This window comes from Saimiri boliviensis, chromosome 2 (genome assembly GCF_048565385.1).
Source record: "Saimiri boliviensis isolate mSaiBol1 chromosome 2, mSaiBol1.pri, whole genome shotgun sequence".
Classification (NCBI taxonomy): Eukaryota; Metazoa; Chordata; class Mammalia; order Primates; family Cebidae; genus Saimiri; species Saimiri boliviensis.
Window position 1 is genome coordinate 139,739,760 of NC_133450.1, and position 140,832 is coordinate 139,880,591.

Genomic DNA, 140,832 nt, shown 5'->3' on the forward strand with positions numbered 1-140,832 from the left:
CATTCCCCAGAGGCTGTTGGGCAGTGGCACAGCTGGGCAACATCTTTCCCCGACGCTGGACGGCGCTCCCTCCACATCTTGCTATTCCCCAAAACGACCCCTGTACCCCAACTTGAGAGGGGGTGCACATGTGAATTTAAGTGGGGGATGCTGATTTCTCTTTGTTGTCAGGGGGTGGCCAGGGAGAGCAGAAGGATGTGCCATATGTTAGTGACAAAGCTGTCCCATGGCTGTTGGGGACTGGCGCCCTCCTCCCTTCTGCTCACACCCCCTCTGTCCTGGGCTCCTCCTGGCTCTCACCCCCTCTCTCCTGGGCCCCTCCTCCAGGGGTCCCTCCGGTCCCTGCCCTTGGTAAGGGGTTGACGAGCCTCAGTCCCTTGGCCTTCCCAGTCCATTTGAGTCCCAAGCGCCACTCTGCTGAATTTCGTGGTCCCCGATGATTCATCTGCAGCCGGCTGTGGCCAGACATGTCCCCCTCTCTGAGGGATACACTGCCAGCCTTTAAAAATTGCTGCATTATTCTCCCCTGATGATAAAACTAATATGTAGTTATTGTACACAAACTGATCAGAAAATGCAGAGACTATGAAGGAGGACACGGTGAGCCCCGCCTGGCCTGCCGCTGAGAGTCGGAGTGGGAAGATGTGCTCATCAGCCACTGGCGTGGACAGCCCTATGGGTGCGCTCTGCTGACCAGCCGCTTTCCTCCCACGCTTCTGCGGACGTCATCCACGGCCATCGATGTAGGGCCTTGTGGTCACTTTGTTGGCCACACTGAGTCTCCGTGAAGAACCTGGTTTTCAAATGAGGCCAGGCATGACCCAGGGTGGGGCAGGGCACCCTCCGAGCTTTAGTTTGCTTTGGGGAACAGGGGCTGTCAACACGTCCTCTGTCAGGGTGTTGCTCCCGGCCTTCGGCAAGACACAGCTCTGTCTTGCAAGGGCGCTGGCCCAGACCTTGCACCAAATAGTATCCTCTATGGCCTCCACTTCTGTGGGCCCTGTCACGGACTCCTGACACAGACGTGCGACCAGAGCAATGCATTCCGTGCTGAAGGGTTTGTGAGTTTTCAGTTTTCCTCTGCTACACAACACAGCATTAAACATCCTGGCTGCTCAGTCTTTGCTCACTTGGCTGTGAGAGGGGAGAACCCCTCGCCTCCTTCAATTTCACCTTCTCCCTTCCTCCTTCCAACTGGGCAGGAGGGTGAAGAAGGAGGTGAAATTGTGCAGCTCCTGGCCAAACAAAAAGCCACTTTCTCCCTCAGTTCAGTGTTCTAGAGGTTTGGTCCCTGCCGCTCCTACTACAGCTGGTTTAGCTCCAAGATAATTTATCAAAGAAAGAAAGAAAGAAAGAAAGAAAAAAAAAGGAACTGCTGGGCCACAGGGTCCCTTTTTGAATGATTGTGAATGTTTAAGAATCAGACCTGAGAACGTCTACGTGGCTCTTAGAAAGAATAACGCAATGCCTGTAGTTTGCAAACAGGCCACGCAGCCTGGGGTGAGAGGGGCTGCGGAAGGTGCCAGGCGATCGGAAGCCCACACCGTCTGCTGGACCCACGGCCCTTTGCAAGCTGCAGGGGTACTCCACCATCTCCAATTCTGAAAACTGGAGAACGCATTTACCTGCGCTCTAGGTGCCGAGTTCAGGCCCAGGGAGAGAGAGCGCTCGGACGAGCAGGGCTGCCACCAGCTGTGCCCCAGGTGGGGGTCAAATTTCTGAAGGCCAGGGCCTTCCCCACTCCGCTGGCCCTTGGCCCACCTGTCCGTCCGCTCTCTAGGACGGGAGCGTGGCTAACTCCAGGCTGAGCGTGAAGAGGGAGTGGCCTGGTTCTGAAAACACAGGGGCTACCAAAAGGTGCTCGCTGCCCGAGAGGTTCTGCTGCTGCCTTTCCGGACCAGCTAACGGACTGAGATGAAAGGAAAACTTGGGACTGCAGCCTTGAGAAAGAGCATCCACTTCGGATTTGCAGGGGTTTCCTGCTCCCTCAAGCTCTTGCTGGTAATAGATCCATTAACCTGCTGGGGCCTGGCGCTCACACCTCCGGCATGGTGGGGGTGCCAACAGGCCCCGTCACTTCCCATCCTGAGCTGAGCCCTGAAGCCCGTCAGCGCCGGGGCCTGGGCCACTCACCTGTCTCTGCCTCGACTTTCCGCATGAGCTCTCTGGGCGCAGGTCCCGCCAGTTCAGCGTGACGGTGATGTCGCAGGTACGAGGACGTGGCCTTGCTCATCTCTGTCCCTTGCAGGCCTGGTATGGGGTCTAATGGAATTAAGCGGTGAGAAACTGTATTAGTCAGGGCTCTTTAGAGGGACAGAACTGATAGGATAATGTATATAGGAAAGGGAGTTTATTCAGGACAGTTGGCTGACACGGTCACAAGGGGAGGTCCCCCGATAGGCTGCCGCCTGCAGGTTGAGAAGCCAAGAAGCCAGTGGTAGCTCAGCCCAAGTCCCAAAACCTCAAAAGCAGGGACACCAACAGTGCAGCCTTGTCTGTGGCCAGAGGCCCCAGAGCCCCTGGCAGACCACTGGTATAAGTGCAAGAGTCCAAAAGCTGAAGAACTCGGAGTCTGATGTTCCAGGGCCGGACGCATCCAGTATGGAAGAGAGACGAAGACTGGGACACTCAGCCAGTCCGGTCCTTCCACGTACCTCTGCCAGCTTTATTCTGGCCGCGCTGGCAGCAGATGAGATGGTGCCCGCCCAGACTGAGGGTGGGTCTGCCTCTCCTCGTCCACCGGCTCAGATGGGAATCTCGTTTGGTGACCCCCCCCAACGGACACACGCAGGAAAGTATTTTGCATCCTTCAATTCGGTCAGGTTGACACTCAGTATTCACCATCACAGCAACTGCTGGCCAGCTGCGTTCGGCCTCCACTCACCCCTGCGGCAACCGCGCCAGTGTTCGGAGAGCACTCACAGTGTAGGAGCTGCACACGTGTGCACGTGTGGAAGGGGTTAGTGGGCCAGGGGAGTCTGGGGTGCAGCCAGGAACTATGAGCGTGACTCCTGCGTGCCTTCTTCGCAGCCCCTGGAACCCGCGCAGACCTGAGTTTGGTCAGGCTGTGGGACGACGGGCAGGGCTGGGCTGCTGAGTGGCCATGCACAGCACCCTCGGACACCAGGCAGGGTGGGCATGGCAGGGTTAACCCAACACGGGGCATGCAGCCTGCAGCAGGATGAAAGCAGCCAGCCCTTGGCTGCCCATACGGTTGGGGCACCATCTGCCCTCTGTGTACCCCACCATCTGCTGCACCAGGACCCTCACCATGTTCAAAGTGGGGGTGTCATGCAGCAGATGGTGGGGTACACGCCAGTCTCCAGGCCTCTCCATTCCCTTGGCCCTTAAACCCTCATCTGTCACTCTGTGGCTTCCCTGAGGACTTCATCAAGCCCCACTGAGACCCACCCTGGCCCTCCGGCCCACAAGGACCCTTCCTGTCCAGTGTCTCGGCCTTTGGGTCAACTGCACTCTGGTGATTCGTCTGCATCCTGGAATGGCCTCCATGTCACCGGCATCATGGCACCAGGTGCCTGCTAATTTTCTTGGCATTTGCTTTTATAACTAGATAATAGTGATAGCTGTTAGTTATCATGCACTTATGGGCCAAGCACTCTCTGAGTCCCATTCTTTATTCTGGAGAAGAAGCTGCAGGTGGCTGTCATTAGCCCTGCTCCAGGGATGACATTCACAGAGGCTTCCAGCCCCACAGCAGGAAGGGCAGAGCCAGGTATGCCGGGCTGGGGGGCAGCTCTCTGTTCCCTACGGGAGGGGCTGGGACAGCTGACCTTGACCACGGTCCATACCCTTCTCAGCCTGTGCGCTACTGACTGGGGGTGCCGAGGTGTGGAAGGCTATGGGGATCCTGGGGGTGGGGTTAGCACAGGGTGTGTGGGGTCACAGAGTGGGCACTCTCAGACCTTGGAGACACAGGAGTGGGAGCTGACCACCCTCCCCTCTGCCTGTCCCGTGGCTCTGCTCGCTGCCGTTGGGCTGGGACAGGCTCAGCCCTAAGCAGGGGTCTTGGAGCCAGCTGCTTCCTCAGAAGCAGGAGGGCTTCTCTTTGAAGAGACCTCCCTTCTGAGGGGCTTTCAAATGGCCCCGACCCAGGCAACACACAGCCTCATCCTGGACTCTTCCCTCCCAGCGGAATGTGGGGAGAGCCCAGCCCTCCACCCACGCATGAGACTCAGGGTCCCACCTGCCACTTCCTGGGCTCCCGCCAGTTCCAAAATAATTAGCACCTTGTAATCCCAGGGACATCAGCCTCCAGAGGCCTCAGGCCATGACGGAGGCCAGAATGTGGTTCCGTGTGTCCAGTGGCGGCTCTCACCTCACTCCTCCCGCTGTCACTGGCAGCCAGATGGCCCGAGGCCGGGCTTTCCAAGGACACAGCCACTTCCCTCTGAGGAATAGGAACATGGGTAGGAAGGACAGGTGAGAACGTTTTACTAAGGCCCCGAGATCTCTAGCTTCAGCACTGCCTGCAGCATCCTTGGCTGTAGCTGCCTGAGAGCCGAGGCCCAGTGCTGGGATGGGCAGGTGGCTGGACATCCGGAGGGCCTCTCCGCCTGGGGAAAGCTGTCCTTGTCTTCTGAGAAAACTATGACCGTATGAGCCCCCCCACCTCAGGCCATGCCACCAATGAGGGACCTGCCTAGCGCTGGGCGTCACCTTCTCCTTTAAGTCCACAGCCACATGTGATGTGTCCTTTTTGTAGATGAGGAAACAGAGGCTTGGAGGAGTGAGAACTTGTTCAGAGATACAGTGCAGGGGCCAGGACCCATGTGGAGAAGCCGGGTCTCAACGCCCAAGGCTGAGACAGCTGTGCCTGGCTGGTTTGCAGGTTGGGATTGCAGAGGGTCCCAGAGGGCTAGACAGAACCGTCCCCCAACCCAGCCTGCTGCGTGATCCTCCATGGGATGCTCCCAGCTGTCCACAGGGCGGTGATGAGAGACGGCATCCAAGCCTTGCACACTGGACACCGAGCCTGGCCCGCAGAGAGGTATCCGGTACGGACACGCTGGGGCCTCCAGGAGAGACTGCCAAGTGCTGAGGCCCCTGCTCCTTCCGTCAGGTACAAGCCAAGGGTGGGACTGTGAGTGCCCTCCAGCCGAGGGCCTACTGAGAGCGCCAGGTGTGTGACTCCTCTGAGGCCGGGCACAGGTGTGCTTTGGCAGGGGCCACCACTCTGGCTCCCTTTTCTCTGCTCATCCAATGCAGCAGCCTGGAGTATTCCCCAAGCCAACTCTGTCCCCAGGATGCAGGAGGGAGGGGTGTGAGGTGCAGGGGTGGCAGAGTCTCTGCCCCCGAAGGGCTTCTGGCCCACCTGGAGACTCCAGGAACACAGGTGAGTCAGCAGCACATGGTGATTTAGAAACCAGAGCCTGGCAGGGGGGACGGCTGGGGATGGCTTCTCAAGACCCAGGAGTAGTGATGGCCAGCTCAGCCTTGTGGACCACGTGGCATCCAGGTTCAAGAGCTGCTTCCAGTCAGAGCTTCAGGGGACAGACACCTTTGATGGCTCACTCCAGCTCTGATAATCCTCCAGAGGCACGGGGATTATTGAGTGTTCTGGTCACCAAAAAGAGCAGCCTGTGTTCCAGGGAACGAGGGCACATTCATCTCACTGGCTAAGGTACAACGGAGAGACTGAGGTCTCTTGGGCTGAACTGGGACCCAGCCTCCAGGCTCCATCCGGAATCTCAGGCAAATTCCTCCCACAAATACACGCCCTGCAACAAACCAGACAGGGTGGGCCCGGGTTTGCTGACGCTTCCTCTCCAGTAAGAAACCGATACGAAACAAACCATTTCTCCACGTGTCGCTTATTGAAATTATCGTCTTAAAAATTTGTGTATTTTGTAGTTAACAGACGAATTTCGAGAATAGTGGAAGGCACTTTCTCTCTCCCCCACACACATGTGCATACGCCTAGGTCCCTTATCTTTCTGCACCGAGTGTAAGTTGAGCCCTGTGGCTGGCGCTTTGCCCGTGAGTGCGTCCATGTGGATTTCCTGAGCGCGAGGGCGGCCTCTCGCAGAAGCTCCGTGCAATCGTCAGAACCAGGAGCGAGCCGTTTTTCACCGAGCTGCGGTCTGTCTGGGTCTTGTGTGTTCAGGTGAGCCCATGGCTCCTGCAGAGCCAGGAAGCAGCCCGGTGTCGCCCGTTGCACCAAATCCTCCCATCTCTTTCGCCTCTTTTATTCTGGAGCATTCCTCAGCTGGCCCCCGTGTGGCCTGGCCGTGGCCTTCATTGGAGACACGGGTTCGCTGTTTTGCGGGCTGTTTCCAGTTTACCTCGTCTTGCGTTTCCTGGCGGTGAAGGTGTGGGCCGCGCCGTTTTGGCAGGTGCGCCCTGGAAGTGAGCTTGTCTCTGTCCCAGTGCGTCATCTCAGGAGGCGGATGTGGTCTCTTCAAGAAACTGAGAGCAGAGAAAACACCCCTTTTACGGTGTTCTATACATTTTTCCCATCCGGGGCTCCTCACTCCTTCCTGCAGATAAGAACTGCCACCTGGCATCCATTCCTTCATCCTGAAGAGCTTCCTGGAGTATTTCTTACAGTGCAGACTGTGTGTCCTTTCAATGTGCCTGAGTAGGCGGCGCTTACCCCAGGTGGTCCAGCCCTGCCCCTCCGGTGTCACCCACTGGCGTGTCCGCTCCATTCTTGCTGGGGAGCATTCGGTTCCCAGCATTTGGGATCTCCCCGGCAGCTGTTCCTGCAGGAGGCATGGAGCAGCTTCTCATGCGCAGCCACACACCTGGGGCCCCTGTGCAGATTTCCAGGGCTCCTCTGCGCAGCCCGTCATTCCCAGGCTCTGCCCTCAAACTCCAGCTACCTCATCAGCCTGAGCTCCAGTCTTGCCTCCCAAGCTCAGCAAAGCCACTCTCCTCTGCTTGAGCTGGGACATAGCTAAGAGGAGAGAGCCTTAGGAGCTAGTGGCAGGCAGGTCCAGCAGGTGCCCCAGTCGATAGCCAGTGGCCACAGGACTCACAGTCTACATCTCATCTCCCAGAGCTCACAGTCCTGCGTGTTGTTTAGTCTGAAACCCATTGCATGGAGCATTTCATCCGGTCTTAACAGACGCTTGCAGCAGGAGAGCCGGTGTGGCACCGGCTCCTTCCCTAGGGCTGGAGTGGAAGTCCTCTCCTGCATCCCTTGTTAAGCAGCTGCTTTGAGAGTGTCCAAAGGCTTAGCGGAATCAGCTTCAGAGAGCAGTGTTTGGGCTAAAATCTTTGCACTGAAATCTGAAGCACTATCTGGCCAAAGGGATGTGTGTATGTGTGTGGCTGTGTATGTGTTGCACACATGTGTCCATGTGTACACGTATGCATGTGAGATGAACACACACGTGTCTACCTGTACGGGTATGCATGTGAGGTGAACATACATGTATCCATGTGTACAGGTACGCATGTGAGATCAACAGATGTGTCCATATGTACACATACGTATGTGAGATGAACACACGTGTCCACCTGTACAGGTATGCATGTGAGGTGAACACATGAGATCAACAGATGTGTCCACCTGTACAGGTATGCATGTGAGATGAACAGATGTCCACGTGTACAGGTATGTATGTGAGATGAACACACATGTCCACACATGTACAGGTATGCATATGAGATGAACATACATGTGTCCATGTATACTGGTATGCATGTGAGATGAACACATGTGTCCACGTGTACCGGTATGCATGTAAGAATAACACATGTCCACATGTACAGGCATGAACACATGTCCATATGTACAGGTATGCATGTGAGACAAATATACATGTGTCCACATGTACTGGTATGTGTGTGAGATGAACACACATGTGTCCATGTGTACAGGTACGTGTGTGAGATGAACACGTGTCCTCATGTATAGGTATGTGTGTGAGACGAACACACATGTGTCCATGTGTACAGGTACGTGTGTGAGTTGAACACGTGTCCTCATGTATAGGTATGCATGTGAGATGAACAGAACCATAGTCTCAGTAGAGGGTACAGAATCTACAAGATATTTGAGTGGGTCAGGAAAGTGCTTACTGTTTTCCAAGAGCTGAAAGGCCAGTTTAAGTGGCCTCCAGCTTTCCCCCAAGGCCACGCTCAGTGGAGAAAATAAACCAGGATTTCGATGGCAGAGCCCACACCTCTGCCATCTCATAGCCTCGGCTATTCACTCCAGTGTGCCAGGCACCTCTTATCATGTCCTGCATGTGTGTGGCATGAGAAGAGTTGGAGAGCCTGGACAAACACATACACGGGAAGAGGAGCCAGGTGGTGGTGTTGGTTCTAGGCCATAGAAAATTGGGGACTGTGTTTAAGAGCAGCTGGGAGTCACTGCGGGCTGTGGAGCAAGGGAGGAGCACAGGGACACGTGTGCTGGAGACACGGAACTGTGGTGAGGCTCTTTGTGGTCCATTTGGACGAGGAAGGTGGGCCTGCCTCATGCCCTTCCCCAGGGAGCTCTTGACAGCTGATTTGAGGCACACCTGAATTCAACGCCGCAGGGTGGACTGGTAGGTGGATGGGATTTCTTTCCTTTTTGTGGACTAAAGAAATCCAAGGTCCTTGGATGTGAAAGACATCAGGGTACTATCTCCAGGCCTCACAGGCACTTCACCACCTGTGACCACGATGCCCCATCTCCACCTGTGCCTCCCAGAGTGAGCCCTGATGCTGCAGAGCCTGGTATGTGGGAAGGAGCAATGGATTACTGCACACCAGTGCTGTGGTGCCTCAGATGCTGGGGTTGGGGCAGGAGGGGCTGGGCCGTGTGGCCCCCACAGCCTTGCAGACATCTGTGGGCCTGTGCAGACCGGGGGCTCTGCCCCAGCCAGCTGTCCATGAGACCCCCTCCCCCTCCCAGATGGATTTCTGTTATGCTGAGCCAGTCAGTCGTGCTACTTTGTTTTGGACATCCTGGGACACTGCCCTCGTGGGCCCCCTGAGACTTGGTTACATGTCCTTGAAGAGAGTGCATTAGGGGACAGAGACAGCACTCCCAATGTTCTATGTAAATTTTCAGTGCCACAAAGAAAAGTCCGCACTGGGACAATGGATGTCTCAGCAAGGTCGTCTTTACTTCTTGCAAAAAGGGTACCCTTGTCAGCAAACCTTGCCACAGGAGTACAATGAACAAAGGAAAGGCAGGCGTATTTATCCCTTACGCATGTGGGGTCGTCCTCACTGCTGTGTCTGATCTCCATTGGCTGGAGCCAGACTTCACAATCTAAACTAAAACCTGATTGGCTAACAACTTAAAACTTTTCTAAACAGGTAAAAACAATGGAGAGCTGGGACATGCCTGTGAGCACGTCCAGCACAGATATCCTGGTTAAAGCACAAGCACATATAATGTACTATGTGCCTGTAAGCATGGCGTGTTTCACAGCTACAGGATAGGGCTTAACAGAGCTGCTAGCAAAACGCAAGAAGGCTTTCAAGAAAGTGTTTAAAACAAACTATTAGCTGGGCGCGGTGGCTCATGCCTCTAATCCCAGCACTTTGGGAGGCTGAGGCAGGTGTCATGGATTCAAGACCAGCCTGACCAATATGGTGACACTCTGTCTCTACTTAAAAATACAAAAATTAGCCAGGCGTGGTGGCGCGCACCTGTAATCCCAGCTACTCAGGAGGCTGAGGGAGGAGAATCGCTTGAACCTGGGAGGCAGAGGTTGTGGTGAGCAGAGAGCACAACATTGCACTCCAGCCTGGGTGACAGAGAGAGACTCCATCTCAAAACAAGTAAATTAAAAACTTGTTATTTCTAACACTTACGATTATTCTTTACGAGAAAGGAAACTTTGAAGGGAACTTTTCTGCTTCCCACACCGAACATGCTTCCTCTTCACATGCTTGCTAGCCCAGGCCAAGTCTGCTCCCCTTGGCTCTCCTCACAGCTGGCTGGGCCCCCCTCTCCCCACTGCCTCTTTAGGGCCAGCCATGGAGCTGGGTGCCAGTGGGGGCTGAGAAGCAGCATGTGTAGTTTTAAGAGCATGAGCTCACATGATGAGAGGAGAAGAGAGAATGCCACATCTCCAGCCCGAACTAGAAAAGAAGAGAGGAAAAGCAAGGCCCGCTCCGAAGGCAGGAGATTCTGCCTGGCCTGGCATGTGCCTGGGAGCCCCGTGGCTCCTCCCTGACATGCAGGTAGCCTGTGCTCACTCCCTGACCTCTTGGAGCTCCTACCACGGGGCCATTGAACATGTCATGGCATCGGTGGCAGGTACAGTCCGGGCATAGAAGCTGTTACAGAGGCACCCAATCAGCACATCCACCCTGTCCCAGAAAGGGTGCTACCAGAGAAGCCTTGGGAGAGCAGACAGCATCAGAACTGGGCTTTGAAGGTAGGAAGAGGGTCGTCTCATCAGGGAGGGACACGTTAGGCAGAGCTGTGTGAGAAGCCACTGGCATCAGACAGGGACAGGCTCTGCAGGGTCCTCACAGAACTGCTCCAATGGAAAAGCAAAGTGTGGACGCTGCAGGGGCCTCCCTGCCACCTCCCAAGTCACACCTCCACCCCCAGGTTTCTGAGGCTGACTGGTGCAGGTTGAGGAGGCAGTGGGGGAGGGGAGACACTGAGCCTGCTGCAGCTCGCAGGCTGGTGGCCCTGGGGCCTTGAGAGAGCCGCCAAACCCTCGAAGAGTCATTCCCTCACCTGCAGAATGGAATCTTGAATAATGATGGCAACAATGATAGCAACACCTCCTGCAGGAGTGTCATAGTTAATGTCATGTGGCAGCCTGATGGGGCCACAAGGTGCCCAGATATTTCACCATCATCGTTCTGGGTGTGTCCCGGATGATGTTCGGGTTCACCTAGGAACCTGTAGCAGTTTTTCCCTTCCCATTGTGGGCTGGCCCCTCTGATTTGTTGAGGGCCTGAGTAGAACAAAGAGGCTGGGTAGGAGGGAGTGGACTCTCTGCCTGCCTTTGAGTGGGGTCATTGATCTTCATGATGCAGGGAAGGTCAACCCCAAGATTGGGGCTTAGCCTGGGAGGGTTCTTGGCTTTGTCCAGGAAAGAATCCAAGGTTGAGCTGGTGGTGTTAGCAGCTTCCATCAAAGCGGCCGTGCACAGCAGCAGCTGAGGGGGCGCTCCTTGCTCAGCAGGGCTCCCCGTGGGCAGTGTGTCCAGGGCAGCAGCTCAGAGGCCATTCCGCAGTCATATTTACACCAATGTTAACTATGCACAAGTTACAAATGTCTAGAACTAGGCCATAACTTCTGGGTATTGCCATGCCCATGGTAAGCTGACATGGCACGCGCGTGGGCGGGTCTGATGGAGAGGCGCTTTGGCTCCATCCCCGTTTTAGCCAGTCCTCAGTTAGGTCTGATGTCCCAGCCCCACCTCCTGAGTCAAGTCCCACTCCCTGCCTCACGCTGCCCTTGGACGTGGGTCAGACTGGAACTGCACCACTGCCTTCCTGGACCTCCAGGTTGCCGACTCCAGATCTCCACTTCTTCCTGAACTCCAAAACCAGGAGAGCCGATTCCTTATGATAGGTTTCTCTCTCAATATACGCTGTTGCCGCCATTTCTCTGGAGAACGCTGAGGAATCCAAGGTTGATCCTGAAAGGAGATGGTATGGGGCCAGCCTCAGCAGCGGGTGGAGCAGGGAGCTGGCTGGCAGGACCAGTGACTGCCGAAACGCCTGGCTGCCCTAACGGTGGCCAGTATGGAATCTGCCTGAGTCTCAGGCAGCTTAGCAGCAAGGCAGGCATCATAGACGCTTCCAGGGACGTGCTGGAGGTTAAATGCCACAGTGCAGGGGTCAGCAAACCATGGCCCATGGGCCACACCAGTCTGGTTTTATAAAGTTTTATTGGCACACAGCCATATCCATTCATTCACTTAGTGCCTATGGATGCTTTCATGCTACCGGGAAAGTTGAGTAACTATGACGGAACTCTATGTCCTGCAAAGCCTAAAATATTTACCATGTGGCATTTATTTATGTATTTGTTGAGATGGAGTCTCACTCGGTTATCCAGGCTGGGGTGCAGCGTCTCGTTCTCGGCTCACTGCAACTTCCACCTCCTGGGTTCAAGCGATTCTCCCACCTCAGCTTCCTGAGTAGCTGGGATTACAGGTACTTGCCCTCATTTTTATATTTTTGTGGAGATGGGGTTTCACCATGTTGCCCAGGCTGGTCTTGAACTCCTGACCTCAGGTGATCCGCTCACCTCGGTTTCCCAAAGCGCTGGGATTACAGGCGTGAACCACCATGCCAGCCCCACGTGGTCTTTTATGAGCAAGGTTGCCAGCCCCTCCCAGACGTCCTGGGCTGTGTGGGGGCCCCATCTGAAGTGTCCCATGAGCAGAAGCTGGCTTGGCTACGGTTGCGGTTACTGGCTCTGGCCTCCCAGCAGTGCCAGGCTCCCCACTCCTCAGAAGGTCTCCCTTAGGCTCTGCACACGGGGACTTCCGTGGCCACCAGGGCAGAGGCCCTGGCTCCTTCCTGTCCTACTGGCCCTGGTCCTTTCAATGGTGGCCACGCCACCTTGTCCTGATTTCTGCTCCCAGCGAGCTGCCCGCCTGCCTGGCAGAGGTGTTACCTGTTAATGAAGGTGTTACCTGTTAATGAAAGTGGCTGCTGGTAATGAAAGGGCCAGTGGGTAAGAAGGAGCCAGCTAACGAGAGCTAATGGAATGAGCCGTCTCAAAGAATTAACCTTTCAAAGGGAGTTTGAGAGTCAGAAAAACCCTCAGAACCCAGAAAGCAGGAGTGCAGCTGCCAAAATGACAGGCTCGGCAGGAGCTGGAGGCGTGAGGACAGCCGCTGAAACGGCCTCACGCGTGGGTGGCTCTGCGTGCGCTGCGTGGGCCTGCTCTGGGCCACGGCTGCTCTCAGAAGCAGCACTTCTTGTGGAGAACTCTCTGCCGGGGACCGTCTGATTTATTTCCCCAATTCCAGTTCTGTCCCCGTGCAGAAAGCTATGGAATCCCATTACACAGGTGGTGAAATTAGAACACACATCAGTTAGACCCCTGAACTCACGTTCTCCCCAGTGCCACTCCCCTTTCCCTTCTCAGGACACACCCAAGACAGGCAGCGAGGCTGCGACTGCCCTGGGACTCTCAGCTGGGACCACCACATGGGCCCTGCTCTAGCAGCCCTGCTCAGCCCTCCTGCCCACCCCAGCCGTCCTCCAGGGCCTGTCTCTCCTGCTGCCTGTCTCCCAGGCGTCAGGGCTGAGCACATTTCCACAGCATTGACTGCAGCAAGAGCTAACTGCAGGAGCTGGACAGTCTCTGTAAGGAAGGGGAAACACTTCCTATACCTATAGAGAAGAAACTTCTCCTTCTGTCTCTCTCATGATTACACACACATACACACATGCATATACTTGCACGCACATCTTTGCATACACACAAACACACATGCACGCACATATGCATCCACACAGGCACATGCACACAGACACAACTACACACATGCACAATACACATGCACTCACACAGACACATGCACACACATCCACAGGCACATGCACACATGCACACATATACACAAGCACACATGCACACTTGTGCACTCAGACACACATGCACATATCCACACACATGCACACCCATGCACTCACACAGACACATATGCACACACACACATCCACAAGCACACTGACACACATGCATCTGCAAGCACACACACACTTGTGCATACATGTGCACTGAAACATGAACACACATGCATACACACTTCCACAAAGCACATGGACACACGCACCCATGTGCACTCACACAGACATGCACAAACACATCCACAAGCACATGCACACACATGCACACACATGCACTCACACACATGCACACACACTTCCGTGAGGACATGGACACATGCACACACATACACATGTGCACTCACACAGACACATGCACAAACACAGCCACAAAGACATGAACACACATGCACATACATCCACACACATGCATAGGCACACATGCACACACGTGCCCTCACACAGACACACGTGCACACACACACACACAGATGCAGAGCCTGTCAGTTCCTCATTGCCTTGGACCTCTGTGCTTTGGGTTTGGGTCGGTACTGTGTCTCTGCTAACTGGAAGTACGGAGCAGTGATCGTTTTCCTGACTGAACAGGCTTCCTGTGGAGATCACCCACCCCAGCACTTTCTGGCCACCGAACGCTGACACATCCCAGGCCACTGTGCAAAGGATCCAGGAGTCGCCCTGGTTCTCAAAGCTGGGTCTGAGCAGAGTCTGCCCCTCTGCCTCATCCAGAAGTATCCTTTCTTCCTTCTGTACTCAGCTCAGATGTTACCCCCGACCCTCCTGCCCCTGTGGCTGGGGTCGGGCTTGCTGTCCCCTGCTGTCCCCATGGTGCTCCGGTCCAGGTTCTGATCTTCAATTACAACCCCCCCACCCCAACTCAGGGCACTTTCCTTCCCTGCCCTTGCATGCAGCACACTGGTTCCCAGGCCAGCCTTTGCACCTGCCATTTCCTTGTGGGGAACGCCCTGCCCAGATCTGGGGACACCTGGCTGTTCCCTTTCTTTGATTCAACTGTAGCGGCTGAAATCAATCCCTAAGAGTATCTGGGTTTATGTTTCTTGTCTGTGCCCGTGCCTGAGTCTGTGGGGCAGCTATTGCCACACACGCAGCTGGGGTGGGTCAGAAACAGAACCTTTCCCACTGCCCTGGAGACCGGGTGTCCAGGGCCAACCTCCGACAGATGGTGTCTGGTGAGGATCCATTCCTGGTGCAGAGACGGCTTCTTTTCTCATGCCCTGCCCTGGCGGAAGGGGCATGGCAAGTCCCTGGGGCATCTTTGCTGAGGGCACAGATACCCTCCGGGGAGCTCACCCTCAGACTGGGTCACCTCCCAAAGGCCTCGCCTCCCCATTCCGTCACACTGGGGCTTAGGTCTCAATGTATGGGTTTCAGGGGGCACAGACACCCGTCCATGGCTGCCCTGCTGGCCATGAGCTCCAGTGCAACAGGGACTCTGTCTTGCTCTGCCCAGAGCCTGGCACCAGTGGACGCTCATGAAACAGTCCTGACCAAGTGGTAGGGAGCACTGGAAGTCCCGATCACCGAGGGGAGGGCTTCCTGGTGCACAAGCCCGGCCCTCCCTGTGAGAAGAGGGGCTTTGGACAAGGGTATTCTTCCTGTGCAGTGAGAGTCGAGGGAGAGGCGGGCACCAGCTGACACGGCAGGCTGCTCCCACTGTGGGAAAGTGGCACTTCCCTTGGGAATTGGCCCGGCACCCTCTACAGGAAGCACATTCGGGACTCCTGGAATTTTGATAAAAATAAACCCCCCTCTGGTATGTCATTCTCTGATGGAGGCTCTGCAGGTGCTTCCGAAGCTCCTCGGACGTGGGGTGTCAGGGCCCTTTCCTGGGCTGAGCGTGTCAGGAGCTGATTGATTGGAACGAAAACTGGCACAAGGGGAGGCTGCTGACGGAGAAATCCCCCTGAGAAGCATTCCAAGGCCTCCGCAAATTGATTCTAGATACCAAGATCCTTGATCAAGTGGAAATTTACAGTCTTGCTGCTGAAATTCCTTCTCTTGTCTGTCATCCACTCAACAGATGGCACTTCTTCAGGCTACCTTCAATAGCCCCAGAAATTAAATTAGTAAAAAACAGAGAACTCCCAACATATTAAAAGCCATTCGTGGCTTCAGGACTCTGGTAAATCTCCGTCCACAGAGGCAATCTTACATAAAAAGAAGAAAGCTGGAAATGAGGTTTTTGCTGTAAAATGTAAATGTGGACCTGTCCCCACCCTTGGGGCCAAGCCCAGGCGGCAGGGGCTGCTGTGGTGGCAGCTGGGAGAGCGAGGGGTGGGGGAGTGGGGTCCCCACCTCCCATGATCGATCCTGATGGGGCTGGCTGGCTTGCTTCCCTGGCCATGAGGACGGAATGCTGAGTAGGCAAAGGTGGTCCAGTCACCCGTCCTGTGCGGGTCGCACCAGTTACACCGTCCTGGAGGAGAAGCACAGGGCGTGACCACCTTCCTGCAGCCACACCGTGGCAGACACACAAAATGAGGGCGCATGGGTATTCCCTGATGAGGGACAAGGAAGTGGGGCTCTAGCTCTGTCCTCGGTGTGCTCGCCCAACTGTACAAGCTGGGGGTACACTGTGCCTGAGTGTCCTGGACCCTGGACCCCCACCTCTTTCCCTGCCCAGGGAGTCCACCTACCTGGGGACCAGTGGGCAGGGCTCATGACAAGCTGGGACCACATGGGCCGGAATCACTCAATACCAGGGCCTCTTCCCTGGCCTTCTTCCTGCTTCCTGTCATCACACTGGACACAGTGACCTCAGAGGGCTCCAACTGATGGTGACGCCAGCACCGATTGACGTCTGGTTACAGATTCACGTCAAGCCATCTGCTGGGCCGAAAACTCTTTCTGTGAAATACGTCCTCACTGACATTTGCAGCAAGATGGTTTGGACTAAGGCAGGTGTTACGATGACAAACCTCAGACCCCAAACATCCCTCCAGCCAGCCACCTCGGAAGTATTTCAAGCTGTGTGGGATGTAAAAGCCAGATTCTGGCACTCAGAAACTTCGTGCACGCCCTTGGGGTGGTTCGGGGAAGGGTCCAGCCCCCGTATTTCCACTGTGATTATGTCATGCCTTCGGTTTGAAATTCCTAAGAATGAAACATGTGTTGCATGCGTAATGGGTTTCATGAGATGGTATTTTTCCTATACAGATGGATTTTATTTATCACAGATTCCCTTCTATTTTATGTACCTAGCTAGTGTGGGATTTCCTAATGACTCATGCTTAAGATCTTTGAAACTGGACCAAGAGACCCTCCCTCAAGAATGCCTCCAGGGGTTCCCTTTCTCCCAATGAGCTCAAGTCCTCAGGCACACACAACCAAGAGACACGACAGGTCAGTTCCTGTAAGTAAAAATTCACCAGACGCAAGAGGTCTCCACTGACGCCGTCCTTGGGAAGATGAGCCCCTCTCACGCCTTCCTCTGATAAGAGAGGAACACTCCCAGGCCTCATTCCAACCAGACATGACTCACACTCCGGGCACCCTCGAGGCCCAGACATCCACCCTTTAATCTCAGCTCACAGCCTCTCCTTAGAGCTGTGGGTCTGGGGACAGCTCAATTTCACTTGGACCTTCTTGGCGCTGGAGTGGACTGCAAAGCATTCCCATGGTTTCTGCATGGAGCTGCCTCCCCGCCTGCGTGGTCATGAGTAGTCTTCCTGTTCCTGAATCCATGGAAGCCCCTTTGACTGGCCAAGGGCAGCCAAGCCAGCCTACTGGGGGCAAAAGAGGCGGGCTGGCCACTGACCTCCCCTGATGCTTCCCTATTGGCAGCTGGGCTCTGTTCCTGGGGCTACAGTCATCGCATGGCAGTCGTGCTTTGTTTGAGACTTAAGGACAGGTTAGGAGAAGGCTGAGCTCAGAATGGCACATGTCCCCGGATTTCTCCCACATCCCTTCTGAACACTGCCTGTTTCTTCCACAGATGCCGCCCGTGAAGCCACGCTGAGAAGACACACACTTGCAAACCACGCTCTCCCTTCGCCCACGTCCCCCAGCACGCCATGCTGGAAACTGGCTCCATTCCCCAAATGGAAAGTTTTTATTCATTTCTGCCGGAATAATGAAGACAGGTACATTTTTCAGCCGGGCGATGTGGCCTCATTATTTTCCCATCAGTGGAAGCTGCCGACGTGTCTGGTTCCCCGGCGCACACACACACCTCACACCGATGTTCCCTGGCAGCCGCCGTCCACTTGGCTGTCAGGGGGACCAGGTAATTCGGGCCTCGCTGGGGGCCGGTAGCTCCTCTTCTCCACCTTCTCTCCCCAGCCGCGGCCACTCTGGCTCCTCAGCACCAGGCGGAAGGGAGCATGAATCACATCAGGACTCTGGTGCACCCCGACCCGCATCCCACGCTGGCTCCCCAGGGCCCAGGCTGGGGCTGTGCCACGCTCTGTGGCTTCTCCAAGACCGTCTCCTCACTGGCAAAGTAGAAGAGGAATTGTTCCCAGGGCATGGGGCCCGGCCCGCGTGCACATGAGTAGAACCCTATGTTAGGGCATTTCCAGAGCCTGGGGTGCAAGTTGGACTCAGTAGCGAGGATCTGGCTCCGTGAGAAGGCTTTGGCTGCGCAGAACGTGAAATCCAGCTGTAACCGGCTCAAACAACTTAGGAGCTCACTTCCTCTTCTAACGGAGGCACCGGAGGCCACGGGGTTCCGGGCACAGCACGGTCTGACCGCCGGCCCTGCCTCCCTGCGGTTCTCTCTGCTCTGTCTTCTCAGTATCGTCTTTGTTTCGGGGCTGGCTGTTCTTATGGCCACAGCACGGTTGCTGGGAGCCAGCCCCTGGCTCAGACCCCTTTCTCAATTGAGGAAGAGCAAGCCCATCACTTCCTACCATCATCAGTCATGACCCTGAGGTTTGCTTTGAGGGACCAGCTCTGTGCGAGGAGGGGGCGATCCTGGCTCACGCCTCTGTCCCTGCTGTCTGGTGGGAAGGGGAGGGACCAGACACTGCCCCCCACCCGGAGTAATGAAGCACCGAGCTCAGCTCTCCACACCATTCCTGCCGTAATGCTTCATGTCTCAACCTGGATGCCTGAGCTGTCATTACAAACCCTCCCTCAGCAAATTCCCAGCCAGGCTGTCCTCACTCCCGACCTCTCTCCTGCCTGCACCTGCAGAGGTGATCGGTGACCTCTACCTGAGTGGGGAATCAGGAGCCTCGGCTCTTACCACGGCCCGCAGACTTCTTAGGATAACAGGCTCAGACGATTTTCCTACTTCTTCACAAACAGAACCATTGATTTTGAAACCCACGGAACCATTCTCACTCCCGTCGCCCTGGTTGTTCAAGAGAAGCAGAGAACCTCGCGTCCACGTGCGGCCTTTTCCGTCATCCCAGACTTGCCTTTTCTGAGGAATGCTGTGCTGGGAAAAGAATTTTGCTGATCATGAACCTGCACTTCCGGTTTTCCGATCGGCTCCGAGAAGTAAAGTTAATAACGGTTACGGCACGGCAAGACCCGGATCCAGCAGGCTCCTGGATCTCCCGCAGCTCCTGCTCTGCTCTGACCCTGCAGGAGTGACCCTGGAAACTCCAGTTCCTCAAGGCCTTCACTTACTAAGAAGTCTCTCTCCCGCATGCCACTGCCCTGGGCTGACATGGGACAGGCACTTCTGTCCAGCAGGCAAACATCGGCTTGGGGTGGGGTCAGCCAAAGATCCATCTGGATTCAGTGGAACTGACAGCTGCCCTCTGCAGAGTGACTTAGCACAAAACATGTCACCCCCATCCCCGGCATCAGCCCAGGCAGCCCTTGTTCCTCTGCTCGCAGAGAGAGGGAGGTCAGCCTGCTCTGGGACACTGAGTCAACCCGGCATCACCCCCGGCCCGAGGGGGTGACCTCCAGTTTTGTCTGGTGGTGGCTGGGAAGGATGGAGGTCACTGCCCGACCCACGGATCACACAGCAACAGGCTCCTTGCTGGCGCCGTCACCGGCAGAGCTGTAGTCACGTGTGTCTGTGAGAACCTCCCAGGGCCCCCATCAGAAATGACCCCACCCATCACACCCATCAAGTTCCCCATTCTGTCCCTTTTGGAGCATCTACAGGGGCTGAAGTTGCCCAGTTTTTGCTTCCATATTTCTTGAGGTTGACCCCTCCCTGCTGACAGTGCCTCTCCCGAGTGAGCCCCCAGCAGGCAGGCTGCTCACCCACAAGGTCCTGGCGGGAGGAAGATGAAGGCCTGTGAGAGCCGAATCCTGATTATCTCTGCTCCACGAGGAGCCTGGCAGTCACTCACCCTCAAGCAGAGGTGACACCTGGCAGAAAGCCTCAGAAACTCCAAGCATGTGGCGTTTGCTAAAGCTCTCCCCTCCCTTCCGCAGGCACTGGCCACCTGAGTTCCCCTGTGCCCCTCTCTCTGGCATCTGGCTCTTGAACCTGTCTTTGGATGCTGCTATTTCTGGGGTCTCCGAAGGACCCTGGGCCTGGGCTGCAGGGTGCCCTCCTGCTGGACGGCACTGCGTGGATGCTTTGCCTTCCGTTGAGAAAAGGGAAAGCCTGCTCCACTGTCCTGTCCGCCACGAGTCCTGAAGCTCTCAGGTGCCCTGTGGCAAAGGCAGCTGCCGCCCCTGCACGAGTGTTCTGGGGAAGTGCTGAGCCCCCTTCTGTCACTGTCACCATCTCCAGGAAGGATGTATTGTGACACCCCTAACGGCCCCACCAGCAGCCTCATGAAAACACTAATTACCATGTCAGAGAGGTTTCAGCTGTCAAAGCTGTTAATCCTCTCATTACAACGCCTACCCAGGCAGGCAGGCAGGCAGAAATCAGCACTGAGGCTCCAGTATCCCTGAGGTGGGCGTGGCCTCAGGGGGGTAATGCTCTGTGGATAAAGGCCCTGTTCTCAGTTAAGTTTGGGAAGAATTCCCCTGGGCGCCAAAGCCCCCAGCCAGGGCACGGGCGTGGCAAGAGGACCCGTGGCTCAAGGGCACACACTCTCCTACCACGAAGGGCCAGATTCCACCAGGCTGCCTGCAATCTCAGACAGTGGCACCTCTCGCTTTGTGCCAGGGGTTGGCTCCATGGTCCTACTGGTCCAGGTGGGAATGGCAGCCGCTGGCTGGGGCATGAGGTAGGTCCCTCCTGTGGATGATGGACATGGGGGAGGACTCTTAAGAACCACACCTGGTCCACCGGACGTCACATCCTCATTGGCCAAGCTCGCCATAACAGGAGAAGAAAGGGCTCCTCCCCTCGAGGGAGGGAGGATTTGCTGAATAATGATCAGCCACAGCCTCTCTCTGGCACCCCCTGGTTTTCTGATTCTTTAACTCCAGGGTCGTGCAGCGGGGCAGCTGCTGAGCACCAGGAACCAGAAACCAGCACTGGTACCCTGAGTGCCAAGCCTCTGGGCTGCCACCTTCCTCGAGCTCCTCATGGGCCATCCACCTGTGTCCATTCCTTTCCCAGAAGGTTGTGGAGCCCCAGAGAAAGGGCAGCCCAGCCCCAGGTACTTGGAAGGCGAGGAAGCGTGTGATGCATCCTCAGATAAATGGGAAGCTCAGTTCCCTACGCCTCCCTCCTTAGCCCCCAAATAAATGAGCTGCCTCTCAGCAGTGAGCTGGAGATCCGTCTCCCTCCGAGCCTTGCCGACTGCCGCCTCTTGACACGCGGATCCGTCTCCATACCTCCTAAATTTATAGATAGCTGCAGCACATCCCCTCCCGAGAAAATACATTAGCAATGATGAATACGGGCTCTGGCCTCCAAAACAAATGCCCTGGGCGTGTGATTCAGAGCCAGGGTGGCGGAGTCGCAGGCAGCAGCCAGGCCCTCGGAGCTAAGGCCGCACACCCGGGGGCCTGCTGGAACTCTGCGACCCGCCTGTCTAAAGCCGCGGGCTTTAGCCTCTCTGGCCAGGTGCTCGTGGTTGAGAAAGGAAAATGACCCACCTGGGCTGCCCAGGGCTGTCGGATAAGCTGCTCCAGGGCTGGCATTCAAACGCAACCAAAGCATCTCCTGAAATACGCTTCAGGAGTGCCTGTCCCCTGGGAAGCTCTGTGGCTAAAGGCCCTATTCTCAGTGAAGTTTGGGAAGCACTCCCCTGGGTCACTCACAGGCCCCTGCGGCCCTGGCCTGCTTATCCTCGGCCATCCCTGACTGCTCGCCACGGCTTGGCGTCGCCCTGTGCGTGGTGTGGATGTGTGCACTGTATGGTGGAGACGTGTGCACGGTGGGGACGTGAGCACGGCGTGGATGTGTGCGTGATGTGGACATGCGCCTCTCTCCCGGCGCCTCCCCTCGGTGGTCCAGCTGGGAAGGAGGTACTGGAGCGTCAGAAGGCTCTGGTTGACTGAGGATGGGCCAGTCCGTCATGCTAGCCACAGGGTGACAGCGTTTGGAGGCCCTCCCTTCTCCTACTGCCCAGGCCTGAGGAATTTGGGGCTGATGCCTGGTGGCAGGAAAACAGCCCACCCTCCAGCCTGGGAGGAAGGCAGTTACTCCCCTGTTGAGAGCCCTGGAGGCTCCCACTCAGCTACACATGCAGCTCTGACTCTCCCTCCCCACCCAGGTTCCAGGCACACAAGGCCCCTGGCTGCCAAGCAGAGGTGTCTGCAAGGTGGCTTCTGCCCGTCATCTCTCCTTGCACCTGAGGTGATGCCGTGGCATGAGCTGGCAGGGGAGCTCCACACAGTCTGCTGGTGTGAACTCACTGGCTGGTGAGCTTGCCCAGGTGCAGGAGGCTCAGCTGGAATTACCCCCTTGCCAAGCCTTTCCTTCCACCACGTAGGACCCGGGGCCCCCAGGCTTCTCCTCACAGGTCGGGAACTCCGTGGCTGGAATGAGATGTTGTGTAGATAGAATATTCTACAATTCGTAACTCACTGCATTAGATGAGAGATTCAGGAGGGTGGGGAGATCCTAGTATGGAAAGTCTCCTGGGGTGGGTCAGGAAGTAAGGGGAGATGATGGCTCCATCGTGCACCTAGGCAAACAGGAAGGGTCAAGAAACGCCAGCCCGGAAACGGTGGTGCCAGGTTCTGAGCTGGTGGAGGAAGCGTGCTGTGCCCAGAGAGGGGCCGCTGCCCAGAGCATACCTACGAATGACCCTGTGGGAACAACATTGTTTGGGGTGTCAACAGACATGAATTCCACTGCCAGACGTCCCATGGGTAAGGCAACCCTGCCTCCATGTCCCTGTCTGTAAAGCAGAGGGTCTCTGGCCTGCCTCTCAGAGATGCCATGTTAACTAAAATCATGTCTGCAGTGTGAGAAAGAAAAGTTCAGGAGGCGTTTAGGCTCCTCCGATGGCAACCTTTGACCTGACCTCTGACTCCAGCTGCGTGTCCAGACCGTGGCCGTTTCCCAAGGCCTGCCATACAGGAGCAGGCTGTCTTTTTCCACGCCTTTCTCACCTCCACATCCTCCACCAGCCGTCCGCTCAAATGAGAATGCGTGGCACCCTCTCCATTGCTCAAAAGCAGGAAAACCACTCACTTTTTTGACACTGTCCAAACATCTCCTTTAAACACCCTTTCCTGGCCTGGTGTGGTGGTTCATGCCTGTAATCCCAGCACTTGAAGAGACCAAGGTGAGAGGATCTCTTGAGCTCCAGGAATTTGAGAACAGCAAGCAAGACCCAGTCTCTACAAAAAAATACAAAAATTAGCCAGGCGTGGTGTTGTGCACCTGTGGTCCCAGCTACACAGGAGGCCGAGGCAGGAGGATCGCTTGAGCCCAAGAGGTGGAGGCTGCAGTGAGCCCTGATTGTACCACTGCACTCCAGCCTGCGTGACAGACTGAGACCCTGCCTCAAATAAATAAATTAATTAATTAAGTAAAAACTAAGATAAAAAGCCTTTCTGGATTGTTCCCACCCCCAAGAAAAATTCAGAGCTAACAGCTCTGTTTGACAGGGTCCCACGTCCCCTGGCATGAAGCCTCAACAGGAAGCAAGCCAGCCCCAGGGTTCACGGCAGGGGCTCTAAAGTCAGAACATGCCCCTCATTTCCTTTTCACATTTCTAGTGGCTGTCACAGAGTCCATCGCTTACATTGAACTCATCACACACAGTCATCCTTCACGTAACACCGTGCTGCTTCTCACAAGGGTCAGGCCACAGCACCTGTGTCCCTTTCCCCACCCCTGTCTGTGGTGTTACCACTGCGATTTCACGAGGGTCAGGCTGTGGCACCTGTGTCCACTTCTCCTCCTGTCCTCAGTGTTACCGCTGTGATCATTTCACTTCCCCGTGCTGTAAACCTCGCCCTATGCTATTACTAAGTTTGTGATATGCAGACAATTGTATTTCAGAGAGAGCAAAGCAATGAGAAAAACATAATTTTCCACATAGGGGTCCCATCTGACTCTCCTCAATCCTTAATGCAGATTCAAATTTCCATTTAGCACCATTTTTTTTTTCTGCCTAAATAATTTTCTTTCACGTTTGGCAATAATTTTCCACATTCTGTATGTCTAAGAAACGTTTCCTGAACCTTCTTTATTGAAAAATATTTCCTCCAGTAAAGAATCTTACACTGGCTGCTTCCCCCTACTTCTGTGTCTGAAAGATGCCATTCCGCACTCTCCTGGCCTGCATGAGTTTTGGTGAGAAGTCTGATGTCTTTCCTATTTGTGTTCCTTTGTTTATCTCTGGCTGCTTTTAGCCTTTTTAAAGTCCCCGGCTGTCAGCAATTTGATTACAACATGCTTTTTTATTTTGAGGTGGAGTCTTGCTCTGTGGCCCAGGCTACAATGCAGTGGTGCGATCTCGGCTCACACCACCTCCCAGGTTCAAACAGTTCTCCAGCCTCAGCTTCGCAGGTAGCTGGAATTACAGGTGTGTGCCACCCCACCTGGCTAATGTGTGTGTGTGTGTGTGTGTGTGTGTGTGTGTGTGTGTGTGTGTGTGTATTTTTAGTAGAGATGAGGGTTTCACCATGTTGGCCAGGCTGGTCTTGAACTCCTGACCTCAAGTGATTTACCTGACTCGGCCTCCCAAAGTGCTGGGATTACAGGCATAAGCTGCCATGCCCGGCCTGATTATGACATGCTTGGTTTGATTTTCTTTGTGCATATACCTCTAAAGCTTCACTGAGATCTTTAGATCTTTGGGTTTTATCATTTTCTTTAGCTATAGAGAATTTTCAGTCATTATTTCTTCAAATATTTTTCCCCTACTTTCCTTCTTTCAAGACCCTGGATCCAGGTGTGTTCCATCACTGTGTGGGGTCTCACAGATCACACACGTGTGCTTTTTTAACTTCACACTTTTTCCTCGATGTGCTTCAGCCGGATGGCATCTTCAGGTGACACCTTTCAGTTCACCGACCTTCTCTTTTCTGCACCATCTAATTGGCTGATAATCTCTATTGTGTCTTATGGCAGCTATTGTATCTTTCGTCTCCACTGGTCCTTACCTCCCATTCCTCTCATTATCTCTGCATTCTCCTCTACATTCTTGGACATACAAAGCTATTTATAGTAGCTATTTTTATCTTTCTCCGCTGATTGGATCATCTGTGTTATTTTGGGGTCTGCTTCTGTTGGCTGGTTTTTCTCCTGGTGTTGGGTTATATTTTCTTGCTCCTTTGTTGCCAAGTAATTTTTGACTGGATGTTGACAATTATGAATTTCGTTTTCATCCTTTAAAGAACACGGGCCTTTCTGTTGATTCGCAGTGAAGTTACTCAACATCATTTGCCCCTTTCAAGTCTTTCTTTATATGTTTCTAGGGCAGGTAGGGAGCAGCCTTTAGTCTGGGACTGGGGTGCTACCTTCCTAAGGCTGCGCCTGCTGCCCACTTGGCTGGGAGAACCCGAGCTATTCCAGGACCACGTGAGTTCCAGGAGTTTCTGGTTCCTGCTTTCCAGTGGTTCTGCCCACATCCGCGTGCAGTTTCATACTAGGCATGTGCAGATAGGAACACTGGCAGCTGCTCGAGGCCCTGCTGCAAACCCTGGGACCCACTGTCTGTGCATCACCTGGTCCCCTAGTGCCATGCTGTGCAGACGCCAGCCACCTTGGTCTCTCAGAACCCTGGTCTCTGATTCTTCAAGGCAGTGAGGCCACTGGGCTCTGCCTCCAAGCCATGGGGGTGGCAATCTCTCAGAGGGTGAGCCCAGCTGCTGGCATCCCTCCTCTCCACCCTGGCAGCTCTGTCCTCCTGCTACAGTATCTGAAGACCGTAGCCCCGCCTGCTTGAAGAGAGAGGCCTGGATCACCACCTCTGAAGCTCAGCTTTGCCATCTACTAACTGCAGGACTTTGGGCTGGTTACTTAATCTCCAAGCCTCCTTTCCCTCATCAGTAAAATCAGAACACAGACAGCACCTTCCTAAAGTGGAGCCAGTGCTTTGCACAGTGCCTGGCATGTGGGGTCACTCGTGGGTGAGTATCTGGGTACAGACCTGTCTTCCACATCAGGTTGTGACATCCTTGAGAGCCGGGAAGTGCCTGCTTCAGCTCCATATTCCTTGATTGCAGCAAAGGGACCTGGAAGGAAAGTGTGGGAGACAGGGAAGCCAGGGGGCATTTTCCATGAGTGATTTGACACCCTGTCCTCCCACCATGCACACACACTTTACACACATGCCTTCCTTCCTTGCCAGCATCGGCCCTGCCAACAGGCACCATGGGCTCCAGGTCCCAGTGACCATCAGACAGCAGATCGCTTGGAGACCAGCTGGGCTTTAAAGTCCCACAGGTCTTTGGTGACTTGTCAAGTCTTATCCTGTGTCCCTGTACAATCTAGCCGAATCCCCTGTCTTTCTGTGCCTCAATTTACCTGCCTTTAAAATGGAGGCATTTGGAGCTCAGTGGCCCTCCAGTTTTGTTAGTGGCAGAAATTCCTTTTTCTTCAGACTGGTCTGAAGCAGAGGAGAGCAGAGCTGCTATGGAAGAAGCAGGGTGGGGTCCTGAGGGCGTGGAAATGACCAAAAAGGATGTCCTCTTAGTCCCCTGGAGCTTCAGTTTCCCCATCTATAAAATGGGGCTAACAAGAGCACCTCCCTCATTGAGTGGGTAAGAGGACAGGGCGAGGCCATCCAGGTGAAGGGGCTGGGGCTTGCATCTGTGCTGAGTAACTGTCAGCCATCACTACCATAACCAGCTTCCCTCCTACCCACGGAGAGGCCCCAGGAGGGAACGGGGCATTTCATACGGATCAGCTGCTGTGCAAACTCACTGAACCCCAACTGCCCCTCCAAGTGAGCACTCGGTATTTACAGGCAAAATTCAGAGACAGCTAATACAAGGGACTTGTCCAAGGTCACTCCAACAGCCAGCAGCAGTGACAAGGTTCACAGCACAGCTGGCTCACTCCAGACAGCCCCTCCTTTCCCTCTCCCCTCTCCACTTGGCTCCGGCCTTTTAGAATACCTCCCTGCAGCTGGGATGGCTACACTGACCTGTCAGCCTGCTCTCCGTGATAAGCACAAAAATGATTGCCCTGGGCAACCTCTGTTGGTTGGGATGAGTGTGCAGAGCCTGTGTCTGCGTCTGGCTTAGTCTGGCCAAGGGATGCAGCCCTGTCACACGGCCGCTCATACCATGGGACTCAGTGGCACCAGCGGTGGGCAGAGCCCGTCCTTCCTTTGGAATCAGCATTAGCAGAGTTTCTTGGTGTCTAGTGGGATCCTGTGAATCATGGTGAAGAATGTGTGTCTTGACTGGAGACAGACCAGGTCTTCATCCTCGGGAATTAGAACAAGCTCCTTGCAGAAGTCTGGATGCCTGAGGACATTTTGGAGCAAATTTAACAAACTTTCACCACCACCCCACTCCCAACAAGGAGCACATACATGAAGACGCAAGTCTCAGAGCTCCTGGAGGACCCGTGTCTCGGGGCTCTGGCTATGGGCAGGAGAGGTCAGCCTTGGGGACAGAGCCCTTTCATCCTCAGGCTCCTGCGTCCTAAGCAGAATGGACAGGGGAAGTGGGTGTTTCCAGAGCTGGGAGGCGCCACCTCCTCTCAGCTGCATACAAATCTGCCTGCGGTTCCCCAGCCTGCCAACCCCACGTGCCTTCCTATGTAACTCCGGACCTGCAGCCCGAGGCTGGGAAGAGTTAATTAGCTTCAGATTCTCCCAAATGTCCCTGCTTTTCACAAAGACCCACCTCAGATTTTCTCCATCATATCACCCTATTCTGGCTCATCCTCCACTTGACATGGGATATGCTTCCCCAGAGGACCAGTGACCCTGCACGAATCAGTCTTGATTCCAGGACCAGTAAATAACTCCACTTCCACTCCCAGATGATAGCGGCTCCGCACGCAGGTCTGGCATGAACCTCGAGAACAGCAAACAAAGCTGCCTGGGGCTCCAGCTCCAGGTAATCTCTTCTGCCCCATCTCACCACCCCACCCTGACCTTCAAGCAATATTCCAGACACACCAGAACACTCTTTGACAGATCACATTTCTAATTAAGTTTCTCTTTCCATGGAAGAACATAGCTGATTTATTTTCCTCTTCTTTCTTCTTTTCTTTCTTTTTCTTTCTTTTTTTTTTTTTTTTGCATTTTCCAATTATCATTTTGGAACTTAAAAAAATGTCAAATGACAATTATAACAAGATGGATAAAAGCTCAGACTTTGCTGTCAGAGAGTTTTAGGTTTGAATCCTGGCTCTGCTACCCATCAGCTCCACAGCCTTGAGCTGGGACGTATAGTCCCTGATCCATGAAAGGGGAAGTTACGGATAGTGGCTTGCAGGTTTGCTGCAGATTGCATGGATAATGTGTGGGGAGGATTCAGCAAGACCCTAGCACAGATTCACGCTGGAGAAGCAGTGGGTACTCATGCGATTTTCATGAAGCATCCTATTACAGAGATATAGAAAGACAAAAAGAAAGAAAAGGAAGGAAGAAGGGAGAGAGTGAGGAAGGGAGGGAGGGAGGGATGGAGGGAGGAAGGAAGGAAGGAAAGGCGGGAGGGAGGGAGGGAGGGAAGGAGGGAGGAAAGAAGGAAGGAAGGAAAGGAGAAAGGAAGGAAGGAAAGGAGGGAGGGAAGGAGGGAGGGAGGGAAGGAGGGAGGGAGGGAGGAAAGAGGGAGAGAGGGAGGGAGTAAAATATCTCTAATGGGGCCATTTGGGAGGAAGGACCAACATAACTCTCTCTGGTCTCAAATCCTAAAATGAGCTTTAAATAGGACTTGAGCTCTGACCCTTTAAAGGGGCTATGTCTAGAGTATCCCTCTTTGAAAATGGAAGGAAGCACAGAACCACAGCTCTTCTACCTGGAAGCCTTGGAAGAGGAGGGGTGGACTTGGAGCCACGAGGGAGGCTGTTCTCGTGTCCTCCCGACCTTCACAGACGTTCCTAATTGATTAGTTCATTCCCTTCCACCCAGCTTGGGCTCTGCCCTACAGGCCTTATCAGCTCAGAGAGTGGGGTCACGCTGCCACGGTGACAGAGCTGGAGAAGATGGGAAATTCTTGGCCTCTTGGAGCTAAGACCTTGAGGCAGTGGGGTGGTCAGCACCACGGACAGTTGCCAGTGCTGCAGGCTCTGACTTCCGGCCGGCCACCAGGCTTATCGGCTGCTTTTGCCTTTGCCAGGGTCCTGCCAGCAGCTAAGGAAGACTGGTTGGAGCTCTGCATAGGCCGGAGAAGCATCCCATGCTCACACCTTCGTGACTGCCAGGCTGCAAGCCGGAGGCCCTAGCTGCAGGCAGCGGAAGAGAAAATGCTGAGCTTTCCAGGCAGTGCTAATGAAACCCGAGACCTTCCCTGAGTTTACGGAGACCTCTGTCCTTACTCCTTTTAATCCAGTTCTCACTTCTCCGTCCAGCTTGTGGAAGTCCAAAATCTGGTTATTTCCGAGGAATGAAAAGAGCATATTTGTCCAAGGTAGGTAAGTCCCATCTGAAGCTGGGGAGCAGAGGCATTGTCTCTCGGGGGGGCCTGGTGGCCCTGGGAGCTTCTGCAGCAGTGGATTTATCCGACACAGAAGTAAATGCAGCCCTCTGACGTGAGTGACAGAATGCCGGCTACGGTCGTCGGATGCCCCGCGCCAGGCCTGTGCCAAGTGTTCCCTGAGCATGACCTGCTCCCTTCCACGCTGTTGATAAAGCGATTTCGGGAGGACGAGGGGCTTTCTTGTGGCTGTGCAACTAGGGGGAGGAGGGGCTTCGAGGAACTCAGAATTTCTTTTCTTTTACTCTTTTGAGACAGAGTCTCACTCTGTTGCCCAGGCTGGAGTGCAATGGTGTGATCTCGGCTCACTGCAATTTCTGCCTCCAGGTTCAAGTGATCCCTCCAGCCTCAGCCTCCCAAAGCAGCTGGAACTACAGGCATGTGCCACCACACCTGGCTAAGTTTTGTATTCTTAATAGAGATGGGGTTTTGTCATGTTGGCCAGGCTGGTCTTGAACTCCCGATCTCAGGTGATCCTCCCGCCTCAGCCTCCCAAAGTGTTGAGATTACAGGCATGAGCCACTGTGCCCAGCTGGAAGTCAGATTTTCTTAACAGTGTGGGGTTGGAACTTCTTCTCCAGAAGAAAACGCCTGCAGGTCAGCCACGTGCAAGCCCTAATTGTCTGTTCCATCCTGTTACGTGAGGAGGAGGCTGTCCTCCAGGAGCTGCGCGGCCGGCCTGCACCCAGCAGCTCCCCTCTCATTTCTCCCTGGCAGCAGCAGTTTGTAGGGCACAGCAGGCCTGGCGATCGGTGTTCAGATCTGCACGGCGCTGACGTGGGGACTGCCCATGGAACCCGGTTCCAGTGACGAGATGTAAGCAAACGTGCCCTGTGTGGGTCTCCTGGAAGCTACTGGCGTCTTGATTAAAGGAAGCAGACACAGATGCTCACATCTTTTGTCTTTTACCCTTTCCTCTTCCACCAGCCTGGGATGTGAATGATGTCTGGGGTGATGTCCTGGGCACTGCAGCTGTTCTGTGGCCATGAGGCTGAGGGTGGGGTGAGGAAGGAGCCTGTGTCCACGCTGATGCTGTGGAGCCACCACTGCAGGCCCCTGGACTTACTGCTCTGTGAAAAAATAAATCTGAATCTGGGCGCAATGGTCAGGCTTCCCTGCCACACAGCTGAATTCCATCCCGAACTGGTCCCCATCTCACCGGAGCCTCTAATGAAGAGGTCTACATTTAGACTACCCTCTTGGTCCTGTGCAGGATGAGGCCTTGGGAAACACATGTTGAAACTGAACTGCTCCTCCTGACAATTGCCCTGACCAGTTCTTTTCATAGACAGAAGGATATGAGACAGCAGTGCTTAGCTCTGAGTGGCAGAATTCACTGCGGGGTTTCAAGGAAGCCTAATCTCCTTTGCAGAAAAAAAAAAAAAAAAAGAAAGAAAAAAGCAGACTTGATTTTGACCTTGAGGTTCATGAAAAATAGCCTATCAGTCTGTTGGGCTTGGAGCTCCCTGCCTCAGGATCACGTGGGGAGGCTGTTGAAACACAGATTGCTGGGTCCTGCCCAGGTTCCCTTAACCACAATCCCTGGAGGAAGGAGGCAGGAATCTGCAACGTAAGCTCCAGCCCTGCCCCCTCTGAGTCCTGCACCCTCTCCAGTGGAGCTCCTGGCCTGGTCCAGTTTCTGTTTCCATGTGGGATATCCCCTAAGCCTTGCAAAGCATGCACTGCCCAGGCCCCTCATTCAGTCCAGGGCTGCTCTCAGTCTCGTGACCTTTCCAGGGAAGAGGCTCCTCGGCTGCTACTCTTCTCCATTGAGAACACTTAGCTCAGCCCTGAAAGAAACTGATGTTAAACTGGCTGGAAAGGAAAGTGCTTCCCCCGCAGTTTCAGGGAATGTGCAGCTGGGGACAGAGGTCTCAGTGTGACCCATCCGTCTTCCCTCCTTAGCCAGCAACCACGGCCGGCATTTGACCTCTCTCAAAGCACCTCCTCCCTGCACGCCACGTGTGCGTGCATGTTCACATGCATGTGTGCACATGACTGTTCCTGTGTGCACGTATACAGGTGTGTACGTGTGATCCCGTGTGTGCACGTGTGTGTGTGTGTGTGTGTGTGTGTGACTGGCCATGTCTGTTCACGTGTGCATGTGCGTTTGTGAGACAGGGCACTAATTTGTCTCCAGGCCTTCAGCACAGCCGTGTGTGTGTGTGTGTGTGTGCACATGCATGTATGTATAAGACATATGTTGGCCCCTTTCCAGGCCCTCTGCACAGAAGCAGGTTGCTGAAGAGAAAATCCACTCAGGTCATATTCCTTCTGAGCAGTTAGCAATGCCATCTCCACAGGCAGTAACTGTGTCTCTTTTAGGTGTTCAGCCCTGAGCTAGAAATTTTACAGCCCCTGTCTGCTGGAAGCTGCACCAGAGCCCCGAGTGGCTGTACTGCTGCCCTGCTGTCTCAGGGGAGACACAGGCTCAGCCAACGGTGCCCTGCCTGCACCTCCACTGCAGTGCAGAGGGGTGGGGATTGAGCCCGAGATGCCGTCGCTTCCGTGCGGTGGGGCGGTGTGGTCATGAGCACCAACACTGGTACGCCCCAGGCTCCGGCTCCCCACAGTCCCTGAGAGACCCCCCAGTCATCACAGTAACCTCACAAGGTCCCTTACTAGCCGCTTTGATGGATGAGGAAACCAAGGCTCCATGGGTTGAAGTGACTTGTCCCAGGCCACCCAGCTGGAGGCTGCAGAGCCACAGTGTCAAGGACTCAGTGTCTCTAGGTCTGATTCTTCCCATCTTCCAGCCCTGCCCCACCCCATGGAGTTAAGGGCCCCACCTTGCTGGGAACACGGCGGTGACGGGATGTGTTCACCACGGAGTCATTGCGGCAAATGGTGCAGAGGGCAGGGAAGAGGGGTGGTCAGAGGAAGGAGGCTCTAATTCCAGTAATTCCAGACACAGGAGCCACGGAGGAGGCTCCAAGGGAGGGAGGAGGGAAGTTCATGGGGGCAAGGACAGCAGGAAAACATGGGGAGGTTGGAGGCTGGGCAGGAGTTGGGGGGTGCGCCGGGGCACTGAGTTCAAGAGCTCGGGATTGTAGCCGTGACTCAGTGGCCTCTGTGACGCTTCATCGTCACTTGTGCGGCTGCTCAAGCCACCAATGGGGCAGGGGATGGACGTGCTCAGACATGAGCTAGAGGCTGGCATTGTCCGGAAGGAATGCCATGGGTAAGGAAGATGGGAAGCTGGGGCAAGGGCGCAGGTGGACGGACAGCAGAGAGGGACAGAAGGTGGCCCTGTGAGGCCCAGTGTGCACACAGCCGCCCCCACCCCATCTGCAGCCTTGAAGGTGCTTCCCCGAAACCTCCTCCTGGTTCCATCGCAGAGAAAAAGGAGGAAAGACCCTCCCCTGGCAGGAGGGACCAGGTGTGAATCACTCTCAGCCAGCACAGGAGGCCAAGGCCGGAAGGGGACTCTGCTCTGGGGGCGGAGCGGGGCCCTGGCCCCAGAGTCTCCATCAGAGCTGTGTTGTGTCAGAGTGGGTGTGATAGCACTTGAGGAATTGGTCCCCATACCCAGATGGAGAGCAGACAGCAGCTGCCCTGGGAGCTCCACCTTCCAAGAACCCAAGGCATCTTGCTTCCAGGTGAGCACGAATGTATCCGTTTTATAGACACTGAGTCCCTGTGCCTGGCACTCAGCTAGTCCCTGTAGCAGTTCCTGTTGGGGGGGTGGGTCCTGCAAGTCCGTGAAGAGGGAGCACAGGGGGTCGTGGGGCAAAGACAGCCAAAGGCAGATGCATCAGCTCAGAACACGTGGCAGTGCCCACCTGCCTACCCTGTCCGTGACCTTAGACCAGCCGTCAAGTCGGGGTAGGAGAAACGTTCAATGTTGAATCCGTGTTTAACACTTTCGTTTAACCTAATGCTACATCAATGCTATTTTTACTATCGAGGCTGTCTTTGGACAAGGTAGGGAAAGGTGGCGTTCTTACCTAAGAAGGATGGGAAGTCACGGACTAGCCTGAGGGCTCATTTGGGTAGAAGAAGAACTTTCACACTGAATTTTAAAGGGATCTTTGTCTCTTTAAAAAATACAAACATAAAGTTATTTTCTTGCTTTCACCCCATGAGCCCTGCTTGTGCCACGTCTGGGTTGCATTGGTTGTAGGAGTCAAGGAAGGTTTCCTGGAAGAAGAGGCACCCAAGTCGAGACCAGAGAGAGGAGGCAGCCTTGCTCCTTTGCTCACTGAAGGGACACCACAGGCCAGAGAGAAAAGCAATCCCAGAGCTCCGAAGGAACCAAAGGAAATGCGGCCAGTCGGGGCTGGGGTGGGTAGGGGCTGGGCTCACGCTGAGGAGGCTAGAGGGGCTCAGGTTGGGAGACCAGGCCAAAGCCGGGGGAGAGGACGTCTTTGGCTGCACTTTGGAAGGTGGATTTGAGGGGGTACTGGAGCAAAGATCCCAGGGCTGAGAGGGTAAGGCTGGGACAAGGGCGGCCTGGAGGCTGGGGAGGTTCAAGGTCGCCTTTGCCACTGGGATGGCCTGATGTGAGGGGGAAGAGGAGAAAAGACACCGATGAACCCGCACCCTGTGGCTCGGGTGCTGACGTGCCTGGGGGAGCCCCTCACGCAGTGGAGTCCCATGGAGGGGGCATGGGTTGGAGGAAGGCAGAGCTGGGGGAGGGACGTGGAAGACGCCAGGTGCTGGGGCACTCAGCCATGGGTCCCAGGCAGGTCTAGAGCTCGGGGAGAGGCCTGGCTGGGCATGCAATGTGGGGGTCACGCTGCCATCAACTGCGGCTGGGAAAACAGGGACTTCTCTGTGGCTGGCAATGACGGCATGTAGGGTCACTGGACTGTGCCCACTCCTGGTGTGACCTTCGCCCTCCTCCCTGACTGTGAGCTCCCTGGAGAGGCTCTGGGTCCTGGTGCCCTCCAGCGGTGCTGGTCTCTGTCATCAGAGTGCCCATCTCACACTGATGTGTGTGGTCCTGCTCAAGCCTCGTCTCCCCCGACCCCTGAGCTCCAGGAGGCTGGGACTTGGGCCGCGTGAGCCCCACAGGCTGTGACCCTTTGCAGTAGGTGGAATAACAGCCCCAAGTCGCCCGTGTCCCAATCCTCAGAACCATGAATGTGCTGGCTGCAGAGCCACAGACTGACGGCTGCAGTTGGAATGAAGGTTGCTAATCAGCTGACCACAGGCTTCGGGGATTATCTGGGATTACACAGGTGGGTCGCCTGCAGTCACAGGGTCCTTAAGAGTGGAGGAAGGGTAGGGGAGAGTCAGGGGAGGGGGTGTGGCTGCAGGAAGTGTCCAGAGATTCCACCTCTCGGCTTTGAAGATGGAGGAGGGGCTGGGAGCCGAGTGAGTGACCTCTAGAAGCTGGGAAAGGCCAGGAAATGGGTTCTCTCTGAGTGTCCAGAGGGACCAGCCCTGTCCAGACCCTGACCTCAGCCAGGTGAGAGATGTCGGCCCTCTAACCTGCAGGCGTGGCAGGTGGTAAATCTGGGCAGTGTTTGGTTTGTGGTAACTTTTACAGCAGCTCCAGGAAGCTCATCCAGCGCCTTCCTCCCCATCTCTAAGAGTGAGTGCTCCAAGAGCGGCCTGGACTGGCCCGGCCCCCTGATGACTCCACTGGACCCAGTCCCTCTACCCGCCGGGGCTGCAGTGCGTCGCCAGCCACCCCCAGACCTCACCCTGAGCTCCAGGAGCGTCTGAGAGTCACCAGCCAGCCCCAACCACCCGCCCCCCACGAGCACGAGTCCCAGGTCATCTCTCACACCTGCTCTGAGTTCATCGGGTCCCCCCTCAGGCTCAGCCTTCTGGGGCTCACTTCTCCCCACCTGCCCAGGGCCCCACGGGAACTGGCCAGCACCTCTCCACTGCCACAGCAGCCTCCCAACAAGCCATCTGACCCCACTCAGCCGCCACTGTGACCCTTGAAGCTACAGGTGAGGCCACAGCTTCAGGCCCTGGCCGGGGCCAGGTCTCACTCAGGATAAGTCACAGCTGGTGCCTGGGAGCTCCATGAGCCCTGCCCCTCCCCAGATGCCCTTGCCTCCACCCCTGCCCTCATCCCTTGGCTTCTGCCCTGGAATGTCCTTCCCTCTCGTGTCCAGCCCGCCCCTCACTCACTCCTCCAGGTGTGGTCTGCTGCTGACACCTCCCGCCACCTGCCCTGACCACTCTGTGGTCACTGACACCCGTCCTCGGGATACCTGGCCTAAGGTTCCTTTTCTCCACAGGGACGAGCACCTCTGACCCCTGTATGTGCCACGTCCTTCACTAGCTCCCTGCTTTTGGGCTCCTGTAAATGGCAGTGCCCAGCCACTGCCATGTGCAGCCTTCCCCATCGGCCCAGGTAAAGGTTGACCACGCGCAGGCAGGGGTCCTGCGACCTCAGTCTCCGGCTGCTTCCCCAGCACCCAGGTGGACACACACAGCACCGCCGCTCTCCAGTCTCTGCTGAATGGCTGCTGAGAAAAGGAGCCGGTTCTCTCCCCCTCGCCCCTGTCTGTGCGCCTGGAGCAGAGGAGTGGGAGGGCCGGGAGAGCCGAGGGTTCTGGGCGAGCTGGGATGCCCCTGGGGTCCTCCTGGAGCCCTGCTGGGCTCAGAGCTGCTCCGGGCCCTGGGCTGCCCTGAAGGAGGAGGGTCTTTCTCTCCTCCTCAGCCTCAGGCCCAGTTTACAGGCTGCGTCCAGGAAACCTCGCCGGGCCTCTGCCTCCCTCTCTTGTCCCCTGCTGTCCTCACCCCGGGCTTCTCACCTGGAGGAAACACCACATCGCCAGCACCACCACTGGGGCGCCTGCTGCACAGCAGGAACTGTTGACCTCACTGCCGGCAGGGCCACGCTGTGGAAGCAGACCACGTCACCCACTTTGCCACGGAGGTGGTCATGCCAAATGCTGGCAGCCAGCCGCAAGCTGGACACGTGCGCCCGTGAGGCCCACAGCCTCGGGTCTCAGAAGGAGCAGCTTCTGGCACCCACGGTCCTGGGTCCTGCCCCGGGCCTGCTCTGCTGATTAACTTCTCCGCGCTGTGTCCCCTCCTCTGGGGAAGGCGGGTGCAGCAGCCCAGTCGTGGGCACCCTCTGAAGATGAGGCCTCCAACAGTGAGTGCCTGGCGAAGGCATGGTGGCATCATCACTCTCCTGTGGCCCCTCCCAGGGGCTGCCCCTGACACCCTCCCTGATCCCTGCCCTACAGGGGTGCTGCTTTCCTGGTGCCCCGACAGAGGCCAGGTGGGCAGGTGAACACCCAGGCAGACCAAGCAGCTGTCACATGTCCGGAGTGCCAGCCGGTGCAGAACCCTCGGGAGCCAGAGGAGGAGGCGGTCAGGCACAGTCCTGACCCATGACCCCATCTGTCCCGGGCTCCTAGCAGGTGCCCGGGCACACCTGGCCAGGGAGGGCACTGTGGACAGGCACTCTCTGGGTAAACAGCCAGCTCCTGGTTCTCCTCTCTGACTCTGAGAGGTGAAAGCATCTGTCCCCATTCATCTCTGTGGAGAGCTCCGGGCTGGTATAATTAAGCCCGTGCATCTGGTTGCCATAGAGTTCCCGCCAGTGCCAGGCCCATCAGGCGGCAGAAGTGGGTCACACGTTTGTCTCCTCCTCGTTCTTGGACTTCTGTAAAATAATGATGAATCGCATCCATGTGTGCACCTCGGCCGTTTCCTGAGCAGCCCGGGCAGTAATGAGCTGCGGGCTGGAGTGGGGCTCTGCCCACCGGCTCGTCCCCTCTGGGTGCCAATTTATCTTTGGGCTCTAAGGCCTGCTGGCAGGTTCCACAGTGGAAGACTTGCCTCTCACACACAGCCCTGGGAAGTCCTTCAGTGAGTCTGACCTTGTACCTCCCCCGTGCTGTTGGACCGGGGCCACCCTGTGGTGCACGGTCCGGGGAGGCCTGTGGATCCTGAGGGCAGGTGTGATGTGGTCCAGTGTGTCCCGTGTCTTCATTGTCCTGAGGTTGGGAGCCAGCGTGGCCTCCTGCTCTCCGTCCTGCAGAATCAAATGGAGCACAAGGCTGAGCGTTCACGGAGCATCCACCTGGGCCAGGCATGGAAGACTCGAAGGGGAACAGCCGTCACTGCCTTTGTAAGGGGAGGCTAAGCTTTTGCAGCTCCGAGATGCTAGAAAATGAGGAAAAGGAAGCACAGCTCTGCCTGCACAGCACCTTCAATGACCTGCTGAGAAAGAGTCTTCGCAGGTGGGATTAAGTTACGGATCTTCAGGTGAGATCATCCTCGATTAGGTGGGACCAGAATCGGGTGACAAATGCTCTTCTAGAAGAGGAGAGAAGACAGAAGAGCCCATGTGAGGCAGAGGCTGGAGCGAAGTGGCCACAGCCGAGGACCACCTAGAACCACCAGGAGCCGGAGGGGCAGAGGGGACCCTCCCCTAGAACCCCCAGAGTGAGCATGGCCCGGGTCACACCTGGAGTTCAGATCCCTGGCCTCCAGAAGTGTGGGCATAAATTTCAGTTTTTTTGAACCAGCAAGTGTGCGGTAACTCGCTATGGTGGCTGTAAGAAACGAATACACCCCATACACACAATTTCAGGACCTCCCAGGAGCCCCCCCTAAACCGCGGAGGTCATCCCTCCGTGAGGAGGAGAGGGCTGCCCAGAGCTCAGGGAGGGGCTGAGAGGCACACTTTATGCGATGTCTTTGTTTTTTTTTTTTTTTTTGAGATGGAGTCTCACCCCGTTGCCCTGGCTGGAGTATGGTGGCGCGATCTCAGCTCACTGTAACCTCTGCTTCCCGGTTCAAGCAATTCTCCAGCTTCAGCCTTCAGAGTAGCTGAGGTTACAGGCAGGCGCCACCATACCCGGCTAATTTTTGTATCTTTAGTAGAGATGGGGTTTTACCATGTTGGCCAGGCTGGTCTCTAACTCCTGACCTTGTGATTAGCCTGCCTCAGCCTCCTGAAGTGGTGGGATTGCAGGTGTGAGCCACCATGCCTGGCCTGTGTTATGTCTTTTGGTGCATTTTCTAGCTTCTCTGCTCTCTATAGGTTGAAGGTGCTGGCCTGGAAGCACTGAGATGGAACTGAAGCCCAGGAAGAATCCTGAGAGGCGGGGGAAACAATGGCCTGCCTGCTGCGGGCTGTGGAAGGTTTGTGGAGTCCGGGGGTCCACGGCCCTGCCGTCTCCCGGTGGTACCATCTTGGGGAATGCTCATTGATATCACCAGTTGACCAAGGGCTGATGGTCGGGGCACCAAGAGAGAGGAGAGGCTCCCCGGTAACGTGCACCTTCCAACGGGAGGGTCCCAGGGAACCAGTGCGTGAACGCAGGAACCCCAGTCAGGAACAAATGCTGTGCAGAGACCCGAGCAGGGCAGAGTGGGCAAGAGGCCTGGGAGAGTGGGGTTGGGGGCGCAGGCCCCGGGGAGGGGACAGTAGGCTGAGATCTGAATGACAAGGAGGACTCCACCCTCCAGAGGCCTGGGGGTGGGCATTCCAGGCAGAGGAGCTTTGGCTGAAAACCTGGAGGCAGGAGACGGGGTCAGTGGCGAGCTGGGCAAGGATATGCCCAGACGGGCGGCTGAGCTTTTGGCTGCCGGGGTATCCAAGCTCTGAGGAAGCAGGAAAGGGCAGCCGTGGTGTATAGTTATGGACTGTGGAGCGCGCGCGATGGGCTTGGTGGGAGGGAGACCCGCGGGGAGGCGCTGGCTTTGGCTGGGAACATGGTGGTGACTTAGATGACACTGGAATGAACCTTCATTAGGAGGTGGAGAGATCCGGGCAGGTTCAGAACGCACTTTGGGAGTTGAGTCAGCACAGATTCCTGCTGGGGTGAGTGTCGAGTGAGGGAGAAGAGGCGACGGCCCTTCCTGGGCTATGGTCTGAGCAGCTGGCAGAACGTGGTGGCTGGTGGTCTGAGCGGGAAGGCGGGGTGTCAGTGCGAGACTTGGGGGCCCTGCCTGGGCACACTGAGTGGCCATGACTTCAAGTGGGCAGCAGAGCCTGGGCTGAGGCAAGGCTGGGGCTGGACATGATCTCTGAGTCCCTGGCCGGGGACGGGTGTCTGTCTAGTGTCTTCCAGGCCACAGGCCTGTAAGGACCCGGTGGAGCAGATGATCAGTGGATGTGGGGGTCCCTCTGTTTCCAGATTTTCTCCCCAGCCACAGGGAGCCAGGGAAAGGGCTGGAGGTGGGTGTTGGGGGGCAACACAGCCTGGAAGAGCAGAACTGTCCCCAGGGGCGGCTCTAGCCAGAATGGAGCCTCCACAGAGCCACCTGTGGTTTGGAGCCATGCCAGCAGGTGGCTGGAAAGGAAGGCCCAGGAGGTGAGCACCCGACAGCCTTCCCTCCCTTCCCTGCCATCCTGGCTCAGTATCTCTGGGCCCACCTCTGGGACCTGGTTGGAATCAGGGGAATCTGATTTTTCCATCCAGGCAGAAGGTGGGTTTGGGCCAGGCTGTCAGCCCTCCAGGCCTTGGCAACCCTGGTTCCTTCCGACGAAAGGAATCACGCCAGCCTTGGGTGAGACTCCCCCAGGGATGTGCCCCACATCTGCTGACCTGTCCTGAGGCCCCAGCACAGCTGTCTCCTGCAGATGCGTTTTGGCTCTGTCTCCTACGTGGGGAACCAGGGAGGGCAGCCTTTCCATGTCTGACCTTGGCAACCTAAGAGAGTACTGATGAGACATGGGCTGGGGCTTTCTAGGGAAATGGGAAGATTCACAGTTTCCAAAATAAACACTAGGCACCCCCGGGGTGTGCAGCTGGGGGCAGGGGTGTCGGGATCCTGGGGACACAGTCCAGTGGATGAGCTGTTTTCTGTTGTCCTGTCTGACGGTCCAACTCCCCTGTGCCCACTTGGAGTGGAAGGGGCACATGCTTCCTCCTCCTTACTGGGCTTCGAGTCTTTCTGGATTTCCTTCTTGATCACCCAGGCAGGAACCTCCCCTTTGCCAAACAAATAAAAGAGACTTCTAGAGATGCCTGAGCATGGATTTGGTGGAGGCAGAAATGTCCACACCACACTCCAGCCTATCCGTGAGATGACCAGGTGCTCTCCGGGCACCCGCGTCGCCAGGCCTGGGGGGAGCCAAGGAAGCAGGATGCAGCCCGAAGACCCCACTTAGGGGACAGAAGGAATGTCCATGTTGTGATTTGAGGGCAATTTGGTGTCAACCAAATCAGCAGGACGGAGTGTGACATGGGAGGGCAGAAAAGGAGAGAACAGGGGTGCCAGCTGGTCGTGGGCTGAAACGTGCCGCCTCACATATCCACGTGCAGCCCTGACCCTGAGTCCCGGAGAATGTGGCCTTATTTAGAAATTGGGTCCTTGGACGTGTCACTGGGCAAAATGAGGTCCTGCTGGAGCAGGGTGGCCCCAACTGACTGCTGTCCTTGCAAAAGGGGAGACTGGGACTCAGAGGCAGACACAGATGCAAGGACAACCTCACGTGAACATGAAGGGAGAGACCGGGGTGCGGTGTCCACAAGGCGAGGAGCACCCCAGACAGCCAGCACAGCCCAGAGGGGAGGGGTCTGGAGCAGATGCCCCTCAGGCAGGAACGGAATTCGTTTGTGTTGATTGAATGAACTGACGGGAGCTAGGGAAAGTGCACACAGCAGACTTCCCCAGACGGAGTCCCGGCCGGACCCCTGGCCCCTCCTGAATGTCAGCTCAGGGGACATCCTTCCCAGGCCCAAGTCCAAAATAGCCTTGTCTTCTGTTTCTGTCCCCTTCACTTCCTTTCAGAGGAACTCATCCTGCTGACACCTTCATCTTGGGGCTATGGCTTCCAGAACTGTGAGAAATACATTTCGTTGACTGACCTGCCCAGTTTGTGGTGCTTTGCATGGAAGCTCCATCAAGTTAGAATAGAGCTGCTTCCAAGAGGAGGGGCCCACAGAGGCTTAGAGCCTCTGGTCGGGGCTGCCGGGGGGTCCTCTAGTCCTCCCGCATGACCTGGCTTTGACAACACTTTCTCCCACCACAAATATGGCTAGAGCCTCTATGATGTGCCAGGATCTGTTTCAGACTCTGGAGATTTGACAGAGAACAAAACAAAGTTCGTCTCTCAGAGCTTACAGCTGAGCGAGTAAAGATGGTAAACAGTGAGTGGGTGACGTGGCTGGTGGCGGCATGCGCTGAGTGGAAGCTAACGCAAGGGAAGTGGACAGAGACAGAGGCTGGTGCTCGTTTGGACTTGGGCCCGGAAGGTTTTTCCCCTAAGATGACATTGAGTGGAGGCCAGGCATCAATCCTGGACCGTATTTGGGAGCAGAGTCTTGTGTGTGTGTTATTCTATTAGCACACTCATCAATTCTTTTTTTTTGAGACAGTGTCTTGCTCTGTCACCAGGCGCCAGGCTGAAGTGCAGTGGCACGACCTCAGCTCACCGCAACCTCCGCCTCCCGGGTTCAAGCGATTCTCCTGCCTCAGCCTCCTGGGTAGCTGGGACTACACCCAGCTAATTTTTTTGTATTTTTAGTAGAGATGGGGTTTCACCACGTTGGCCAGGATGGTCTCCATCTCTTGACCTTGTGATCCGCCCACCTCGGCCTCCCAAAGTGCTGGGATTACAGGCGTGAGCCATGGTGCCCGGCTTTTTTTAAAAAAACATATTTTGTAATTATTTTATTTATTTGTTTGTTTGTTTTTGAGACAGAGTCTCGCTCTGTCACACAGGCTGGAGTTCAGTGGCGAGATCTTAGCTCACTGTAATCTCCACCTCCTGGGTTCAAGCGATTCTCCTGCCTCAGCCTCCGAGTAGCTGGGACTACACGCCTGGCTAATTTTTGTATTTTTAGTACAGACAGCGTTTCCCTGTGTTGCTCAGTCTGGTCTTGAACCCCTGACCTCAAGTGATCTACCTGCCTTGGCCTCCCAAAGTGCTGGGATTACAGGCATGAGCCACCATGCCTGGCCTTCACCAATTCTTACAAACAACAAAAGATGGTCTTATTCCTCTCATTACAGGGCAGGTGAGCCCTGCAATTGGGACTTAGCCCAGGAAGGATCTTGGCTTTGCTCAGGAGAGAATTCAAGAGGCAGTGGGTGGTAGAAGGAAGCAGCTTTGTTGAGGCAGTGGTGTCACAGCTGCACAGCTGCCCCTGCAGAGCATGGCTAGCCCGCAGGAAACGTGCAGAGAGCACAGCTGAGGGCAGCTCTGCAGTCATGCTTCTATCCACTTTTAACTATATGCAAATCTGGATAGACAGATGAACGGCTGGATGAATGGATGATGGGCAGACGATGAAGGATGGATGGATGGACTAGTCATCAATTTCTAGAAAAGGGGCAGTAGTTTCCAGGTCATGGTCACAGAAAGGGGTGGTAACTTCCAGATGCTGCCATGGCAATAGTGGGCGTGTGTCACGGAGACGTGGTTTTGGTGCCTCTCCCCATTTCAGCCTTCAGTATGGTCCAGAGTTGAGTCCTACCTCCTAACTCATTACTAAATGTTGGAGGCACTTTCTTAGGCCCTGAAGATACATCGGCAAACACAGAAGACAAGCCTCAGACGAGGGGAGGCAGAGGGACAGTGAACAAGTGTATAAGTAAATGTCTAGAATCTGTGTCAGGTGGTGACGAGCCTCATGGAGAAGAACCCCGCAGGGGATGGGGAGGGAGCCAGGAGTAGGTGGCTCCACTGAATGGTCAGTGAAGCTGAATGGAGAGGATGCCACTGGATGACTCAGCCCCATTCCATCATCCATCTATCCATCATCCATCCGTCCATCATCCATCTGTCCATCATCCATCCATCCGTCATCCATCTGTCCATCATCCATCTATCCATCATCCAACCATCACCTGTCCATCCATCCATCATCCATCCATCCATCCATTCATCCATCATCCATCCATCTACTCATCTATCCATCATCCATCTATCCATCATCCATCCATCACCTGTCCATCCACCCATCCACCCACCCATCCATGCATCTACTAGTCCATCCACCTATTCATTCATCTATCATCCATCCATCTATTCATCTATCCATCATCCATTCATCATCCATCCATCATCCATTATTCATTCATCCATCCCTCATCTATCCATCCGTCTGTCCATTCATTCATTCATTCCCCCCTTATCTATCTATCCATCATTTGTGCATTGACTCGTCATCCATCCATCCACTCCACCCATTAATCTATCCATCCATCATCTATCCATCCATTCATTATTCATCCCTTTATCCATCCATCAATCATCCATCCATCATCCATCCATCCATCTGTACATCCTGTGAACAAATATTTATTTTTGTGTTCTGAGTAGATGGTATCATGAGTGTTGGGGACACATCAATGAACATGGCAGAGCTGGCCCTGCTTTCATGGAGCTAGATTCTGCTGGGGGAGGCAGATAATAGAGATGAAATAATTACAAGTGAGGAGAGTGTCTCAGGACCACGGGGTGCGTAGCAGGGCACAGTTGCTTCTGTAGGTGCCTTGGTCACTGGCCCGGAATCCACTTGTCATTTGCCTGTTTTCATGCTGCAGACTGGAGGCTCCTAGAAGCCAGGGCCATGTGCTCTTCATCTCAGGGCCCCCTTCACCAGCACCAGTCTTTCCGACTCCCAGTCGGGACCCAGTGTGTAAGTGATGTGCGTTACCGAGCCAGCTCTTGCTGAGACTGGACAGTGGATAAAATGAGGACCCACAGAGGAGCCAGGGCAGAGAACGACGTTTGGAGCATGGGCACCAGCCTGAGCACGGGTGGGGGAAGAGGTAATACACACCTGTGTCCAGAGAGGGAGCTGCAGAGGAGGGCAGCCCAGGCTGGGGCATCATGAGGAAGCAACCACTGTGTGGGGTGGGGCCCTAAAGGCCTGGACTTCTGGCTGAAGAGGCGGGTGGCAAGATGAAGCCCAGTGGGTGCTGAGTCGGTGGAGGGGTCCCCGGCAGGATAGAGCATGTGGTGCCATGCGGTGCTGTGTGGGAGTCAGGGGAGGGTGTGGCCGAGTGCAGGCGGAGAGGCACCTGGATGTCCTTGGGGAGAGAGCTGCCCGTCCCTCACAGCACTCAATTGCCCCGGTGTCCCCCATCAAAGAACAATAAGCTGCTCCCTTCCCGGAGATGCCGCCAGGGAGGCAGCGACACGTAGGGTAATACACGGGAAGGTCTTTTAACCGCCCGGAGGCCCCAGCATCATGGCTGACACCTGCTCCTGAGAAGTGCCGTATGTTGTACTCAGCTGCTCCTGAGATAAGCAGGTTTGGGGGAGGAGACAGATCTCCCCACACGCCCCTTCCTTTTCCCTGCGGTGCTGGGTGAACGGCGCCTGTGGGAGCAGAGGGGAGGGCGTGGCGGCATGCAGCTCACACGTTACAGGTCTCGGGTTCTGCTCCGAAGCGGCAATGGCAGCTCGTGTCCTGCACCATCTCCCACCCCTAACAACTCAAACCTCCAGCTGGAATTGCCAGCAGGCTTCTGAAGCTTTCTGAGACAAAAGGATAATTTACTGAAAAACCCAGAGGCATGGAGGGGACTGTGTGGGACTGGCATGTGTGGGATGCCGCCTTCCTTCCCCTGCCTGGTTCCAGGCTCTATCCGCCCCTGGCTGGGCCCTGCATAAGTGTGGCGTGAGCTCTGTCTGACCACGTGCCGGGACACTGACCACATGTGACAGGGTGTGGGAAGGCTGAGGTAGACAGCTGTTCACCTCCTCCTCTTCTTCCCCAGTTACAAAATCCCGGGTTTTGGGCTGGCCTCATGACTGTCCAGCATAAAGACTACATTTCCCAGCCTCCCTTGCAGTAGCAGGTAGTCATGTGACTAGGTATTGACAAAGAGGATATGCAGAAATGTCATATGACAGCCTCTGGATACCATCCCCAAAAGGCAGTTTGTGAGTATACCGTGATCCCTTTCTTCTTTGTCCCATCCTTCCTGGAACAGAGATGTGATGGCTGGAGCTTCAGCTGCCCTCTGGGCCATGAAGACAAAAGCCACACCCAGGGATGGCAGAGCAGATGCTGCAAGGCTCTCTGTCCTGGTAGCTGAACTGCCAAACCGCCCCTGGGCTGCCCACAGGAAGTCTAATCTTCACAGAGAGTGTCTCCATGGATGTGACCTTGCTTCTGAGTTGGGCATCCTGGAGTGGAGAAAGCTCTCCCAGCAGAGGGACAGCCTGAGCCAAGGCCTGGTGCTCAGAGCAAGGCATTTGGGCTGAGAACGGGAAGGGCAGTCTGGAGGGAATGAACCCGGGTATCCTTGGGGCAAGGGAGGTGGGTGTTCTGTGTACCCAGCTGCTTTGGGGTCCCGCCTGCCTCTTCCATGCAAACCCATCTGGAGGAGAGAGTTCTACACAGGGTCTCTGTACCCGCCTGCAACATTGACATAAGTCCTGGGGTGACACCCCACCCCAAAACTAAGAGGTTCTGTCGCCCAAGGAGGGGCTTCAGACATCCCCAGGGAGACGTATTTGAGGTGTGCATGTCTTCCTGCCTGAACCCCATCACTGGCCAGGACCGGAGGAGCCCAGGCATCAGCTCAGGTAAAATTCTGGGCTGCAGATCTGGCCCAGCCCCTCAAGGACTGACATTAACAGTCAGCTCCACTCTCCACCCTCCACGGTGAAGACTGGATCAGACCCATAGCTGCTTCCTGTCAGGCCGGCTGTGGAAGGGAGTGCTTTCCAGGCACAGAGGGGCTCTCAGGTCCCAGGGCACCATGACATTGCCGTGGGCCCCTCCACTCGTGGCTGGTAACACAGGCATCTGCTCTCAAAAGGGACCGAGAGAACTTCCAGCGTCAGGGCCAAGAGGTGGGGTCCAGGCGGACCCACTTGATTCTCAGAGCCCCGGGGTCCCGGGCTGGCGGGAGGGAGTAGGCGATGAGCCCTGGAGGGAGAGGACCTGCTGAGGCACAGAAGCTGGGGAGTGGGCGTGGCCTCCCTGTCTCCTCCCGTCTATTTCTCATCTGAACAGGACTCCTGTCCCCCTGGACTTGGGCTCCTTGGGGGCCGGGATGGGTTTGGTCTGTCCTCAGGCCCCCCTGCTGCAGTCATTCTTCTCAGAATGGGGGTCAGCACATCTTTGTTAAGCAATTTGTTCAAAATCAAGTGCTGTTTCCTTTGCTCCGGTCCGGGCTCTAACCATCCCTGCCTGCCTCGTCAGTGAGTGAGCTCACTCCCTGCAGCCCCGCGTCATCAGCTCCGCCCTCCACCTCGATTAGGACGCGGTGTCTTCGTGGCCAGACCGTAAGTTTGGAGGCACAGGGACCACGTAGGTCTCGCTTGCTGTTTTAATGCAGCCAAATCCCCTGGCTCAGAGAGCTTCCCCCAGAGGCTGGGTAAGGGAAGGAGGCAGGGGTGGAGTTGGTGGGGGGCGTTGGTGCTGAGAGTCCCTTCAGAGAAGGAGGACTTGACTCACACGACAGCAACAGCCAAGCTCTGGGGATTCTGCCTCTTCGTTCCCCTGTGTGGGCCTAGCTCCTCCCTCCTCGGGGCCTCAGTGAGGCCACCTATGATCTACACCATGAGAGGTGCCTGGGCTCCCCGAGAGCTCCGCCAGCCAGGCTCCGGCCGCTGACAGCCCAGCCCGCGGGGTCACCTCCCCGGTGGGGCACGTTTCTCCAAGCTGCGTGGAGCCGAGTGCCACAGAGGATTTTTCCACTGCCGCCTCCTCTGCAGCCTCTGCCTCCAACAGTAACTTAATTAGCTCGCTGTTTTCCAAACAGGCAAAGCGTGACTCAGCACTTCTGCAGCGAGTCTAAATTTGTCGCAACCCCCCAGGTGTCTTTTAGACAAATCCTTTGAGAAATTAGCTCATGGGGTTAGAAAAGGGATTTGGGGTGGTTTCTGGCAGCGCCAGGGCCCCCGGCAGGGCCAGGGCGGGTCCCTGTCCATAGTCCTTGCTCCTGTGGACTCCCCCCTACCAGGGCAGGGTCACAGATGGCCTCGGGTCCCTGCCTCTTGTTCCTTCCTCCCTCCCTGCCTGCAGTGGGGGCCTCAATCCCCAGTGGCTGGAAGTTAAAAAACAAAGTCACCAGCGTGCTGTGGATCTACCCCAGCCACAAGCCTGAGAAGTGTGGGTTCTCTGGGGTGTTCAGGGCACTACCTGGCTCGTCCCTGCCAGGCTTCACCAAAGAGCAGCTGGAGCCGGTGAGGCGGCCTCTTGTCCTCTGTGGATGCAGGTGTCTCTGGGTAACCTGCCCCAAGGCCACGGTCGGAGGCCTTGGGCTCCCTCCCCGATTTCCTCCCTCCCTTCAAGGCCGGCCGCATCTTCTCACCTCCGACCCCCTGGCTGGTCCTCACGCCTTCCGTGACTCTGAGACTCCTAACTCCCTTTGATAAGGACCCTTGAGCTTCCATGTGCAGATGGTCCAGACTAATCTCCCCCTGCCACGAAACCCTTCACTTAAGCTCATCTGCAAGGCTTCTTTAGGTAGGAATGTATTCACAGGCTCTGGGGAGGAGGACGTGGCATCTGGGGGTGTCATTCTGCCTGCCACAGTCACAGGTGCCTCCTCCAGCGCTGACCCAGCTGGATCCCATCACCTAGCTCTAGCTCCACCTGAGAGCAGCACGGGGGTCCCTGAATAAAGCCCACCCAGCCTCGGCTCCAAGGGGGGGCCGACGTCACGAAGGTGCCCCTGCCTGGTAAGAGGGGGCGAGCGTCCCCTCATCACCGGCTGCAGAACAGAATTATGGGTGTGGAAAAAATTACGAGCTAACACGCGTAGTCACCCCCAGCTTCTCCTGCCATCATTAAGTGCTAAATCATTTGTCCAGATGCTCAGAAACAGCCGACAGGTTTCAGTGTTGGCACCGCGCAAGCCGTGGCGGAGCCCTTCCCAGAGGCCAGAGCAGCCGGGCTCTGCTGCCCGTACCAGGCTGCGGCTGGTCCACCCATCTCCCGGCACCACGACCCTGCTCTCTGCCTGGGGTCCTCTGTCAGGGCCCAGTCCTGGCCTGAGCGGCACCCCTGTCCCCACCTCTCCCTGGTTTCCTGAGGAATCGTGTTTGCTGTTTGTCAGCAGAGACAGAGGTGGGAGTCTGTGCAGCTCGGGCCTGGCCTGGGAGCTGCCGAGAGCACCCCCCAGCCCCCAAGCGAACTGCTGGGCACTGGCCACAGCACCCCAGCTTCTCCACCAGACTTGGCCCAGAGAGAAGACCCCAGTTCTGGCTCTGGCCCAGCCCACCCGGGTTTGAATTCAGCGAGTCACCCAGTGCTGGTTTTCCAGGATGGAGCCTGCAGTGAAGACAGAGACCTGCTTCCTGGTTGCTCCCCGTCAGCGCAGACCTGTCTTCCGAAGAACAGGTGTGTGGCCTCGTCCCACCTGGAGCCCTCCCTGGCCATCCCTGTCCTCCCTGAAGCACCTCGGTGTGCCCTGCAGTGGGTGAGCTGTGGCACCAGCTCGCAGGCTTGAAGGCACTGGGGTCCACGGCCTGTGGTCCCCAGGGATGCTGTCGCCCCAGACAGGGCCCACAACCAGCTGGCTGTGTCCTTCAGAAAGTCACGTACTCGCTCTTCCTGTTATCTGCTTTATGGGGAGTGGGTTGGAAACAGTCACCCAGCCAGCCCTCTCCTTTTATAAAGGAATTGAGAGATGGCACCCGGCAAGGCCACGCTCTTGGTGTCTGCAGCACGGTGTGTGGGGTGGGGGCGGAACGAGCTCACGGTGGGCTCTGCCCTGGGCCAGGTGCTGGGTGGGCTGTGTACTGAGTATTCCCAGCTCAAAAACTCCAGTGAGCCTCTCCATGTGGATGGCAAAGACCTGAGCTCAGAGTGGGTAAGTCTGTGCCCAGCGTGCAGTGCCCAGGGTTGCCCAGCACTGCATGCTGACTTCTCTGCAAAGCCAGCCTTTCCCACCTGTGGCCCGAGAGGTATACAGAGATGCATTTTTTAATTTTAAAAATGTCGGAAACAGGTACCGTTCACTTGTCGTTTCCTGCTTCCCTCGTATCCCGAAACCACACCTCCCAGCCTCACTAGCACTAGGCTGTCGCCACATGACTGACTAGCCAAGGAAATGTGGATGGCGCCTTCCTCTTCTTCAGAGACCCTGGGGGCTCGCAGATGGAGATGCCTGGATCCCTGCGGCACTCTGTGGAAGAGAGAGGAGAGGGCGAGACCTGGGGCATTAACCTCCTGCCATTTACTGTGAAGTATCAGAAAAAATATAGCCTGCCCATCAAACCATGGGCTAGAGATACCGTTGCTAAAATGCAGCCACAAAATAGGGCAAGGGGATTCTCTTTCCAAAACTGTTAAGGAAATCAGAGCACGGGTGGTCCCTGGAAATGGCATATCTGGAAGGAGGCTATGCAGATGTTTGGGAACGCCAGCGCTGGGCTCTGCCGCTTCCCCAGCAGAAAGAAGGCGCTTTCCAAGGCTCAGGGCCAGCATGGAGCTGGCATCTTTTGCCTCTGCCCTGGCAGCTACCTTTCAGAAAACCCAATCTCCCCTCTCAGGGCGTCTGTCCTCATGCTCTCTGGCAGCCTCAGGGACATTTGGGCTGACTTCTCTCCCAATTTAGAAGTCAACCATTTTATACCCAGAAAGGGAGAACAAAGCTTCTCTGAAACTCATCTCCCTGATTTACGCAGTCAGCGAATTCCACGAAGCTCACCGCGGCCAGGGCTTCATGGGGCCCTTTTAGATGCACGATCTATTTTACGACTCAAGAAAGAGACAGGAAAATGCGTGCTTTTCCCCACATAGGACATCGACAAGCCCAGCGCCTCCAATCGATAAAATCATATTCTGCTGACTTTGAGAAGGCGCTGAAATGCCATCCGGGTGAGCTCTGACTGCGGGAGCTGGGCGGGGCAGTCCAGAGGCAGACGGTTCTCGGCCCCGCTGCTGATGTGTTGAGAACGATCCAGAGTTGTGTGAAAACAGATGGTCTGGGGCGGGGCCGTGCCTCGAGCGGTGCTGGAGAAATTACCCCGGCTCGGCCAGCGCCTAGCGCCTGCTCCCCAGGGGCAAACCATGGCCTGGCAGATGGCCCATTAATGGAACTCAGGGGGCAGAGGCTGCTGAGGGACACAGAGTCCCAGTCCCCGGGGGAGGGGTGGAAGCGGTTTCCTCTGCTTCCGTACCACCGGTGATGGGAGCTCACGACGCTTCGAAGGCTCTTCCTCGCCCAGAGCTCAGAACTCCTCCCTGCACCTACCACCTTAGTGGTGCCAAGTCTGAAGGCTGAAGGCTCATCCTGTCTCCTTCAGAAGTGAAGGCTGCAACTGATACCAAGCAGAGGTGGCCAGCACGGGCCACCCCTGGGATACCTGGCTTGCCAGAAGGTCATTCTTAGCTGCCTCCTGAAGCCGGGTGCCAAGGGTCTCCCCTCGCTGCCCTCCGGCCCCGCCCCACACCCTGGTCCCCTTTGTCACTTCTAACGTGGACACTTCCCCCAGCCACGCGGGTTTCCTCACCCTCCAAATGTGCCCTGCGGCACCTGCCGCCCAGCTTTTGTTCTCTCCACCTGGAAGGCCCTCCCCGCCACCTTTCGTTTCTGAAGTGCCACTGTTTTTAGGGCCGGAATGTGCCCCTCTTCCCCCCAGCAGCTGCAGTGCCCGAGTGTGTGAACACTCAGCCCCTGTGTGTTGGCATATAGACCTGACTCCCCTCAAGCCGCTGGCCTGGGAGGCAGGACCGGGGCTGTGCGTGGCACTCCCCAAGTGTATCGACCCAGCTCCCTGATCCACTGAAGAGCGGGGAGTGAAGGAAAGCGTCTGCCTAAGGAAGCCGCACTGACGCAGCCCCCATGAGGCTTCTAGGAGCCTTTCCTCTCGGCATCTCTTCCCACGCTGTACCAATCACGCGGAATGTGCCTCCTTTCCCTGTACAGATGCTGCCTCCTCCAGGAAGCCTTCCTGGCTTCATGGGAAGCAACGATCTTCCACTCTGGCTTCGGCCACTCTTTCTGCACTTCCCTCCAGGCCTGGTCACTTCATGCCTCAGTGACGGCTGTGTATAAGTGTGTGTGCATGTGTGAAAGGTGTGGGGGTGTGAGGGGTGTGTCCAAGAGTAAATCAAGTCCCTAGTCTGCAGAGTCCCCACACCGCTGGCATGGTTAATACTGGCTACAAGGCCTGGCACCTGCTAGGTTCTGAGTCCATGCGGGATGGGTGACGGGGTAGTGGATGGACTCGGACTGAGTTGAAGACAGCTCTGAAGTACACTCTCGGCCTCCTCAACTAAGCCCAGCCCTTGAAGGGCAGAGCAGGTGGGGTGGTGAGGAGGGGAGGGGTTCAGGCTTGGCATCAGCATGCCTTCCTGCAGGTGCTTCGTGGAGCCCGCATGGGGAAGAGGGCGCGGCTCTGGCCCTGGCTCCCCCGCGTCTCCATGAGACCCCTGCCCCATGCACCCTGCTCCCACCCGAACCCACTCACTGTCCCCGCACCCTGCTGGGAGGCCCCTCCGTGCAAATCTGCAGCCACAAACAGCCCCCTTCCCTGAGCGCACTCCGCCCTGCTGTGACACCTGGCTGTCGGGAGAGGTGGGGCCTTGCTCCCACAGTCTCCAGGGAAGGCTTTCCTGCCCCCATGGGGTTCCTCTCTTTCCCACATGGACAAGCCCTGCCTCCTCGCCCCCTGCAAAGCCCAGCTCCTCTGCTCGCCTCCTCCACGCAGCCCATCCTGGTCCTGCAGGGCAGCTCCCTCCAGCGTGGCCCCAATGGGTCCTGATCCCAGTGAGGCCTCTCAGCTCCTTGGCCCCACTAACTAGCTTGTCCCCGCCTGAGTCACCCTCCTGGTGGGCCATGCCCCTGCCCCTGTCAGTCCTGGCGGCAGCTCCTCCTCCCAAATCCTGGTTCCAAATCCCCTTCTCTCCAGCTCGCCTGATGGAGTGCTCCAGGTCCCTGGCTGTGTGCAGACCTCACTTCCTGGCTGCAGCCACATTCTTGCTCTTAACCCCTGCCTGCCCCTTGCCCTTGCCTGCCTCTGCCTAGCCCCAAGGGATTTACGTGGCCCCCGAGGTAGTGCCCCTCACTCCCACTCACCCCCTCACTCCCTTCCTCTGTTGACTGGCAGGAATTCCCCACCCCGTGCAGCCCTAGGGGGCCAGTTACCCACCCTTCAAACCAACGGGCTTACACCTGCTCCCTGCAAGCCCTCCTCCATGCTCTGGCCCCTCCCCTTCCCCGACCCTGACCTTGATGCAGGCTTCACTGAGAAAGTTGGAGCAGATGGAAAGGCACACCACTCACAGCTGAATGCCCGTTCCGACCCCTGCTCTGTTCTGCTAGTCTAGGGAGAAATCTCTCGGGGCCAACTCTTCCTGGACTCACTCCCTGGTGACGTCCCGAGGATGCTTCTCCTGCAGTGGCCTCCTCTCTCTCCGCTACCATCAGCCTCTCCCCGCCACTCACCACCCCTGACATTGTCATCCACTGGCTTGGCCCTTCCATTTCCCCTCCTGCACATGAGGCCCAGGCCTTTCTGACTTGGTCACCCCCGTGTTCCCAGGCCCAAAACGGCGTCAGGAACAAAGGGTGACTCGTGATTATTTGGTTAAGGGAGCTGATGAGCGGATGAGCAGATACCTATGGCCCAGATCCACTAGCCGTCAGCCCATCCTGGCAGCCACAGCACCATGGGGTCCTCTGGCCATTCACAAGGGCAGGCGTTCCTTCCTCCCTGTGCTGAGTGGGCAGCACCTGCTTGGGGTCTTCCACGTGGCAGGAGCCCCGTGAACAGGTCAGAACGCAGAGTGGCAGAAGGGAAGGGCCTTAGACCTTTGAGCAGTGACCCAGCCACTCAGGAGGGGAAGCCATGTGGAGACAGCCACGGGCCTCGGCAGTCCCGTCCAGGGCAGGTGACCCCGACCCACATCCCAGTGCCCCGCACACTGTCCCGTGTGTGTCTCACCTTTCATGCCTGTGTGATGATGAGAAGTCGTGAAAGAGTCTCCCCGTCACAATGATGCATCTTGTTCTTTGTGATGTCCTGACGTCTGGTGCTGCCCGGCCCCAGGCCCCGTGCCCACACCCCGCCCTACCTGCAGGGGCCAATTCCAGACTCACGAGGTCTTTGCGGGGTTTGCCTATTATCTGCACAATTGTTCTGCCCCCACTTTTCCTGCAGGCAGTGCCCTGTCTAGGAGCGAACACGAACCTTCGCAGCTAAGGCTGAACGTGCGGTGCCTTTGCAGACGGCCCTAAGCCAGCAGCACCCAATTTGGGATAATTTTACAATAAAGGAAAGTGCACAGTCCCAACCAGGCATGCGATGTGCCTCGAGGCTGGGCCTGATTGGGGTGGTGGAGAGCCACGGCTTGGGGTCGGGGCACAGGCTGTGGCCAGCGTCGGGGCATGTAGGAGGTGCTCCCGCGAGATAATCAGAGGCGCAACTTCCTGCGCTCCACAGGGAGTTAACACTGCGCACTGCCATAAGCCGGCTGGACGTGTAGCTGGGACAGGACCACAAGCGAGTCCAAAGGACCTGTGCTCCCTGGAGTCAGTGATTCAGCGGGGTTACCGTGACGTGGGTGTCAGCAGGCCAGGAGCCGAAAAGCCTCAAGAAGAGCACAGGGTTCTCCAGAAAGCTGTCTGGAGAAAAGCAACGTATGAGTATTGTTCTTGGAACAAGTGGTTGCATCTTATCAAACAGTGTTTTCCTGAACTCGCCGCTAATCTGTTTCCACGATCAACCTCATGAGTGCTTTCAAGCTGGGACCTCTTTTCTGGTTGTTTCTAGATGGGCTGCCTCAGTCCTGCCTCTCCGTTTGGCTGCTGTGAATAATTCACATACACCAAATTGCTGCTGCTTCTACTGCCTAGACACAGGAAGGGAGGGTCTGCAGGGCCAGGCTGGGGGGCAGTGAGAGGAAAGGAGGCTCTGGCTTCCTCCTCCTGGTCCCTGATGAGGGGCTGTGGACCATTTCTAAAGAGGGTCACAGGGCCGGACTCCACCTCCCCCAAAGGTTTCCCGTGTCAGGAATTCGGGGCTTCCTGGGTGCTTCTTCTTGTACGTCATGCCCAAGTCTCAGTTCTGAGAAGCAGAAAGGAGAATCCACACCATGCCTCAGAGAATCACAGCCAAATGCCCAGGACACTCGGAGCAGCCCCCATTCCAAAAACGGAGCATCGAGGTTGACGTAAAGACAAGAGCCAGGACCAGCCCAGGCCCTGCCTCGAGGGGGGCGAGCAACCTCTTCCCAGTGCCAACCCCGAGGAGCTCCAGAAATGGGTGTTAAGTTGCAGCAATGACTGGAAGGTTCCAGAAGCCTGCACTGGCCGCCCCCAGGCGTGAGTTTGTGTCTGAAGCTCATCCATGCCTCGCGTGTCTTCTCTGTGCTTCTCATTGGGAGGTGTGTGCTGCCCTTTGTGTACTCAACACAAAGAGAACCTTCATGTGCAGGCATGGGGTGGCCCCAGGACCAGCAGAGGCTGGCAGGACTGTGGGGTTTCCCATCCACCCTGGAGTCTTCTGCAGACACTCAAGAGTGGACTCCTGTGAATCAGGGAACCTGAGGCTGAGTCATGCTGACTTTTTTTTTTTTTTTAGACGGAGTCTAGCTCTGTTGCCAGCCTGGCGTGCAATGGCACGATCTCTGCTCACTGTAACCTCCACCTCCCGGGTTCAAGTGATTCTCCTGCCTCAGCCTCCCGAGTAGCTGGGACTACAGGTGCGTGCCACCATGCCCAGGTAATTTTTGTATTTTTAGTAGAGATGGAGTTTCACCATGCTTGCCAGGATGGGCTCGATCTCTTAACCTCATGATCCACCTGCCTCGACTTCCCAAAGTGCCGGGATTACAGGCATGAGCCACCGCGCCCGGCCCACGCTGACTTCTTAAAACTAAATGAGAAGGAAAATCCCACACGTCCACGCCCAGGGAACAGAAGGCTCACAGGCGACCCAGCCACTCAGGAGGGGAAGCCACGTGGAGACAGCCGGAGCTTTGCAGCTCCGGACTCTGCACTGCAGTGCAGAGGAAACACGGAAAGTACCTCTGATTGGTCCCTCCCTCAACCAATCAGACTGGCTGCCAGCCGTCTCATTTGCATAAGGGTGTAACCTTGTGACTCCACTGTAGCCTCTGATTGGTTGCCTCCTGTAACAAATCCGATTGGCCGTGGTCCAGTACTTCATTTACATGGAGTGTAAGCGAGTAACCAATGGGAAACCAGGAGATGGTATTTAAACCCAGACCATGCTGCAATCTGGCTCCAGCACGTTCTCGCTCTGTGGAGTGTACTTTTGTTTCAGTTCATCTTTTTTTTTGTTTGTGTATTTTGTCCAGTTCTTGTTCAAAATGCCAAGAACCTGGACGACTCATCGTCAAGAGTCTCCGCAGGTGACCCCTGTGGACACTGCTTGGGAGGACCTGAGCTCACCTGCAGACGGAGCGGAGCAGCGGCCAGTCCATCAGTGTCCTACAGCAGGCCCAGCCCGGAGACAGCTGCGGCTCCCTCCCCCACGGGTGGCCTGGACACCTCACAATGGAGCCAGCGCCTGAGCGGCCTGTCTGGGATGTGAGGCCCAGTGGAAGTCCCCTGACGAGTCCCAGCCTTAGTTTTCCAATACGAGAAACGGTGCTTGGTGAAGCGATGAGAAGAGGTAATGAACACGAGGGCTCAGCCGGCAGCCCAGCGCCCCCTGCTCAGCGAATGGGGATGACGACGAGCCGTGAGCAGCCAGCAGCCTCCAGGCCCGCACCTCACTGCCCCTGCATTCCTACCACCATCCCCACAGAGCGTTGGTGCCCACCAGTCAGGGCCCCTGCCCTCCCCACCCACTGTCCCAGCCCTGGCACCCTGTGTCAACCCCCACCCCCGCCGCCATCCCCACCCCACTATCCCAACCCAGGACCCTGTCTCACCCTGTTCCATCCCCACCCCACTGTCCTGCCCTAGCACCCAGTGTCACCCCTTGCTGTTCTGCTTTTCAGGGTTGGCTCAGGGCCTGCTCTCAGTGGTCCCCAGGGGTGGGTCCTATGTGAATCCCATTTTACAGATTTGAAACCTAAGGCCCATTAAGGGACACATAGCAGCCAGTGCTGGAGCAGGGACTCTGATGGGTCCTCAGTACCCCCAGCTCTCACCCCTCTCAGTGTCCACAGAAACTCTCTTGGCATTAAACGCGTGTGTTTCTCTTTGCTTTCTTTGAGGAAGATGGCTCCCCCAAAAGCCTGTGCCAGTGGGGGCAGCAAGAAAAGATGAAGGGGTCTAAGAATAGCATGGTTTTATCCAGAAAATCACCTTTCAGATTGATCTCGGCCTGTATGTGTATGGGTGAGGGCCCAAAGAGGCTGCCTGCATCTGTCTGTGATTTTACTGCACTTGAATGGGCTAAACTAGCCGCTGGTTTCATAGCCAAGAATGGAGACTCGGGAGCACCTTCTGGAATTGCCTGTCCCCGTCTGTGTCTTCTGTGCTGGACGCAGAGCCCCTTGAGGCTGGGGTGTCTAGTTCGAGCCCTTGGCATGGAACTGTGCAGTCATTAAGCCTCTGCAGAGCTGGACTGCGGGGTATCCCCATAGAACCATGCTCCCCTGGCCTGCCTGGGACCAGTGCTGACTAACAGGCTTCTGGTAGGAGGGACCCCGGAGAAGTTCCTCTGGTTGTCAGTCATCTCCAAACCTCAGGCCAGCTCCAGAATTCACTGGCCAGGCCAGGAGCCGACGGACCACAGTAAAAGTTTAATTGAATCTCTCCGTTCCCAGCCTTTCCGGAGCTCATGTCAGCTTCCTCGAATGACCTGATGCAGCCAGTTTTTCTTCTTGATTATGGCCTGCTACAGCCAGTTTAACAGGGACAACAGGAGCCAGCCTAAGCGAGACAAACAGCCTGAGCACTGACCGGAGAGCCCGTCCTGCTGATGACAGAAACGAGGAGGCTGGACGCCAGGAAGCCACGATGCTGGTGGACAGACAGCTGGCCACATTTCAGGCTCTGCTGTACTGGGCATAGTGCTGGGGGCGGTCTGTGCTGGAGGCACTAGCCAAAGAAGGCACTTTTCAGGGAATCTGGATGAGCCACTGACGTCCTTGAAAGAAGCAGCTGTTGGGGGTGGAGCAGCGGCCGAAGGCTGGGGTCCACCAGGAATAGCAATTCAATGAGCAAAACTGAGGCAATGAGAAACGTGCAGCTGCTATGTCATTCTTGGCGACTTTGTTTTCCTGCCCGTAGTGGGAAGGGAAAGATCAATAAGGAAATTGCTGTTTCTTTTCAGAGTCAGCTGCTGGAGTCTCCAGTGTTGCTACAGCCCAGCCTCCGGGGCCTGACTCCGGAAGGAAGAGAGCGGCCTCTGGGGCGGTAGGCTTCCGGCCCCCAGCAATTCTCAAAACTGTGGCAGATTAGAAGACAGTTGCTTTGACTTCACACCAATTTCTCCAAACGTAATTCTTGGGTACAGCTCAAGGCTGGGTGTCAGGGGACTTGAGTTCCATCTCAGGGCTGCCTCTCTCTTGCTGAGCTAACTTGGGCTGGTGTTAACTGGTCTCTCCGGGCCTCGATGTCTCTACTTGCCATGTGAGGATGACGGCGCCTTAGGGGCAGAGCCAAGGGCTGTGGGAGCCCCTGCAGGGAGCAGCTGCCCCAACTCAGGAGAGGGAGGTGGTGCCGGGTCAGTGGGTGCTTTGCCTGGAGGCCAGGAAGAGTCCAACTTCGAGGCCTTTTCCAGGTAAAGGGAGAAAATGGACTTCTGAAGTCATCTGATGTGATGCCCAGTGCCCCTGCCAGCCTGGGGGAGTTGTCACAAGAGTCATGGCTGCCACTTCCACGAATGGGGAGCGGTGTCTGCTGGCACCAGACCCATGCTTCCCCAGCACAGCCCCTCACTGTGACGCCAGCGTTGGCATCTTCGGGTCTTGGGCGGGGAAACTATGGCCCAGAGCGGGCTGCGTTGTTGGAGGCAGAGTTTGAGCCCAGGTCTGGGTGACTTCATGCTCAAGCTTTGCTCCTCCGGCCAGGCTGGGGGACTGGAGCAGTGGGCAGAGAAGCCATGGAGCAGAAGTCCACCGGGTAGCAGGCAGGGCCGGGTCACCACTCCTGTTTTCCAGGGAACAGATTAAACCAGAGGAAGCAAAGCAAGTCTGGAAGGCGTGCTTGTTAACTGTAGCTGCTCTGCTTCTGGTGGGATGCTCGGTATGAGCTGGGGTGCATGCCGTGTGCATGCATGTGTGTGTGTGCGTGGGTGTGCCTGCGTGTCCCCATGGCTGTTCAGGTGTGTGTGTGTGGTGGGGCATGGGGATTGAGGGCGTGCAGAGGAAAGGCCCAGCTCCCCCATCCTAAGAGGGCAGATGTAGAAGTGATGCCTCCTGCTGGCTCCGCCTTCCTTGGTCAGAGCCTCACCTCCCTTTGCTGCATTACTCCATGCTGGCAGCAATGACTCCCAGCACAGAGCCTGGCCGGGCACGCCATTCTGGCACCTTCCGCTGCCTGCTAGGTGATGAATAAGTGACTGGTGACTCACCAGCTGGAGGACACGCCATGGGTGCCAGCAGGCCAGTTGACGGTGGGAAAGAGCAGAGCCCAGGCTGGGCAGTCCCAGGTTCATGCCCAGCACTGTGGCTTATTAGCGGGTCTGGGCTGCTGTATAATCTCCCCCTGCCAAGATGGAGGTCATGCCACACCCCGCGGGGCGAGGGTTTCCCCGAAAGATCCTTCCGAGGACAAGAGCTCACCTTGCCGTGGAATCCTGGCAAAGTCTCTGGAGTTAGGCACTTGGTTTAGAACAGCCAAGAGATGTGTCCGAGAGACCCGGCACTCTGGAGCCACTGCAGTCTTTACTGACCCGACAGCACTGGTGAAGGCGAAAGAGGTAGCTCAGGTTTCCGGATGATTCCTGGAGCAGGGCTTGGCAAGGACAGGGCTGAGGCATCATGATTCATAAGCTTCTTAGAGATCACTTTAAAGAGTAATGCAGGGATGGGATTGGTGGCTTACGCCTGAAATCCCAGCACTTTGGGAGGCCGAGGTGGATAGATCACTTGAGGTCAGCTGTTCAAGACCAGCCTGGCCAACAGGGTGAAACCCTGTCTCTACTAAAAAAAAAAAAAAAATTAGCTGGGCATGATGGTGCTTGCCTGTAATCCCAGCTACTCGGGAAGCTGAGGCAGAAGAATTGCCTGAACTCGAGAGGCAGAGGTTGCAGTGAGCTGGGATCATGCCACTGTACTCCAGTCTGGGCGACAGAGCAAGACCCCATCTCAAAAAAAGTAACAAATTAAAAATAAAAAACCATACGGGAAGTGCTCAAGGTACTTCATGAGTGGATGCCCGTGAGAAGCCCCTGCCCAGGTGTGCCAATGGGTCCTTGCCTTCTGGACGCAGTGTCCAGCACAGACCCAGTGAGAGGGCCCAGGGATGGACTCCAGTACAAAGCATCTGGGGGAAAGCTGGATCATTGAATAAATAGCACTGGGACCAAGGAGCAGCCTTTAGAAGAAGACGAAACTGCTCCACCTTATCAACGCCAGGGCACGGACGGCCCCAGGGTGACCAGGCAGGCTTCCTGAGAACCAGGAGGAGCTGGGCTCACCTTGGGAAGACAGCCCTAACTGTGACCCCAAGCCACAAGCATCACAAGGATGACGGATAACTCTTTACACACACACACACACACACACACACACACACACTCTCAACGCATAACCAAAATCAAGAGATGAATGACAGACCAGACCATATGGGCAGCTCAGACCGCAGAGTCACGAAGGCTAACTTCCCACACACAGAAAGAACTTCTAAAATCTGAGAAAGTAAAGACCAACAACTGAATAGAACAAAATGGGCAGAAGACAGGAACTGAAAACTCACAGAAAACAGAGGGCCAAGTCAGTCCTCCCCGCTGCCCCGGATGATGGCTTCCCTCCTACCCCGTACCCCCGAGGGTGGAGACAGGTGAAATTACTCACTGGCCAGGCCTTGTAGGAGGCTGGACCAGGACCTGACCCAATTCCTCTGCCTCCCAGTCCTCCTCCAGCACCGGGACTGTCTGCTGTCCCTGATCACAGGCTCAGCTCGTCTCCAAGCTTCAGCTTGCTGTTCGAGGCCCTCCTCCATGCTGGGCTGTGCTCATCTTGTGGACTGTGGCTCGTGGGTCCGAAGTCCAGTGACCCAGGGAAACTGCTGGTGCCTTGGACCCTTTTCCCATCTAGCTCAGGGCCTGATGCCTCTTGAATGGGGCGGTGGGGTCCAAAGGCCGCCAGGGGAGCAGCATCTGCTGCAAGCTGCCCCTTGCTACTTTCAAAGGGAATTAGGTGAAACGTTTCAGTAAAAACATTTTCACGCGCTACAGCTTTGTGGACTATGACTAGGTGGCTAAAGGGTTTCTGGGTTGAAGAGTCCCTTGGGCCAAGACAGCCGGTCTGTTTGTGCTCAGAACCTGCCCCAGTGTCACCTGGCTTGCCGACCGTTGGCTGTTCCAGAGTGTTAGGCTATGGGAAATAACAGTGCCTTTCCTTTCTGGATCCCTTTCGAGGACAGAGCCGGGCACCGGCTGTCCACACAGCTCTTCCCAAGCATTGCAGAGACGGCGAGCCCCACCCAGGGCTGCCTACTCAGAGCCGACCCCTCCTGCTCGCTGGTGCAGAGGGCAGAGCTGCCTACACCTATGTTCCGCCCACCAAGTGCTACTGAGCACCTGCAGCTCTGATGGGGCCAGGGAGGATGCCATGGGGACCTGTGGGACCACCCGTCACAGGCTTCCTTCAGGAAAAGAAACCCTCTGGAAATTAGGAGACTTTCGGACCCAGGTGCTAACAGAACTGCCTCTTGCACTGGTCTCTGAGTACTGTGAATAAATGCTGGATTTTGATTCTGGGCCAAACAGTTAATAAAGAAAATTCATCCACAGATGTTCCACCACCAGCCAATATATTCGGTTATTGGAATCTGGGAGATTTAACGTTGGCCTGGTTATTTCATTTGCTCTCTGGGTAGAACCATTTTTCCTGCACAGGTGACATCCTGGAGAAATACTCTCCCCGGCAAATCCTCAGTCTGAGGCAGCAGGTCGGTTCTGGGCGGGTCCGACCATTGTTTTATCTTCTGGTGACTCATAGAACAGGTATTTGAACGTTTGTTTTTCACTATGTGATTAAGGGGCGATCACAAAGAAACCAGCCTGTAATCACAGCCTGTAATTACAGAATAGTTCCCACCTGATTCTGCTTGGACGGGTTTCTGTCTCGTCAGGAGTAAAATCACTGGCCCGCTAGACTGAGTTATGGTTTGATGGAAACTCAGGGCTTTGCCGGAATATCCACTCCTGTGCCTTGCAGGGGGGTTATATGGCTGCGCGCTCTGAGACAATTTGTAAACAGAAAAGTGTGGGCGTGCCTCCAGTCCGGAGGGCTCTCACTGTAAGCGAACTCCACCGTGGTGGTCTGTGAGCGCTGCCTTCCTGCCAGCCAGGCTGCAGGTGCGGATTAGCCGTGTGTGCCCCACTCCCTCCCGGGTTTGGAAATTCACCTATTTTGGACACCCTTCCCAACCCCCTAAATCCCAACGAACCCATCTTGTCAGATGCAAGAGTCTCATAGACACTGGACACAGGTGCCCGTGAGAGCCTAGGAATGGGATGATGGGGCCCCGGAGAAATGCAGGGCCAAGGAGGAATGCTCCCTGGTGGTGAGAAGGAGCTGCTCCCAAAATCATGGCCCCTGAGCTGGCCTCTGGGGGAGGGAGACAGGGGGACAGCAGGGTACACAGGGCAGGTGAGAGGCTAGGAGGCAGGTGGGGCCTGGGGGAGCAGATGGGAAGTGGCCAGCCCAACTGGGAGAGTGTGCAGGGCAGAGGCAGGCACCGAACCCCTGCAGGGAGTTCTAGGCAGCTCGGGACTGGGGTGTCACTGGTCCACTCCACCCACTATAGAAATGTGGCCCTAGTGGCCAGAGGAAGGGACCTGGGGCAGACTTTGGCCCCACGAGTGACCGATGGCCATGGGCCTGGGAGCCAGGCTCTGCACCTCTGCAGACACGCTTGCATCTCTTTCCCTTCCCGCCGGTGGGTTGGGGTTCACCTGTGCATTTGTCACCCCATTTTCCTAACTGTTGTCCAGGGCCAGGTAACAAGGGAGCTAGACATGGTCCCCGAATGTCCCCAGCTGCCTCCTTCCCTGACCGGTTCACTGTTTCAGCGGCCCCAGCTTCTGTGTGATTTCAGGAGCTGGGGTTGCACCTTCTCAGACATTCTTGGACTGGGTTCCAATGGGTACCAAGCACCAATCACCTTTGTCTAAGTGCTATCCATGGTTCCACCTGGGTACCGCCCGACTGGCTGTCATTCCAGGGCAAATGATGGAAGTGCTGGAAGCTCATCCACTCCCCGGTTTGAGCAGGTGCCACTGGGCCAGGCTCACAGGGTTGCCTGACTCTCCCCAGTGCCCATCACTGACTTGCCATCTACCTTGTTTGGGGTACCAGCTGCCCCGGAGTAGAGTGCAGGTGAGAGCAGGGTGGCTCCCAACCTCACACTCTACCTGGGCACCCAGACGAGCAGCCTTCTTCTGCCAAGTTCGTGCCAGGACTGTTGTGTGGTACAGGAAGATGCTGTTTCTTCCTTCTCCGGCTGGCAGGAAGTGCCCATACACTCCAGAAGGCTGTGGGCATTGAGATGTGGCCTGTTCTGTAGAGACTCAGGGCTTGCTGAGTGGCGGGGGCTCCACAAGGCTCCCAGGGTCTAGTCTACTTGACACCCTGGGCTGCTCAGGGTGGCTAAGGGATGCACACACCTGGCCACGGCCTCCAACGCCTGGGGAGATATGGGTTCCGGACAGGGGCATCACTCATCTCCAGGGTCTGCTGTAGCCCTAGGTGAGGGGACGTTTCCTCAGCAGGGTCTCTGCCCACCACGCCAGAGCCGTCTAAAGTGGGTGCCGCCCCAGGCTCCTCCAGCGATGTCTGTAGAGGGAGTGCAGGGTGGAGATGGCCTGTGGGTGGGGTCCCCTGTGTATGGCCCAAGTTGGAGGAGCCTCCCAGAGTCACCTAAGGGGTTGGGGGCAGATTCTAAGCTGCTTCTCCAGGTTGGAGGATGGGACGTTGGAGATCCAGCAGGGACATGTCTGTGGCCTCTTCCGAAAGAAAGGATTTGCTTCCCTTTCTGAAAGGGTCGATTAAACCCGGGAATGCGTCTGCAAGGACCTGGAAGTCTCGGTCACTTTAAACTCCCACAGAAACGACAAGTGAAGCAAACACATGTCCTAATGCTTTTATTGTTCCTTAGGTAACTGGACAGTACAAAGTCTTCCTTTGTTTTTTACTTAAAAAATGTACTTTCCGCACACTGTGGCCCGTATGACCTTCCCGTCCCATCGGGCGAAAGTTTCCCGAGGCGAGCCCTTCCTATCCGCGGTTACATGGTTTAGCTAATTTAACAAGAAGAGAGTAATTCCTTTGATTATTATCAACATGAACTTGACTATGTCTCTATAAGGGTGAACACTGATTTTTTTTTTCTTTTTAGAAACAAAAACCATCCACTTACTAATCCAAACTACGGCATTGCATTTACAACAATCATTGCATAAACTGAACATACGAAGTCACCACCTCAAAGAGAATAACAGAAGGACGCTGCACAATCTATCTAGGGGGTACGCAAGTTCAAACAATGTGGGCACAGCAAATTCACTCTACACGCTCTGACCATCGCTTTAGTAGGTACTAGACACGGTCCAGGAGCTACGTGGAGTCTCAGCACAGTTAGTCTAAGACACGGCAACACAGTCAAGAAACGGCGCTGCGATGGGAGGTGAGTGACACTAACCTACGGCCGGGCGCGGCCCGGGGCTCCCACAGAGCCCGGAAGCCGCATCCCTCGGAGCTGACCACGATCTAAGGAAAGGTCCATGCGATCCTAACGGTGGGTTGTTCCCGGTGAGGACTGGCCAACAGTCACTGCCTTGCCTCTTAAATATGTTGTCTGACCAGCGTGGGACGGGGCGGGGAGGAGGACCGGGGCGCCGCGGGCTGCAGTTCCAGCTGCAAATACAGGAGTTTCTTCCGACATCTGTGGCCCGCGGGCTTGAATGAGAGAAACATGGAGGTAATGCCATCCCTCGATGTCAGAATCCGCACTGCTGATGATTTTTCACGATTAGTTGTGTTAGTAGTATTGGTATCTTTTGGCAGCCGTTTCACAGGAGTTTCCTCGCAGTGAGGACGTGGGCCCCTGGCTTCCAGGCGGAGGGGGCTACAACTCGTCAGAGCGGATGACGTGGAAGAGGGTCACATTGTAGAGGATCTGGTGGCCGTTGTTCCAGGCGTACAGCGCGCGGTCCTTGGGGTTGTAGTCCAGCATGGAGATGTGGGAGTATTTGTTCTGGAAGGGGATGTCGATGTACTCGTAGGTGGAGGCGTTGGTTTGGTAGGCGTAGTGGACCTTGGTGCCCCCTGAGTAGCCGTTGGTGACGTACAGCGTGCCGCAGATGATGAAGGCCTCTCCGGCGCTGCGCTTGGGGTAGCTCGTGTTCCACGTCTGCAGCGTCTGCAGGGACACGGGGTCCAGCCTGCTGACCACGATGTTGCCGGCGTTCTGGTTGGTGGCGTACACGGCCCACAGCCCGCTCTCGTCCACCATGAGGTCGATGTCCGAGTGGCCGCCCCAGGCGTAGTGGTACATGTTGTTATAGCCGGCATAGTCCAGGCTGCGGGTCTTGAGGATGGTCTCCGTCTTCAGGTCGAACCTGATGATGATGTGGCTCTGGAACTTGTTGAAATAGATGGACCCGTTGTACACCACCTGCCCTGTGCCCGACCAGGGGTGGGGGAGGCGGTGCGAGGTGAAATTGTCCGTGTTCATGAAGTCCACCATGGACTTGTACTCACGCACGAAGCGGTTGTTGTGATAGCCATCCATGTACCACACCTGCAGAGAAAGCAGACCCAGTGGTGAGTGCAGATACGCGCAGTAAGCACTTCCAAAGACACAGTGAGCACGTCCACGGACCCGGTGAGAACGTCCAAACGCCCAGTGAGCATGTCCACAGGCCCAGTGAGCGCGTCCAAACGCCCAGTGAGCGTGTCGACGGACCCGGTGAGAACATCCAAATGCCCGGTGAGCGTGTCCACAGACCCAGTGAGCGCGTCCAAACGCCCAGCGAGCGTGGTCACAGGCCCAGTGAGAGCATCCACGGACCCGGCGAGCGCGTCCAAACGCCCGGCGAGCGTGTCCACAGGCCCGGTGAGCGCGTCCACAGGCCCAGTGAGCACGTCCAAACGCCCAGTGAGCGCGTCCACAGGCCCAGTGAGCACGTCCAAACGCCCAGTAAGCGCGTCCACAGGCCCAGTGATCAGGTCCACAGGCCCAGTGAGTGCGTCCAAACGCCCAGTGAGCGCGTCCACGGGCCCGGTGAGTGCGTCCAAACGCCCAGTGAGTGTGTCCACAGGCCCAGTGAGCGCGTCCACAGGCCCAGTGAGCGCGTCCAAACACCCGGTGAGTGCGTCCACAGACCCAGTGAGCGCGTCCAAACGCCCAGTGAGCGCGTCCAAATGCCCAGTGAGCGTGCCCACAGGCCCAGCGAGCGCGTCCACAGGCCCAGCGAGCACGTCCACAGGCCCAGCGAGCACATCCACAGGCCTAGTGAGTGCGTCCACATGCCCAGTGAGCACGTCCACAGACCCGGTGAGCGCGTCCAAACACCTGGTGAGCGCGTCCACAGGCCCCGTGAGCGTGTCCAAACGCCCAGTGAGCGCGTCCACGGACCTGGTGAGAACATCCAAACGCCCGGTGAGCGTGTCCACAGACCCAGTGAGCACGTCCAAACGCCCAGCAAGCGTGGCCACAGGCCCAGTGAGAGCGTTCACGGACCCGGCGAGCGCGTCCACGGACCCAGCGAGCGTGTCCACAGGCCCAGTGAGCGCGTCCAAACGCCCAGTGAGCGTGTCTACAGGCCCGGTGAGCACGTCCACAGGCCCGGTGAGCGCGTCCACAGGCCCGGTGAGCGTGTCCACAGGCCCAGTGAGCCACAGGCCCGGCGAGCACGTCCACAGGCCCAGTGAGTGTGTCCAAACGCCCAGTGAGCGCGTCCACAGACCCAGTGAGCGCGTCCAAACGCCCAGTGAGAATTTCCAAAGCGGAGCAGGACGGGCTCCTTGGGTGAGAAGCCGTTCCCTGACTTGGAATTTCCTGGGCCTCAGGAGAAGGAGCTGAAAGAGCCAGGAAAGAGCAGTCATGACCAAAGGGTGCCATGTGTTCCCTCCAAACCCAGCACATGCCTCAGAAGAAGACATGGCTATTTTCCTGTCGGAGAAAGGATGGCCCAGCCTGAAGACAGGATCTGGTGGGAAGGTGGGATGGGAACACACAGGGCTGCAGCTGCCCCATGCCATTTGCGCCTAACCCTGTTCTATGCTTGCTTGGGATGCCACCAGGTTGTGAGGCAGCTGCTGCACCTGTCTGTTCAGCTACCTGCTGTACCCTCAGCCAGGGGCCTGTCCTGTAGAGGGGGTCACACACACGTGTAAGAAAGGAGCTCCTTCATTGCAGAACCCAGAGTTGAAGGGGGCCTTCGAAGGGGCACAGCCGCCTGGCCGAAGGCAAAGGCACACAGCACTGGGCAGCTCTTGTCTGCAGTAAGGACCGGCTCTCAAGGTCACGGGAAAGGGCCAACTCCCATACCCCAACAGGACACCAGGCTTGAGTCTTCTCCTCCCACCAGGCCGTGGCAGCACGGATTGACTCATCCGGTCTGCAGGGCAGAACGTCATTCACTTGGCATTTCGGGATGCTGTGTGAGTGTAATCACTGATTGCCACCCCTAATCCAGGGGAAAGCGCCTCTCCGAGAAGATTGCAGGGTTTGAAGAAGGCTCTGGTTGTTGAAATCAACCAAGATAGCAGACCCAGTAATGGCACAAGTTTGGGGTTAAAGAGGAAGGGATTTCCGACAATGGCTTCCACGCCAGTTGACTTGAGAACTGCCTGGACTTTGCACAAAAGGCTTCAGTCATTTTCAACCAACGTGGGAGCAAATCAGAAAGCAGCTCGGGAGGCAGAGGGAGCCTGGCAGGCCGGTCCGCTCCGTGGGCATCTCTCTGCCAGTGAGACAGCTGCTTTAGCCATCGAGGGCTCTGGAGCTGCGGGAGGCTGAGGATGAGGGAGCGTTCAGGCTTGGCATTACACATGCGCTAAAAATTAAAAGAAATTATAACCTTCTTCTAGAGACATCCATTCAGACACTTAGAAGCAGATGCGCTTTTTGTTTTTAATGAGATTTTTTTTTTTTTCAGCTGGGCCTCATTTGAAGCTATTATCCTTAGCCTCCTACAGACCAAACCTCAATGATGTGGGTCACAGAGTGGAACCGGGAGGGGTATTGGAGAGAACGGGGCTGTGCGCTGAAACTCCTCAATGACACTGCCGAGAAGCTGCCCTCTTGCCCCCGCTTCCCTTGGGTATCTCCTCGGACAGGGAGCTCACTGCTTCTGAAACTCACATCCAATGCCATTCCTCCCCGAACCCTCTCCTGACCTGCCTGGTGGGGGACCAGCCCTGCCGTCTCAGCCCGTAGAACACCCTTGACTGTGTTCACTCATCAGCACCACAGGTGAGCCCTTGTCTGCGGGGACTCGCGATGACTCACCCCAGTATCCTGGATCCAGAGCCTCCTTCCCAGAGGCAGAACAGGGGGACGCCAGCATCAAGTTGCTAGGATTTTTAAATCACCTTCTCTTCCAGTACAGCGGCAAATCGGACATAGGACACGGCCCTCTGAAGATGTAATTGGGGGCAGGAGGGAGAACTGGCACACAGTGCTTGGGCCCAGGCAGAGTTGAGGGGAGGCCACTCTGAGCATTTGTCAGTTTCTGTGGGGTAAAACTCCTTCGAGGCTGAGAACCAGTTACCAACGGGAAGGTACCCATGCAAAGAAAGAGAGGCACACAGAACCCCAGAGGCCTTGGGATAAGGAGCCTTGTGCTTTACAGTAGGCTCCTCTGAGTCCGTTCCCTTGACCTTCTCATCTGAAATGCCTTCTTCCTCCCCTGTCTCCAAGTCCCAAGGCTCAGATCAAATCCCATCAATGCCTGCTGGCTTCCCCTCTGGGGAGGCCGCCCCAAATACAATGCCGGCTTTTAGGGAAATGAAGCACTTTCGCCTCCGGGCAGGACCTATCGATTCTTTCTGAAAAGACCCAAGGGCACCAGGCAGAATGCGGAGGGTGCAACCGGGCTGCCTGGATGCCTGGTCCCCGTGTGTCCTTACTCAGGGCGTTCACTGCGACGGATGCTGGCACCATCTCCTGCCTTCCATCATCACGTGAGCCCGTGCACCCAGGGAGCCATGATCACCCCATTTTTAGATGAGAACATGGAGGCCAGGGAGGTCTGGTGATTTTCCAGTGGACAGGGCCAGGAGGGGACTCCAAACCCTGAGCTTGAAACCACCGCTCTGGCCAGGAGGTTCTCAGCGGGGGTGATCCGCCCTGGGGGGCACTGGCCATGTCTGGAAACAGTTTGTATTGTCTTGACTGGGAAGCAGGTGCCCTGGTCTGGGGCTTCCAGCCTCCAGCACTGGGTGACAGTGTCCCCCATGGTGCCACCTGCACTGTGGCTGTGGGAGCTCCTGCAGCAGCCACAGGGCCCGGGGGTGCCTCTTGGGCTTCCACACCCCTGTGCCATCCTCCCTAAGGCTGGGGCATTGGGCATGTGTCGCCCACCTGATCATGAGCTCAGAGGGGAGGCGTCGCCACCTCACTGTGACCCAGCACCCCACTTGGCTCGGAGCACACCGTGGGCCTGCTGGAGCTTTCTGGCCTCCCAGGCACTGCTGCTCTGTGTATCCCACAGAGGGAGGGTTGTCCACGTGGCTGGACTCCTGTTAATACAGCACCACGAAGCGCTGCCACAGCCAGCCTCCAGCGAGACCCAGGAGCTCCTACCCCTCTCTGCGCCTCAGTTCCCTCTGCTGTAAAATAGGCCCTCTGAGGACCTGCCACCTGCAGTGATTCCATAAATGCCAGCCATCATCTTTTCTGTCCTTAGCCCAGGCCTGGAGTGGCCTTGGTGGCTCTGGGTAGGCTAGACGCAGCCCTCCGAGCTCCATGCCCAGGCACCACCCAAAGGAAGGCGGCCGTAAGACCAACTGTGGGGACGTGGCGGTAGGGCCAGCCCATCCGAAAACCGAGACCACAGCGGGCTTGGCCTCCAGACTAGCCCAGGACACAGCAAGACAAGCTGTGATACCCCTCCTCCACAGCATCACAGAGGCTCAGGGACCCCGTCCCCAAATCCCCAATTCAGAGAGGCCCAGAGAGAAGGAAGGCCGCTCTCAGGGTCGCATGGCCAGCTGTGCCAGCTGCCACCTGCTCTGTGCCTTAGGAAGCCTGCACACCAGTCTGGGTCCCACACATCCAAAGCCTGTCCTGACCCCGACACGGCTCCTTTCCAGCCAGGTTCCCAAGGCTGCTCTCCCCCACCCCACAAAGCGGCTTCCATCTATGAGGGAGACAGCGGCTCCCCCAACCTGCTCCATGCATGTCCCATTTTTCAGATGTGGGGGACACAGACCCTGTCCTCCCAAAGCTCCTAACCTCATGAGGGGCCATGGCTCCATGCAAAAATCTGCTGGAAGAATTTTGGGGTCCCCCAGGCATAGGAAGGGGAGACTGGGGAGAACATTCTGGGAGCAGGAAGCCAGTGCAGCCTGGAGGGGACAGGGACCTTGGGCAGCAGAGACGGGAGACTCTTGTGCAGGCGCCTCTCCCAGCTGAGAGTCCTGCAGGGCGGCCCCAGGTGCCGCCTGTCCACAGAGGCCTGTTGGCGGATCAGCGGCCAGCTCGTGTCCCTCCCTGTCCTTGCTGCTCTTCACTCACAGCTGGACAGGCTGCTGTGTGCCACGGGCTGAAACTGGGTGTCTTAGAGCCACTGGTGGTGCCACCACTGAGTGTACCGAGAGCCCCTGTGCAGCCGTGCCCTTCCTGATCGTGACCCCGAGGAATAGAAGGTTAAGAATGTCCCAGAGGTCACAGAGCCGGGAGGGGCAGCAGAGAGACGCAGACTCCAGCGCGCAGTGACTCGGAGCCTCTGCGCCCAGCTCTGAACCACGCGCCCACGGGGACCGCACACGGGAGCTCGCTGGTGACATCTGACATCCCCAATGGCTCGGCAACACCCTCGCCCCCAGCACAGGCAGGAAAGGTCAGACTGGCCCAGCCCCAAGGTCTAGGAGAAGCGGGGGACTAGGGCGGCCCCAAGGTCTCGGAGGAGCTGGGAGCCAGGGCAGGAGCCAGGCTTCCTGGGGGTCACAAGGTCTCTGCACACAGTCACCTTTCTCTAGTTCAATGGGCCACGCGCTGCAGTCCCCGAGAGCCTGCAGCCTGACGGTGAGTGAGGCCACCCTGCCCCAAGCACAGCCTCACTCTAATTCGAAGACACAGGCTGAAAGGCCTCAAGTTCCTGCCCAAATCCCCTCCCCTACCCATGAGACGCCTTTGCCAGAAAAGATAAAATGAAGCAACAGGTGGGTTCTTCCTTCCCACACAAACACACAATGCGTTTGTAAATACCGTGCCATCAGGGACCAAGGCCCAGCACTGCTTCCCATGTAAGAGAACCTGACTGTCTCCAACTCTGGACCGCATTCCAGTCACATGCAGCGCTGTTTACTGAGGATGCTCCTGACTGTCCCGATGACTTGCGTCGGCTTCCCCAGTGAGGAGGGCCTCTCGGTTCAGGGCAGAGCTGGGTGACGGGCATGGACCTGGCACCGCCTTCCCAAACGCCTCTGCTGCAGCCCCCGGGGGGTGGGAAGCGGATGCTATTTAAAGGGCCTTGGCGGAGGGACTGGGGCCCACGCTGGCACTTTTCCTTGGCTTGGGGAGCAGCTGTCACATGTCCTCCTGACAGAATTGCTAACATCAAGGAGCCTGGCTGCTGGACAAGACGCCCTGAAGGGAGCAGTAGCTGAATGGGCGGAGGGAGAGGGGTGGGAGCCGCAGCTGGGTGGGTGGAGCGGGGGGCATGCTGGCAGTTCGTGCCGGGGCTCCACCGGGGGAGTGAAGGCTGAAGGGGGGCAGATGTTGAATCCTGACCCCGGCAACGTCCCTCCCAGCACTGAGAAAGGATTCGAAGGGATGTTCGTGTTTACTGCACCACAATTAGCGGGCTGACCACTGCCCGAACCCATAGGGTTTTATGCATTTTGGATATTTCCACTTTCTGGAAAAAAGATTTCGCCGGGTCCATGTAAAATATCTCAGTGGCCTTGACACTGTTGAGATGATGGGAAAGGACTCTGACACACTCAGCTAAGTTTGATGCTGTTTGTAAAATGACAGGATTTTCCTAATTACATCTACCTTTCTTTCCAACATGAACTTCCTGGGGTGGTGGGAGTAGTGCTGGCCCCCTTTCTGGTGTCTGGTGTCTGATGTGAGCTGACCTGAGACTTTACAGAAAGCAGGCCAGAAAGAAAGAGGGCAGATGTCAGGCTGTGGAAGGCAGCGATGGTCAGAGGAGGCCAGGAGCCTCTGAGATGGGAAAGGGGTCCCAGAACTCACGTGGCCTCCCAGCGGGCGGGGACACAGCCTGGCAGGGCATTCATGCATCAGGTGGAGAGCTGGCCAACCTCCACCCAGCCCTTCCCTCCTCCAACACTGAGGTGATGGGACAGGCCAGGCAGGAAGGAAAGGAGGGGCGAAGAGTGCTGTGGTGTCCGGTGCCGTGGGAGGCGCATGGGGAGCTCCCTGCTGAGAAGCAGGGGGGTGGGAGGTGGGGAGTTCTCAGTGCTCAGCACAGGCCAGGCACACAGTCGGTGCTTAATAAATGAATCGAGAAAGGCCTGATGCAAAGGTGTCCCAAGCTAACCTTGTTCTGACAGCTTAGCAAGACCCTGCAGGCTGGCTCAGGACTCCCTGCTGTGAGATTCTGCAGGTCCCCCTGAGCTGGGCTCTCTACGAGGGGGTCCCACCACACTGCTCCCCTCTGCCCTTGGCCACACCCGTCTTACAACGCCCTCCGTGGCAGCCTGTGCTGAAGCCGACGTCAATTTCGTTTTCTTTTTTTTTTTTTTGAAGCGAGTTATTGGTCTCCTGTGTGTGTGATCAAAACTGAATGGTGATGGGGAAAGATCAAAACAAACCAACCATGGCTGGCCTGGATCAATGGCGGGACCTGGGGACACATCACTTAGCACACTGGGAGCTGGAGGCTGTGCAGAGCGTGTGGCTGGGAATGGTCATGGCTGAGGGTGCCCTGCCCAGGCCCCCAGAGGCTCCTCTGCCGGCCCCAGCACCCATCGCCCCCACTCCCCTGCCAGGCTCCCTCCTCCCGGGGCTGCTTCTCCCCACACTGTGCCCGCCACCAGAGCCTCTTTTCCTGGAGGGCGATCTAGTCATGAAGCAGAAAATAGACGTCTAATTATCGAAAGCATCCATCAGCACCATGACAGCTCTGCAAACCCACACCCTCGCTGCGCTGTGCAGAGCAAACAGCCAGGGCTTCCAGGAGCCCCGCATCCTTGGTACCTAGAAAATGAAAACGTGACTAGGCTCTCTATGACAGAGGCCAAGAGGCATACACCTGCAGCGTCAGACACAGACAGAGCACTCCAGTCCTGCGGGGCCCTCTGCAGCAGCCAGGTGACTGCTTCCTGCTCACAGATCTCAGCGTGGACAGCGTGGGTTTGTGGGGTGGTTTTCCTGCTCTGCACAGTGGGGTAGCCCAGACTGCAGGCAGGTGGGAAGGGCACTCGAAGGGGGAGGGTGGTAGAAGGGGACTCAGCCTGGAGGGTGTGTGCTGCAGACAGGGACTCCAGGCTCCCGAGACCCTTCTCCCGGGGGTGAGAAAACTGTCTTGTCATTGACACAGAGATGCTGATGACCATGCCGCTGGAGGGTTCCAGGGAGGACAAGCCAGGAAGGGCATGCAGGTAGCTGCACTGAGGCCCCGTCCTTCTATTAAGGGAGTTAATGCCCAAAGGGAAAGTACTTCGGACAGCGTCTGGGCATGGGACCTGCTTTCATTTTTTTTTTGTTTTTTGAAATGGAGTCTCGTTCTGTCACTCAGGCTGGAGTGCAGTGGTGCGATCTCGGCTCACTGCAACCTCCGCCTCCCAGCTTCAAGTGATTCTCATGCCTCAGCCTCCTGAGTAGCTGGGATTACAGGCATCTACCACCATGCCCGGCTAACTTTGGTGTTTTTAGTAGAGACAGGGTTTCATCATGTTGGCCAGGCTGGTCTCGAACTCCTGACCTCAGGTGTTCCACTCACTTCGGCCTCCCAAAGCTGGGATTACAGGTGTGAGCTATGGCGCCCGGCCCTGCTTTCTAAGTGCTGGGATTACAGGTGTGAGCCCTGCTAAGTGCCTGCCAGCATCACCTAGTTTTCACATCTGCATTCGGATCATTATCACCAACATCTGTAACAAGAGCAGGTTCCTAACTCTGAACATAAGTGGGGTTTTCCAGGTGGGGTATGGACTAAAAGAGTGGTCAGAGCCTTCACAGACAATTACAATGTTAGAAAACTGCCGAGCATCAGCTGTCACGATTCAGAAAACAGGACAGACAAACCTTCTCCCCTACAAGCACCCCAGCCCAGTAGCGTCCCAGCTCTGCCATCAGGCCAGCCCCTTCAGGTGGGGATGGGGGCCGCTCAGGGGTGGTGAAAGTGGGTAGGCCAGGGGATGGAGACAAGGCACCAGGCTCCGGCAAGCCTGCCAGGCCTTGCCCCGCCCCACCTGCCTTCCTGAAAGGAGGGAGTGTGCCAGAGGCAGTGACCCCCATGCTCTAAATTTGAGATTGTGTTGAAATGGTGGAAATGGTGAAGGAGGTGAGGAGGAAAGAGATCAGAAATTCACGGGGAGAGAGCCGGGTGCATCCCTTCCATCAGACCCGCTCCAGACAAAGCCTAGAGGAACTCACATTTCAAAGGCCCTTTCTCAGTCAGCCCAGGGCAGAGCTGGGTTGTTTGTTTTTAAGTGTTTATTTTCTAAGTGACCTGCGAACCTCTGAAGAAAAGAAGGCTGGGTGAGCCACGCCCCTGACTGCGGGGCTGCCCATTCTGGCAGCCAGAGGTGGGTTAGCAAATCACCAAGGGACAGCAAAGCTCAGACAGCTTCCCTCCCCCAGCGAGAGCCTTTGGAGGGTGCTCGATTTGGAGGCAGGCGGTTCACCCATGCTGCCAGCGTCCACCGCCGGGGTGGAGTCCTGGGGCCGAGGAGGGCTGCACCGTGGGGTCGGGCAGCCACCCTCACCTCCCCATTTTTCAAAGGGGCTCGAACAGTAAAACCAACCCCCCAGATAAAGGCAAATATGGTGCCTGTTTCTCTTCTGAGGTTTCCCCCGGGGGGAAAAGCCTGGGAAAAAAGAACATGGCCTCTTTCCTAAATCAAAAGGAACATGAGTCTCCATCAGCCATGAAAGGAATGGCAAATGAAATACAAATGAGATGTCATTAAAACAAGAAAGGCCTAATGGATTCATTTCCTGAAGCAGATGCAGGGACCAGAACAGTCATGGCTGGGTTTCAGCTCCAGAGAAACGGAAACGGACTCGGGGCACCGGCCCCACCCACTGGGGCCAGGGAGGGGGCCTTGAAGGAATCTGCGACCGTGTCATGGGACACCGTCATCCTCAGGTCACTCCCCAGCCCATGATCTACCGCTCTGGATCTGCACAGAGGCCTGGGTCCCTCCCAAAAGTCTTCAGGGAACAAACGCCCCCAGGCACCAAGCTGCCCAGTCCACAGACCCTGGAAGGTGGGTGTGGCTGGTACCGATGCCCGGGGCCCACCAGGTGTCTGAGCACACTCTTGGCCCAAATGACTCCCCTGTGAGGTAAGGAGACACTCACCCGGTTATCGCCTTCGGGGGCGAGAGGGTCTGTCATCCAGGATCCGAACCTTGAGCCGGAGGTCTTGACTGTCACGGGGTCACTGATGCCCGTCAACTTCCCGCAAGCTGGAAAAGAGCACACAGCTCAGGAGGGGGAGGGCAGGGGGTCCCGGCCCTCGGTGGCCACCCGGACCTCGACCGCCCAGAGCGCACCTTCCTCCTCTTGCCCTCTGAGTCTGGGGTGCTGTGGAAAGCTGCTCACGCCCTTGTCTTCACAGACTATACCCCTAGTCTTGGAGAAGCCACCTCCTCCCCAAAACAGAGCAGCTGTGGCCAGGATGGCAGGGAAGAGCCATGGGCTGGCGGTGGCCCTCCCGGGCTTCACCCCTCCTCAAAGGGCCTGCTGGACCCATGACCTGGGGATGGGGGTGCCGGAGCAGCACCTCTAGGAGAGGGGATCAGCTTTGCCAAGACTCAGTTTTCTCCTCTTAGAAATGGAACCAGCAGCGGCTCCACCCCCAAGGGCATCAGAGGTCATACCCTGGCACAGCCCAGCCTGCTTGGGGCGGTTAGACCTAGCGTGAGACACTCCACTCAGGCAGGCCCTGACCCATGACGGAGCAGCAACGCCACCAGCCGCCCTGGAACTGACCAGGACCAAGGCCATCGCCACCTTCCTGCAGGCGAGGACCAGGTGCTTCTGTCTGTGGGAGGAGCCCAGGCTGGAGTGCTGGGATTCCGAGTACCAGGGTGGATGGGACCCTGGATGTGACCTCAACAGCCCTCCCAACTCCCAGAGGGCTGTGGAGGTGAGGAGGGACACACCCGGGCCACCTGGTCATTTGGGCTGAGGCTGGAGCCCCCTACAACCCCGAGGGCTCTGGGTGGCTTCCACACCCACTGCTTGGGAACTCCTCCTCCTACCCGGAACCCGGCGCGACTGCAGGGCCACGCAGCTCTTCCAGAATGCACGCCCCTCAGCCGCCCTCTGAAGGGCCAAATGCTCCTGATTCGAACAGAGACCTCGGATGGAAAGTAGGTGGCTTCCCTGTGGAGGGCAGAGGAAGGGCCCCTCCGCCACAAGCCCCCTGCACCCTACCCTTCCCGGCCAAGACTGCCAGTGACCTCCTAGGTCTGCGTGGCACCCTCGGTGGGGTCGCACGGGCACATGTACACGGTGGTCTGCAGAATTCAGAGGCCACCCGTGTGCGTGGGGAAGACTGCAGGTGAGTGGCTGGACCTCGGCTCAGCCAGGATAATCCCGTTGGCAAGCAGGGCGAGGAGGCAGCCTCCAGGAAGACCCCCAGGGGGACGAGGCCAGGCCCCTCCCATGCTTGGCGAAGGTCTCAGGGTGCCTCCCTCTCTCTCCCAACCTGAAGTGGCGAGTGTGCCTGCTAGTGGCATCACACAAGACCAGAGTGATGAGCCCTCCCAGCCCCACGTGCTGTGGAGGTATCTCTGATTTTGTGGGTTTGCAGGAGAGTGTGCATTCGGGCAACAGGGGCTTTCTGGGGGACGAAGAGCCCACTGCCTGCAGAATAAGACTGGGTTTGCCCCCAAATTCCCATCGAGTCAGGCTGCACTGCTCCAAGGCTCTGGCAGCCGGGGAAAAGAAATATCACAGCCCTCTGCCTCCCCCACTTCTCCATGCTGATTCCCCTGTCCCCACTTTCAGGAGGAACTATGAGCTTTCCCATGTCCTAAAGCCTCATGGTGGGAGGCTTCCCGGCAGCGGGGCTGGGTGAGAGGCTGCCAGGGTCTGCTCAGCCACGGTCTACACGGGCTCTGGGCCAGGACCATGCTCCCCATCTGTGGGAGGAGAAGAGGCAGAGGAAAGGGATGGAGAGGAGATGGCCATGGCTGACCGGAGTCTATAGGGACAAGAAATAAGATGGGGGCTCTGGGAAGTCTCACGGGAGGCTCCCCTGCCAGGAGACCTGGCCCAGCTTTTCACCCCTGTGCAACTCAGGGGTGGGGGTGGGGGGCTCAGGGAGGCTTCACTAAGGCTCCCGTGCCTGGAGGAGCAGGAGGCGGGAGGCAGGAGCTCACCCCTCACCCTCTGGCTGCCGTGGGTCCCTGGGCTTTGGGGGAGACAGTAGCTCCCTCGGCACTGGGCACTGGGAAAAGCCCTTCACAGCCCCTCTCCAGCCCTGCCTGCTGTCCCCTAAGACAGCGTTGTGGCCCTGGGAATGCCCTGTGAGGGCTCCCCACACCGTGGTTCTGTTAGTTGTCCTGAAGGAGAAGCCTAGAGGGGCAGTGGCCCCACGCTGGGCTGTCACTCGGGCTCTGGCCATTTCACCCTCCTCAGTCAACACACGGGGTTTTCCGTGATGCTGACCCACTCGAATGCCCAGTCCCATACCCATGGCAGGCTACTCCTGGCCGGATGACCTAGCGGGAGACCAGCTGTCTGCCCTCCACCTCGCAGGCAGCCGGCAGAGGCCAGAGACCGCAGGTCAGCGCCGGGCTCCGCTCTGCCATCTTGCCCTAGCCCCGCCCTGCTGGCCCACGCAGCTTTGCTCCAGCTGTCCCTCCACCTGCATGCCAGCCCCGGCCCCGCCTCCCCACCCATCTTCACTGGTTTGCCCCAAACTGACACCTCTGCCTTAAAGGCATGCCCCTCCTTCACTCCGCCCCGCCTGGCCTGTGTGGCCTGCATGGAGCCACAGCCGCCCTCCCACCATACATCTCCCCGGGCTGCCACGGAATGTCTGGGTCTTACTGCCCAAGGGAAGAAGTTTCCTATACTCACCCTGTTTCCCCCAAAACTCAGCTTGGGCATTTGTACAGAATGAATGAATGAATGAATGAATGAATGAATGAATCGCTCATTGCTCAGAACAGCCTCCTAAGTCTGAGGCTTCACTCTGTACCTCACTGGCAGGAACAGTTGGGGTGGGGGGAGGGGGACTCTTCCCTGGGGGATGCTCTGTTCTCCCTCTCCTTCTCTACAGTTGGGGTAATAACCACTGTGCCCCCTTGGAAGGCCGCTATGAGAATCAGGGCAGGGACCACCAGAGAGCTTCCGGGGCAGCACCTGCCACAGAGTTAGCCCCCACACAGGTCAGGAGGCATCATGGAGCTTCAGAATGAGGACGTGCAGAAAAGGTGAGTCCAGGTCGGATGGTCTTCATCCGTCCCGCTTCATCCCGCCCACTTTGGACCTCGAAGGTCTGCTCTCCCGAGGACGGCTCTGCCCCAGGCTCACCTGTGTGGGCCAGGGGCTCCCTCCTCCCTCTCCCACTGGCTCAGGGCAGAGTATCACCCTCTCCAGCTCCCTCTTTTAAAGGCAAAAGTGACCCCTTGAAATGAGCCTTAAAATCCTGGCTTAGTGAGGGCGGGGAGGGGTGGGGCTGGAGCTGCACCCAGCTCTTCCAACTGCTGGTTGCAGGCACAGCTCCCAGGGCCCCTGGGGCTGGAGGCCACCTGCCCTCCTTGAGTCAGGGAGTTATTTTTGGTTCTCTATCCAGACCGCTTCTGCCAAGACCTCAGGAACTGACAGGATCTAAAAAAGCCCACGGCAGAGCCTCAGCGGAATCTTGGCACATCCAGTCCAGGAAAGAGCCCCTCTCTAGTCACGAGCACTCAGGATGCACCCACAAAGAGAGGAGAGAGGAGAGGAGGGGAGAGGTGGGAGAGGGCTGGCCGAGCTTCCTGCGCCACTGGAGGCTCAGAAAATGGCCTGGAACAGGCTCCATCTCCCAGGAAGGCCTGGGCAGGGAGGGCCAGCATGCGCAGCTGGAGGGACTGGATCCTGAGGGCCCCAGATGGGCTCAGAAGGTAGGGCGCTGTGCAAGGCTGGGAGCCTGGACAAGCCGGTGCCCCTGCAGATGAGACCATCTCCCTCTTGCTATTCCCAGAAGGAGGCCACTTCTGAGCAGCAGCCCAAACGATCTCAGAACAGGCCCAGGGAGAAGCCCATCGAGGACCTCAGTTCGGAGACAGAGGGGTCTCAGGCAATCCTGAGACCCTGGCCGGGAGGCTGAGTGCCCGAAGCAGGCCGACCGGGTCCCTGGCCTGCCTCCCGTCTTCTCAGCCTATCCTCCTTGGTCCCAGCTTTTCTTGCCTGCAATCCAGGAAGACAAGCTGGAAACTAAGCACCATGTCCTAACCACGTCTGCAAACCTGGGAACTTGGATAAACCGATGTCCAAGATGCAGGTGAAGGAAGCTTCGGACCCTGCAGCATCCCCGCCAGGCTTTGAGAGCAGACCCAGGGCCTGGGGTGGGGCAGCCACTGAGAAAAGGGCCACGGCAGACCCTCCTCCTCTCATGGCAGGGAAGGGTGGGCCTCCAGGAGACTCTCACGGCCTGTCATCTGGAGAACCTCCTGGGAGGGGCCCTGGTCGCCCGGACCCCACTCAGTCGGGGCTTTTGACCGCACTTTAGACTTCAGCTCATTTCCTCCCCTGTCATTCTAGCGGGGTTTCCTTCAGAATCCACTGGCAAGGGCTTAACTCTCCATCCTTGAACGCACCATGTGTGCTGGCGACAGTGGCTGTCTGGCTCCATTCTGGGCCCAGGGCAGGGGGAGGCAGCTGCTCTCTCTGCCTGGGTGACCCTTTTCTGCATCTCAGGGTCAGGGAACTAGTGGGAGCCTTCAGATTCATCTCCCTCCGGGACAGAGCATAGGGTATGATGCCAGAGCCAAGCGCTATGTCCTGACCATGAGCTGAGCTGGGACAGGTGCCTGCAGCTGGACTTGCATCAGCCTAGATGCCCAGGCAGGCCCAGTCCCCGGCCGCTGGCAGGGGAGTCTGAAGCCGGAGCTGGTGGGCTTTGATAAGCTGTGTTCAATGGAACAAAGAGACCCCGATTGACTCTGAAGCCCGGGCTGTCTGTGCTTATGGGTGGCTGAGGGCTTCCTTCTCACCCTTTGAGAGGAAAAAAAAAGAAAAAAAAAGAAGGGTTTAGCAGCAGACTTCCAGGATGGTATATCTGGGAGGAGCCCTTAAAATCAGCTGCCCCCTTATTTATAGAGAGGACCACAGAGGCCTGAGGCCAGCAGGCACGGGACACGGCCCGAGAGGTCCGTGGGTGGAGCGGCACCCTGCATGGACCCTCGCGCTTCTGGTTTTGCTCAGCTTTGCTGCTGGGGCATCCGACTGTGCAGGCTCCCCCGGACAGGGAGCCGCACACCCAGAGGGTGAGGCCAGGGGCATGGGGCAGCTCTGCCTCTCCCCTTACCTGGCAACAAGTCTTGCTCCAGGGGAAGTGAAAAACTGCCTCCCTTCCAGAGGATGCCTGAGTGGAGAGGTTCAGATTCAAGTTTCCAGCTGGGCCATTGGGAAAATCATATAATGCATTAAAAGAAGGAAATGCATTAATATAATGCATTAAAAGAACTGGAAACAGAAAGCCAACGGAGCCCCAGTCCTTGTTTTCTGTGTTTCTGAATAAGTTCTGGGGTCAGGAATTGTCACAGCAACAGTGACTAGGAGAAGGGAGCAGCGAGGAGAGAACCGATCAGAAAGACTTCGGGAGCCCAGGCTCTCCCCAGGAAGGGAGCCTGGACCCTGTTCACTAGACCATGGAACCTGCAGTCAGGCCTCACACTGCCAGGTGCAGCAGGCACACCAAGAAACCACGGGGTCCGGGACGGGGGGAAACTGCCAACTGCTGGATGCCATGTCTCTCAGAAGCCCTGCCCACCTAGGATGTGCCCACTACTGGATGCCATGTCTCTCAGAAGCTCTGCCCTCCTGGGACATGCCTGCTACTGGATGCCATGTCTCGCAGAAGCCATGCCCTCCTGGGATGTGCCCACAACTGTATGCCATGTCTTGCAGAAGCCATGCCCACCTGGGACGTGCCCACAACTGTATGCCATGTCTTGCAGAAGCCATGCCCACCTGGGATGTGCCCACTACTGGATGCCATGTCTCGCAGAAGCCCTGCCCATGTGGGACGTGCCCACTACTGGATGCCATGTCTCTCAGAAGCCCTGCCCACCTGGGACGTGTCCACTACTGGATGCCATGTCTCACAGAAGCCCTGCCCATGTGGGACGTGCCCACTACTGGATGCCATGTCTCTCAGAAGCTCTGTCCTCCTGGGACATAGCCACTACTGGATGCCATGTCTCGCAGAAGCCCTGCCCACCTGGGACGTGCCCACTACTGGATACCATGTCTCTCAGAAGCTCTGCCCTCCTGGGATGTGCCCACTACTGGATGCCATGTCTTGAAGAAGCCCTGCTCACCTAGGATGTGCCCACAACTGTATGCCATGTCTTGCAGAAGCCCTGCTCACCTAGGATGTGCCCACAACTATATGCCATGTCTTGCAGAAGCCCTGCCCTCCTGGGACGTGCCCACTACTGGATGCCATGTCTCACAGAAGCCATCCCCACCTGAGACGTGCCCGCAACTGTATGCCATGTCTTGCAGAAGCCATGCCCACCTGGGATGTGCCCACTACTGGATGCCATGTCTCACAGAAGCCATGCCCACCTGGGACGTGCCCGCAACTGTATGCCATGTCTTGCAGAAGCCCTGCCCTCCTGGGATGTGCCCACTACTGGATGCCATGTCTCACAGAAGCCATGCCCACCTGGGACGTGCCCACAACTGGATGCCATGTCTTGCAGAAGCCATGCCCACCTGGGATGTGCCCACTACTGGATGCCATGTCTCACATGCCCACCTGGGATGTGCCCACTACTAGATGCCATGTCTCACAGAAGCCATGCCCACCTGGGACGTGCCCACTACTGGATGCCATGTCTCACAGAAGCCATGCCCACCTGGGATGTGCCCATTACTGGATGCCATGTCTCACAGAAGCCATGCCCACCTGGGACATGCCCGCAACTGTATGCCATGTCTTGCAGAAGCCCTGCCCTCCTGGGATGTGCCCACTACTGGATGCCATGTCTCACAGAAGCCATGCCCACCTGGGACGTGCCCACAACTGGATGCCATGTCTTGCAGAAGCCATGCCCACCTGGGATGTGCCCACTACTGGATGCCATGTCTCACATGCCCACCTGGGATGTGCCCACTACTAGATGCCATGTCTCACAGAAGCCATGCCCACCTGGGACGTGCCCACTACTGGATGCTATGTCTCACAGAAGCCATGCCCTCCTGGGACATGCCCACTACTGGATGCCATGTCTCACAGAAGCCATGCCCACCTGGGAAGTGCCCATTACTGGATGCCATGTCTCACAGAAGCCATGCCCACCTGGGACGTGCCCACTACTGGATGCCATTTTCGCAGAAGCCCTGCCTACCCGGGACGGCTGGCAGTGTGTGCTGGCTCCACCGTGCAGAAGGCTGGTCTCTACCTCCCAGCAAGGAAACAGGCTGCCATGACCGTCCTGAGATGGGTGCCTATTTGCAAGGCTAAAATGAAGCTAAATTAAGCAGCTGCAGGATAATAATTTGGTGCTTAAGTTACTGAGCTTGAACGGAAGCCTGGGAAGAGGGAGGAGGAAGATCAGCAGCCACCAAATCTTTCTGTGTGTCTATCAATCATCTATCAATCAATCGATCAATCATTTATCTATCTAACTACCTATCCAGTTATCAGCCAGCTACCATCACCTCTCTATCCATCCAGCTACCTGCCTACCAGCACCTCCTCTGCCGGGCCCAGTGCTGAGCTCAGGATCTGAATGACTTCCACGAATTATCATTCCATGAATTACCCCAGCGTCCAGGGACTCCCTGCACCATTTTACAGATGAGGAGGCAGCTGAAACTCGAGAGGGCAAATGCCTTGGGGGAGTGGCACAGCTATCAAGTGGCGCTTCCTACCTTACGAAGCTGCCTCCTCTAATGGGGAGCTCAGTTGGCTGTGGCGTCAAGATTAGCCGGGTGCCAGCTACAGGCAGACACCAGGGCCCCACCTGCAGATGCTCTGATTCAGCAGCTCTGCCTATGTGTGGTAGACCTTCCAAAGAAAGAATTCAACGCAGAGGTGAAAGAAGGCAGCTGCGCTCCAAGGGTGGGAAAAAGAGGGCCCCTGGAGTCCTGTTAACCATCTCTCTTTCCTCCCAAATCAAGGTGTTAGCAACCCAAGGGCAGCCATGTGATCTCCTGTACAGGACCCAAGATTGTAAGCCGCAAGGTAGACTCACCCAGCTACTAAAAATAGGCCAGGCACAGATGGGCAGGCCGGCTCGCCCGGGAGGGGCGGCGTCTCCCGGAAAGGCCTTCGCTTCTCACCATTTGCAACTTTTCACTCCAAATCCCCACTTCGCTCCCTCGATTCCTCGATTGGAAAATGTGGAGGTTTTCTCTGCATTTCTCCATGATGTACCCTGTCTATACCAGGGAGGAAAGATGCTGCTCATGCAAAATTAAGTAACAACAGCAAGACCCTGCCACTGGGCCCTTCGGAGGCCGAGAAGACCCTGCCCCTGGGCCCTTCGGAGGCCGAGGGAGACCCTGCCACTGGGCCCTTTGGAGGCTGCGGGAGACCCTGCCCCTGGGCCCTTCAGAGGCCGAGAAGACCCTGCCACTGGGCCCTTCGGAGGCCGAGAAGACCCTGCCACTGGGCCCTTCGGAGGCTGAGAAGACACTGCCACTGGGCCCTTCAGAGGCCGCGGGAGACCCTGCCCCTGGGCCCTTTGGAGGCCGAGGGATACCCTGCCCCTGGGCCCTTCGGAGGCCGAGAAGACCCTGCCACTGGGCCCTAAGGAGGCCGTGGGAGACCCCTCAGTGGGAGGATCTGGAGGGCCTGGAGAGGGCGGCAATCGTGAGGTCACTCAATGTCATCACAGGTAGCAGCCCGAGGACAGTACCCAATGGAAACAGTCACATCGCCCCATGACCGTTAGTACAGCTCTATCAGCATCAACCCTCACACCAACACCTAGAAAGCCAAGCGGTCACACCCACTCCTAGAAAGTCAAATTGGGAAGCCATGGTAGAGGCCATCTGGGACCGTCTGAGGTCACCCAGCCATGGTCACACCAGGGCTGGGCACTTTGGAGCACGGAGCTGAAGAATGCAGTTAGCCACTCCCATGGGACACAGCCAGCGTGCACACACCAACACAGACCAGTTCTACCATTCCTGGCACGTCTTACTGTCTGTTTTGGTACTGGGGAACTTAAAGCTTGGTGCATTCACTGAGGACACCTCGAACGGCATTTAAAAATCACCTAGGGTGGAAACCTGGAAACAAAAGGGTTTGGCTCTTACCTTTCCCCTTGAATAGTCTCTCTCTTTCACCTGACTAACACCACCAGAGATTTTAAAAAGTGTTCTTTTGGGATGTTTTAGGTTTATAAGGCGGCACTTGGACTGTGGGTGTGGGGAAGGGAGAGGAGAAATAAAAAGGTAACCACGTTAAGAACATCAGATAAAGCCTGAGATAAACTTCATAAGGCAGAAGTCACCCTAAGTTACCCTAAAAAGTAGCTAGTTGGAAAACAACCATCTTTGTGGCATCAAAAAAACAGCTGGTAAGGAGGGACGGCTAATGTTTCTTAAGAAAAACTAAAAGCGAAATTGGGATTTGAAATGTGCTATTTAAAAGTAGACTCAGAGGCTCATGTGTTAAGATTTCTCCTAGTAATTAACTGGAAAGTTGATAAGGTGAATGGATAATCAATCGGAAATAAGAATCCGAACAGGTTATCCCACACCGGGGGTCTGTCTTAGAAGACACACCAAGGAAGGGGCTCATTCGCTCAGAGGCTCCTCCCCTTCCAGGCTGTGTGTGTGTTGGGGGGGGGGGGGGGACTCCCTCCTGTGCTGTGAATGGCAGCTCTACTGTGATGCAATTAAATTTTGTTCCCTTTATTGTTCAAACTATGCATGATTCAATATTTCAGGAGCTCCACCAGCCCTCGTTCTCAGTCCGGAGGAATGAGATGTGTATTTCCATCCCTATTAAACTGGTGTCTTAAACGTGCGCGCGCGCCCGCGCACGGTACTCGCGCACACACACGGTATGCCAGATGGTATGCTATTTCTTTCCAGATGTGTGGCTCAGTGGGGTCTGTGGCCTCTGCGCGAGACGCGGCTCTGAACGGTGCCCTAGGCCTGCGCTCCTCCTCTGCTGTCTCTCAAGGTAGCCCTGGCCAGGAGCCCTAAGGCAGCCGAAGGGTCGCGAAGCCAGGCTGGCGCTGTCCACTTCAGCACCACTCCCTAAGCCTACGCGTGTGCCGGAAGGTGGGCAGTGCAGCGCCACGTCCCGCAGGGTACTGGGCCTACCTAGTTTTTGCATGCATGCACGGAGCCTTTCTTCAAGATTGGACACTCTGCTCTGAAGTTCATCGTAGTCATAGGCGCCAATTTCCTCTTGCAGCTCGTTAAGCACTGACGTCAGATTCTGGACCTCCTCTTTAAACTGCAATACCAATTTGGCATCGGCCTTGTACTCTTCCAACACAGGGATCAAAGGCCTAAGTTCATCCATTTTCGCTTTTATTGCCTGCAAGGTTAAAATAAGCTGGTTCAGTGCGATGCATGCAAGAACTCTCACACCCTGCCTTGGCCTGGCTTCTCCCTAGGTGAGGGAAAGTGTGTATGTTCCCGCTTTATTTACAGGCTTATTTATTCTGGTCCAAATGAGTTAGAAGAGCATATTAAACAGTCCTCAGAACACCAACATATTTGGGAAAGGTCTTTATTGTCAGTTTAGAATGCAACATCTTAAGGTTACATGCTTTGAGTCACATACACGAAGTTTTTTTTTCTTTCTTTCTTTTTCAAAAAATGCATTGACAAGGGTTCAAACTATTCATGAAATGCAGCTACAGTCGCATGCAAGGGAGGATCCTGGTTGTATTCAAGGCTCCTTAGTGAAATGGTGCTAAGTGTTGGAAAATAATACTGAAAATGCAAGGTGCAAAAAGCTCTCTGGCTCTCTTTCATGGTTACATGGGAGTGGACTGCCTCTTCAGTCACTGCAGCATTGAAAAAACTCTTTTAAGTTAGCCCTGCAAGTAAGAAAATGAAATACCGTTGAAGAACTAGCTCACTAGCCTGCCTGAGACAGACAGCCATTAGGAAACACATATGCACACGATCACTTGGAGAAAACCCACTGTCACGCTCGAGCCAGTCAAAACGAACTGCTTTAAGAGTTACTGAGATTCCCTCATCACAGTTTCTGTTGGAATTTTTTAAACGCAGTTTAGCACTGTCAAGGCAAGCGCTTGCTTTTCTTCCCCCAGAGCCGCAGCGCCCCAAAATTGGAAACTCAGAGAGATGCATGTGTCAACAACATTTGCCAGGACGAGCTACCCCCCAGCTGCTGAAGACACCCCCCTCTGAAGGAGTCTGTCGGCCGCAGAGAAGGGAGTGCTGTCTGAGAGGCATAAACGCATTTTGGTCAGACAGGTCAACATCTCTCTCTCTCTCTCTCTCTCTCTCTCTCTCTCTCTCTCTCTCTCTCTCTCTCTCTCCAGAGTAATTCATGATGACCAGCCAGACGTGAGGACAAAATGTCCACCTGCCTCTGATGAGCGCCATCGGCTCCTTCCACCTCAGCGGGATCAGGCCTGCTACTATGTTATTTAGGATATGGATTTATAACTTCATTAGCTTACCATTTCATCTATTTAATGTATTGTTTTTAAAAGAGAATGAGTTCTTGCCTCGTGCAGGGACACATCAAGGGAAAACGTTAGCACGGAAAGGATGGGAAGACAGAGACAGCGCGTGGGCAGTTTCCGGGCGGCGAGGCCATGAATTTGCCTGTCCATTTACATCTGGGCCGGGATTCTAATTAAAATGCATGTATACCTTAATTAAGGTGGCATATCATGTTTCCATTGAGCTGTACTGAGACGGCGTCAACTGTGGGCAGAGCTCTAGCTGGCTGCACCTTTGTATATATGATTTTAGGTCACACACACGCCAGTGTTCACGTCCAGAGTCACCCGGAGATGCAGAACACTTCCCGCCGGGTGGAAAGGAGGTTGGCGTCTCTCTCTTTTTGCCCTGCGTCTATGGTGTGCCTTGTCTCGGCTAGATCAGGTCAGATGTGAATAACTGCCCTGAGACATTCCCGCTCCAAAATGCTTCTCATCAATTAAGCTAATCCTCGCCTAATGTGATTTACCTGCAGCAGCTGTGGGCTTATGGTGTCCCTGCCCAGCTAATACTCGACTTTGCTTGGGCAGTGAGGGATCTCAGACCCCGGCTTCCCAATCACACTGACGGGGGGCCTGGAGGCAAGTGTGTGCTGCCTCTGCCAAGGTGGCTTCTGCAGAACAGGGCTGGGTGGTGGCCTCCCTACTGCCAAGGGCAGTAGCCCTTTCAAGGCACAGAGCAGCCTTTGCTGTGTTTCTCCCTGCCCCAAATGGCCATTTCTGTAGGGAAAGGGAAAGCACACCCAGCCTCAGAGGAAGAGAAGGAGGAGAGGGAGGAGGAGGGGGAGGAGGAGGGGGAGGAGGAGGGGGAGGAGGAGGGGGAGGAGGAGGGGGAGGAGGAGGGGGAGGAGGAGGAGAGGGAGAAGGGGAGGAAAAGGAAGGAAGGAGGGGGAAGGAGGAGAGGGGGATGGGGATGAGGAGGAGACAGGGGAGGAAGAAAAGGAGGGGGGAGGAGGAGGCTGAGGGGAGAGAAGGAAGGGAGAAGGGGGGGAAGAGAAGAAGGAGAAGGGAAGGGGGAGGAGGGGGAAGGAGAAGAGAGAAGAGAGTGAGGGGAATGAGGAGGAGAAAAGGGAGGAAGAGAAGGAGATGGGGGAGAGGGGAGGAGGGGGGACAAGGGAGAAGAGGAGAGGGGAGGAAGAGGAGAAGGAGGAGGAAGAGGGGGAGGGAGAAGAGGAGGATGAGAAGGGGAGGAGAAGAGAAGGAGAGGGGGAGTGGGGAGAGAGGAGGGAGAGGAAGATACCAGAGAGGGGAGGAGGAGGAGGAGAGGAAAGAGGGAAGGAGAAGGAAGAGGAAGAGGAGGAGGGGGGAGGGAAGGGGGAGGAACACACATACCTTGAACTGCCTGGCCAGGTGTTGCTTATGACTCTCCTCCACCTGTTTGAACTTGGACTCCAGTCCTTTCATCTGGTTCTCCATCTTCTCCACATACTGCAAGTCTCTCTGGGTCCGCCTGTCCAAGACCTCTATGGATTGAGACATGTTCTGCACCTGTCAAAAGGGCAGCAGGTTCAGCGAAAGCTGTAGTAGGTGCCAGACAATCTTCTCTGCCCTCTCCAACTGACTGTCCTTTCCCACACAGCTGGCACACAGGGACAGAAGTGGGCCATGTATTATTTACGAGGTAATCGCCAGCACCGGGGACTGTGAGGACCCAGAACTCCCAAACACAGCAAATTGGTTGGGTAAACATTTCCTCTGCCAAAGGGTTCTTATCACCAGGGATGCGAATGAGGGGTTCAGGAAACTCAAGTTCCTCCCTGGCTGTTGCTCCAGGCACAGGACTGGGCAATTTCTCTGGAGCTCTCTTTTTTTTAGTGGTGGGTGGAGACCGTTTCTAGTCTCTTTAGGTTGCAAGACCGAATCAGTTCGGCAAGCATAAATACTGGCAGAGAGGAAGCGCGCTCTGGCTGCCCCGCCCCAGGTATAAATTCCCCTTCCTCCTAAATCTCATTGAGTGCCTTGCTGATGAGGTTGATTACTTAAGTGCAGAGTGAAGGAACGAGGGAGCCGCTCTCCCTGACTCTGCATCAAGCTTTTCCCCCCATCTCCTGCACCATCCATCACAGCCCACGGTATCACAGGTAGATGACTGCTCTGCAAACATGTGCATTCTGAGCATAGAGTCAGGAATCAATCACCCAGCAAATGAAGAATCGCTGTTTTACATCTTTACAGGCAGATCGGAATTGAGTCTAGCCTCAAGATGGAACTTTAATATTCAACAGGATTCCAGGGAGCTTAAAAGAAAAACAGTTTCAGTGCAGCCACCTGCCAGTGCATTTTATTTGCAGGGAACTGGCTTCTGCTTCTGTGCAAATGCATGCGGGGCTGCGGGGAGGTGGAAGGAACCGGAGGGCTGCCGCAGTGGCGTCTGGGTCATTTTCTCAGAATCTCATGCAATTACTAGGGAAGAAGTTACCTCCATGACAGCAAATCTTCACTTCCGATTTTTTTTTTTTTTTTTTTTTTTTGCTGAATTTGAAAATATTCTCCCTTCTAGGAACAAAACCATCTGGGGACAAGGCTTAGCTTTGCCTGGTCAGTGTGAAAAGAGGACAGTGTGGTTTCTACTTCTTAGTGTCTTACTGTACATCCTCCACCAGGACAAATACAGTGAAGTAAAGTACAAAAGAGCAAGGCAAGCCTCCTCAGTTGGGGGAGAACGGCTACTGCCCATCTCAGCACCCTAAAGTGCAAGGGATTTCACGTCCCGTTATTAGAAAGCAACACAAACCCACCCCGCAGTATCAAATGCATAAAGCACACAGTGGCGCCTTAGCTCCCTGTCACCCCTTCTCCTCCCTGGGAAACGGGAGCATTCTTCTTCCACCACCTGCCCGATTCCCTTGCTTGTCTTACTCGGTCACTTTGAATAACTACAGCACCTCTTTCAAGAAAAGATACAAAGTTTCATTTGATTCATCCTTCAAGGCCCAGCCCAAATGCCACCTCCTCCAGGGAGGCTTCCCTGGTGAACTGAGTTAAAACTATCTGGAAACAGCATCATCTTGTTGGCACAATGTCTGCCCAGGAGTGAGCCACGAAGCTGCCCCCCCTCACCCCCCCCCCACAGCCTGTGGACAGGACACTCATGGAGGGAGTGACACTGGGCCTCACCCACATCTGTAACCCCTGCACAAAGTCCGGTAAATCCTAGCGCACAGGAGTGGCCCCTGAGGCCACATGGCCGAACAATACAAATGACAGCACCGGCCCAGAGCCCTCTCCCCATTCCCCTCCTGGCAGAATCCCCAGGAGTGAACGCCCACAGTGCCAGGAGGAGCTGCTGAGTTCGGCTGGCCTGGGTCAGGAGACCACATGCGGCGCCACGGGCTTTTTGCTCCCTGGAGAAGGAATGCCTTTAACAGATTGCAAAGATCAGACTTCAGATCTGAAAAATTTTAAAGATACCAAGCTACCCCGCTGCCTTAAAGCAAAACAGTGACTCCCCATAGTTCTTCTAACCCTGACTGCATTTTCCTTTCCGGCCGCTGACCAGGCCCAGGCGCCAGGTCTGCCTCCAGGGTTGCAATCACCATCTGCCTCCAGGGTTGCAGTCACCGGCCCACCTCCCCGCCCTGGGGAGGCCTCCTCTCAGCACCGCCCTTCCTTCTGAGCACCGTCATTTTCTCGCCTGCAGGACGTCACTGGGAAGCCAACTGGCAGGGTCAGGGTCACGGAGCTACAGGATGACACAGTCTACACCACGCCCTACGCAGGCCTGTAGCCCGCAGTAAGAAGTGGGAGGGGGGCCAGCAACATGCAAAGACACACCTGGCCTCGGGGTAACGAGCTGCTAATGATGACCCACCCTCTCCCGTGTTCCGAGCACTGCGCTGAGCCTGCTGTGGTGTTATTCATCTCATTTGATCTTTACAAAACCCTGCGAGCTGAATACTATTTTGAGTCCCATTTTACACATAGGGAAGCCAAGGCTCAGAGAAGTTAAGCGACTTGCTTACTGTCACCCAGCCAGACCTGCCAGTTCAAGCTGGACTGGCTCCAAAGCCTACACCCTCAAACCCAGAGCCCAGGGCTGCTTCAAAGAGAACGGAGCCCGAGCCTCAGGCCTGTCACCATTCCTGTCCCCACAGTGCTCCACGCTAGCTGCATGGCACTGCCTGGGGAGGCGTCCAAGGCTCTAGTGGCCAGGCTCCCCACAGGGACTCAAGGGCAACAGAAATCAGAGACTCTGGGGGTGGGGCCTAGGACTCAGCACCTTGCAGCCTCCCAGGTGGGTTAAAGGTGAAGCCAGGGCACAGAAACACCGACCTGGCTGGAATATGCCCAGCTGTGACCCAGCCCCACCCACAGGGCACATGAGCTGCGGTTTCTGGAGCGTCCTGTCCTGCTTCTGCCCACGAAGAGAAGGCAAGGGAAGAAAAAAGAAAGAGGAAAGAAAGGAAATAGCACAGAGCAGGGTGTGCGGGGGAGCCGGGGAGGGAGCCTCCTGCTAAAATGCACAGTGCATTAAGGAGCGAGGGCCCGCTCTCCCTTTCACAGCGACTGGCTCATGCCCTCTGAAAATAGAGTGCCCGCTATGGTATCAAATGGGGCTTTAAATTTTTAAGCAGTAACGCTGTGGCACGCACAGGCAGGAAGGAACGTTCCAGAGCCTGCAGTCCCAGGGGCTCATGGAGCATTCTGGAATCCATTTCCCAACTCTCTGCTCTCCCGGCAAATGCCTCGTCCCTGGGCTCAGGGTTCTATTTTCCCCACCTGACTCTGCCCGGCCCCCCACAGCCGAGAGGCCCCTCCAGCTGCCGCCTCCCTCCTCTCGGGTTCTGAATAATTAAAGGCTCAATTAAGCTTTGGTCTAGTTTGTTGCTAATAAATGTTTGTGGAATCTGCTACATGGATCTTACTTTAATTCTTTTAAAAGGATCTGCTCAGGTGGCTAAAGAGAAAAAAAAATCTCATTCTATTTCTTCAAGGGGATCGTACTTTACAAACTAGGCCAGCTGCCCTGGGCACCACGATTACCCTTCTTGCCCAAGAAACAAGCGTCCCATGGCCATCCATTCCAGACAGGGCCAGGGGCACAGACAGGAGCTGGCAGTGACTCCAAGCCTTCAGCGCCTGTCAGAGCTGGGCGGGTGCTTGAAATCTCTAGCCCACCCTCTCCCTCTCCAAGAAAGGGAACCTGCTTTGCCCAGAGCTTCCTGGAGGGTTTGTGCTTCAGCACCAGAAATGCTGACCTGAGTCAGGGCAATGCCGTCCTCTCCCCAGGCTGCTCCCACCTTCTCCAATGAGGTGGGCAGTACTAGCAGCATCTGTCCCCCTAGAACAGAGCCACCCCCGAGTCACAGGGCCCCCTACCCCCACAGGCCTCCTCTCATACTCCTGAGCTGATGCCCACTCCAGAAAGTCCAAGGCCAACCTGCAGTCACTGGGGTGTATGTGTGTGTGTGTGTGTGTGTGTGTGTGTGTGTGTGTGGTGTGACCCCACTCCCTCAGGGTGGGAAGGTTCCCTGCCCCGTAGGTGCTACATGCAAATGCAAATGCCCCTTTCTTCTGAGGAATCAATGGGTGGAACAGAAGCGCCCACCATTTCTCCTTGTTCCCTTGGTAACTCTCCCGGGGGCCCCCAGAACCTAGGTTAACCACAGAGTACTGGGTCCCTGGGCGGAATGTGCCAAAAGGCAGGCGGGCTGTGCCTGTCGGGAGAAGGCACCCTGACTAACGTGGGGAGCGGAGGAGACTGAAGCAGGTGATGAGCTTGGCCACGTGGGTCTCAGCGCCCACTTCCCTACTAACAGCTGTCTGGCTTGGGACAAGGGAGTCTACCTCTAGGGAGAGCCCAATTTCGCCTTCTCGAGACTGAGTGAAAAAATCTCACATGGTTCTTATAAGATCACGTGAAATAATGGATTTGAAATGTGTTACGCAAACTCCACCCTGCTGTCCCCATGTGGGTTCTCAAGGTGACAGCATGGCCTGCTTTAGCCCCAGGTAGGCGTTCCTGGTGATAAGCACCTGGGCAGCCACTGGCCAGGTCCACCCATTCAAGGGCAGAAAATCTGGTAAAATCCAAATGGTCATGCATTCCTGGGCCCACGGGTGCTCTCCAAGGCAGCTGCTGGGTGAGAGCCCCAGCCCTGTGCACACAGATATGACATCACTCAGAGACGAGCCTTGTGTCCTGTCTCACCACGCCCATGAGACTCCTCAGCGGAGCCTGCAGTGACAGAGAGGCAGGTCTAGACTCTCTTCCCGGGCCACCCTTGGAAGTCTCAATCCACTTGTCCATCCATCCACGCATTCGGCCATCCGCCCATTCCCACCCAGGCATCCACCCATCCATCCATCCACCGATCCATCTGTCCATCTACCCTTTCATTCATTCATAAACCTTTTGAGTGGAGACAAGCCAGGAAAGGGCCGAAATGGAGCCTGCAAGCTAGCCAAGCCTTGGTGCTGGTGTGAGCACACAGCATGTACACACACACACACACACACACACAAACACACTCCGCGCAGACTCACCTTCTCCAATAGCTGCCTCAGCTGTTTTGTGCGGGCATCCCGTGAACACATGGTCTGCTGTGGGGCAACCACTGTGCAGATACACCTGCCCTCGCTGTCCTGGGCAGAGCTGTACACCTGCCAGCTCTCCTCAGGGTTGGTGGGCAGCACCTGAAGAGGGAAGGGGTGGGGAGGGAGAGAAAGGGAGACCATGAGGTTGTGCATCAGAGCCAACAACCAGGGGACACCGTCCACATCCAGCCCCAGGGAAAAGGCACAAGGAAATGGCCCCAAAACATGTTTGACCCAAAGGGGAGAAAGGGCCCCTGGGAACAAAAAGGCACAGGTCTCTCATTAGGGAATTTGTCATCTGGCCAAATTGATCTGCTGGGTGGTGGTGGGGGGAGGGGGGGCAGCTGGAGGCCACAGGCTGGACGAGGAGCAAGGCAGGAAAGCAAATGCCGGGTGGCTCACCGCGGGCATGGATTTCAGAAACAGGATATCCTTCCCATAAGTCAAGCACGGGTGGCTGGCACCCCCAAGCCTCGCCCTGCCATTCCCTAACACTTGCAGATGAAGCGCCCACTGTTAACAGCCCCAGATCCAGTAGCCTATTTGCTCAGAGCTGTGATGAACCACGATCCACCGCAACCTCCCTGCCAGCAGCTTGGCAAAGACTGACCCAAGAAAACACTAGGTTTCCCATTCCATGTGGGCTCCACCCACAAGCCTTTTGGTGGATGTCACCCCCAGCCCCAGTCCTGAGGTTTGCCCAAAGACCACCAAGAAACCAGGCTGCCCGTGTCTGGTGTAACCTTGCAATCCAGCCCTGCCAGGTGCCCGGCAGGCACTCCGGAGCATACCCGCTCCACCCTGCTGCTGGCCCCACTGTTTCCAAGCACACTCCCCGCCGGTGGCTTCAGGTCACCTCTCTGCTATTTTTAGCATGAAGATGGGAGGAGAAGTTGGGCGGGGAGAATCTATAGTAGTCATATCTTTAATCTCATTCATTCCCAACCCCACAGGATCGGACCGGCAGGCTGGAACAAAGTCATCATGGAGGAATCGCCCTTCGATTCCTGAAGGAGCAGAGGGGTGTTCTCAAGAGGGGTCTTAGGAAGGAGCCACACCACAGAGCCCTCTTTGCAGAGCACCTACCCTCCGACAGCGAAAAGGGAGAGGGAGGGAGACTCACGTCCTTCACCTCTCCTTTCAGCCTAAAGGGGCAGTGGTCTGGGGTGCGCGTTCGCGGCGGTGGCCCCTTCCCCGCTCGGCCCTCCGGGTGGGTGCTTTCAGCTCAGCCTCGCTCAGCCATCTAAGTCAGAGCAGCCCTGGCCACGGTTCCCCCTCCCGCTAGGCTCGGGAGGGAGACCCGATTTCAATTTCAGAGGCCAGGAGGGAGGGGTGCGTGCAGAAGACGAAGGCAAAGGCGAGGGGGGTGAGCAGCACCCAAGGGCAGGCTCCCAGGGGCCCCGCCCCAGCCCCTCGGCACCGTCCTCCGAGGGGAAGGAACGAAGCCTTCATGGGGCTGGGGAGGAAAGGGCGTCTTGGGAGTTTGGGAACGCAGGCGCGGGCAGCAGCTCCGGGGCCCACCGGCGGGGCCCCACTGCCAGCCCGGTCGGGCCAGTCCGGCTTTTACAAACTAGGGCGGGCTCAGAGTCCCGGCTGGACGGAGCCCAGACTGGGGTCTAGCGGCGGCTCCACCCCTCACTTGCTGAGTGTGACCTTGGACAGGTCCCCAAGTCCCCAGCCTTAGTTTCCTAACCTTTCAATGAGGGGCTCACAATTCGTGACCCAGGACTCCAAGCCCCCGCGCCCCAGCAGGCTCCCCGGACCCCACGGCGAGGGGCTCAGGCGAAGGATACGCCACCCTAGGGGCGCGCGGGTGGAGACGGAGTGGTCCAGGCTGGGGGCGTGGGGAGCAGAGTCTCCACCGCTGCGCCGGCCCGTGACCCCGGCCATTGCTCACCCTGCTTCCCACCGCCTCCTAGGGCGACTCGGGTCCCGCGCGGCGCCGGCCCAGCCCCGGGCTCCGGACCGAGGAGGGGGAAGGGGGGAGGGAGGAGGAGGAGGAGGAGGGGCCGCGCCAAGGCGGCCGGCGGGCGCACTTACGCCGGTGCTGCGGTCCAGCGTCCCGCCGCCGGCCGCCGAGAGCTTGGTGGTGTTGAGGCCCACCAGCGAGGGCAGCGTCTGGGACATCCAGTTGGTGATCATGGCCATGGTGCTCAGCACGACCCCGATCTTGAGCAGCGGCACCGACATCGCGCCTCGAGCCGCCTCCAGCGCCCGCTCCGAGCTGGCACCGGCTCCCGCGCCCGGGCGGCCTTCAGGCGGCGGGCACCGCGGCGGGCAGGGGCGCCCGGCTGTGTCCCCGCGCCCCCTCGGCCCGCCGCCGCCCGCCCGCCGCCGCCGCCGCCGCCCCGCGCGCCCCGGCCATCGCCGCGCCTTCCCCGGGCGCCAGGGAGGGTGGCCGGGCGGCCGCTGCCCGCCGCGCCCCAAGCCCCGCGCCGCCTGCCCGCCCCGCGCCCCGCCGCGCCCGGCCGAGTCCCTCCGCGCTTCGCCGCCGCCACCGGGAAGCGCCGCTCGGCTCTGAGCGCTGCGCGGGCTGCGCGCGGGGGCCGCGGCCGGGAGGCGGGGCTCGACCGGGCGGGGCCGACGCAATCCGCCCAGGAAATGGGTGGGTTTTTCCTGCGCGCGCGGCTCCCCGCCGCCCCCTGGCTGCCGGCAGCGAGGTCTGCAGACTCCGGGCCGCCCAGGAGTTGGGATCGGGGTGACTTGAGGAGACGAACGCGCCCCCGCCCCCGGCTCAGAAAACACCCCGCGGTGGCGGCGCTGGGACCCCAGCCGGGAGCACAGACCTCGCCCTCCCGCCCCGGGCTCCCCCTACCCCGCGCCGGGGCCCCTCTCTCATCCCCGCAGAGGGCGCGCTCTGGGGCAAAGGTTGCCCGCGGGGAGACGGCCCCGTCCTGCCTACCGGGGCCCCTTTCCACGGTGGTTCGAGGGGCCCAGCCAGCCTGGGTCGTCGCCTGAAACCCAGCAGGCCTGGGCCGGCTCCAAAAGCAGCGGGACTCGCGAGAGTCAACAGTGCCAGCGGCGTCGGGCATCGCTGCAGAGTGAAAAGCGCCCTGCGAACCCTGGGCGGCCGCGGGGTCCTGAGGCCTGTGGGAAGTAAGGGCCCGACCTGCACTCCCGGCACCAGCGCTGCCCGGGTTGGCCTGCGGAGGCCGCGGTTCGCAGGGAGGGGCCCGGGTGGGCGACGCGGGGCAGGACCTAGGCCTCCCGAGCTCAGAAGGCCACGCCCAGGAGCGTGATGTGGGGCGTGGGTGCGAGGGTCGGGGTCAGGGGTCCGTGGTGGGGGGCGTGGGTGGGAGAGTCGGGGTCTGGGGTCCGTGGTGAGGGGCGGCGGGTGCTTGGGGCGGGGACTGGGGCCCGTGGTGGGGGGCGTGGGTAGGTGGGTCGGGGACTGGGGTCCGTGGTGAGAGGCAGTGGGTGGGTGGGGTGGGGACTGGGGCCTGTGGTGGGGGGCGTGGGTGGGTGGGGCACGGTGTGTAGGACAGACACTGGGGGCCGTGGTGGGGGTTGTGGGTGGGTGGGGGGTGTCCTCACTGGCTCCCCGCGCCCCTCTCGGGGGTGGCGCTCGAGCCCTGGCGCCCAGGCCCGGCTGGCCCAGCTGCCCGTCTCCCTGGCCCTCTAGGTGACGGCGGCGGGACTCGCGCGTAAAGGTGCCCCCTCCCCCGGAAGCGCAGGCCTGACTGAGTCCGGCGCGTTCATAGGCCTTTTGCATTTGCAGAAAGCTTCTCATCGGAGATGAAAGCCGCCTCCTCCGGGCCTGCCATGAAGCTTCCCCAGCCGCTCGGGAAGGGAAGATCCGCGATCACTCGCCGCACTCTTTTCTGCCGGGGTGGAAATTCATCTCCTTCCTGGACGGGGTTGGAGAGCCGGAGCGCGCCGCCCTCGGCTGTGGAGACGCACCTGCAGCCGGAGGATCCCGGCCCGAGAGCCGGGCCTGGGCCCGCGGGGTCAACGACCCCTCGGATTTGCTTCTGGGATGGACGCGGGAGTCCCGGCAGCCGGGCTGGGTGCGAGGCCCGGAGATTCCAACTGTGGGGGACGGGCGCCACCTCCCAGTGTCCGCGGGGACTGCAAGCCGGCGCACACGGCTGGCCCCGGCTCCCGAATCCGGCTGCGCTGGCGGCGCCTCCCTCCTCCGGCCACGCGCGTTGAACACAGATTCAGGGCCACGAGCCGCGTCCCACTGCAGAAGGACAAGGACCACTTGTTCTGCGGGAACAACTTCAAATCCAACCCAATCCGATGCACAGAACTCTCAGGCCAGCTCAAAAGCCACAGACACGTGTAATTCCACAGAGTACAAGAAGGACCTGTCCCTGGGCGGCTCCCGGTTGCACCTGAGCTGCTCTAACCTGCCCCTGCTCCAAACTAGCTGGTCCAGTTTCTACAATCTGTGATTCCGTGCGAGTGCTTACTGTCAGGGTTTTGAAAGGGCTATGAGAGAAGGCTAGAGTAGGTGTGATTTGATTGAGAAGGCCATGGAGCATTCCACAAGGAAACTGTGGACTGGTGAAGAATGAAGGCATTTGGATCAGAGAATCCATGGCACCAGCCAATACCAGGTGTTCCCAAAGAGGACTTTCAATCCCAGTTCCTGCACGACTTCTCTTAAAGCAAGGGCTCATGACACTTGCAGCTCTGAATAATCATCCGAATACCGACGGGGCAGGTGCTGTGCCCCAGACGGCACTGGGGCTTTGCCATGCCTGGCACCCAGTCCTTTCTGAAGCCGACGGGGTGATGGCATTGCTGACTCCACTGTACAGATGAGGAGTCTCAGGCCGAGAAAGATGACAAGACCTGTCCGAGGTCATATGGTGACAGCCTACTTCCAGGGCTAAGCCCACAAACGAGGTAGCATCCTCGTCTCGCAAACGTCATGGCCACAGTGAAATCTCATGAGCCCCAGAAGTGGCGTGAGTTGATGGCATGAGCTGCATGGCCGCAGAAGCCCTGGCCGTCTGCACAGTTCCACGAGCCACAGAGGCCGCCGGAAGACATTTGTGGGCCCTCGCGTTCCGCGCTCGCGAGAATAGAAGGCTGCCCAGACCTCTGAGTCCTGGCGTAAGCCTGCACCAGGTTCCCTGTCATGACAGGTTAGACCAGCCAGGTCTCTGTCCTCACGTCAGCTACTTACAGGCCTCGACCTTGGTGGACTCTGCAGTTTCATCGACACACATAGAAACAGGCATCCCCCCTCTGCATCCCCGGGCTTCACAGCTCGGAAGACGCAAGGGTTACAGGGTGCTCCTGCACAGCTTGCTATGGACCTTCCAAGAGGCGGACACACGTGGGTTGTTGGAGAATCACCTTGGGAAGCCACACGGGGAGCTGAGAGGCCACAGACGACCACCACCAACACCCACAGTCAGAACAGTGAGGTCCGCAGGATACAAACCTACTCAGAGCCAGGAACGGCTGCCTGGAGGGAAGCAGGTCTCTGGGACACTTCCCAATGCTCCTTGGCAAAGGACACCCCCAGGAGACAAAGTTTGGCTGCCTGGTTGCTGTTTAAAAATACGCATACTGTCCTCAGGCTATTGGCAAATAGCGTGAAGGGAAACAAGGGGAGGGGAGAAGAAGAGGGTGAGAGAGACAGAGACAGAGGAAGACAGAGAAACAGGAGGAGAAAGGAAGAAAGAGACAGAGGGGAGGAGAGAGAGAGAGAGGAGAGACAGAGCGAGGAGAGACAGAGACAGAGGAGAGACAGAGACAGAGGAAGACAGAGAAACAGGAGGAGAAAGGAAGATAGAGACAGGGGAGGAGAGAGAGAGAGAGGAGAGACAGAGAGAGGAGAGACAGAGACAGAGGAGAGACAGGAGAAGAGGAGAGACAGAGACAGAGGAGAGACAGAGAGGAGAGACAGACAGAGGAGAGATGGAAGAAGAGGAGAGACAGAGACAGAGGAGAGAGAGAGAGGAGAGACAGAGACAGGAGAGACAGAGAGGAGAGACAGAGACAGAGGAGAGACAGAGAGGAGAGACCGAGACAGAGGAGAGACAGAGAGGAGAGACAGAGACAGGAGAGACAGAGAGAGGAGAGACAGAGACAGGGGAGAGACAGAGAGGAGAGACAGAGACAGGAGAGAGAGAGAGGAGAGACAGAGACAGAGGAGAGACAGAGACAGAGGAGAGACAGAGAGGAGAGACAGACGGAGAGACAGGAGAAGAGGAGAGACAGAGACAGAGGAGAGACAGAGAGGAGAGACAGAGACAGAGGAGAGACGGGAGAAGAGGAGAGACAGACAGAGGAGAGACAGAGAGAGGAGAGGCAGAGACAGAGGAGAGAGAGAGGAGAGACAGAGACAGAGGAGAGATGGGAGAAGAGGAGAGACAGAGACAGAGGAGAGACAGGAGAATAGGAAAGAGAAGAGAGAGAGGGGGAGAGAGAGAGGACAGAGAGGAGAGAGAAAGGAGAGACACAGAGAGAGGTCCCACGTGGAGCCACCTCCATTTCTTCTACCCGGTATGTACCTTTTCATTCCCTTTCTGTGCTGGAACATTCCTGGAGCAAGGAAAGGACCCGGCCTCCAGCCAGGCAGCATGGGAGGAGCCACAGGTCTCCTGAGCAGTCCCTCCCGGCAGCCACAGAAGACCAGCATGGGCCTTCCAGGCCAAGTGTCCCCCACACTCCCCTCCTCCGAGGCCTCTGGGTTCACACGTGGGTGGAGGAGTAACTGGCCCGCAGCCCCTTCCCTGGAGAGGATTTCCATCCTGGCCTGGCTCTCTGCCTGGCAGCACCTCCCATGAGCCGAGGCTCTCCGAAACACCACCTGCACCAGGTGTGGCTGTGCCACCTGCAGTTTTGGCCAGGGGAGGGAGAAAGGCTGAGGGCCGTGACTTTCAGAGCCAAATGTCTCGGCCACGTCCTGGCTCTCTGCCTCTGTCATGAGGAAAACAGGTCCAGAGAGGGCCCCTCCCTCGCCCAGCGTCCCTGAATGAGAGGACGTGTGAGCCAGAGCTGCCCCTGGGCAGCCTGTGCCCTGGGAAGATGTCCACCATTGCCATCGTGAGCCACTGCGCTTGGGGTTTGTAAGCACAACTGGCCTGAGCGGCCCACCCAGGAGACTCAACTCCCTCCGAGGCATCATCCTTCTCCCTTCCCCTCGGTGTCAGCTGTTCAAGTCCCCCCTGTGACGGTGACAGGGAGCCACTTCCCCTGGGGAGAGCATCCCATAGGCCCATGGCTGTGGCTGGGGACATTTCTTCCACTGAGCGCCTGCCCTGTGTCCAGCTCCCAGTCCCAGTTTCTTGTCCATCCTGAGAGCTGACTTGTCCACAGCCCCAGCCCCCCAGGCCCCTCATGCACCCTCCTCCGCTCTCTCCCTAGCAAGTTCCACGCCTCTTTCATGGATATCGTCTGACTGGCCACAGACCACAGGAAGCCACAGCTCTGTATTCCCTTAGCTGCCGAACAGAGAAGAGGCCAATTCTGGGAGGCCAGTTTGAAGAAGAGGGGCAAGATAATTCAGCAGACACATCACCCTCTGGGCTGAAGGCATGTTTTTCAGGGAGCCCCCCCACACACAGTCCTTTCCTACTTTTCAGGTAAGGAAACTCACCCTAATTGAGACAGTCTGGTTTCTATGGAATCAGTAATTGATCCTGACATGAATTAAAAGGTGGCATCACAATGAAAAACATCTAAGAGTCAACCCCAGGATCCAGCTGGGTGCATAGAAAATGCCCCAGGTGGCAACATTTGCTTAGAGCCAAGGATTTGGTGCTGCCAGATGCCAAGCGAAGTTCTTTGCATCCAGACAACACCGGCCTCCACACACAAGGATCCCAGGCACTGTGGTCGGGACACGTCCTGCAGAGCCTGGCCGTGGCCTCGGAAACTTTGTGAGCCAGCTCTCACCGAGACTGGTGCAGCCCCTGGAGGAATCTCCTGTTTCATAATCCTTTGTATTGCTGATGAAACAAAGCACCCCTGAGTCCATCAATACTGCCACCTGCTGCCACTCACAGCTGACTCAAGTCTGTGCATCTACGAGACCAGAGGCCGAGGCTGAGTGGCTCTGGGACCGGGAACCCGTGTATGCATACTAGGGGCCGGGCAGGGGCTCAAGGACTCAAGTGGACAGCCAAACTTTGGGCACAGCTGGCTCCCCACTTCTGAGCTGAGCCCTGCTTTCCTGTCTAAAAGCCAGCAAGCTTCAGTGCATGGAATGAAGTTATTCACCATCCACTGCTGTTCTTTCTTTGACCCTCAGGCCCCTGAAACATCACTGGAAGCAAGTGGGAGAGACTTTTCAGCAGCACTCAGGAGAGTCATTTTGCATGGTAGGGAAATCCCTGCGGCAGGGTTTAAACTCCCCGAGGACAACTTGTGAGCCTAAAACCGCTAGAAGGAATGGAACCGCTTTAGTGACGGCCCGAAGCAGGTGCTGGGAGTGCTGATCTGAATGCGGACGAAGGCTGGGGAGGCAGCATCCCATCTTCGCCTGGACTCTTCTATCTCGGCTCTTCACACCTACACACTCTGGAATCAGATTGTAACCGTCTTTGGACTATTAAGTCCAAAGACGTCTTTGGACTACGTAAGGGTTAGATGGGCCAGATCCCTGCCGCTGGGATGTCTTTTTGGGGCAAGCAGGTCGGCTAAGGCACATCTTCTGAACACTGCAGCTGCCGTCACTAGCTGGAGCCCAGGCAGGGGCATGAGCTTTGTCCTGGGCACAGAAGCGGGGACAGGAAACGTTCTCCAGGTGAGCGGCCACATGCGAGGACAGGTCAAGGCGAACGTGGCGAATTCTCTCCATGGTGGTCGCCCCAGCCTCCTTGTGTAAAGCATGCCAAGTGTGACAAAGGGTGTCACCAGCCCTGAGGGCGTATCAGGCGCTTTACAGCTGCATCGAGAGGCCACCTTAGCTTGGGACCTGTAGGTCCTGTTCCTTACTTCTTAGTCTCAAACTCCTGGACTCAAACGATCCACCCGCCTTGGCCTCCCAAAGTGCTGGGATTAAAGGCGTGAGCTACTGCGCCCGGCCCCTATTTCTTACTTCTTGGATCTCAAGTTGTCATACACATGCTGGGACATTTGAGGGGCACAGGGCTGCCTACGTAACCGCTCACCTTATGCCTGAGGGAACCGAGGCGGCTAAGCAGGCACTCCTAGACAAACCCTGTCTCCGAGGGGCGGAGGGACTGCTGGGATCTTTGATCTGGATTGCTGGGACCTCAGGGGTAGCCAGGAAACCACAAGCTGATCTCCTCCTCCTCGGCCCGCTTTCTCCTTTAAAAGCCCGTTTTCAAGGTCAGCAGCTGGCAGCGTACGTGTCCACGCAGTCGGAAAGGCACAGCTGACGGGCGGTGCGGTGCGTTCCACAGAGGCCGGCGACCCGAGGCGGCACCACCACCGCCTTTACGCTGGTGCTGGTGACACTGCCCCGTTTACCAACTTCACATTTTCTTTGTCTTAACAAACACCAGAACTCGGGTTTCTCAGGCATCCGACAGACCTGGAGCTCCATCTGGGGGTCATCACTTATGTACTGGGTGGCCAGGCAGCTGCTTAACACCCCCACACCAGTGTCCTCAGGTCAAGAATGGGAACTTCCCATTCGCCCAGGATTGCTGGGACTGCGACGACGTGATAAAATTTACGCTCCTGACACACGGTATCAGCCCTTGCCACGGGCGGCATTCCTGGGGCTTTAACTCCTGATCCAGCTTCTTAGATTATTGATCTTATATAGTATGTTATTTGTTATTATTTATAATATTTATGTCATCATTTTAATAACCTAAAAAGCCTCGGAGGTGTGCACCGTCACTTCCTGTTTCCTCCTCCCCTCCCCTCGGTCGCTGACCAGGACGGCGCTGAGGTTTCTGAGCGCGCCGGGCATCCGGGACGCATCTTTCAGAGCTGGAAACTGGCTGCTCGCCCCGTCAGCCCGGCTCATGGTTGCCATGTATCTAATTCAGTTTAGCTAGTAATTAGTTTTGTATTACTTTACACAGTGATGTTAATGCTGATTACAGGGCCTGATAACTTTAGGAATAAATACAACCCAAGGCAGGAAATTACCTTTCTTCCGATTGGGGATGGTTGAAGTCAGTAGAATGAGAAGCAGATTGTTTTAGGAGACAGGGCAGCTGCCTCCTGGGGAGGATTGACAGCTCAGCCCCTGCCCCCTACGCCCCACCTCCTGTCAGCAGCCTTTCCACCAGGGGAGGCACCCAGGGAACAGGAATGGGGACAAGGCCCTCTCCCTCTCTGTGTCCAGAGGTGTCACCAGCCTCAGAGGCCTCAGCCAACTTTGGTGCACAGACTGAATGAATTGCGCTCATTCTGAAATAATTGGTTTAGGAAAAGGCCCCAGTTCCACCTGAACTCCTCCCTCTACCCCCGCACTCCACCCCCTTCTACAAACCCTGTATCCTCCCAGCATGTCCAAGACAGAGGGAGGCAGAGGAGCTGGAGGAGGGCAGGGCCTGGCAGGGGGACAAGACAGGTCCTTCCGACCACCTGGCCCAAGCTCAGGTTGCAGCAGGTAAAAGCGTTTAGCTGTTTCTACTTGTTTGATTTGTTCAGGGGAGTGGGGTGGGGTCTTTAGCTCAATCACAAACTAAATGGGAGTTTGAGGAACAGATTCAGAGGAATGGGCCTCGATGAGGTTCTGAAAGCTAAGTCAGCGTCACCGCCCTGGTCTTCTCCGTCTAGCCTGTTCACACCAACCGGCAACTCCCCAGGTGCAGTCCAGGGGCCACCCACATCTCACGGTGGGCACCTAGACCGTCAAGCAGCTGGCCCAGCGCTGAGACCCAGTGTGCAGGAGTCACTCAGCACAGCCTGAGGGCAAGCTGCCACAGTGACGGCTGCCACTCCAGCCTGTTCTGTGTTCACTGACAGCCTGAACCCCCCAGGGATATCCAGGGATGTCGAACTGTAGGAAAGGCCCGGCCTGGGGATGCATGGTTGATGAGGACAGCTCAGCTTCGGTCTTCAAACACTTCAGATACCCTCAGCCCACATAGACCAAGCGTTGGACATGAGAGTCAGGGTTTCCCTCCTGGCCCTTCTTCCCGCTTCAGCCTCTGTCTCAGCCGTTTCTGTCCTCTAACTTTTTTCTTTTTTTTTTTTTGAGACAGAGTCTCAAGCTGTCGCCTGGGCTGGAGGGCAGTGGTGCGATCTCAGCTCACTACGACCTCTGCCTCCCAGGTCCAAGTGATTCTCCTAACTCAGCCTCCCAAGTAGCTGGGATTACAGGTCCCTGCCATAACACCCTGCTAATTTTTTATATTTTTAGTAGAGATGGGGTTTCACTGTGTTGGCCAGGCTGGTTTTGAACTCCTGACCTCAAGTGATCTGCCCACCTTAGCCTTCCAAAGTGGTAGGACTTACAGGCGTGAGCCACCATGCCCGTCCTCTGTCCCCTTCTTTCCCCCGGCTCATTAGCGGACCCAGGTGCAACCTTGGGCCCAGAACAAACGTCCTCCTTCTCCAGAGCTTCCTCCAGCTTCCAAGACAGGACTCACTGCGCAACTCCCACCCAGAGCACTTGGCACAGACACTTCTTGTGCCACGGAAACACATGATTATGGCAGAGCCTGAGGTCTCCCCTCAAAGCATGCCAGCCCCAGGTGCCAAGCGGCAAGGGTTTGGACTCACTTGACATTGTAAGCCCAGAATTGACCGAGTTAAATTCAACCAGCTGGTACCCAGGAAAGGCATGTTTAAGAAGAGGATGAGTAAGCTAGTGAAAGAATTGGGTTGGGGGTCTGTGGTAGGAAGGGATCTTACTCAAGAGCCATCTTGTTTAAACTCCTCGTGAAACAAGGAAGGTCAGGCTCAGAGGGGTTAAAGGGCCTTTCTCAAGATCACGCAACCAGTGTCTGGTGGGATTGGGGTGACAGTGAGTCCATCTGGGTTCAAGGTTGTTGCTATAAAGCTTCCCAGCCCCTTTTACCTGATCACATACAAAAAAGCATGTTTCCCTCTGAAGGGAAGGCTGGTGGGTGTGGAGGCGAGCGTGGAGCTCAGGGAGCCCCTGCCCTGCCCCACCTTCCCCAAGGCCCAGAGATCAACCCCTCCCTACCCTACCCGGGAAGCTCCATAAGACGTCACTTTACCCTGCTTCTCTAAGAGCATGACATACCAGCCTTTTATTGAAAATCACAGAGCAAGACCACGTAAAATGTCTTTCTGTCTGAGGACAAAGTTGACCTGGCCCCACAGCCTTGCATGGAGCAGGCTATCAATCAGTGGCTGGCTTCTGATTGAGTGTCTCCTCCTAAGCAAGCTGTCGGTAGAGCAGATGGCTGGCCATGCACTCCAGTCCCCCTGCCTGTCTGCCCAAATCCTTCAGGCAGCATTTATTAAGTGCAGGTAGGACCCATGCATTTCTGGTGTGTTCTCACGTCGATGTATGCTGTTAGAAACACAGTGGCCCTAGAGTCGCATGTCCATCCCTTGGGCAGAGCTAAAAGCAGGGATGTGGCTTCGGGGAGCAGTTTACCCACAGTGAAGTGGGAGACAGACACCAGGCACTCCAGCACCCTTTCCTGAAGCCCAGACACATTTCTTCACTCACAAATGTAAGCAGCATTGCTCAAGACACCCACAACATGTAACTTTGGAATCAAGAAAGTAAGATGCTTGGGGATGGATGTCCTCAAGTAGCTCTTGGAATCAGAGCAGCCTGGGCTCCCACCCACATCCACTCCTGACCCCAGGTGCCACTTTAGAGGTCAAAGGTGAGAGTCATCTGGCATAACCCCAGCAGGGCCCACCCAGGTGGGACCAGGGTAGCCAGACTGTCAGATGGTGGTGCTGAGCCAGCCACTCCCTGCCCACTTCAGAGACTCAAAAACGCTGAAGTGATTTTACATGCTGAGCCTTTTTTTTCCAAAATCCCACCACATTAGGGATAACTGGCCTCCAACCCAAGATTCCAAAAGCACAATTTCCAGAAGCCAGCCCTGGGAGGTAGAGCCTTAACAAGAGGGTGGGAAGCGCCTCCCAGCTGAGTCCAGGGACACATTCCTCTGAACCTGTGGCTCAGCCTCAGAGAGAGGAACCTCCCCGCCAGCAACAAAACAACAGCATTTCCCTTCCCGACTCGGGAAGCTGTGGGCTGGCGGAGCTGACCAGGGTCCTGAAGGTGGCTGGCTGGGCGTTGACTCCAAGGTCTGAGGATGCGGGGGTGTGCGCAGGGGCTGGCTGAGGTTCAGATGTCCAGCACCCTTTGCCTGGATGGACAAATACTTTCACCACTGAGACAAAGCTTCTAATTGAAGTTGAACCAAAAGTTTCTCCCCAGAACAGGGGATCTTTAAAAAGACACAAAGAGGAGAACTTACGGAGGAAAAGCATCTTTTGGCCTGGGCATGGAGGCTTAAGGGCGCCATTAAGGCTTGGAGGGGCCGTGTCCAGGACCACCCAGACCCAGCCATCTCTTTGCCAGGGTGTCTCAATAAGACACAGGCATAGCCCTTTCAGGGCAGCTTGCCACCAACCAGGGACCTGGTTGGCTTTTCTCTGCAAGTATGTGCTTGTGTGTGTGTGTGTGTGTGTGTGTGTGTATGTGTGTGTCGCGCACGCGTGCTCATGAATGAAAGCATCTGTCCAGCCACACTGCACAACCACCACCCTTCCACCAGGCCCTCCTGGGGCCAAGAAAACTTCTCTCCCAGAGGCCATGCAGAACCTCTCTGGGGGGCACCGGCCGACCGTCTGGGCAGCACCAGGAGAGGGGCTCTGGGTAATCGGGACCACGTAACCCATTACTGGATTGGGATTTGGACCACACATCCTGAGCCAGCGAGGGCTTTCAGTCAAAACAAGGGAAGCTGGATCCGCGTCTTTCCTCCTGTGGTCTTCCTCTCGCTCTCTGGCCCTCCCATCTTCTCTCCTTTGTTTCCTCTTTCATTCTGAGGGAGAGGGAGGCAGGGAGGAAGGAAAGGAGGGTCAGGGGCAGCTGGGGCTTGGGGCCAGGGTGCTGGCTGCCCATCGTTTCCTGGACTTGCAACTCCAAAGGGCTAGAGTCTCCCAGTTCAGAGCATGGCACAGTGGCATCATTGAAAGGGCATTTTAATGTCACTCCCAAGCAGCCCGGCTCCCGAGGCTGGCAGGCTCTTCCGAGTAACATGGTGCCAAAGCAGCCCTCCCAGTTCGGCGCTCACAGACAGCCCTTCTCCTCCCCCAGACCTGCCAGCTCCAAGATGCATCTTTAAAATGGAGAACAGCAAGCAAGAGACCTTTCTCCGTGGAGCCATTGTTCAGGGAAGGACGAGCTCGTCTCAAATGCCCACGATCCCCACAGAGGCACACCGCCAGGCTCCTCACTCCCCTCCTGCCGGCCCGGCATGTGGCCACAGCCCCCCACGCCCTGCACGTTAAGCCGACAATACGCCCAGCTGGCTGGCACCCTGTCTGCCCTTCCCGGTCTCAGCCTCACAGTTCCCACCGCCTGTTTCCGGGGCCCCCAAGGGCAGCGTGTTGCCCAAAGGGAGGCTGAGCCACGCAGGGGTGTGCTGGGGGGAGCACTGAGGTCCTGCCACCTCGGAAAACGCCCGGGGCTCGGCTATCCGGCTCTCGCTCTTCCCCCTCCAGATGACAATAGCAGTCAAAGCCCCCCTGAAGCTCCCCTTTGAACTTCTCAGCAGGGAGTCCTAGGAGGAAGGGGGCAGCAGTTAGCCCTGCTGGGCCGGGGCTTGGGGAGCAGCGCCTCGGCTCAGCCTGCACCCCTCCGTCCCACCCAGGTCCGACCCAGCGCCCCGGCCCCCTCCCCGACAACCCCGGCGCTCCGGGCACCCAGGCCGGGGGCGCGGGGCGGCGCGGAGCCGGAGCCGTTCCGGACTTTGTGGGGCTCCCGGGGTGGGGGCCGGGCCGGGCGCTCGGCGGGGAGGAAAATGGCGTTGGATGCACGTACTTGAGTGAGTTCAGTGCCCATCAGGATGAGGAAGAGGAGGCTGAGGAGCTTCCGGGCCGGGTGCATGTCTCGCTGCCACCTCCAACGACCTGGCGCGCAGGGCCCTGGGTGCTGGCCGGCCGGCGGCTGCGTGGACGCGGACGCGCTCCGGCTCTGGCCCCGGCGGGCTCCGGCGGCGGCGGCGGCGCCTGGCTCGTGTCCCCGCGCCTGGATTCAGCACCCGGAGCGGGCGGCGCGCGGGCTCTGCTGCGCGAAACCTCCGCTCTGCATATTTATCGCGTCCCGGTTCCGGCGCGTCTGCCTCCGGGCAGGGCTGGGCAGGGCTGGGCTGGGCGGGAGCTGCGCCCTCCCCTCTCCTCGCCTCCTAATGGCTCCCCCGCGCGCCTGGCATTGGCGGAGAGAGGCGCGCCCTGCGGAGCACGAACGCGCGCTCGGCGGCGGTGGGTGCCAAAAGTTTGCTCGGAAGGGGCGGGGGCGGGGGTGGCGCAGAGGGACCCGCGCGCCTCGCTCTCTCCCGGGGAGGAGGAGGGAGGGCGGCGGCCGCGGGCGAGCGGGCTGGGACAGGATGTGACATCAAAAAGGCGGGGGAAATTGAACTGGGATAGAGAACTCCATCCTGGCCGGCTCCAGTTCCCGGGAATGGGGACAGAGGGGCTGCCCGCGCTGGGGACCTGGGCCCCTGGACAGGGGTCGGCGGAAGATTGGGGAGGGGAATGGCAGCTGGGGGTGGGGGAATTGGATGGAAAGTCTTGATGTCTGCGGAGTGACAGGAGATAAAAGCTGAATGGGTCCTTGGAAGTCACCCTTCAATGAGGTAAACTGAGGTGGAGACAGGAAGGATGTTTCCAGGAGGAGGGTCAGGGAGGAAGCCTGGGTTAGAACCTTGGTCCCCCGGCATGCTGCCCTGAGGGGTGGGGAGGTCAGCAAAGGGGTGGAATTGGAGACAGGCATTGGGTGCTGGGCTCCTGTCCCAGGCAGGGCAAGTGGATGAGGGTCTGTCTGGTGCTCCTGGGGGTGGAAACATACGTGCCTGTGAATGGATGAGGGTCTGTCTGTACTGTTGGGGGTGGACACACTTGTGCCTGTGAGTGGATGAGGGTCTGTCTGTGCTTCTGGGGGTGGACACACACGTGCCTGTGAGTGGATGAGGGTCTGTCTGTGCTCTTGGGGGTGGCCACACACATGCCCGTGAGTGGATGAGGGTCTGTCTGTGCTCTTGCGGGTGGACACACACGTGCCCATGAGTGGATGAGGGTCCATCTGTGTGCTCCTGGGACCCTAAGGGACCCTGTCGTGCATTGAGTTGTGACACAGCTCTGCCCGCTCCGGGGTGCCTTTTCTGAATCAGGAACCTAAGAGAGCAGCTCTCCCGCCAGGCTAGGGGCTGAGGGCACCAGGACCGGCAGAGCCCAGGGCATTCTGCAAGCCCCCGGCCCTAGTGGGAGAGCTGCTCTCTTGGGTTCCTGGTTCAGAGAACGTATCCGGGGCAGGCAGAGCTGTGTCCCAACCCAAAGCACACAACAGGGTGCCTTATAGGCACAAGCAGATTCACCCTCAGGACTCCCTTGGCTCTGCCTGGCCTGGTGCCCTCCTCTTTCCCCTCTCTTATGTCCCCTCCCCTCCCCCTCCTTTCATGTGTACTCAGAGCCTTTGACCAAAGGAGCTGCCTTGGGGGCCAGGTTTTCCCTTTAAATTCCCCATTTTTGGGGAGGGGTCCCAAGCGCCTGTTCTGTGAGAGGCTAAGGTTGCAGCAGGCGTCTACAAGCCTCTCTCCTGTCTGTCCTCCTTGTCTAGTCTTTAATCTATGGAAAATAAACTCTTTAAGAGAATCTCTGACAAGAAGAGACTCCAGACCCGATAACTGCAGAGAACAGAGCTGCCCGGCGTGATGTGGCCCGGCCCCCTGTGTCACCGATGAGGCCTCTGGATTCCGGGGTGTCACGTACTGGGATCACCCAGGGAGATCCAGAACAAGGGCGATGCCACCTCCTGCCCCCGTCACTGTGCCACCGGCATCTGGGAGGCATCCCCTGGGCATTAGATGCGGGAGCTGGGCATGTGTGCTGAAGAAGAGAAGATGGTAAAACGGGCTTTCTGGCGCCACCCTGGCACCCTGAGGGTCTTTGCTGCACGGACTCTGTTCTCTGAGCCCCGGAGCCAGGGATCCCACCAGGGCAACCAAGGTGGGCCAGCTTGTTGGTCTGGGTGGGTTTGCCAGCCCTGGACGAGTTTAAGCAGTGGCATTCCTGGTGAGGTGCCATGGCCCCGGAGGCAGGGTGGCCCCCAAGACTCTGCGTGTAGTTGGTGCTGGGAAAAAATGGGGGGTGGTGTAGCCGTGGAGGTGTCTTTTCTCTCTGCCCCCTGTCCAGTTACTGCTCTCAGTGTCCTTGCTGCCCTGGAATGGAGGAAAGCTGCCTGTAAGCCCCTTGGGGATCATTGAGAGAGGCAGCAAGGGGCTGGAGAGGACCTGCGTTTGGAGCTGAAGGGCTGAGGCTTGTCCTGCCTCTCTGCGTAGTGGCTGTCTGAGCCTCAGTTCCCACATCTGTCCAGTGAGAATGAATCATACATATACTGCAGGTCTCGGGGGCCACTGAGGAGACCCAGGGCGAGAAGAAGCCCATTTTCTCAATGCCTAAGAACTCAACAGCGTTTTCTGAGCATGCAGGGGGCACACGCAGCACACCACGACTCAACCCAAGTTCCTGCTTCAGCCTCCACATTGACGCTCGAGGTGGCCGCTAATAAAGGTCCGGCTAGGGGACACACGTGGCTGTAGCACTGGAATGCCAAGCCCTGTCTTTGGGCTTTTGTTCCTGTGGGCTGGGGAGGAGGGCTGCATAGAGTTGCTCAGGCAGACTGAGACCTCAGATCCAAGTTTAGCAAGGATTGTTTTTATTTTTAAAGTTATACAACATGTGAGCCGGAAAGTCCCCATCTGAGTACACACCCGAGGGAAGAGAAAGCGGGGACTGAACAGGTATGTGCACACCTGTGTTCATGGCAGCATTATTCATGAGAGCCAAGAAGAGGGGACAGGCCGGTGTGGTGTCTCATGCCTTTAATCCCAGTACTTTGGGAGGCCATGGCGGGTGGATCACCTGAGGTCAGGAGCTCGAGACCAGCCTGGCCAACATGGTGAAACCCGGTTTCTACCGAAAATAGGAAAATTAGCCGGATGTGATGGCAGGCGCCTGTAATCCCACCTAGTGGAGAGGTGGAGGCAGGAGACTCTACGGAACCTGAAAGGCGGAGCTTGCAGTGAGCAGAGGTGGTACCACTGCGCTCCAGCCTGGGTGACAGAACAAGACTCCGTCTCGAAAAAACAAACAAGCAAACAAAGAAAGTGTGAACAGCCCCCGTGTCCACCAACAGATGCATGAACACGCAAATGCGCTCCATCCGTCCAACACACTGTCACCCGCCATGAAGAGAAGGGAAATTCCGACACCGGCAACAACATGGATGAACCCACGACCTTACGCTCCGTGAAATCAGCCACTCACTAAAGGACAAGTTCTGCAGGACTCCGCTTCTAGGAGCAGAGTAGTCAAATTCAGTAGTCAAATTCCCTCGAGTAGTCAATTCAGAGACCGGAAGTAGATTAGAGGTTACCGTGGGCTAAGGGGAGTGAGGGTGGGAAGTGATTAGTTAACAGGGGCAGGTTTGAGTCTGGAGCGATGACAGGTTTTGAAGTTGACGTGGTGATGGTTGGACAACATGGTGAATGTCCTCAGTGCCACTAACTTGTACACGTAAAAACGGTACATTTTGTTATGCCTATGTAACCAGAGTTTAAAAACTATAGTGATATGATATACCAAAAACTATTAAAATGTACACCTCGAATGAGTGAATTGTACGGTATGTAAACTATATCTTAATAAAGCGGATTTAAAAAAAAATACAGGCTCGAACAGCCAGTGTTGGCAATGCAGCTGCATCATGGATATACTTCTGTGCATTTGATCAGGGGATGAAAATGTGTAAATGTAAGAGGGAGGCCTCTGAACTCCAGTGGTCTGGGGTCCAAACCAGAGTCTCCCTCTTGGGAGCTATTGAGGCCTAGGGCCAGTTTCCCTCTCTGCACCCCATTCTCCTGGGGGTGGATTGATGGCAGCCCCACCTCAGTGCCCAGCTGAGTGGCATCAGGGAGCCACAGCCATGCAAAATACCTAGAACTGTGCCTGGCATGTGGCCATGGCTAGAGAGTAGAAACATGAGCAAACGCTGGTGTAAGATGAGACCATCCTTCCCAGGCTCTGCAGCCTAGAAATATCAGATTGGACTGGAACGTAAAGCAGGGAGAGGAGCCCTAGTCCAGCTGAAGACGCAGCTGACTTCAAGCGCATTTACCTTCACCATGTGAGGCATGGTTTCCTGGAAGAACCTTCTAAGACTGAGAAGGGGGAGTCTGTGAAGACCATTAACCGTCTGGAGTCAGACGCTGTCTATCCCATGGTCCTGTTTCTGACAGTATCGCCCACTTCCTGTTTTGAAAGGCTGGGTAATACTCGGCTCCTCTTTCTCTGACCACCCCGTCCCTCCTCTCAATCTGTATTGCTCGTGTTATTTGTGTCTCGTTGGTATTTTTAATATTTATATTTGCTCCTGCAACCCAAGCTCCTAGCTGTTTGGCTCTAGTTCTGGATTTCTGGGGGTCTGGTGTCCACTCGGGACCCTCGAAGAGGTTGCTCTGAGTTCACCGATTTAGAAGCTTGTCTTTTTCCTCTTCCCGTGACGTTCCTGTCTGCAAAATCAGGAAGCTCCCCAGAACAGAGGCTCCACGAAGCAGTGGGTGTGGGGCCTGAGTCCCAAAGCTCCAGTTGGTCTGGGGCAGCCGTCCGCCTCTACGTGAGCCCTGAGACCCTGAGCTGCCCTGGGACGAGGCCCAGTGGGTGCCCAGCATTGGCCCCGCCTTGCTCTTTGGTGAGTACTGTGGGTCCCCGGACACCCCCCACCCACCCCTCTCCTGCTGCATTCCCAGTGGAGTTTGGGCAGCAGACACCCAAGAAGCAGCCGCTTCCCGCGGAGCTGCCTCAGGACACCAGCAAATCGATCTGCTTTGTGCTCCACTAAGACAAGCCTCCTTCTACTGCTGAGCCCCATTAGAATGTGACAGAGTGTTGCCAAGGCAACGGCACTAACTCTCCCCTCCTCTCTGCAAATTTCCTAGCAAATGGGACCCAAAACCCACGCGATCGGCTGCCTGTGCCCTGAGCCTTCAGGCTGCCAGCTTCACCCTCTCCAAATCCTGCTGAGCCAAGCGAGCACCCAGACGGCCTCCCTGGCCCCTGGGGACACCAGCCCAGGGAGGGGGGTGAGGATGGACAGGCTGGCAGAGGACTCAGGCCGCCCTTCCTTATCAGCTCCCTGGACTTGTGCACGGCGACCAGCTGCTTCTGTCTGGAAGCTGTCAAGCGAGGAAAGGGTGGCCAGCTCTGCTTCTGGGAAGACCTGGATGGTGTGGAATTCTCAGCCCGACTGCGTGTTGGGCACATGCGGCGCTCACGGCCTTCCCCTCGTCACTTTCCCTGCTTGTCCAGCTGAGATTCCCCTGGAAGTCAATCCTGCGCTCTCAGCTCCCATCTTCAAAATCACACCACTCTGTGGACAGGTCCCTGTTTGAATTCATGACCTCCTAGCCCAAGGGAGTCCTGAAATCCTGCCTCGGACTCCGCCTGCCCATAGCCCCAACACCCTTGGAGGGGCTTTAACTCATTCTCCCTGCCCCTCGGCCCTCCTCCTCACACCTCTCCCCTGGCACATGCACGATTCTCACTGCACTGAGGAAGGCCCAGCCCAACTCTCAGCTCCCATCACAAGATCCACAGCGCAGAGCCCCGCTTTGCCCAGCCTTGCTCCTTACAGGTGAACCGTCTCTGCCCCGAGGCAGGACCACCGTCCTGTGGCCCTGGGAGCTTGTCCCCTCCCTGTGCTGTCTCCCCACACCTGTCCTCCCCTCACAAACATGTTGCCATTTTCGCCAAAGAAATGTCTTTCCTTTCCTCCCCTGCAGCCAGGCCCTGGTGCTCTGGGCCCTTTCGCAGAGAAGTATGGCCATATCTCGTCTCTATAGGCTGCTCCTCCATGCAGCTGTGGGCGAGCTCACCAGCGACTTCCAGGTCACCGAACCCAAACACAGGAAGGCCAGCTTCACCTGACTCGAGGGAACCAGTGGCCCCAAGCACAGGCTCCCTCCCTCCACCCTGGAAGCCTGGCTTCCCGGGACCATGCTCCTCCCAGGCCCTTTGCTTCCCGCCCACCTTCTCCTCCCCACCTTCCCACCTTCTACAGGTTGGGTGTTGCAGGGCTCCGTCCTCCGCGGCCCCCACCAGGTGCCTCCTCCTGCGCAGGACAGGAACTCCCAGCGCCGGCTGTCCCCACCTACACCTTGGCACAGCCTCTTCTCGGAACTCCCAGGTTGTACTGCAGCCCCGCGCCCCACCTGACAGTGCTCCTTGCTATCTAATGCTCTCATGCACCTGGCGAGTCTGCGGCCTGGCCCTATTGCCTACCCCAGACCCAGCCAGCTCCTGCCCACCTCCCCAGTCCAGGGAACAGCAGTTCTGCCCTTCCTGTTGCCCAGGCCCAAATTTCAGGAGCTATGCTGGGCCACCGCTTACTTTCAAACCTCCGATCCAACTCACATGGAAGTCCTTCGGGCCAACCGTCAGAATTATGTGGTACCGCCCCACACAGCTGTGAACCACTCAACTGTGTCCTCCCGGCCTCCGCCCTAACCCTGCAGCCACAGTGGATTTACAGGGGCTTTCCTGAGGTCCCCACCCTGCAGAGGCTTCCCACGGGCTGAGAGCCCTCCGTCCTCTGCCACGAGGTCCCCACCACTTCTCGTACCGGCCCCCGCCCTCTCTCCCCCGCTCAATCCTGTCCCACTGCACTGTCCTGCCCTGAGGCTCCTTGGGGACATACCTGCTGTCCTGCCAGAAGCCTGCTGTCCCCGGCGTCATGTGAATCCTGCACTCCGCTTTGTTTCTTAGCTCTTCTGACCGTCTGTGTTGTAAGGCTCTCTCTCCCTCACTGGAACTCCCTGAAGGCAAATGGAGCCCTAGCGAGGGAGAGAGAACGTTACTACATCAGACAGGGCTGACGATAAGAAAATATCCCAGCCCTAGAAGCTTCGGGCAACCGAGATGCTTTCTCTCCAAGTTCTGCAGGCGAGAAGTCCCAGATGAAGGTGTCGGCAGCGCTGGCCTCCCTCTAGAGGCTGCAGGGGAGGATCCTCCCTGCCTCCTACAGTTTCTGGGGGCTCTGGGTGTTCCCTGACCTGGGGCTGCTCCAGGCTCCAGGCAGCTCCTTCACGCTGTCTCCACTGCATCTCCATGTCCTTTGCTCCTCTGCTTGTGTCCCACCCCCCTCACGTGTCTCCCCTCTGTATCCCCACCATGTCTCCCATGGCGTGTGTCTCCCCCCACCCTGCGTGTGTCACCCCCCACAGGTCTCCTCGCTGCATGTGTCTCCCCACCACATGTGTCTCTCCCCCGTGTGTGTCTCTGCCCCAGCCTATGTCTCCCCCTCTGCATGTGTCTCCCCCCGGCAGATGTCTCCCCCGATGAGTGTGTCTCCCCCACTCCATGTATCTCCCCCCATGTGTGTCTCCGCAACTCTGTGTGTCTCCCTCACTCCGTGTGTCTCCCCACTGCATGTGTCTCCCCCTGTATGTGTCTCCCCCCAACATATGTTTTTCCCCCTGCATGTGTCTCACCCAACCGCAGGTGTCCCCTTGTCTCTTATAAGGGCACATGTGTCCTCCCCACCACATGTGTCTCCCCTGTCTCTTATAAGGACACTTGAATTTTGCACCCACAGGGAGAAGCCAGGAGGATCTGAAGACTCTGGATGTGGCCACATCTGCCTCCCACTTCTTCTTAATAAAGGCTGATCAAGGTTCGTGTCCAGCTTTAGGGATGAGAGCGTGGAGATCTTGGAGGGCTGTTACTCAGCCAACTTCAGGGACAGATGGAAAACAAACAGGCAGGCAGATAGAAGAATTTGGTGCACGGCGGCCATGGTTGAGTGCTGCGAACCTAATGAATAGAATGCTGGGCCCAGAGTCACTTGGGAGCGTTTTGGGGCAGGTGACCCATGAAGAGAGGAAGAGCATCCATGCAGAGGTCTTGGGGTGAGAGTAGGTGGCTTTGGGGAAAGGTTGGGGGTTGGTGACAGCATGACTAGTACAAGGGGAGGGCATGGGAGCGGGCAGGGCCTTGCCAGCCCTGAAAAGACCAAAGACCGTTAGCTGTTGGTCTCATGAAAAGGCAGCCACGGGAGTTTTGAGTCAGGGGGTGACCGTGTCTGATTTGGGCTTTGAAAACCCTGCCTCTTTGTGGAGAACGGATAAGGAGGATTCACTGGGAGCTACAAGAAGAGGGGGATGCAGTCCAGAGTTCACTGGAAGGGGTCACATGAGTAACAACACAGCTTACGTGTTTGGTTTGTGGGCTCTGGGTGGGTAAGGGGCTTTCATTGCACAAAGAAAGACAGAGAAAGTCAGGGTAAGGGAAGGGAGGTGAGGACCAGTGTGAGGCACTGCAGGTGTGAGAGCCGGGGAGGAGGCCCCAGGTGGAGATGGCAAAAAGGAGGCTGGACACGGCTGCTGCTGTCCAGGGCCCGAGCACAGGGGGAGACTGACCAGGGTGGAAAGACAGCACCCCTGGGGCTGGAGGGGCTGCCCTGAGGGCAAGCAGGATGGGAGGATGGGAGCCGAAGGGCAGAGAGAGATCCTCCACAGAGCCCAGGTCCAGGGCCGTGGGGCCAGTCAGGGGCCGAGGAAGCAGCCCTTGAAACTATCATGGAAGATGCTATGCAGATGGCCTTGGTGGGCTGCACTGAGCTGGCATGGTGCCCAGTAGGCTAAGAGGAGGGCTCAGGTCCCAGGTCATGGCCCTGGCATGGTTCTTGTTATTCAGAACCAGTGTGAACCCCAGAGGGAAGTCCAGCCTGCCCAACCCTGAGCCAGGATGTGTTGCTGGGTTGCCATTGTTGGACTGGACCCCAACTCAATGCCTCCTGATTCTCGCCTGAGAGCCCAGCCCAGATCCTCAAGCAAAGTGCTTGGAGAGTGGTAGGGTTTGGCTGTGTCCTCATCCAAATCTCATCTTGAATTCCCACATGTTGTGGGAGGGACCCGGTGGGAGGTAATTGAACATGGGGGTAGGTCTTTCTCATGCTGTTCTCGTGATAGTGAATAAGCCTCATGAGATCTAATGGTTTTATAAGGGGGAGTTCTCCTGCACAAGCTCTCTCTTCTCTTTGCTGGCTGCCATCCATGTAAGACGTGACTTGCTCCTTCTTGCCTTCCACCATGATTGTGAGGCCTCCCGAGCCACATGGAACTGTAAGTCCTTTAAACCTTTTTCCTGTATAAATTTCCCAGTCTTGGGTATAAGTTTATTAGCAGCATAAAAACAGACTAATATGGTACATTGGTACCAATAGAGTGGGGAGCTACTGTAAAGGTACCTGAAAATGTGGTAGTGACTTTGGAACTGGGTAACAGGCAGAAGTTGGAACAGTTTGGAGGGCTCAGAAGAAGACAGGAAAATGTGGGAAAGTTTGGAACTCCCTAAAGATTTGTTGAATGATTTTGACAAAAATGCTGATAATGATATGGACAATGAAATCCAGGCTGAAGTCGTCTCAGATAGAAATGAGAAAATTGTTGGGAAGTGGAGCAGTGGTGACTCTTGTTATGTTTTAGCACGCAGACTGCCAGCATTTTGCTTCTGCCCTAGATATTGGTGGAATTTTGAACTTGAGAGAGACGATTTAGTGTATCTGGTGGAAGAAATTTCTAAGCAGCAAAGCATTCAAGAAGTGACTTGGGTGTTGTTAAAGGCATTCAGTTTTATAAGGAAAGCAGAGCATAAAAGTTTGGGAGATTTGCAGCCTGACAATGTGATAGAAAAGAAAATCCGATTTTTCAAGCTGACTGCAGAAATTTGCATAAGCAACAAAAACACGAATGTTAATCCCCAAGACAATGGGGAAAATGTCTCCAGGGCATGTCAGAGGTCTTCACAGCAGCCACTGCCATCACAGGCCCAGAGGCATAGGAGGAAAAAATGGTTTCATGGCCTAGGTCCAGGGTCCCCATGCTGTGTGCAGCCTAGGGACTTGGTGCCCTGCACCCGAGCCACTCCAGCCAAGGCTGAAAGGGGCCAACATAGAGTGTGGACCATGGCTTCAGAGGGTGCGAGCCCCAAGCCTTGGAAGCTTCCATGTGGTGTTAGCTTGCAAGTACACAGAAGTCAAGAAATGAGGTTTGGGAACCTCCACCTAGATTTCAGAGGATATATGGAAACACCCTCTGGTGCTTGGATGTCCAGGCAGAAGTTTGCTGCAGGGGCAGGGCCCTCATGGAGAACCTCTGCTAGGGAAACGTGGGGTCAGAGCCCCCACAGAGAGTCCCCACTGGGCCACCACCTAATGGAGCTGTGAAAAGAGAGCCACCATCCTCCAGACCCCAGAATGGTAGATCCACTGACAGTTTGCACTGTGTGCCTGGAAAAGCCACAGACACCCATTGCCAACCCATGAAAGCAGGTGGGAGAAAGGCTGTACCCTGCAAAGCCGCAGGGGCGGAGCTGCCCAAGACCATGGGAACCCCCCTCTTGCACCAGCATGACATGGATGTGAGATGTGGCATCAAAGAGACCATTTTGTAGCTTTAAGATTTGACTGCCCTGCTGGATTTCGGACTTGCAAGGGACTTGTGGCCCCTTTGTTTTGGCTAATTTCTGCCATTTGGAAGGGCTGTATTTACCCAATGCCTATATCCTCATTGTATCTAAAAAGTAACTAACTTACTTTTGATTTTACAGGCTCATAGGCAGAAAGAACTTGCCTTGTCTCAGATGAGATGGTGGACTGTGGACTTTTGGGTTGATGCTGAAATGAGTTAAGACTTTGGAGGACTGTTGAGAAGGCATAATCGGTTTTGAAATGTGAGGACACAGATTTGGGAGGGGCCAGGAGTGGAATGGTATGGTTTGGCTGTGTCCCCACCAAAATCTCATCTTGAATTCCCATGTGTTGTGGGAGGGACCCGGTGGGAGGTAATTGAATCATGGGGGCAGGTCTTTCTCGTGATAGTGAATAGGTCTCATGAGATCTGATGGTTTTATAAGCGGGAGTTTCCCAGCACAAGCTCTCTTTCTCTTTGCTTGCTGCCATCCATGTAAGACGTGACTTGCTCCTCCTTGCCTTCCGCCATGATTGTGAGGCCTCCCCAGCCACATGGAACTATACATCCATTAAACCTTTTTCCTTTATAAATTACCCAGTCTCAAGTATGCCTTTATCAGCAGTGTGGAAACAGGCTAATACAGTGGGTTTCTGTGGTGGGATTTCTATGCTGGTAGCCTGCCTGGTACTCAAGTTTCCTCCTGGGAGATGCAGAGGGGAAGAAACGCACCTTTACTGAAACTGAGTGTGGACTATGGTGCTGGGGGCTGTGAGTGTGTTTGCCTGTGCATGCATGGAGCACATTATGGCTTCATCTATATTCACACCACCTTGCTTTCTCCTTAAAGTGAGGAAATTGGGTCTCAGACATACTAAACTCGTGCCCTGGGATATGGCAGAGCTGCAGTTCTGTTGGTTTCTAGACCTCCTCTTCTTCCCTGATCCCACGTCACCTCATGAAGGCCAGGCTCAGCTTTGATCTTGTAACCCCCACTCCCAGGGCTGGAGACCTGCTTCTGAATTCTACACTTGTAGCCAAGAGCCATCTGGGACATAAACAGATTGTCAGAGATCCACTGCTTGCTGAACAGTTAACTTGTGCTGGGCCTTAAGCTGAGCTCTTCACAGCAGGAATCTTCTCCCTCCTTGCTCTATGGGGAGGGCACTGCTGTTGCTTCATTTTCCAGATGAAGAAACTGAGGCAGAGATGGAGAATTGCCAGCTCCAGGTTACAGGACCAGGAGTGGCTGAGGCTGCCTCAAACCCAGGACCCTTGGGATCCAGAGCTGGGATATGCCCCAAGCTCCCCTGTTACAGCCTCCCTCTCCTCCCCTGGGGTCTCCCTTAGCCCCAAATATCCATTTGCAGAGATTGCCACTCAGAGAAGTCTGAAGTTTCACCTGCTTGGCTCCCCAGGGTGCAATCTGAGAACAACGCTCTAAAAAAGTCCAAAGCCTATTAAATGCACTAGTGAAGGTCATTGGTTTAAGAAAAAAAGGCAAAAGGAAATAAGACACATCAATTTAAACGGCCTTTCCGGCTAGCATTTTGTTAGCACCAACCCAGGGGAGTTAACAACAACACCACAAAGAATGGAGATGGTCTGATAATTCTGTACCAAGCCTGCTATTTACAAAAAGCCTCTGGGGGCCTTCTTGGTGATGCCAATGCATGGAAATGAAGCAGGCAATCGCCTGACCTCCACAACGTCCTCTTCTAAATCTGTGCTTAAAATGGAGAGGCTCTGCGGAGACTTGAGTGGCCGCTGCATGCCGATGCGGGGGCTGAGACTGAACGCGAAGTGCTTCCGGGGCTCCTGAAGCGCCCACCCTGTGGAAAGCTAGCAGGAGGCCCTCGGTGGGCTTCGGTTTCATAAATGATGGTTCAGCTTCTGCTGGCACCAGCATCTCATTTGCTTCTGAATTCGCTGGCAGGGCACAGATTCAGGGGAAGTGCTGGCGGGACAGGAAGGCTGAGGCTGTGGTCGTGGTGGCCTCTGGTCCTTTGTGCCTGTGGTTGCAGCCCCAGCCCCATCCTCTCCCCCACAGCATTGCAGGACTTTGAGGTTAGTGCTGGGACTTCATGTGCTTTGCACAACTAAAAAATTAATAAACAAACTGGACACACAGACTTCCTTAAGGCGAAGGGTCAGAGAGGCCTGCGGGATCCGGGAATATTGATCTGCCAAGCACCATTTGCATCGTTATCTTCCTGTACCAACACTGTCCCGCTCTTCCAGGTTGTCTTTCGAGGATTAGCCTCAGCTTTGATCTTGTCATTCCCGCTCCCGGGGCTGGAGATCTGCTTCTGAATTCCACCCGTGTAGCCAAGAGCCATCAGGGACATGAACAGATCATGAGAGAGCTGCTGCTTGCTGAACAATTAACTTGTGCCAGGCCCTGCCCTGAGCTCTTTGCAGCAGGAATCTCCTCCCTCCTCACCCTGTGGGGTGGATGCTCTTTCCCCTGGACCACAGGGGAAGGGAAGGGGATCTGGAATCCAGAGAGCATTTGGTTGGCTCTGGCCCACATGGGAACTCCATGCAGGTCCTGGTCTCTGCGCTGTTGAGACAACCCTCCTGGCTGGGTCTGCCTGCTTTGCTTTGTGGGGGGCACATCCCTTTGGCAGGACCATGGGACTCTGCATCCTGGGAGAGAGGTAGGCATTGGGAGAGAGGGAGGGGGAGGCAACAAACAAGGCAGATGGTGCTGAAATGCTGGGTGGGGGTCCTCCTCATGTCTGACTCCCTTATTCCCGGGCCAGCCTCATCCTGTGATCAAATTGCACTTCGTTGAGACCATGAGTCAATGACATCATTGAGGTTCGTTTCCTCTGCAAGTCCCTCTTCTTCTCCTGGACTCTCTGAGAGTGGCCGCAGGATGACGTTTAGGCTTCAGTTGGAGTGGCCGGAGCCACTGTGTGCCCTAGCATAGATGGCCCCAGCAGTCGCTTCGAAGTCCCCTGGTCCACCTTTGCCCCACATGACCAAAGATACCGGCCATCTTCTTGTGTGCATATGGCCCTGTGCGTATGCTCTTGTGATGTGTCCGGCTATTCTGCCATTTTATAATAGAATTTTTTGCCTTCTCTGTGAGTTGTAAAAGTTCTTCCTGTATTCGGGGTGTAAGTCTTTTGTCAGGTCGATGTATTTTCAATACTTCCTTCCACTCTGTGCCTTGCCCTTTGTTTTATTTATTTGTTTTCTTAATGGTGTCTTTCAAAGAGCAAGAGTTTTCCATTTCGATACAATTCACTTTTTAAATTTATATTTTTGGTTTGTGTTTTTGGAAACAAATCTAAGAAATCTGTGCCCCACAGCTGCGAATATTTCCTCCTCTGTTTTCTTCCAGAAGTTTAGTATTAGCTTTTGCGCTTTGCACTATGACTTGAGTTTTGCTTTTGTATATGGTGTGAGGTGAGGGTCAATGTCTGTTTTCTCTTCATAGGTGTACCCCATAATTCCAGCAGCATTTGTCAAAAAGAACTTTCCTTTTCCCATGAATTGCCATTGCCCTTTTGTTAATCATGAACTTCACAAATGTGTGAAAATATTTCTGTACTCTCTGTTAGGTGTCACTGATTTATATGTGTATCCTTTTGCAAAATCCTCACTGTCTCGCTTATTTTATTTTATTTTTTTAATGAGACAGAGTCTCACTCTATCACCAGGATGGAGTGCAGTGCAGTGACACGATCCCAGCTCACTGCAACTTCCATTTTCCACTTTCAAGCAATTCTCCTGCCTCAGCCTCCCTAGTAGCTGGGACTACAGGCATGCACCACCATGTCCAGCTAATTTTTTGTACTTTTAGTAGAGATGGGGTTTCACCATGTTGGCCAGGATGGTCTTAATCTTTTGACCTTGTGATCCGCCCACCTCAGTCTCCCAAAGTGCTGGGATTACAAGTGTGAGCCACCGTGTCTTGCTTATTATACATTTACAATAAATCTTAAAATATGATGAATTTAAGGCCTCCACTTTGCTCTTGTATGTTTTCAGGGGTGAAGCACATATTCTGATGTCCACATGTATTTGGGTTGTGTATCCTTCATATTAGTAAAAATGCTGATCTAGTGGAGTTATTTTTAACATTTATATTTATGCCTATTGTTCAATTAACCTTTACCTTTAAATCTTTTTAGGTTCGCATCCACCTTTAAATCTTTCTGAAAACTGCTTTTACTGATGTATATGTGTGTCGTACATATGGTACATATATGTGGGTTTATATATCATACACTTTGTATATGTACCTATAACCTGATGAATGTTTGCAAACTGAACACATCCATGAATCCAGCACAAGTTAAATAAACAGAAGAATGTTCCCAGGCCCTGAGAACGCTCCTCCGTGCCCCTTTCCACTCCCTAAGCCCCCAAGGCTCACCACTCTGGATTTTTAACCTTACTTTTGCTTGTTTTGCGCATTATGTACATGAAACATAGAGTATCTCCATTTGATGCTGTGATTTAAGTAGAACTATACTTGGAAAGCTCATAATTACAAGATTATTTATATTCAGCACCAAAGACATTTCCCATTTGATCCAAGTAGAATTAGTCTAAGGGTTTCTGCCACTTGCTTAATGATAGGAATGACAGAGGTGTCATTAAAATGTAGACTCCAGGTTCCTTTGCTCACAATTCAAATCCAGTGGAGTGATCTGGGCCTGGAAATGCGTATTTGTTCATTGCTTTTATACTTATTTTTAATGGACACATAATAATTGCCCATACTTATGGGGTACAGTGTGAGATTTTAATACATATATATAGTGTGTAATGATCATTTGATTTCAGGATGATTAGCACACCCATTGCCGAAAACATTTGTCATTCCTATGTGTTGGGAACATTTGAAATCCACTCTCCTAGCTATTTGTTAAATTGTTGTTAATTAATTACAGTCATCCTAGATGTAATTAGGATTACACCTAGGGCTATAGAGCCCTGAACTCATTCTTCCTTCCGAGCTGTCCATTTACATCCCTTAACCAACTCATAACCCTTTCCACTTTGTTCCGTTTGAAAATTGCCTTGGCTATCCTAAGTCATTACCATTTTCATGGAAGTTTTTAAATCATCCTGTCCATTTCTCCAGAATGCCTGCTGGAACCTTGCTTGGGTTGCACTAAATCTATGGATCAAGTCAGAAAGGACTGACCTTTGGACAATGCTGGGATCTTCTCATACACAGAGAGGGTCTGTCACCCATTTGCTTAGGTCAGTTTCTCTCAGCAGCTTTCCATGGTTTTCAGTGAGGAGAGTTACACTTTTTTTGTTAAATTCATTCCTTTTGTGGGTTGTGGTGCTATTGTAAGAGTAATTTTTGAAATTTTACTTTCTAATTGTTTGCCGTTAGTATATAAACTGTGACTGATTTCTGTATCTTGTATCTTGCAACTTTGCTACATGCACTTATTAATTCCAGTAATTGGTTTATAGACTTCTTAGCATTTTTTACACAAGCAATTATTTTACCACAAATAGGAACTGTTTTATTTCTTATCAAATCTGTATGCTTTTATTTCCTTGTCTTCCTTTTGCAATGACTAGAATTTCAAGTAAATGTTTGAATAGAAGTCGTGAGAGCAAGAACCCTCGTCTTGTTAAAAGTCTTACAGGGAAAGCATTCAGCACCATTAAGTGTGATAACTAGCTATAGATTTTACATAGCTACTGTTCATTCTCTATAAAGGATACCATTTATGAAGCTATCCTTTATTCTACCCTTATTCTTCTTTCTCTGGGAGTTTATGACTGGATATTTAATTTTTGTCTAATGATTTTCTGTATCTATTGAAATGACCCCATGATTTTCTCTGTTCTTTTATTCTGTTAATATGGTGAGTGACGCTGATTGGGTTTCAAATGTTAAACCAACCTTGCATTTTAAGACAAAAATCTACTTGTTCATAATGTATTATTATTTGTATATGTTGCTAGATTTCCTGAGTGGCTAATATCTTGTTAAGGATTTTTGCGTCTATGTTTGTGAGGAGTATTGGCTTATAGTATTTTTTTTTTCTTGTGATGTCTTTGTTTTGTGATCAGGATTACACTGGCCTCATAATACAAGGTGAGACATTTTCTCTTCTCTTCTTTCTGAAAGGGTTTATGTATATTCAGTGTTATATCCTCTTGAAATGTTCTCAGAATTTGGGAGTGAAATCATCCAGGCCGGAAATTTTCTTGGTGAGATTTTTTTAAAAAAATATTTTAAGAATAGCTATACAGATATTCAGATTTTCTCTTTCACATAATGTAAATTTTGGTAGGTTGCCTTTTTCAAGGCATTTCCCCCTTTTATCAAAGTTGTCACATTTGTTGCCATAAAGTTGTTCATGATATTCTCTTATATTGTAATGTCATTGAGTTTGTTTGCAAATAGTTATTCATAATATCTCCTCATGTTTTTTTTTAACACCTATAAGATCTGAAATAACATTCCTTCTTTTATTCCTGATATTGACAATTTATGTTCTGCCTCATTTTTTTCTGGGTAAGTTTAGGGTTTTGCCATTTGTTTAATCTTGTCAAAGAATACATCTTTAGCTTTGTTAATTTTCTCTGTTTTTGATTAGTTTCCCATTTCCTTGATTTTCTTTCATATTGTTATTATTTTCTTCCTTCTACTTTCCTAGACTGATTTTGCTCTTCTCTTAGTTCTTGAGAGAGAGAACTTTAGATTTTGATTTTAAATCTTTATTCATTTCAGATAGAAACATTTTAAAGCTATCAATTTCCCTCTATGCGATGCTTTAACTAAATCCCCTAAATTCATATGTCATACTTTCATGATCATTTTTTGAACTATTTTCAAATTTCCCTTGTGATTTCTTCTTTGATCATGAATGATCTAGAAGTATGTTGCTGACACCCATATGTTTCGGAGTTTCCCAGATATCTTACTGTTATTTATTTCTAAGTTAATTCCATTGCAGTTAGAGAGCATGCTCTGTATGATTTCAAGTCTTTAAAATGTGTTATATTTGTCTTATGGCTCAGAAGTGACCTGTCTTGCTGAGCAGACCATGTGTACTTAGAAAAAAAGTCTGTCTTTTGGTTGTGGGTGTAGTGTTCAATACGTATCAATTATATCAATACAACTGATAGTGTTGTTCAGCTCCTCAGTGTTCTGTTGACTTTTTTCCTCCAGTTCTTCTATCAGTAGCTGGAGAGGGGTGCCAATGTCTCTTACGACAATCATGGAATCTTCCTTTAATTTTGTAACATTTGTTTCACGTATTTTGAAGCTCTGTTATTAGATGCGCACACATTTCCAATTAGTTTGTCTTCTCAATAAATCAACCCTTTGATATTTGTGAAATTTCTGTCTTTATCTTTGATAACATTCTTTGTCTATTTTATCTGACATTAATAAAGCTGTTTTTACTTTGTGGTCTTACTGTTTGCAAGGTATATGGTTTTTCATCCATTTGCTTTCAACCATTGCCTTTATATTTGAAACGCTTCTCTTATTGAGAGTATATAGTTGGACTTCACTTTTTTACTTATTTTTCTTTTTTTCTCTTTTTTTTCTTTATTTTTATAATTCAGACTCCACAGAAACTGTCAAAAATTGCCAATTCCGACTATATTTCAAGTTCTCATGGCAGGGTATTGGGAAAAGTTTTCAATTAGCAATAATCACTCCTTGGATAAACCTCATTGGCTATGATACTGCCACTGTGCAAAGCTTACTTTTTTATTTTTTAATAATCACCTGGACAACTGTCTTATTACTTGTTTTGTTTTTTCTCTGTGTGTGTGTGTGTGTCCCTCTCCTACTTTCCTAACTTCTTTTGGATTATTTGATTATTTTTTGGAATTTCATTATACTTTACCTGTTGACTTTTTGTGATACATTTTGCTCTATTCTTTTAGTGGTTATGCTCTATGACCTATGATTATGATTATGATCTATGACATGGCTTGGCTGTGTCCCCACCCAAATCTCATCTTGCATTCCCACGTGTTGTGGGAGGGACCTGGTAGGAGGTAATTGAATCATGGGGCAGGTCTTTCCCACGCTGTTCTTGTGACAGTAAGTTTCATGGGATCTGATGGTTTGTATCAAGGGGAGTTTTCCTGCACAAGCTCTGTTTTTTGCCTGCTGCCACCTATGTAAGATGCTATTTGTGTCTCCTTGCCTTCTGCCCCGATTGTGAGGCCTCTCCAGCCACGTGGAACTGTACGTCATTAGACCTCTTTCTTTTGTAAATTACCCAGTCTCAGGTATGTCTTTATCAGCAGCATGAAAATGGACTGATACATATACATTCCTTTATTTTTCAGTCTGGCTAATATTGTACCACTTAACAATCCTATGGAGACTTCCACACCCTTATCCTTATATGATAATAATCAAATGAGTAATTTCATAAACATCTTCAACCCTGTAAGACCCAGTACGCTTTTTAATGCCTTTTCATTTTTTTTTTTTTTAACAAAAAGTGTACTGGGTCTTATGTTCTTTAAGTTCGTTAAAGCACTGGGGTCATATGTGCTTTAACAAAATTAAGGGAGAAATAGTCTTTTTCTATTTACCTCTGTTGCCTATTCCTGATGCTCTTCTTTTGTTTCTGAAGACCGAGATTTCCAGCTGGTATTGTTTTCTTTCTGCAGAGGAAGTTTCTTCTGCATTTCTTGCCAGCAAAGTCTCCTAAGAAAATGCTATTTCAGTTTTCCTCTGACTGGAAATGCCTTTACTGTTCTTTGTTGAAGACTATTTAATAGAATATGGAGTTCTGGGTTGAGAAGGCTCTTTTCTCACCTCCCTGATTTCGGAGGAGAAGGCTGAGGTCATTTGCGTGGTTGTTCTGGCCTTTTTCTCGTCCTCCTCTCCACGTTTTCTCTTTCTCTTGGGTATGAGCCATTTGCTGCTGTGCCTAGATGTGAGTTTCTGCAGACACATTCTGCTTGGAGTTCCTTGTGCTTCTTGAATCATGCATTTATGCTTTTCACCAAATCTCATGAGTTTGGAGACATTTTTCCCCTCATTTTTTTTTTCTTTCCCACAATCTCTCCTCTCCTTTTGTGATTCCAATACTTGTTTGTGAGATTTTCCAAAAATAAGTTTCTGAGGTGTGATTCGTCCCCACAGCCTCTTTCCCCTCTCTCCTTTGGATTGGATGACTACCACAGGTCTACAGCAAGACAGTTCTACATTCAGGGGCACAGGCTGTGCCCTCTGTCACCTCCAACCTGTTATTGACTCTGTCAGGCACAGTTTTTTCTTCTGCTTTATTTTTGAGTTCTAACATTTCCGTTAGATACTTTTTGCACATTCCATATCTCTGCTATAATTTTTTTGTTCCCATTTGCTATGAGAATGTTTTCCTAACACTGAGTGTAGTTAAAAATAGCTGTTCTTGTCTAGTAATTCCAACATTCAGTTCATCCTGAGATTCATCTTGGAGTATTTTTCCTCATAAATGAGTCACATCAGCCGGGTGTGGTGGCTCACACCTGTAATCCCAGCACTTTGGGAGGCCAAGGCAGGTGGATCATGAGGTCTGGGGTTTGAGAACAGCCTGGCCAACATGGCATGATGAAACCCCATCTCTATTAAAAATACAAAAATTAGCTGGGTGTGGTAAAACATGCTGTAGTCCCAGGTACTCCAGAGGCTGAGGCAGGAGAATTGCTAGAACCCAGGAGGCAGAGGTTGCAGTGAGCCTAGGTGGTGCCACTGCACTCCAGCCTGGTGACAGAGCAAGACACCATCTCAAAAAAGCAAAACAAATAAAAAGAGTCACGTCTTCCTGACTTCAACATTCAAATGTTGAATAATTTTGAAGGCTATTACTTCTATGTTGTGAGATTCTGGATTCTGTTATATTGCTCCGAAGAGGGTTGATATTTTTGTTTTAACAGTCAATTTACTTGGTTAGAGCAAAACGGCAAATGCTGTCATGTCAGGAGTTGGCAGGTGTATGAGTCAGGGTTCTCCAGAGAAACAGAGCCAATAGGGTCTGCAGAGAGAAAGAGATTCAGGATGAGGATTGGCTCACATGGCTGTGGAGCCTGAGAAGCTCCAAGGGTCTGCCACCTGCAAGATGGAGACCTCTGAGAGCCATGGTATGAACCCCAGGCCAAGGGCTGGAGGAAACCAGTGTCTCAGCTCCGGCATTCGGGCAGAGAGAGGGCATTCTCCCTCCTCCTCGCTTTTTATCTTTAGACCCTTGAAGGGTTGGATGATGCCCACTGGCATGGGGAGGGCCGCTGGCTTTGCTGAGTTCACTTATTATAGCAGTGTGAGAGTGGCCTCATACAAGTGTGGGCCAAATTTCACATTTCTCCAGCTCGATCTCCTCCAGAAACCCCCACAAGCATGCCCAGAAATCATGCTTAGCCAGAGACCTGGGTACCCCATAACCTAGTCAAGTGGGTGCATAAGTAACTGTCACAGTGGGACCCCAAATCTCACTTTAAGCTGCTTCTCGTCAGTTTCACGTGCATGCTTCGGGGTCCAGCTGGAGTCCTGGGCAGAGTTTTTATATGGAATGGGGGGTTTTCAGTTTCCCTTCTTGGCTTTCTCATTTTCTGGGTTTCCGCTCACTCTCCACCAGCCTGCTGGCCCAGGGCTCCTTCCTGTGCTTCCTGCAGCCAGAAGGATGGCAGGTTTTCCCACCAGAGCCCTAGCAGTCCTATGCTGCTCCATGACCATAAGCCCTCTGGACAAGCCAGAGAAACACGAAACTCACCCCACACTTGTGTGAGGCTGTTCTTGCACTACTGTAAAGAAAGATCTGAGACTGGGGAATTTATAAAGAAAAGAGGTTTCATTGGCTAACGTTTCTGCAGCCTGTACAGGAAGCATGGTGCTGGCATCTGCTTGGCTTCTGGGGATGCCTCAGGAAACTTACAGTCATGGTGGAAGGCAAAGGAGAAGGAGGCACGTCTTCCACGTGCGGAGCAGGAGCAAGAGAAATGGCTGGGGAGGTGCCACACACCTCTAAACAACCAGATCTCCCAAGAACCCACTCACCATGCAGTATCAAGGGTGGGGGTTACTGAACCGTTCATGAGAACTCTGCCCTCACCATCCAGTCACCTCCCACCAGGCCCTGCCTCCGATACTGGGATGACAGTTGAATGTGAGATTTGGGTAGGGACGCAGACCCACCCCACATCAGCACCCACCGCCTGCTCACTCCAAGTCCCGTCCAGTACCTGCCTGTGCGTGTTCCCTCCCACACCCTTCGGGCCATTGTGATTTTGCGTTTCACTCAGTATTTGGTTGCTTCTTGTGAGAGGATGGTTTGTTGGGGGTTTCTTTGTCTGTCTTGGAAATGAAACACTGAAAGCCATTTATTGTTTACCAGCGGGAGGGGCAGACAAGAAGCGTTTTTATTTCCAAACGCAGCCAGCCCTGGTCCTCCTTTGTTGACCAGCCCAGACTTTCACGTGTCTCTCCACTCTGCCTTTTTTCCTTGGCCTATAGAAGAAGCCAGAAGGTGTTTTGAATATTCTGTCTGGAAACTTCGTAGATAGCTCATTGAGTGTATCAAGGTGACTTCTAATTTTCCACGCAGCTGCAGTGGTACCAGGCTTTCTGCCAGGATGTGACAAGGGTCTCGTGCCCCCAAGCTGCTGTTAGCATTTCCCTTTCCTTCCTCTCAGCCCTTGCTGTCAGCCTCACCCCTTGCATGTCCACAGACACTCTCACGTCTGGCCACACTTTGCTTCCCCTCGGCGGCCGGCCTCAGAGCTAGTCGGGTGTGTTAGGTTTTGCATCTGGCGACATCTCCTCCAGGCCCTGTAAGTGATTCCATACCTGTAATACATAATGAGTCATTCCACACCTGGTGCTCAAACAGCAGTAATCATTTATTTTAATTACCAATCTGCAGTTGTAGTAAAACTCAGAAGGGACAGTTTCTTTCAGCTCCATAAAGCATCAGCTGGAGTGGCTTGAAGGCGGAGAGGGCCTGACGGCAGGCATTGGGCTCACCTGAAGCCTCATCCCACCCTTGGCCGCTGATGCTGGCTGGCACCTGGCACCTGGCACCGCCACTGTGCATGCTGGCCTAAGACCTTCATGTGGCTTCTGCGTGGCTGCCTGGCTTCCCCCAGCACAGCCACTGGGCATGCAGGGAGGTCCAGGAGAATGAGGTAGAAATACGCACCTGGCATTTTTGTGGCTGGCCTTGGAGGTCACATCACATTGCATCTTCTGTACCGTATTGGATAAGGCAGCGCAAAGCCTGCCTGGGGTCCGGCAGTGGGCACATGGGCCCCACTGCAAGATTGGAGGAGGCTGCCCTCACTGTAGGAAGAGCATGCATGGGGGATGGAACCTCTCAGGAAAAGACCAGCTGCCACGGCCTGCAATGAATGAGTGCATGTTAGTAATTATTCATAAAGAAGCAACCATCCTGTCTTCTGCTTTAAAGAGCTCAGAGCGGATGGTCCAGATATTTCTGTTACAGCACCTGTTTCGTCTGCAGCATTGTATTAGGTGCTATTCAAAAATCCTATGCTTCCATGAATCGTCAGCCGCAGGGATGATGTGAAGGAATGCCCATGTGGCGGTCGTCTGTGGCAGCCCCTCTTCACGGGGCTTTATAGGGGTTAACTCATCGAATCTCCATCCTCAAAGCCTCTGACGTCATTTCTTAGCCCTCATTCTCAGCCTCCTTGCAGCGGCCCTTTGTCTGTCCACAGACACTCTCGGGTCCACTGTAACCAAAAGAGATGGAACATGCGCCCGAGGTCTGAAGCCTGAAATGGTGATGCAGGTGAAGGTGCCTGCGCATACCTCGGGCTGGCTTTCTCTCCAGCACCGCCAGGCTCACCACATTCCTTTTCTCCTCCTTGCCCTGAGATCTGGTCCTTGGGAAGCCTGATGATGACCCCACATATTCAGGACTCAGGCCGACAGGCCTAGGGTTGCAGCAGGAGTGCCAGGGAGCCCTGGCGAGTCCAAGCCTGTCTTGAATTCTGGACAGGGGGTGAGAGGCACAGGGTCAATGGCCCAGGGTCAGCGTGAAGACAGAGCAGGGGCGCCTTGGGGAGTCATCTGGCCAAAAATATCTGGAGGTTTCTTCCAGCTCTAAAATGCTGCTTTGAATCAGATGAGTGAGCAGGGGCACCGGGAGTGCTGCCCCTTCGGAGCCTGCTGGACATCCAGGCATCGGCAAGGTGGGAGGTCCAGAGCCACTCTGTCTCACGTCGCACCAGGCCCTGCGCCTGCATCTGGATTGGCACTGCCGGATGCTCACCCAACGACAAACACAAGTCAGCAGGCAGGAGCTGGACAGGCCAGTTGGTCCTCCGCTAAGGCGGCTCCCGTAAGACCAGGGGCGTGGGCACACTTGGCCCTCGTCTGCTTTGTTCTGACAAAGAAGACCAGAGCGATGGTCCCTGTCACTGTCTCCTGAATCACCGGAGTGGCCTTCTGTCCATGCTGCCCCCTGCACACCTGTATGAAAATCCATCGTGCCACGCTGTGTCCTTGAGGGAGGAGGTCTGTCTTCCACAGTGGTCTGCAGATCCTATCTTGCTCTTTACTTCCGAGATAACGGGCAAACTATGTCTCTGGGACCTGATTCCTGCCCAGCTCCTGTCTTGGAATGAAACGAAGGGGCTGCCTCTCTTTCAGGGATTGGAGCTCCATGACTTTGACTCTTTGGAAACAAATCTTGCTGGAGGAAGGACGCTCCATAGGGACAGGGAACCACCCCCATAGCAGCTCACACCTGCGTCCCCAACAGCCTGTGGCTGCTGTGCCCTAGGGGTCTCCTCGGTTTCTGGTAACAGAGTTCTCTCACCTTTGCAAACGAATCAGAAATAAAAGCAGGGGTAGGTAGCAATGGGGGCGTGTGGCCAGGCCGGGCAAGGACTGAGGCAGGCTGAGGTGCTCCAGGGAGAACGTTTTCCCCCAGCCCGTCTTGTTTCTAGAAAAGATGTGGAGGGGAGGGCTTTGGATGGGACTGATTTTATTCCTGGAAATGGAAATAGAGTTAGCACAACTCCCCCCTCCCCACCCCGTGGATCCTACCAGCCCCTTGCTTGGCTGAGTGGGGACGGAGATGGCCAGACCTCCCTTCTGCAAGCTGCCTTGCCGGACTGGCTTTCAGAGGAGTCACTCCAGAATCCACTCTCCAAGCCCGGCATCCACATCTGGGGGAGCAGAGGTTGGTTTCTGTAATCTACTGTGTTTTGTCACACAGAGAGAGTATTGACTGAACAGCTCGATTCTCTCAGCAGGTGCAGAGCAAGCCATCCCATTTGCTGCAAGGCGGGCTGTTTATTCCGTGAGCAGACCGACCCCTCGATCAGGGCCCCTCCCGTCCGGCCGCGGCCGCTGTGGAGGAGGCAGGCGTTTTGCCTCTTGTGGGTCAGTCTGGTTTCTCTCCCTCTCCTTTCCCAAAGCACCTGTCTTTTTAGGCAACCTTGGCTCTCCAGGCAGCGGAGGAGCGCGGGTCCTTTCATTGTCCATCAGGCTTATTTGGTGGTGCGAGAGAGGAGATGAAAGCAAAGCATCCTGTAGTTAGTCAAGCTGCCGTTGAAATGGATTTTTCAGAGCTTCGCGTCTGTAGCTGTGAAATGCAGGAATTCCTGCACATTATGTGGGGAGAATGGAGGCGCGGCTCCGCGCTGGCTGGCTGGGGTCACTTGTGTTTCTCTGCAGACCTGCACCGGGCATCTCCCCTGGTGGAGGCCGGCACTCCTCAGGCTCCTGCCCTTTGCCACCCACACTTGTGAGTCCTTTTGCTGCGTTTTGCCACCACTGTGCCCGCAGACAGACCACAGATAGGATGCCTCATTGTCACTGGGCCGTCCCTCTCCAAACTCGTCAGCCTCCTCCCTGCCTTCAGAATGCACTTTCCCGTGCCCTCTGCCGCTCGCATGCCTTGGCCTCAACCCTGGACCACCCGGAATCCTCACCACGGTGCCTCAGGCACCCACACTTCCAGTGGGGCAACTCCTTCCGTCGGTGTGGGGAGCCAGTGTGGCAACTCCTTCCGTCGGTGTGGGGAACCAGTGGGCCCAGGAAGGAGGGCGGGTGGAGCTCCTGGCTCCTCCCAACTGAGGGGAGGCGTGAGCTGGGGCTCAGGGCTGTCAGGCTCTGCCCCTGGAATTTCACAACCTGGATCTGGCGGGCAGGGGTGGCAGCCTGGTTTCCTCCACATAAGTGGTTTCTAATGTTTTGCAACCGAAATGCACCTCAAAACAGAACCTCACGTCTTTGTGCACAGGTACAATCGTAGGATGAAAAGTGGGCAGACAGGTGGGGCCGCCGTGGCTCATGCCTATAATCCCAGCGCTTTCTGGGAGGCCGAAGCAGGCGGGTTGGTTGAGCTCAAGAGTTCAAGATCAGCCTTGGGGGCAACATGGCAAAACACCGTCTCTACTAAAAATACAAATTCTAGCCAGGCAGTGGTGGTGCACACCCGTATGTAGTCCCAGCTACTGAGGAAGCCCAGGTAGGAGGATCACCTGTGCCTGGGAGGTCAAGGCAGCAGTGAGCTGTGATCACATACTGTATTCCAGCCTGAGCAACACAGGGAGACCCCGTCGCAAAATATATATATACACACACATATATATAGAGAGAGAGGCGGTCAAACAAAAGTTATGTTCATCTTTATTTCCGATGGATATTATTGAATCATATTCTAAAGACTCAAGTCAACATTTCCCATAAAACTTTATGAACATGTTTAGCCACCACATAGTACTGTGAATTTATGTTTCTGTCATAATTATCGAGTGTGTTCTCCTGGCATGGAATGGCCCTTTGCTTTCCTTTACTGCTGAGTCTTCACGTGTGCGCTTTGCCTGCGGTTCTGCTGCGCTCTGGGTCCTTTGCAAGTGGGCTTGTAAGAGGATTTAAATATTAGGGAAATTAACCTCTTGTCATATGTTGAAAATGTGTTACTCGTAGTTTGCCATTTGGCTTTTGGCTTTGTCTGCCATGTCAGAAGGGTTACTTTTTATGACAGGATATTTTTCCATCTTTCTTTTTATCGGTTCTTGGTTTTAGGACCTCTGTGCTTTAAGATGATTAACCCAAAAAAGCTCCTATTTTCTTCTAGTAAGATTGTGTTTTCTTTTTTTGTGTGATACGTCTTTACTCTCATGAATGCATTTTGGTGTCAGGAGCAAGGTAGGAAGACAAGTCCCCTGTGAGGCCAGCCAGGGTGCCCTGACCCACTGAGAAAGCCGAACACTTCCTGCTTTGCCGTGTGAAAACCAAACACGCGGGGCTTCGCAGGGATGCTGTTTCCCTCGGGGGTCCGCCTGCCAGCCTGCTGTCATCCCTGGACGTCTAGGACATGCTTCATGCCTGGTGGGGCCAGGCCTGCCCCCCCCAGGGACTGTGTGCTCTCCTCACTGGGGTCGGGCCCAGCATCCTGATCCGAGCGGGGGCACGATGGTGGGAGAGAAGATACGAGGTTCCCCCAGACCGCGGTGCTGGTGTGGAGAGGATGTCAGCGGCTGAAATATTCCCATCCTGGAAGGCAGCTCAGGCCCTCACATCCACAGGCTGCCCCGACCTGGGCCAGTGCTCAGACACCAAGTGCTGGGCAGCACATTCCACAGTGCTGTGCTGGGCACAGAGGGAGTGCTACCGTCGGAGGGTCTGTTGGGATGTTGGGCTCCTGTCTTCTAGACGTGGTACAGTAGTTCTGTCCTCCACCCCTGCCCTTCCCACATTCCAAAGTGACCGGGAAAGCTGCCGTGTGCTCGGTGGTCCAGGGGCTGTGTGGGCTTTTGGAAATGCCCGTAGTGAGGTTTTGGACTTTAAGGTGTGGGTGGGAGTGCCTCTCGTTCCTGTGGGAGGTGGCCCCGGCAGAGATGCTCACCCATGAGCAGGCGGTGGTCAGCAGACCGGACCACTCAGAGCCCGCAGCCTGGGAAGGGCTCCTCCCCGGAGGCTCAGAGCCTGAGTGAGCTCCCAGTGCGGCCCCGCCGTGCACCTGGTTTGCTAAGTGGGCCTTCCGCTCAGATTTCACTGGTTGAAAAAGAGCCACGGTTAAAAGTGTTTTGCAAATGAGTCTGTGAGCCCGTGCTCCCTCCCTTTTGTGTGCGGGAAGGTGAGTGCAGAGGTGTCACAGGCAGGCACCCCTTTCTCACGCTCCAGCACACAGCTGGGTGTGGCACAGCTGAGACCCAGCGTGATTGTTCCTTGCGCCACCTGCCCCCACCCAGGGTCCACCGGGAATGCTGCACGGGAGAGCCCCATCCCCACAGCAGGCTTGGGGACAGCCAGGATGAGCAGAACCTCATCAGTGACCTCATTTACACAGGCAGGTCATTCGGCTCGTGGCACTGACTCTTGATGGCAGCTGACAGATGCTGAATGGCACCTGCGCCCGTGGCCCACAGCACGGCCAGGAAGGTGCCAGCCAGAAAAGTGCCTCCCCCGGGCTGTTATCCGGCCTCGGCACCCCACACCCTGCCCGGGCCGACTCTGCTGCCTGCCGGCTCCTGCTCCCGCCCGTCACGCCGCTGACATCACCTGGATCCTCCTGAGGACAGGGAAGCGTGCCACCATCCCCGTCTGACGAAAAGCAACAATGGAAAAATCAACACCCAGACTGCCCAGCCCGGTTCCTCCCGACCCTGCACTGTTTCCTCTGCCCTTTTTACCCTGAAACAGCTGCAAAGAAATGTCTGACGTGCTGTCCCCAGTCTGCGTCCCCCATCCCACAACAGCCCGCTCCACCCAGCACCTCCGGTGATCAATGACTCCCTTGGACGGCGTCTGGCTCCATCTGGCAGCAGCTGGAACTGCTGTGGTGGCTTCTCCTGTGCCCTGCACACAGGCTGCTTGGCTCTGTCACCCCTCCTCCTCCGTTTCCCCGGCTCCCCTCATCCCCAGCGGGGCACCAGGTCCTGCTTTGATTCTCCTCCTGTCCGCGGATGGCCTGGTCCTGTCCCAGGGCTTAACATCCCCGCGGGTCTCTGCGCTGGGCTCTGCCTCCCGGTGTCCTCTGGCAGCCGGCCTGTCTCAGCGGGGTCGGCTCTGTCCCGCCAGGTGTTCAGGCTGAAGCCTGGGCACTGCCCCCGACACGCCTCTTTCTACATCTAGTCCAGGAGTGGGCCCGGCGGCCTTCCACGCCAGAGGATTCCATGCCCTTTGTCTCACCGTGGCCCACACCGCCGGGCTGGCTTCCCGGACCGAGACCTGAGCAGCAGGTCTCACGCGTGGCTTGATGCTCTGCCATCGAAGGACTCACCCTTTTATTTTTCACTGGGTCCTGCACACCACGTGGCTGGCACCTCCTGCTGCACAAATCATTTCAGCAGCCTCCCAGACCATCCTCCTGCCTTCCCTAACCCTTTATTCTCTCTTCTAACTCAGTGGTAAGGGTGTAATTCGAAAACCCCTGTCGTATATCAGATCCCCTCGGCTGGCTTCCAACGTCACTGAGGGAGAAGGTAAAAATTCCTACAGTGTTAATGGGCCCTCTCTACCCAGTCCCTGCCCACTGGGACCTTATCTCTCCTACCAGCCAAGGCAAGCCGGCAGCCACCAGCAGCTGAACAAGTCAAGAGAATGAATCCACTCCGAGCCTCCAGAAGCACCTTAGCCCAGTGAGGCTGAGTCCAGACTCAAGAGGAAAGAGGAAAAATGTTTTATTTTGAGCTACCACACTGGTGTGAATTTCTTACAGCAGCCACAAGAAACTCGTACCTCTGGCTTATGACACATTTCACTTATTTGTTTCTTGTTTACCACCTCCAATAGAATGCCAGCTGAGGCCGGGCGCGGTGGCTCACACCTGTAATCCTAGCACTTTGGGAGGCTGAGGTGGGTGGATCACCTGAGGTCAGGAGTTCAAGACCAGCCTGGCCATCATGGTGAAACCCCATGTTATTTTTTTTTTAAAAAAAGAACACCAGCTGAAAGAAGGCAGGCGTTTCTACCTGTTTTGTTTGTGATTGTGTGCCTGCTGACTGAACGGTCCTGGCTCACAATGGGTACTCCATGAAAACTGTGTGGTGTTCAGGGGAAAAAAACAAAAAAAAGGGAAAAGGGACCTTAAATGTGAAAAGATGCTCAACCAGACTCATGATCTCAGACGTGAAAATTAAGATCAAGGCCAGGCACAGTGGCTCACGCCTGTAATCCCAGCACATTGGGAGGTCAAGGTGGGCAGATCACTAGGTCACGAGATCGAGACCGTCCTGGCTAACACAATGAGACCCTGTCTCTACTAAAAGTACAACAGATTAGCGGGGTGTGGTGGCGGATGCCTGTAGTCTCAGCTACTCAGGAGGCTGAGGCAGAAGAAGCGCTTGAACTCAGGAGATGGAGGTTGCAGTGAGCCGAGATCATGCCACTGCACGCCAGCCTGGGTGACAGAGTGAGACTCCTTCTCAAAATAAAAAAAAGGAAGGGGGCTGTGGATGTAATTGTATGCAAATATGCATGCACGCACATATAATCACTTGCATTTTAAAATGTGGGAGAGTAAGTTTTAAAATCCTGCGGAATAGTTACCTGCAGTGAGAGGAAGAAGCGTGGAGGGGAAGGAGGAAGGCCAGCTTTTTCTGCACCTGCCCTCTTGTGAATTAGCTCAGGTAACGTTAACACCCCATGCAGAGCTGGTGAGATGCATCTTCTAGACTCCACGGATGGAGGGAGGCTCAGTGATCTTAAACTGCTTTTGGCAACTCTGTTATTACTGTTGCCATTGTTCTTGGCCTTGTTGTTCGGAAAATACCATGGGTGTGTGGGTGGAGCATACACAGGTAGTGAGACACAGCAATTATGTACAAAGATGACGAACGTAAGAGAAAAAAGACACAGCTATAAAGTGGAATAAATCACAGAGAAGCCGGGATCCTCCCTTTGCACGGTGAATATGACTATGATGCTAGGGTGTATTTTCTCATGTGCCTATCGCTTCTGTCCACTGAAAAGGTACAGAAACGATGACATACTCAGTAACAGTGGCCATCCTTAGCACGAAGACTATGCTCTCTAAATCCCATTTTCCCATGCGAAGGACCCAGGGTTCTTTGGAGAAATGGCTGGTCCAGTTTGGGGCCAAGTTGAACCTGGAGCATCTTATTGTGTAAAACAGAGGATGCATTGAAGATGAGTGTGGTTGTGCCAAAGGCACGAGACCTCCCTCCACCCCGCATGGGCAGCAAACACCCTTCCACACCAGCGTTTCTCCTCACACACTCCTCAGCTTGCCTCAGGTCACACACACACACACACACACACACAGACACACACAGACACACACAGACACATGCACAGACACACAGACACACGCACACACACACAGAGATACACACACACACACAGACACACACACAGACACATGCACAGACACACAGACATACCCACAGACACACACACACACACACACACACACACCAATTTTTTTTAAAACAACAACTATCTTTTTTTTTTTGAAACAAAGTCTTGCTGTGTCTCCAGGCTGGAGTGCAGTGGCGTGATCTCGGCTCACTGCAACCTCCCCCTCCCAGGTTCAAGCAATTCACCTGCCTCAGCCACCTGAGTAGCTGGAATTGCAGGCGCGTGCCACCACACCCAGCTGATTTTTTGCATTTTTAGTAGAGACAGGGGTTCACCGTGTTAGCCAGGATGGTCTGGAGCTCCTGACCTTGTGATCCACCTGCCTCGGCCTCTCAAAGTGCTGGGATCACAGGCATGAGCCACTGTGCCCAGCTAATGAGTATCGTTTTTTTTAAAATCTTCTATGTGAGGCATATTAACCCACAAACCTTCCATTGCATGATGTACTGTGTGCCCAACCCTGAAAAGGGAGCAGAGCCTGCATCTTCAAGGAAGTCCCAGGAAGTCAAACACTGAGCAGGAAGATAGGGAGGGATTCCATGTGATTTTCGTATATTCTATGAAGGTTCAACCGTCCTGGAGACTCTTGAGCTGGGGGACAGAGGAGACTTCCCAGAGAAGGTGGGAGGGGAAGAGCGGGTGAAGGAGGCTAGAGCCACAGAACTCCGGCCCTGGCTTCTCTCCCTTCATCGCATCAGGAATGCTGGTCCGGGACGCATTATTTGACTAGGTGCTATGTGGGCTAGATAAAAGTCCACATGCTCCGGGCTCCACGGCGCAGGCAGATTTTCTGAAGGAATTTGTTATAAATAATTAATGTTGACTTTTTCAGTTTTACATAATGAAAACATTTTTTTGGTTTGTCCTCTTTTTATAAGCTTGTTTGTTGGTATATGCTGCAGAATTTTAAATGTATGCACATTCATATTTCCCTTTTTGATTTTTTTGTCACACTTAAAATGAAATTCTGCACCACGAATGAAAGGAAATACCTTCTTAAGCTTTTCATCCTTAAAGAAATAATGGTAACCACCACAGCGTGCACCTGGCCACTCCAGCTCACTGCTGGGCTGTACTTCCTGGCATACTTCCCACATGAAGCAGGTGTCAGGTGAGATTCTGGGTGACGGTTGAATAGGCGTGTAACCTGAACAAATGCCATCCACAAATCCTGGAGTCTTTGCATAGCGTGGTGAACGCTCAGCTGTATTTTGATTGGATTTTTCATGGGAATCCAACCAAAGGACGCAGGAGGGAACTGAACTGGGGGCTCGCACGTGCCTTTCCAAACGTCAGGTCAGCTGGCGTCCAGATCTCAGAACTGGATGCCCGTGGAAAAGATGCCAAGTCAGAAGCAGCCCCTGCTGAGCTGTGGCAATGACCTTCCCTCTGAGGAGCGGTGTGGAGGAGCTGCCTCTGGGAGGTGTGGGCTCAGCGTCTGTCCCCTGTCCCTGGCTCTCACCTCCTGGGTGGTGGAGGCTGACAGAAGGCTTTCACCTGCTCGGAGTGATTGCTGTTCTCGTAGAAGATGCAAATCTGGGAAAACCCAGCTTTGGGGAACTTGGTTGCCTCATCAGAGAATAGGAGCGGTCACAAATGTGAGAATTCACCCGGGGATGGCACATTTTGTGTCCGTACCAGAACATCTGAAAGAAGAATGGACCGTCCAATGTGCCTGAACTTGTCGGAGGGGCCCTGCCTGGCACTGGGCAAAGACGGTTTCTGCTCACTCTCCTGCTCCCAGCATTGGCAGAGAGGGAACTGGGAGGGGCTCTCATTCTTCCCCGGTGTCTCAGCATCTGTCAGAGGGGCTGCTAGGCGGGGCCTCGGTGGCTGGTGGCTCCCATCA

General features: G+C 55.3%; 2 protein-coding genes and 1 non-coding gene across 3 annotated transcripts; 1 reads left to right on the forward strand and 2 right to left on the reverse strand.

Annotated features, from left to right (window-relative positions):
* Window positions 1-63,433: 63,433 nt before the first annotated feature.
* LOC101043289 (noelin) lies at window positions 63,434-95,624 on the reverse strand. Its single transcript, XM_039461529.2, has 6 exons — window positions 95,145-95,624; window positions 93,054-93,203; window positions 87,900-88,055; window positions 85,183-85,402; window positions 75,031-75,137; window positions 63,434-65,106 (listed from the first exon to the last, which is right to left on the reverse strand). The coding sequence occupies exons 1-6, from the start codon at window positions 95,292-95,294 to the stop codon at window positions 64,432-64,434; spliced, it is 1,458 nt and encodes a 485-aa protein (XP_039317463.1). The 5' UTR covers window positions 95,295-95,624; the 3' UTR covers window positions 63,434-64,431.
* A 2,409-nt stretch (window positions 95,625-98,033) lies between these two features.
* On the forward strand, window positions 98,034-101,155 carry LOC141582295 (uncharacterized). The gene is made up of 4 exons (XM_074390170.1): window positions 98,034-98,200; window positions 98,641-99,569; window positions 100,434-100,498; window positions 101,075-101,155. The coding sequence occupies exons 1-4, from the start codon at window positions 98,034-98,036 to the stop codon at window positions 101,153-101,155; spliced, it is 1,242 nt and encodes a 413-aa protein (XP_074246271.1).
* A 25,092-nt stretch (window positions 101,156-126,247) lies between these two features.
* On the reverse strand, window positions 126,248-126,388 carry LOC120360716 (U4 spliceosomal RNA). Its single transcript, XR_005577148.1, has one exon. It is a non-coding gene; the product is annotated as a U4 spliceosomal RNA (small nuclear RNA).
* Window positions 126,389-140,832: the final 14,444 nt, after the last annotated feature.

Coding starts and splice junctions, on each gene's coding strand:
- LOC101043289 (XM_039461529.2), bottom strand. CDS start 95,294: ATGTCGGTGCCGCTGCTCAAGATCGGGGTCGTGCTGAGCACCATGGCC. Junction 88,056..93,053: donor TGAGGCAGCTATTGGAGAAG/GTGAGTCTGCGC, acceptor CCCTTTTGACAG/GTGCAGAACATGTCTCAATC. Junction 75,138..85,182: donor TGCATGCATGCAAAAACTAG/GTAGGCCCAGTA, acceptor GCTCTTTTCCAG/CTTGCGGGAAGTTGACGGGC.
- LOC141582295 (XM_074390170.1), top strand. CDS start 98,034: ATGAGCTGCATGGCCGCAGAAGCCCTGGCCGTCTGCACAGTTCCACGA. Junction 98,201..98,640: donor CAGGTTCCCTGTCATGACAG/GTTAGACCAGCC, acceptor TACTGTCCTCAG/GCTATTGGCAAATAGCGTGA. Junction 100,499..101,074: donor CCACAGGAAGCCACAGCTCT/GTATTCCCTTAG, acceptor TGCCACTCACAG/CTGACTCAAGTCTGTGCATC.